Source organism: Melanerpes formicivorus, unplaced genomic scaffold, assembly GCF_026170545.1.
Source record: "Melanerpes formicivorus ecotype bairdi unplaced genomic scaffold, bMelFor1.0.p_v2 SCAF_34, whole genome shotgun sequence".
Lineage (NCBI taxonomy): Eukaryota > Metazoa > Chordata > Aves > Piciformes > Picidae > Melanerpes > Melanerpes formicivorus.
The window spans coordinates 836,039-967,979 of NW_027142386.1; the positions used below are offsets into that span (position 1 = coordinate 836,039).

Here is a 131,941-nt window from a genome sequence, read left to right on the forward strand (position 1 = left end):
AAAAGGGGAGGGAAATGGAGTCAGGCAAAGTGAAAATAAAAGAGAAAAAAGTGAAAAGGGAAATAAGAAGGGGAGAAAGGAAAAAAAGAGAGGGAAAGGAAGTAAAAGGGGAGAAAGGGGGGGAACAAAAAAGAGGGGAAAAAGAAGAAGAAAAAAAGAAGGAAAAGAGGCAATAAAAAGAGGGGAAATATAGAGAGGGGAAAAGAGGGGGAAAGAGGATAAAAAAAGAGGGGACAAAAGGGGAGGGAAGAGAAGTGGAAAAAAAAAGAAGGTTAAAAAAGAAGGAAAAAGTAAAATTCAAAAAGGAATCAAAAAGCAGAGTGTGAAAAGGAAGTAAAAAAAAAAGAGGGGGGAAAAGGAGGGGAGAAAAGAGAGGAAAAAAGATTAAGAAAAAAGAGGGAAGACAAAAAAAAGGTGAGGGAAAAAAAGAAGGGGAAAAGAAGAATATACAAAGAAAGAGGGGAAAAATAAGAGAGGAGGGGAAAAATACAAGGGGGGAAAGAGGGGAAAAAAGAAGATTAAAAAAAAAGAAGGAAGACAAGAAAAATAGGGAAGAAAAAAGAGGGGAGGAAAAAATAAGATTAAAATAAAAGGGGAAAATAGATAAGATTTTTAAAAACAACAGGGGAAAAAGGAGAGAAGAAATAGAAGATTGAAAAAACGAGGGAAGGAAAAACATGAGGGAAATAAAAAGAGAAAAAAGAGAAGATAAGAAAAAGAGGAGAGAAAAGGGAGGAAAAGGGGGGGGAGGAAAATAAAGGAGGGGGGGAAAAAGGGGGTGAAAAAAGGGTGAAAAAAGAAGATAAAAAGAGGAGACAAAAAAGAGGAAAAAAGAGGAATAGAGGAGGGGGAAGAGAAAAAAGAGAAGATTAAAAAGAGGAGAAAAAAAAGGAGATGAAAAAAGAGAGATAAAAAAGGGGGAAGGAAAAAAGAGAAGACTAAAAAAGGAGGAAAAAGAGAGGGGGGAAAAAGTAAGAAGAAAAGAAAAGAGGAGGGACAAAAAAAAGGAGGGAAAAGAGAAGATTAAAAAGAGGTGAGAAAAAAAAGGAGAAAAAAAGGGGAGAGAAAAAAGAGGAGAGAAAGAAAAGGGGGAAAAAGGGGGAAGAAAAAAAAAGAGGAGGGGGAAATAAGAGAAAAAAAGGAGAAGATTAAAAGAGAAAAAAAAAAAAGGAGGGGGAAAAGGGGGAAGGAAAAAAAGAGGAGGGGAAAAAAGGGGAAGGAAAAAAAGAGGAGGGAAAAAAGGGGGAAGAAAAAAAAGAGGAGGAGGGAAATAAGAGGAAAAAAAGAGAAGATTAGAAAGAGAGGGGAAAAAAGAGGGGATAAAAGAGGGAAGGAAAAAAGAGGAGGGGAAAAAGGGGGAAGAAAATGAAAGAGGAGGGGGGAAATGGGGGTAAAGAAGAAGAGGAGGGGAAAAAGGAGGGGAAAAAAAGGGTAAGATTAAAAAGGAGAGAGGGAAAAGCGGGAAAAAGGGGGGAAAGAAGAAAAAAGAAGAGGGGCAAAAAAAAAAAAAAAAAAAAAAGAGAGAGAAAGAGAAGATTAAAAAAAAAAAAAGAAAAGAGGGGCGGGGGGGAAGGAAAAAAGGGCACCAGAAAAAAAAAAGAGAGAGAAAGCGGAGGGAAGTCCTGCCGCCTTTCTCGCTGTCAGTTCTCTGTCTGCTGTCACTCAAGGCCCGAATTCTCCTTCAAGTTGTCATAGCGAGGCGGGCGGGGATTACTGCGCCGCTCTGTCCAGAGCTGATTCATGTGGAACGCGGAGCTTGACGAGCGGAACCGCTGCCGGGAGCCCGAGCCGCTCAGCCCCCCGAGTTTCCCACCTTCCTCACACAATCTGCTATTGTTTGGCCGCAGCCTTTAGTGATCCCTGGGCCGGGGCTGTGACTGACACAGCTTTGAGGCTCCAAGGCGTACTTTGAATTTCTAAAAACCTCTCAGGAAGTCCCCGGGGTGCCTTCTGCCATTGTCTTCTTTCTCCTTTCGCCTTTTTCGCCTTTCCACCCTGAAACCCCTCCTGCCTTCCACCCCCCACCCCCCACTCCCCCTTCCTCCTCTTTCCCCCCCTCCCTTTCCTCCCCTTTTTTCTCCCCCTTCCTCCCATTCTTTTCCCCCTTCATCACTTTACCCCCCTTTCCTCACACTTCCCCCCTTCTTCACTTTTTCTCCCCCTGCATCACTTTTTCTCTCCTTCTTCACTGTTTTCCCCCTTCTTCACTTTTTCCCCTCTTCCTCACTTTCCCCCCCTTCATCACTTCCCCCCCTTTATCACTTCCCCCCCTTTATCACTTTTCCCCCATCCTCCCCTTTTTCTCCCCTTTCCCCCCCTTTCCTCACTTTTCCCCCTTTCCCCCCGCTCCTCACTTTCCCCTCCTTCTTCCCCATTTTTCCCCCTTCTTCCCCCTTTTTTCCCCCCTTCTTCCCATTTTCCCTTCCTCACTTCCCCTCCCATTCCTCCCCTTTTCCTCCCCTTTTCCCCCTTCTGACTCTTTTTCCCTTCTTCCCCTTTTTGCCCCCCTTTCTCAGCAACTTCCCCCCTTCCTCTTCTTTTCCCCCCTTATCCCTCTTCTTTCTTTTTCTTCTCCTTCTCTCCTTTCTTCTCCTTCACTCCTTTCTTCTCCTTCTCCCTCTTCTTTCTTCTTCTTCTCCCCCTTCTTTCTTATTCTTCTCCCCCTTTTTTCTTCTCTTTCTTCCCCTTTTTTCTTCTCCTTCTCCCCCTTTTTTCTTCTCCTTCTCTCCCTTCCCCCCCCCTCCTTCCTCCCCCTTTTTTTCCTTTTTTCCCTCCCTTTCTGCTCTTCCCCCCCCCACCCCTTCCTCCCCTTAATTCCAGGCCCTACAATCCCTAACACTACCCCATTCTTTCTTTCCCCCACCCCCTCCCCTGTTTACTCTCCAACTCTCTCTGGGGCTGCTCAGCCAGTTCACAAACATCATTTTTTTGTTGTTGTTGTTTTAATAAATAAATAAAAGAGCAAAACGAAATAAAGCTCCAAAAGTTCCCAAATCCTTGCTCCACGGCACAGAAGAGAAGCTTTGCTTGTTTGCTTTTAATCAGCTGACACAAACCCCAGGATGTGTTGAAAAATCATAAGAGAGATAAATCCTTCACCTAATCTGGTGCCTGGCTGTGTCCGTCCCACTGCCCGCTCCGCTCCAGCTCTCCATCCCTCACCCATCCCACATCCATCTCCCATCCATCCCTCACCCATCCCACATCCATCTCCTTATCCATCCCTCATCTGTCCCACGGCATCCTGCAGCTATCCCGAATCCATCCAATATCCAGCCCCCATCCATCTCCCATCCCTCCCACATCCAGCCCCCACCTATCCCACATCCAGCCCCCATCCCTCCTGCATCCAGCCCCTATCCATCCCACACGCATCCCCCATCCAGCCCCCATCCATCTCCCATCCCTCCCACATCCAGCCCCCATCCCTCCTTCATCCAGCCCCCATCCCTCCTTCATCCAACCCCCATCTCACCCACACCCCTCCCTCACCCACCCTGCACCCATCACCCACCCAGCCCTGCCGGGGCCGTGCAGAGGAACCATCCCGAGGAGTTTCCATCTCGGTGAAGCATCCACCAGGAGCCCCTAAAGCGACGCTGAGCCCCTGGCACAGAACTGCTCTGTCCCCAGCTCATCTCCAGGCTCCTATCTCCACGCTCTTCTCCCACCTCCAAGCTCTTCTCCCACCTCCAAGCTCTTCTTTCCTTCCCCCCCCTTCCTCTCCTTGACGCTGGGACCACCGAGCTGACTCCCCACATCCCTCCCCCCCCCTTCTCACCCCCCCCAAGCCTCTCCAGGGCTTGGCCACTCTCTCTAAACCATTTCCCATTTCCAGTCTTAATCTTATAAGCAGGAATTGAGACTGACCAACGTAAATACACAGGTGCCAGTGGGAGCAGAATCCACTCTTTAATCTCAGATATGAAAACAATTCCCTGCTCCACTCGCTGGCAATCAGTGGCTGCTATCAGTGCCGAGCTCTCCCCGGGAAGAGAGGAGAGCTTATAAATATGAATTAGTGCAGAGGGGAAAGGGAAAAGAGAAGAGAGAGAGAGAGAGAGAGAGAGAGGGGAAAAAAAGGCAGAATCCTACTCTCTTACCTAAAGCTAAATGTTATCTGGGTCCCTTTCCAGCAGTAGCTGACATTTCCAGAGTGCTTTTTTAGTCACATCTGCGGGAAGACAACTCATTTCTTGGCCTTGGAAGGGGAAAAAAAATACATCCAGCAGGAGAAGGGGAAAAAAAAATCCAAAGGAAATAGGAAAGGAACTGGAGGAGGAGCGGTGCTGGAGGTGCTGGTGGTGCTGGCGGTGCTGGCGGTGCTGGCGGTGCTGGTGGTGGTGCTGGGGAGCTGCTGGCTTTGTGTTTAGGTGCTGGCTGTTGGATGCTTGAGGCTGCTCCCAGCTTGGGGATTGTTTTGTTCCTCTCAGCCCTGGTTACAGCTGGGAGGTGAGGAGTGGGAGTGAGCTGAGGTCGTGGAGCTGCCTGCCTGGTTGCCTTGTCTCTAGGTATCAAGGGATAGAATGAGAGGGGCTGGGGAGGCCACGTCTTGAGGGATGGCTTCGGGTTTGGGGCTCACTGGCTCCAAAAAAAAAGGGCATTGAGGGGCTGGAGGGGGTCCACAGAAGGGCAATGAAGCTGGGGAAGGGGCTGGAGAGCAGGGCTGGGGAGGAGCAGCTGAGGGAGCTGTGGGTGTTGAGTGTGGAGAAGGGGAGGCTGAGAGGAGACCTCATTGCTCTCTACAACTCCCTGAAAGGAGGTTGCAGTAAGGTTGGGGTTGGTCTCTTCTCACTAGGAACAAGCAACAGGACAAGAGGAAATGGCCTCAAGTTGCACCAGGGGAAGGGCTGTGAAATGGTCTGAAAATTTGGGGGATTTTCCCAATTTCAGGCCCTTAAGGCAATGGAGAAAGGTGATGAGGGGGCAGGGAGGGAATGAGGGAGTCCCAAGCATCACCAGCAGCAACTCAATACCATGAAGTGATAGAGGAAGGTGGTGGAGTGGGATGGGTCCTGAATATTACCAGCAGCAAGAGCTCAGCCCTGGCATCCCAGGTGGATGCACCTCTCCCTGCCTCCTGCTGGGGCTGCACAAGGGACACCCCTGTGGGGCTGCTGCACCCCAAAGAGCCCAGCACCTCCACAGTGGGCATGCAGTCCCCATCCATGCCTCCTCCTATCTCTGATCCAGGCTGCAGGTGATAGAACAAGAGGGAATTTAAGCATTGGCATAGATTGCCCAGGGAGATGGTGGACTTGCCATGGACAGGGCACTTCAGGACCTGGTTTGATAGCCATGGTGGTCTTAGGTTGAAGGTATGGAGCAAAACTAGAAGTGGGGAGATTCAGATTGGATGTTAGGGAGAAGTTGTTCCCCAGGAAGGTGGTGAGAGTCTGGCACAGGTTGCCCAGGGAGGTGGTGGAAGCCTCCTGCCTGGAGGTGTTTGCAGCCAGGCTGGAGGTGGCTGTGAGCAACCTGCTGTGGTGTGAGGTGTCCCTGCCCATGGCAGGGGGGTTGGAACTGGCTGAGCCTTGAGCTCCCTTCCAACCCTGACAATTCTCTGATTCCATGAGGTTGGACTGGATGATCTTGAGGGACTTTTGCAACCACAACAATTCCATGACTCTATGAAGTGGCCTGGAATTGCCCCAGCTTGGACACGAGAAACAATTCCTTTTGCTGCAAGAATGGTCAGGGATTGGCACCGGCTGCCCAGGGAGGTGCTGGAGGTGTCCCACAACCCTGTGGCCATGGCACTTGGGGCCATGGTTTGGTGGCCACGGTGGGGCTGGGTTGCTGGCTGGACTGGATGCTCTTGGAGGTCTTTTCCAACCCCAAACAATTGCATGTTTCCCTGCTTCTACCTGCACGCCCCAGCCTCTCCCCGCAGCTGTATCTGCAAGGGAAGGCTCTCCAAGAGCAGACTGGTCTCTAATGGGATGCTTAAAGCCCTCTTTTAGGTTTTTAATGAGCAGTTCCTGGCAGGAATGTTAAACATCAGTAGGTAACCAGCCCTGCCTCGGCTGGCAGGCAGCGGGACGTGTTTCTGTGTCCTTGTCTGGCTTAAGTGAGCTCTGACCTCATTTGCTTGGTGCCATTCAATTAAGAAGGCGAGGGGGAGCTGGGGGGAGGTGGGGAAGAGGGGGGGGGGGGGAAGGAAGGATGCCAGGGGGAGTTTCACCGTATGGATTCATTTCCATTTCATGTTCCAAACAATTGAGCATCGCGACGCCGCCGCGGCAGGAGGCTGCCGACCCCTCTCCTGGGGACCGTTCCCGACCGCCGGCGTTTTACCGCTGACACCCTCCCCCTGGTGGTTTGGGAGGGGGATTTGAAGGGATGGAGGGGGGGGATTTGAGGGGGTCTTGGCTTCAGCCTCAGCATCCCAATTTCCCTTCCGAGGGAGGCTCCATGCCCTGCGTAGCTCCTTGGTTGTCCTGTGGTTAATGTCCCTCCATCTTGTGCTTCATCCGGAACGTGGATGGCTGAGCAATGAGACAGAAATGATTGGGGGAACAAGGGCGAGGGGAAAAAAGGAGAGGGATGTTTCCTGGGATGTTTAAGGAAAAAAAAAAAGAAGCCACTTCAGGCACCTAAATTTATGCTGCTCTCAAATGGGTTTTATCCCATTTGCAAGGAGAGAACAAAACGATTAATTCCTCTCTCCCCCGCAGACAAAAGGGCCAAAGGCTTCCCTCCAGCCCCATCTCCCCACTGAGACATGAGGAGCATGGGCCAGGTCCTGGGGCAGCTCATCCTGTGCCAGGGATGGAGCTGGAGTCCAGGGCTGCACCCTGAGATGTCCCAGCTGGGGATGGGGTCCAGATCTGCACCCTGAGATGTCCCAGATGGAGATGGGATCCAGGTCTGCACCCTGAGACATCCTAACTGGGGATGGGGTCCAGGTCTGCAACCTGAGATCTCCCAGCTTGGAGATGGAATCCATATCTGCACCTTGAGATGTCCCAGCTGGGGATGGGGTCCACATCTGCACCCTGAGAGGGTGCCCCAGATGGACATGGGATCCAGTTCTGCACCCTGAGAAGATGTCCTAACTGGGGATGGGGTCCAGATCTGCACCCTGAGATGTCCCAGATGGGGATGGGGTCCAGATCTGCACCCTGAGATCTCTCAGCTTGGGGAGGGGATCCACATCTGCACCTTGAGATGTCCCAGCTGGGGATGGGGTCCAAGTCTGCACCCTGGGAAGATGTGCCAGCTGGGGATGGGGTCCAGGTCTACATCCTGAGGGGGTGCCCCAGATGGACATGGGATCGAGGTCTGCACCCTGAGATGTCTCAGCTGGGGACGGGGTCCAGGTCTGCACCCTGAGAAGATGTCCTAACTGGGGATGGGGTCCAGGTCTGCACCCTGAGATGTCCCAGCTGGGGACAGGGTGCTGCAAAGAGCAGTCCCCTCCTCTTGGGGCTGAGCTGCCTGTGGGACACTGTGGTGTGCAGGGGACTGGAGCTGCTCCTACATCCCCGTTCCCCCTCCTGCTGCTCACAGTCCCCAACCCCAAGCTCCATCCAACACTCCCCCATGGATGGGTGTCTGTAGGCACCACGGGGGAGGGGAGGGAGAAGTCTGCAGCCCCCCTCCCTCCCCATGAGGCAAACGCTTCCCAAAGGGAAGGAAGGTTCAAAGACACTCTTTTGGGGGCTGGAGCTGAACGGGGGTGGAGGGGTGGGGGGGGGTGGGGGGGGAGAATTGTGCTGGTTGTGGATGAAGCAATAAATATTAATCACCCAAACCCAGCCTCTCCCAGCCCTGCTCTTGTCTCCACAACATTCCAGGACGGGGAGAAAACGGCGGCAGAGTCAATTTATTCACTTAGCAGGGTCACTCCCTTTAAGAGCAGCCCTTTCAAAAGAAGAGTTGCAACGAGACTAGATCAAGCAGGGCCGAGTTTGCCTCCCTCAGATATGATAAAATATTCTAATAAAATACTTGGGAAGCCCATTACAAGGAGAATGTTTCCTGCCAGCCAGACCTTCACGGCAGGGCCTTTCATCTGGGTCTCCCATCCCAGTCGCAGTAATGGTGGTGGTGGTGGTGCTGGTGGAGGAGGGGGGTGGGGGTAGGGAGTTGTGTAGCATCCCCCAGGGTCCCAACTAATCCTTGGTACCATCTGAGAGGGTTTGCTGCCCCGTAGGACTCTCTCCTGATTTCCAGGGTTGAATAGAAGTAAAGGAGAAAGGGAAAAAAAAACCCAACCAAACCAAAGCAGCAGAATCTGCTCCTGGCTCAGAGCTCTGGGGAGGGGGGGGGGGGGGGGGGGGGGCTGGGAAAAGAGCCCAGCCTGCTCAAGGAGGGGGAAGGGAGAGTGTTGATGAAGACCCCCCACCCGTGCCTCCTGCCTGGTGACTCTCAGAGGTGATATGCTGTGAGCCCTGGGCTCGGTTGGGATTTGTTTAGCCCTCACACCCTGCAGGAGAAACTCCCTGCTGGGGTCCCTTTGCTGCAGGAAACCCAAAACCCCTCCGGGTTCCCTGACAGCACAAGGCAGCCCCAGGCCTATTCCTGCTCCCATCCCATTCCTGGCCCTATCCCAACCCCAACACCAGTCACAACCCATCCCTGCCCCCATCCCCACTCCCATTCCAGCCCTGTCCTCATTCCCATCCCAGTCCTGGCTCCATCCCAGACCAAATCACACCCCAGCCCCAGCCCCATTCCCATTCCATCGCTGGCTCCATCCCAACCCCAACACCAGTCCCAGCCCATCCCTTCCCCCATCCCTAGTCCTATCCCAGCCCTATCCCCATTCCCACCCCATCCCTGGCTCCATCCCTAGTCCCACCCCAGCCCCATCCTCTCCCCACTCCCATCCCCATCCTCTCCCCACTCCCATCCCACCCCTGCCTGCATCCCAACCCCATCTCCTTTCTCAGTCCCACCCCAATTCCATCTCGTTTCCCATCTTGTTCCTGACCCCAGTCCACCCCATCCCTGCCCCCATCTCACCCTGGCCCCATCCCATCCAGGCTTCACCTCCTATCCCCCCATTTCTCCTGACACATCCCCCCACACCCCTCCTCTTCCCATCCCCTTTCCTATTCCCACCCAGCCCCCTCAACCGAGTCCCTCCTCAATCCCAATCTCAGACCCTCCCCTTCCCAGCCCCCTCTCTCCCCTGTTCCACCCTCCCCCGCCTCCCCCTCCCCCCGCCCCCCCCCCCCCCCCCCCCCGGTTCCATCCGGTGGGCGACGGCGGCACCGTGCGGCAGCGCCCGGCAGCGCCCGGGGCAGGACCAGGGGATGGTGCCGGGGCTTCGAGGGGGGGGAAGAGGGGGGGGGGGGGGCGTTTGGGTGCTCTCCTGGGCAGAATGTGGCTCTCCCGAGATAGGCGCAGGGCTGTGGATGCTCCCTGGGATGCGGGGCAGGATCGGTCCCTCGGTGCCCGGTCGCTGGATGCTCCCCGGGATGCGGAGCTGGATCCTAGGTTGTGGGGAGCGGCTGCAGCGTGGGGAGGGGGCTCAGGAGCACCCTGTACCCCAGCGACGCCTCCAAGCGAGGAGCACAGCCCGGAGCCCCGGGGAGCGGAGGGGACCCGGTGCAGTGGCGGCGGTGGCCGGGGGGTGGCACGGCCGAGCCAGGCGGTGATGCTGCCGGGGAGGGTCCCCGGGCTCCGCACCCCCGGTCCCGCAGCCTCCTCTTCCTCTCCTCTCCGCCTGCATCCTTGCTTCCTGGCGTCCTTGAGCTCCCGTTTCCTGGAATCCCTGCTTTCCAGTCTCCCTGCCTTCCTGCTTCCCTGCATCCTTGCTTCCCGGCATCCCTGTGCTCCTGCGTCCTCCCATCCTCCCATTCCTGCATCACTCCCTCCATCCCTCCCTGCATCACTCCATCCATCCTCCCATCCATACCATCCTCCATCCGCCCTGCATCCCTTCTTCCATCTTCCCACCCCTCCATCCCTGCATCCCTCCCTCCCTCCCTCCCCACACCCTCCTCAGCACCACCGAGGAGCTGATCCTGCACCCCCTCCCCGGCCTTGGGTGGGGAGCAGCAGGGGTTGGCAGCACAGGCCCAGAGTTGGGGCGGGGAGAGAGGGAGAGGTGGGGGCGTTGCAGCTGGGCTCTTCGGCAGCACCCAAGGGTGCAGAGGCTGAGTGACCCCCATCCAGCACCCCCCCCATCCCAACACCCCCCCCTCCCCGGGGATGAGGCAGCAGCGAGGGGGACTCGGCTCCGCCAGGCAGCGCCGCCGCAGCTGAGGGTATGTGCTGGGCCCCCCCCAGATCCCACCCGAATATTAAGGGGGGCTGCACAGAGCAAGGGGCTGGGGGGGAAGGGGGTGCCACGGGGAGGGGGTGGTGCTCGATGTCACGGTGGGTTTGGGGGTGACTGGGGGAATCAGGGGGGTGAACCCCCGGGTGGGAGACTACGGGAGCAGGGTCTGGCCTGGTGGGCTCCAAAAAGCTGAAATAGCCTCAGAAAGGTGGGGCTGGGGTGGGAAATGTTGGGGGGGCGGGGGGGGGGGGGCTGGTGTGAAAGCTGGGGGTGGGGGGGGGGGAACACAGGAGATAGGCAGGGGTGGGATTATCTCCCAAAGGCAGCCTACGTGCCTGGTGGGAAGGAGATTTGTGGCAGCCTCTTCATCCTGCTGGATAATCCCAAGCCCTGCTTGGGGCTTTGGCCATCTGGGTGCTGGCACCGGGAGGGGGACACACAGTGAGGTGAGGGAGGGGGCGGGGGGGGGGGCTGTGGAGGTGGCTCTGGGAGCGGGGGGCCGCAGTGGATTTGGGTCTCTTCTTCTGAGCAGGAGCTCACAGCCCACCATGCCCTCCTCCAAGAGCAGCAGTGAGTACTGGATCGATGGATCCCGCCGGGATGCAGCCCTGGAAGATTTCTACGCCGTGGGGCCCGAGCTGGGACGGTACAGGCTGCCTGGGGGGGGCTGTCAGAATGAGTTGGGGGGGTGGCAGGAGCGCACCCTGCATGGGAGTGGGTCCTGATTGGGGAAGGGGCTGGCCTGGTGGGGAGAGGAAAGGATGGAGAAGGGGTCTGGAGGGCTGGAGAAGGGGTGTGGGTCAAAGGGGGTGGAGGGATGGAGAGAAAGGGCATGGATCAAGGGGGATGGAGGGATGGAGAAGGGGGATGGGTCAAGGTGGGTGGAGGGATGGAGAAGAGGGATGGATTAAGTGGGATGGAGGGATGGATTAAGGGGGTGGAGGGATGAAGAAAGGGGATGGATCAAGGGGGATGGAAAGATGGAGAAGGAGGATGGAGCAAAGAGGAGAGAGGGATGGAGAAGGGGGGGGCGAAGGGATGGAGAATGCAGAGGGAATGGAAGGAGACTCTGTGCCCACATCTAAGGTGGTGCCTAGGCTGTGTCATGGCACTGCAGTGGTGGGTTTAGGAGCTTAATGAAAGATGCAGGATGGGGCCCAGGTTCTCCAGGTGTATTTCCCACTCCCATGGTGGGCAGTGGGCTCATGGTGAGAGCCTCTGAGCACCCCAGGGCTGGGGAGAGGTTGGTGATGATGAGGTGGTCCCTCCTGCAGCAGCTCCCTGCAAAGGACAGGCAGTGTGAGCCCCAGTGAAGGGACATGGCCCTAGGGGTGGATTTATTCCCAGATCTGGATCCAGGGCAGCTCAGGGTTGGTGCCAAGAGCCTGTGGGCCCAGGAGGCTGTTGGTGCCCCAGGGGTTGCAACACATCCTGGAGATGCCTGGGCCTGGACATGTCTCATGTCTGTGCTGGCACCAAGGAGCTCCCGTGCTGGACCTGGCAGTGATGGTGGGCAACAGGATGACCATGAGCCAGCAATGTGCCAAGAAGGCCAATGGTCTCCTGGGGGGCATTAAGAAAAGCATGGCCAGGGGGTCAAGAGAGGTTCTCCTCCCACTCTGCTCTGCCCTGGGGAGGCCATACCTGGAGTATTGTGTCCAGTTCTGGGCTCCCCAGTTCCAGAGAGCCAGGGAACTGCTGGAGAGGGGACAGCAAAGGGCTACAAAGGTGCTGAGGGGACAGGAACATCTCTCTTATGAAGAAAGCCTGAGGGCCCTGGGGCTTTTTAGACTGGAGAAGAGAAGACTGAGAGGAGATCTTCTCAATGCTGATCAATACTTCAAGCGTCAGGAGGATGGCACCAGGCCAGCGGTGCCCAATGACAGGACAAGGGGTAGCAGGCACAAAGTGGAGCATAAGAAGATCCATCTAAACATGAGGAGGAACTTCTTTCCCTTGAGGGTGGTGGAGCAGGTGACCTTTCATGGCCTGGGTTTGCGCCAGGGGTGTTTTGGGGTCAGGTATGGGGGGAAACAATTTCTTTACTGCGAGAGTGGTCAGGGATTGGAACAGGCTGCCCAGGCAGGTGGTGGAATCTCCACCTCTTGCCACTTTCAAAGCCCACCTGCACACCATCCTGTGCAACCTGGCAAGGGGAAAAAAACCCACCCAACAGCACAGGAAATCACAGAACACATCTGGTTGGAAGAGACCTCAAAGATCATCCAGTCCAACCCTCCAGCTGGCACTGAAGGGTCAACACTGGCCCATGCCCCTGAAGAGAAACAGACATCTTAACCCCCCCTTACAAATCACTGAATTCCCTTCCTTCTCACTGCATGCCTGGGTCTGCTGCACATCTGGCAAGCAGGACACTGCCCAAGCCCATCCTTGAGAGGGTTCCTGTCTAGCACCACTCCAACCTGCAGCTGGTGAAGCCTCTGTCTGACACCACCAAACTGGCACCCTCAGCAAGTTTGCTGATGACACCAAGCTGTGTGGTGCAGCAGACACACTGGAAGGAAGGGAGGCCACCCAGAGCGACCTGGACAGGCTGCAGAGCTGAGCCCATGACAACCTCATGAGGTTCAGCAAGAGCAAATGCTAGGTCCTGCAGCTGGGGCAGGGCAATCCCAGGCACTGATACAGGCTGGACAGGGACTGGCTTGAGAGCAGCCCTGGAGAAAAGGACTTGGGGGTGCTGGTGGATGAGAAGCTCAACAGGAGCCAGCAGAGAGCACTTGCAGCCCAGAGAGCCAAGCAGAGCCTGGGCTGCAGCAAGAGAAGTGTGGCCAGCAGGGCCAGGGAGGGGATTCTCCCTCTCTACTCCACGCTGGTGAGACCTCACCTGGAGCTCTGTGTCCAGTTCTGGAGCCTCTATTACAGGAAGGCTCTGGAGGTGCTGGAAGGTGCCCAGAGAAGGGACACAAGGATGAGCAGAGATCTGGAGGTGCTCTGCTATGAGGACAGACTGAGAGAGTTAGAGTTGTGCAGTCTGGAGAAGAGAAGGCTCCAAGGAGACCTAATTGTGGCCTTCCAGGATCTGAAGGGGGCTACAAGAAAGCTGGGGAGGGACTTTTGAGGGTGTCAGGGAGTGATAGGACTGGGGGGGATGGAAAAAACCAGAAATGGGTAGATTCAGAGGGTGGTGAGAGACTGGCACAGGTTGCCCAGGGAGGTGGTGGAAGGAGTCTCCTCTGGAGGCTTTCAAGCCCCATCTGGCTGTGTTCCTGTGTGACCTGTGCTGGATTCTATGCTCCTGCTGTGGCAGGGGGGGTTGGACTCGATGATCTTACAAGGTCCCTTCCAACCCCTAACATCCTGTGATCCCATGATCCTATGACATGATCCTGTGTTGGGGTTGGTCTCTTCTCCCAGGCAATCAGTGGTAGAACAAGAGGACACAGTCTCAAGCTGTGCCAGGGGAGGTTTAGGCTGGAGGTGAGGAGAAAGTTCCTCACAGAAAGAGTAACTGGCCACTGGAATGTGCTGCCCAGGGAGGTGGTGGAGTCACCTCCCCTGGAGGTGTTCAAACAAGGCTTGGATGTGGCACTTGGGGCCGTGGCTCAGCTGTCAGGAGGTGTTGGGTGACAGGTTGGACTTGGTGATCTCTGAGGTCTCTTCCAGCCTGGTTGATTCTGTGGTCCTGTGGCATCAGCTCAGCTGCAGGTCGCCACCGTCCTCTCTCGACGGGCCGGCCCCGGCGATCGGCTGGCTGCCTGCGCCCCCTCCCCTTGCACCCCCCCTCCCCACCCAGCGGCAGGCTCCCACAGCAAATCCCATTGTTCAACATTTTCCAGTTCATCTGTAAAGCAAATGCAATTATCTCCTGTCGCAGTCAAGGTTGATTGCAGATATTTATTTGAGACCTTAAGCAGCCAGCGAGCGAGCGGCGGCCGCGGGGGCCCTGGGGGAGAGGGGGCTGGGGGCGGGGGGTGGCGAACGCCGGCGCCGAGCCGTCCGCTGCCGTCGGTTGGGATTGCGCCAGGGGCAGCCGGTGCCCTGCCATGGGCACAGAGGGTTTGCACTCTGTGGCCGAGGAGTGACCCTGATGCACCTCCTAAATGCTGAGCTGAGGGCTTCTAAATCAGAGAATTGTCAGGGTTGGAAGGGAGCTCAAGGCTCAGCCAGCCTCAACCCCCCTGCCATGGGCAGGGACACCTCACACCACAGCAGGTTGCTTACAGCCACATCCAGCCTGGCTGCAAACACCTCCAGGGATGAGGCTTCCACCACCTCCCTGGGCAGCCTGTGCCAGGCTCTCACCACCCTCCTGGGGAACAACTTCCTCCTGACATCCAATCTGAATCTCCCCACTTCTAGTTGTGATCCATTCCCCCCAGTCCTATCCCTCCCTGACACCCCCAAAAGTCCCTCCCCAGCTTTCTTGTAGCCACCTCTCATGTGTGGACAAGGGGGGGGAAAAAAGCTTCTGCTCAGCCCCTGGAGGGACCCAGTGAGGGGAAAAGGAAACTTTGCAAGCTCTTCACCATGGATATTGTCATAGAATGGGTTGGGTTTGGAAGAGACCTTAAAGCTCATCCAGTTCCACCCCCCTGCCATGGGCAGGGACACCTCCCACCAGCCCAGGTTGCTCAAGGCCTCATCCAGCCTGGCAGGGGACATCCACAACCTCCCTGGGTAACCTGTGCCAGTGTCTCACTCACCCTCACAAGAATTTCTTCCTCACCTCCAGTCTCAATCTGCCCTCTCCCAGCTCAAAGCCAGGCCCTGAACACCTCCAGGCAGGAGGCATCTGGAGAAGAGAGTGGTGACAGCCACCTCTCCTCTTTGAGCCTGGGCAATTTTATTCCCAAATTGGGCTTTTTTTTCTTGGCCCAGTTGGGGTTTTGGGGTTATTTTTTTGGCTTGGCATTCAGGGGAAAAAAATCAGAGAAAATATGGAAGAGAAGAGAAAAAAAACCCAAATCCAGCCAAACCACAAAACCACCACCAAAAAACACCCCTGGTGTGAGGGGTCCCTGCCCATGGCAGGGGGGTTGGGACTGGGTGATCCTTGAGGTCCCTTCCAACCCTGACAACTCTGTGATCTGGACAGCAGTCAAGGTCTAGGACTGCCAGGTCTTGCTGCCTCCACAGCATCCCCAGACCCCACAGCATCCCCCTGGTACCTGGTACCCAGCTCTGCTGTTGCCATGGGAACCTGATTCCCAAGTTCAGCTGGATGAGTTGCAAAATCCACTCTCCTTTTCCAAGCAAATCTCTCCTCCATGAGAGCACCCCGGGGAGCACTGGCAGCTTGCAGCACATGGGGCTGCAGCAAACCATGGACTCAGGGAATTGTTTGGGTTGGGAAAGCCCTCTGAGAGCATCCAGCCCAAGCAGCAACCCAACCCCACCATGGCCACCAAACCAGGGCCCCAAATGCCATGGCCACAGGGTTCTGGAACACCTCCAGGCATGGGGACTCCACCACCTCCCTGGGCAGCCTGTGCCAAGCCCTGACCACTCTGGCAGCAAGGAAACTGTTCCTCATCTCCAACCTGATCCTCCCCTGGCACGATTTCAGCCCCTTTCCTCTCCTTCTATCTCCTCAGCCTAGGAAGAATAGGTTGGCAAAGCCCTCTGAGAGCATCCAGTCCAACACCAACCCAACCCCACCACAGCCACCAAACCATGGCCACAGGGTTTTTGAACACATCCAGGCATGGGGACTCCACCACCTCCCTGGGCAGCCTGTGCCAAGCCCTGACCACTCCTTCAGCACAGAAATTGTTCCTCCTCTCCAACCTAACCCTCCCCTGGCACAATTTCAGGCCATAAAAGGTCACCTGCAGCCACGCCATGGCTTGGCCTCGGTCCTAAGGGAGATGTTGGAAGGGCAAAAGATGGTGTCTGGGGGCAGGGGCTGGGCTTTGGGTGTTGGTGCTGACCTGAGCAGGGGGCACAGGGTTGTTGTGAGCCTCAAGGCAGTGCCTGAGCTGGGTCCCAGAAGAGGGTGAAGCCGCAGAGCGACAAAACGCAGCTGATTACTTGAGGGGTGAGATTTAATCTGCTCCAAGATTGCAAAGGAGCCACAGCAGGGCCTGAGCACAGGGCTGATTTCACTGTCCAGTGGGTAGAAAATGTTATTAACCAGGTCTGAACCTCCCTGGCGCTGCTGGGGCTGAACCAGAGCCAGCCCAGCGGAACCTGGAGCGGTTTAACCTGCCCGGGAGGGGGTTTGTAGCTGGGATCACCCCCCCGTGACACAGCTGGGAGGGGGCCAGGGCTGAGGTGGGGACTCTGGCAGCACTGATCCCAGCAGAGGTTGTCCTCATGAGCAGGGTGAGGGAAGCTCCATCCTGTTGGGAAAGCTGCTTAAGGGTTTAAAGCCGGTGTAAGGCTGGGGCTTAATTACAAAGGCTTTACTGGGCAAGGCTGGGAGGGGGCTGCACGAGGAGGGGGCTGCCTGCTGAGCGCCCACAGCCTGGGTGCTGACAAGTGGGGAGGGGGGGGACAGGGTGAGTGGGACATGTGCCCCCCCCCCCCCCATCACTGTCCTGCCCTCCAGAGGAGCAACCTCGGTGGTGTACAGCTGTGAGGAGAAGGGCACAGGCAGCCCCTACGCCGCCAAGATCCTGAAGAAGACGGTGAGTGTGGGTGGGTGGGGGGCTGGGGGTGATGAGGAGGGGTCTGCTCCCTTCCCCAACCACCTTGGGACCGGTGGGGCACTGGGATGGGCGCAGGGCTGTCAGCTGGGGCAGCGCTCATGCAGCCTAAGGGTCCCAGGTGAACAAGTGATGGGTGCTGGGTGCATGAGGGGGAAGGGTTCTCTGCATCCAATCTAAACCTCCCCTGGCACAGTTTCAGGTCACAAAAGGTCACCTGCAGCCACCCCATGGATTGGTCTTGGTCTCAGGGGGGATTTTGGGGGGGCAAAAGATGGTGTCTGGGGCTTTGGGTGTCGGTGCTGGCCTGAGCAGGGTCCCAGGGGGGTTGTGAGCCTCAGGGCAGAGCTGGGGGGGGGCTGGATCCAGAGCCAGCAGCAGAGGTAACACTGCTCCCACGTGGGCTTCTCTTTCCAGATTGACAAAAAGATTGTGAGGACAGAGATTGGGGTCCTGCTGAGGCTCTCACACCCCAACATCGTGAGTATGACCCCGAGGGGAACACAGCTGCACCCCCTGCCCCCTCCCTGCCCTGCAGATGGGCTCGGGGGTGCCCAGTCCTTGCTGTGCCTACGATGGCTCTCCCCTCACTACCACAGCCTCACAGATTGCAGGAGGTTGGCAGGGAGCCTCCCAGGTCACTTTGTCCAAGCCCCTGCAGGCAGCAGGGACAGCTCCAGCCAGAGCAGGCTGCCCAGGGACACAGCCAGGCTGAGCCTGAATGGCTCCAGGGATGGAGCCTCCACCACCTCCCTGGGCAACCTATTCCAGTGTCTCCCAACCCTCCTTGTGCAGAACTTCCTCCTGGTGTCCAACCTAACTCTGCCCTGCTCCAGTTTCAAACCATTGCCCTTGGTCCTACCCCCACAGCCCCTTCTGAGCAGTCCCTCCCCAGCTCTCTGTAGCCCCTACAGGTCCTGAAATGCAGCTCGAAGTTCTCCCTGGAGCCTTCTCTTCTCCAGGCTGAACTCTCCCAGCCTGTCCCCACAGCAGAGGTTCTCCAGCCCTCTGCTCATCTTTGCGGTCCGTGACTCCACACGAAACTGATCCTTGCAGCACCTTTGAGCTTCCCAGCTCCAATATCAGGAGCTAGAGCACCCCCTCCACCCCCCTTTCTTTGTCCTCCACCTTGTCCCCTGGCCTGAGATTTCCATTTGCTAAGCAATTTCCATCGAGGAGATCAAATGAAGAGCACAGAAAATTGCCCATCTGTAATGACTGCTGCAAGGGGGAGATAAAAGGGGAGGCCGAGGCCGCGGGGGCTGCGTCCCGGTCTCCGTTCCTCTTGCTCAGCGCCGCAGGGATCAGGGCAGCTCGGCTGCAACGATTCGCAACGCCCAGCAGAGGATCAAAACCTGCCGGTGTCAGCAGAGCCTCCAGCCCTGCCACCTCGGCCCCCCAGCAGCGCTGGGGAGCTCAGGGGCTCCTTGTCGTCCCGTCCCCCCCACACACACCTGGCCAGAAAGTCTTAATCCTGGCTGCTTGGCTCCACCAGCAAATTGAGGAAGGGGCGTTTGAGACTGGAGATGAGGAAGGGGAGTTTGAGACTGGAGATGAGGAAGGAATTCTGGCCAGTGAGGGTTGGGGAGAGGCTGGGACAGGTTGCCCAGGGAGGCTGTGGATGTCCCCTGCCTGGAGATGTTCAGGACCAGGCTGGATGAGGCCTTGAGCAACCCGGGCTGGTGGGAGGCTTGATGAACTGGATGATCTTCAAGGTCCCTGCCAACCTAAACCACTCTGGGTGATCCTGCCCTGGCAGGGGTGTTGGACTGGATGATCTTTTGAGGTCCCTCCCAACCCCTCATGTTCTGTGATCCTATGGATCTATGAATCTTGGAGGCAACCAGAGTTAAAGGAACAGCCCCAAAAAAGCCACCTGGAAGCTGCTGAGGTGTTGGGGGGTGGCCCTTGGTGGGGGGATTGTGTGAGACAGATCCTGCTCTGATTGATTTTGTGGCTGGAACCTCACCACAGCATCACTGAGCCATCACCAGGATGTCATTGAGACATCACTGAGCCACAGGCTGCTGCTGCCCAAGCTCAAAACCCACACCAAGCATCCTTGGAGAGACAGAGGAAGCCCACAGGGGTGTCCTGCCTGCCCAAAATCTTGGTGCAAAGAGGTGAAGTTGTGAGAGGTCCAAAGCATCCCCAAAATGGGGGTGATGGAAGCAAAGACACTGGAGCTGGGCTGCCCTTTAAGGCCCTGGGCTGGCTTGGCGTGGGCTTGACCTGGACATTGGATTGTTACAACTTTTGGGGCTGTTTCAGCATTTTGAGGCACTTCAGCCTTTCCCATGGGGACATCTCCTCATCCCAGGGCACTTGGGGAGAGGCAGGGACACCAGCTGGGATTGGGATTGCCTGCTCAGGCAGCAGCCTGATGACATCAGCCATGGATGGGGAGAGATTCCTCTGGATGTGTCATCAGCAACACAACAGAACATCTGATCTCACAGAGTCGTGGAAGGGGTTGGGCTGGAAGGGTCATCCACTTCCAACCCCCCCTGCCATGGGCAAGGACACCTCCCACCAGCACAGCTTGCTCAGGGCCTCATCCAGCCTGGCCTTGAACACCTCCAGGCAGGAGGCAGCCACAGCCTCCCTGGGCAAGCTGTGCCAGGCTCTCCCCACCCTCACTCTTAATTTCTTCCTCCTCTCCACTCTCAGTCCTCTCAGTCTCCCCTCTCCCAGCTCAAAGCCATTGTCCCTCATCCTGTCACTCCCAGCCCTTGCCAAAAACCCCTCCCCAGCTCTCCTGTCCCCCTCCTCCTTCAGGTACTGGAAGCTCTCTAAGGTACTTCCAGCTACTCTAAGCTCTCCCTGGCACTGACACATCCCCAACTCTCCCAACCCATTCCCGGCCTTCCTCCAGCCTTCCTCTTCACTGCATCCCCACAGGGGCCAGGGAGCAGGGGGGGGGGGGGGGGAAATCAGTGGGAATCTTTCAATCCCTGGGTTCCCTGTGGGGTTCTGCTCACTCTCCCAGGTTGAAGTGAATCCCTTCAAGAGGAGCTGCTCCGTTTCATCAGCGAGGCTGGGGCCGCCTGGGCTCTCGCTCTCGGTCGGCCCCAACCTCGGCAGCAGCTGATAATAGGATTGCAAACTTTTGAAGTTAATAGGGGGAAGGGGGGGGGGGAAAGAAAATAAATTACAGAGCTTCTGTGTATTATTATAATGCAATAAGCTGCCACACAGTGTCTCTCCCCCTGCAGGGGGATCATGCCTTGTCACCCAGCCTAGGAAGGTAATGATTAAAGCCCCATGAAATTCGCGGTGGCACAAAAGTCCTGAGAAGCATGAAATGCTCTGGTTTCCATTTCAAAAACAAGCCCCAAAAAGAGGGGGGGGGGGGGGGGGGGAAGAGAAAGGAGAAGAAGAAAAAGGGGAAAAAAAACCCAAACCACCCACCCTGCATTTGGTAGCATAGAATAGAATAGAATGATCCAGGTTGGATGAGACCTTTGAGCTCATCGAGTCCAACCTCTCCCCCAGCACCATCTGATCAACCAAACCCTGGCACCAAGCAGCCCATCCAGGCTCTTCCTAAACACCTCCAGGGATGGGGACTCCACCACCTCCCTGGGCAGCACATTCCCATGGCCAATCTCTCTTGCTGGGAGGAACTTCTTCCTGACATCCGGCCTGAACCTCCCCTGGCACAGCTTGAGACTGTGTCCTCTTGTTCTGGTGATGGTTGTCTGGGAGAAGAGACCAACCCCCACCTGGCTACAACCTCCCTTCAGGGAGTTGGAGAGAGCAAGAAGGTCTCCCCTGAGCCTCCTCTTCTCCAGGCTAAGCAACCCCAGCTCCCTCAGCCTCTCCTCACAGGGCTGTGCTCCAGACCCCTCCCCAGCCTTGTTGCCCTTCTCTGGACATGATTGAAGAGAAACCTGCTAATCCCAGATGGGCTGAGGGAGCTGGGGTTGTTCAGCCTGGAGAAGAGAAGGCTTCAGGGAGACCTTAGAGCAGCCTTCCAGGACTTGAAAGGGTTACCAGAAGGCTTCAGAGGGACTATTCCCAAAAGCCTGCAAGAACAGGACCAGGGGCAGTGGCTTCAAACTAGAGCAGAGCAGATTTAGATTGGATGTGAGGAACAAGTTCTGCACCATGAGGGTGGTGGAGCACTGCAACAGGTTGCCAAGGGAAGTTGTTTGGGTTCTCATCCCTGGAGATATTCAAGGTGAGGCTCAACAGGGCTCTGGGCAACCTGATCTAGCTGAGGATGTCCCTGCTGATGGCAGGGGGTTGGACTGGATGAGCTTTGGAGATCCCTTCTAACCCAACCCATTCTGTGATTCTGTGAGTTCCAGATGGACTGGAGGGGCACAAAGGGCTGCTGGGGACAAACTCACCTTGTGTGGGAGCTGAAAACCAAAACTGAAGTGGCAAATATTAGGAAGAAATTCTTGAGAGTGAGGGTAGGGAGAGCCTGGCACAGGTCACCCAGGGAGGCTGTGGCTGGAGGTGTTGAATGCCCTGAGCAACCTGGGCTGGTGGGAGGTGTCCCTGCCCACGGCAGGGAGGGGTTGGAACTGAATGATCTTCAAGGTCCCCTCCAACCCAACCCATTCTGTGGATGTATAAATCCACAATCCCACATCTGCATCCCTCCTGCCCTCTCTTTCAGATCAAGCTGAAGGAGATCTTTGAGACACCCTCTGAGATCGCCCTGGTCCTGGAGCTGGTGACCGGAGGAGAGCTCTTCGACAGGTACCCCCAGCCCAGCTGCCAGCCAGCACGATGGGCATGGGAGGATGAGGATGGAGGGGTCTGGAGGGTAGAGGGTAGTGTGGGGGAGGCAAGGTGCTGATCCCTTGTGCCTGCAGGATCGTGGAGAGAGGTTTCTACAGTGAGAGGGACGCAGCCCACGTCGTCAAGCAGATCCTGGAAGCTGTTTCGGTAATGCAGCCCCAGCATGGCCCCAGCATGGCCCCAGCATGGCCCCAGCATGGCTGTGTGTCCCCCAAGCCCCATGGGATGTATGTGGGTCAGGGGTGTCACTGTGGGGACTGCCCCTATCCCACATACCCCTGGGGAGAGGCACCCAGAGCTGTCCCCATCCCAAGTAGCCCTGGGAAGAGGCACCCAGAGCTGTCCACATCCCAAATAGCCCTGGGAAGAGGCCCCCAGAGCTGTCCACATCCCAAATAGCCCTGGGAAGAGGCACCCAGAGCTGTCCCCATCCCAAATAGCCCTGGGAAGAGGCCCCCAGAGCTGTCCCCACCCCAAATACCCCTGGGGAGAGGCTCACCCTTGGCCCTCCGAACTCACCACTGGTGGAGATGCCTCTTCCAATCCATGCTTGGGAGGGATGAGGGAGAGGAGGAAGGAAGGTCAGGCCACTCTGCATCGCAGGGCAGCTGGAGATGGGGTTTCCATAGCAACAGGAGGGTTTGAAAATGGGAACTGATACCTGGAAATGTCCTCCCAGAGCCCCCTGCACCAGCAGCTCCAGCACCACAGGAGCTGGGGTGCTCCCAAAGGAAGAGCCAAAAGAGTTGGTGCTGTGTTTGGTTTGTGCCTGCTCCTGGATGGCTGCCACCTCCTCCTGAAGTCTGTCTGAGGAAGTTGGGGCTTCCCTTGTCCCCTTCCTGCACCCCACACCCTGCTCCCATTCTCTCTCTCTCGTAGTATCTGCATGAAAATGGAGTTGTCCATCGCGACCTGAAGCCGGAGAACCTGCTCTATGCTGACCTGTCCCCTGATGCCCCCCTCAAAATCGGTGGGTTTGCCAGAGGGGGGGCTTCATGGCAGGAGGAGGGGTTGGAAGTGAGCCTCCCTGCCAGCAGCACCTTCTGTGTGTCCCCTTCAAGGCGATTTTGGGCTCTCCAAGATCGTGGATGAGCAGGACACCATGAAAACAGTCTGCGGGACGCCAGGGTACTGCGGTGAGCTGGGGAGAGGGACCTGGAGGCGGGGGGCTGCTCCCTGCCTGAGGCCCTGCACAGCTCAGTGCAGGGATGGATGGCTCCCAGGAGCTCCCCACACCCACACAGATTCACAGGTTGCATCAGCTCAAAAAGCATCTTGCCCAACCCACTGCACTCGGCAGGGACTCCTCCAGCCGGAGCAGGCTGCCCAGGGCCCCATGAATGTCTCCAGGCATGGAGCCTCAACCACCTCCCTGAGCAACCTGTTGCCAGTGTCTCCCCACCCTCACTGTGCAGAGCTTCCTCCTGCTGCCCAACCTAACCCTGCCCCGCTCCAGCTCCAGCTCCAAAGCCCTGCCTCTGAACCCCCAAACTCTTCTTGCAGCCCCTGAGATCCTCCAGGGGTGCCCATACGGCCCCGAAGTGGACATGTGGTCCGTGGGGGTCATCACCTACATCCTGTGAGTACCCTGTGCCTGCTGGCAGCCTGATGCTGAGGTGGTTTTGTTCCAGCAGCAGCTGGTGAGTGCTGGGCTGGTGCTTGGCAGCCTCCTGCAGCTCCTCTCTCTCCCTGCCCGCAGGCTCTGTGGCTTCGAGCCCTTCTTCGACCCGCGCGGGGATCAGTACATGTACAGCCGCATCCTCACCTGCGACTATGAGTTTGTGTCTCCGTGGTGGGATGAGGTTTCCCTCAATGCCAAGGACTTGGTGAGCAAGCTGGGCCTTGGGGGCTGCCCACTACCTTCCAGCATCTGAAAGGGAGGCTCCAGGAGAGCTGGGGAGGGATTTTGGACGAGGGCAACTGGGGCAGGCTGAGGGGAAATGGCTTTGAGCTGGGAGAGAGGAGGTTGAGAGTGGAGAGGAGGAAGAAATTGTTGAGAGTGAGGGTGGGGAGAGACTGGAATAGGTTGCCCAGGGAGGTTGTGGATGCCTCCTCCCTGGAGGTGTGCAAGGCCAGGCTGGATGAGCAACCAGGGCTGGTGGGAGGTGTCCCTGCCCATGGCAGGGGGTTGGAACTGGACGATCCTTAAGGTCCCTTCCAACCCAACCCAACCCAACCCTTGACTCTATGAGATCAGATGTTCTGTTGTGTTGCTGATAACACATCCAGAGGAATCTCTGCAGGGCTGTTGGGGCTCTCATCCCTGGAGATATTCAAGGTGAGGCTCAGCAGGGCTCTGGGCAACCTGATCTAGCTGAGGATGTCCCTGCTGACTGCAGGGGGTTGCACTGGATGAGCTTTGGAGATCCCTTCCAACCCCAACCCATTCTGTGATTCTGTGAGTTCCAGATGGACTGGAGGGGCACAAAGGGCTGCTGGGGACAAGCTCACCTTGTGTGGGAGCTGAAAACCAAAACTCAAGAGGCAAATATTAAGAAGAAATTCTTGAGAGTGAGGGTAGGGAGAGCCTGGCACAGGCTGCCCAGGTAGGCTTTGGCTGCCTCCTGCCTGGAGGTGTTCAAGACCAGGCTGGATGAGGCCTTGAGCAACCTGGGCTGGTGGGAGGTGTCCCTGCCCACGGCAGGGGGGGTTGGAACTGGGTGATCTTGAAGCTCCCTCCCAGCCCAAAGCCTTCTGTGAATCTGTGAGTCATTATGCAGCCTTCAGGTTGGTGCCTGGAAAGGTAACAATGATTTCTGGAGAAGAGGAGGCTGAGGGGAGACCTTCTGGCTCTCCACAACTCCCTGAAAGGAGGTTGGAGTGAGGTACAGGTTGGCCTCTTCACCAAGGGAACAAGCAATAGGATAAGAGGCAATGGCCTCAGGATGCACCAGAGGAGGTTTAGGTTGGACATTAGAAGAAACTTCTTGACTGAAAAGGTTCTCAAACACTGGAAGAAGCTGCCTGGGGAGGGGGTTGACTCCCCACCCCTGGAGGTGTTTGGAAAGCTGCAGAGGTGTGGTGCTGAGGGCCATCAGCCTTGGCAGAGTCAGAGAATGGGTGGACTGGGATGAGCTTAAAGGTCTTTTCCAACCACAGTGATTCCACCTAAACTGGTGGGATTTAACGAATGAAGCTCTGTTTGGGTGTGTTTGCAACCGGTTCAAGGTCAGGAAATTGATTGTCCTGGACCCCCAGAAGAGGCTGACTGTCCACCAGGCTCTGGAGCACCCCTGGGTCACTGGCAAAGCTGCCAAGTTTGCTCACATGGACAGCACCCAGAAGAAACTGCAGGAATTTAACGCCAGGAGGAAACTGAAGGTGAGGAGAAAAGGCTCCGTTAGCCCCCCTGCCCCGGGGGGGTTTCATGTGCCCTTGTGCAGACAGCTGGGGGCACCAGGGGCTGCTGTCACCCTGCCCTCAGCAGATCAGTGTTGGATGGCCGTGTGGGAGCTCTGGGAGGAGGCTGAAGGGGGATGGAGCAGCTCCTTGTGCAGCTGTGTCCCAGGGGAGGCAGCAGCTGCCAGGATGAGCCTTGTCAGGAGCTTCCCAGCTCCATGGGGTGGGAGGATTTGCCACCATCTCCCCTTGCACACAGCTCCAGGGGCTTGAGCCCCTCAGGAAGGGCTTTGAAGGGCAGAATTCTGCCAGTCCCAGGCTGCAGAGCTACCAGGATGATGAAGGGACTGGAGCACTGCCCTATGGGGAGAGGCTGAGAGCCCTGGGGCTGTTTGGTCTGAAGAAGAGAAGACTGAGGGGGGGGATCTGATCAATGCTTATAAATATCTGAGGGCTGGGGGTCAAGAGGGAGGGGACAGGCTCTTTGATATGACAAGGGGCAATGGATACAAACTACAGCCCAGGAGGTTCCACCTCAACATCAAGAGGAGCTTCTTCACTGTGAGGCTCACAGAGGCCTGGAGCAGGCTGCCCAGAGGGGTTGTGGAGCTTCCTTCTCTGGAGCCTTTCCAGCCCCATCTGAATGTGTTCCTGTGTGACCTGTGCTGGATTCTCTGGTCCTGCTCTGGCAGAGGGGGTTGATGACCTTTGGACCCCTAACATCCTGTGATTAACCCTTCCTGTCACTGTGCCTCTTTGCCAGGCTGCCATGAAAGCTGTGGTGGCCTCCAGCCGCCTGGGCAACCATGGCCACCACGACTGCTCCCGCAGCGGCCGCAGCCACGGGGAGGGTCCCCCAGGCTCCTGCCTGCCCCAGGGCACAGGGACTGCTGCCACTGAGACCACCACCACCACCACCACCACCCCTGAAGAGCTCAACACTTTCCAGAGTGAGCCCACAGCCTCCAAGGTGCCCGTGAATGGTGCTGGCTGCAAGAGCTAACGCGCCTGGTGCCGCCAAGAGCTCGCCACAGCTTGGACAAGCAATGTCCCACCACCCCTGGGACACTGGCACTGGGAGAGCTGGGGGAAACTGGGGGGAGGGGTGTGCCAGCAGCACCCCAAGCGTAGGTGTGCACCAAGAGCCTGTGGTCTGTCACGTGGAGCATCCCTCTGTAGTGTCCTGTTGCTGGTGGCTGTGTGTCTGCAAGGACAAGGTGACTCTCTCTGCTGGCAAGGAACAGTTTTGGCCACTGTGGCTTGAAAAGGATCCTGGGTGGCTTCAGAACGAGGAGCAAACTGCAGGGGAAAGAAAGGAATACTTTCCCCCCTCCTTCCTTCTAAATGCAGTGAGTTTGGCCACTTCCTGTAAATAGCTGTTGGCTGCTGGCTGCAGCCAGATTGCCACTCCTGTCACCAGACCCAGCTGCAGTTCGCTGCTGGGTCAGAAGAGGTCTGCAGGAGCCTTGAGGATCCTGTTTGGAGAGTCCACGCCTGGCAGCTGAGCCCTTTGGCCTCTCCAGAGGGAGGCAACCTCCGCTCCGTGCTCCCACAGCTTGGCCTTGCTGCAGCTTGTGCCATTGCTGGTGGCACCGCCAGGAGCTGGCAGCACCAGCTTCACCCTTGCCAGTCCACTCAGGATCGACCACAAGGAGCTTGAACCTTTAAAGACCAGCAGGAGGGGACTCTTGCCTCCAGCAGCCTGTGGCACTCGAACTTGGCAGCACTTTCCCCAGCGAGGAAGAGGAGCTTAGTGGCACTGGGGGTTTTTAAGACTCTTTGGACAAACTTCTTGCAAACAGGGCTTGGGTTTGGGGTTTTTATTTTTCCCCAGATTGTTGTCATTTTTAGGCAGTTCTTTGCCAAGCTGCAGGAGAAACGTTTGCAGGTTTTAATACAGGACAGGACAAGCCATATTCCGTGGGAGGGGGAGCAGAGATCCAGCAGCAGCTTTGCTGACCTGAGGCAGTGAGTGTGGCTCCCACCCCTAAAATAAAACCTCTGGGGGAGGGAGGGCTGGACACATACATTGGAGTCTTTGGGCCAAAAAGGTAGAGCTGGAGTGGAGTGGGGTTGCCCACACTGGGTCAGAAACAGCTGGAGAAGGATGAAATTTGGACACATTGGGGCACAGACAGCTGGAGAAGGATGAAATTGGTACCCTTGAGGCCTGAAGATAGATGGAGAAGGGTGAAAATTGTACATATTGGGTCCAAAACAACTGGAGAAGGAGGAGATTTGTACATACTGGGTTCAAAGCAGCTGGAGAAGGATGAAAATTGTACACATTGGGTTAAAAGCAGCTGGGAAAGGGTGAAATTGGTACACTTTGGGCTATAAAACAACTGGAGAAGGATGAGATTTGTACATATTGGGTTCAAAGCAGCTGGGGAAGGATGAAATTGGTACTCTTGGGGCCAAAAAATAGATGGAGAAGGATGAAAATTGTACATATTGGGCCCAAAACTGCTGGAGAAGGCTGAAATTGGTACACTTTGGGCTAAAAAACAGCTGGAGAAGGGTGAAATTTGTATATATTGGGTGAAATTTGCATATATTGGGTCAAGAACAACTGGAGAAGGGTGAAATGTGTACACTTTGGGTCAAAAACTGCTGGAGAAGGATGAAATTGGTACTGTTGGAGCCAAAAAATAGATGGAGAAGGATGAAAATTGTACATATTGGGCCAAAAACTGCTGGAGAAGGCTGAAATTGGTACACTTTGGGCTAAAAAACAGCTGGAGAAGGGTGAAAATTGTACATATTGGGTCAAAAACAACTGGAGAAGGGTGAAATGTGTACATTTTGGGTCAAAAACAACTGGAGAAGGATGCAATTGGTACTCTTGGGGCCAAAAAATAGATGGAGAAGGATGAAAATTGTACATATTGGGCCAAAAACTGCTGGAGAAGGCTGAAATTGGTACACTTTGGGCTAAAAAACAGCTGGAGAAGGGTGAAAATTGTACATATTTGGTCAAAAACAACTGGAGAAGGATGAAATTTGGGTCAAAAACTGGAGAAGGATGAAACTGGTACTCTTGGGGCCAAAAAAATAGATGGAGAAGGATGAAAATTGTACATATTGGGTCCAAAACTGCTGGAGAAGGCTGAAATTGGTACTCTTGGGGCCAAAAAATAGATGGAGAAGGGTGAAATTTGTACATATTGGGTCAAAAAACACCTGGAGAAGCATGAAATTCATACACTTTGGGCTAAAAAACAGCTGGAGAAGGGTGAAATTTGTACATATTGGGTCAAAAACAACTGGAGAGGGGTGAAATGTGTACACTTTGGGTCAAAAACTGCTGGAGAAGGATGAAACTGGCACACTTTGGGTCAAAGAACACCTGGAGATGCATGAAATTTGTACATATTGGTGCAAAAAACACCTGGAGAAGCATGACATTTGTACATATTGGGGCAAAAAAACAGCTGGAGAAGCATGACATTTGTACATATTGGGGCAAAAAACACCTGGAGAAGCATGACATTTGTACATATTGGGGCAAAAACAGCTGGAGAAGGGTGAAAATTGTGCATGTTGGGTCAAAAACAGCTGGAGAAAGGTGAAATGGGTACACAAGGTTGATTTCTTTTTACAGCAGCCCAACCAGGAGGGGCTGCAAACAAGCAGTGAAACTGCTGCAGCTGAAAAGGAGCTGGTTCCAAGCCCCCAGCTCAGTGCTGAGCACGGGGCAGGGCTGAAACGGGAGCAGCAGGCAGGCAGATGTCCCACAACGACTTCCAGATGTGCCCTCAGCACAAGCAGAAATCATCTAGGTGACATCTAAAGGGCTTGGCCTCCACCCAGCGAAGCTCATTTGGGTTCAGGGTGCTTGGAAAGCTGACTACAGAGGAGACAGAAGACACAGGCCAAGGGGTGAGGGTTTAAACTGTAAGGGAGATTTAGATTGGATCTAAGGAAGATTCTTTTTGACACTGAAGGTGCTAAGATCCTGGCTCAGGTTGTGCAGACAGGTGGGAAGATGCCCCATCCCTGGAACCATTCCAGATCAGGTTGTCTGGGGCTCTAAGCAACCTCCTCTAGTGGCAGATATCTCTGCTTGGCTGCACTAGATGAGGTTTAAAGATCCTTTCCCACCAAACCCAATCTGTGATCCTATGTTCAAGAGATGTTTGGATTTTCCTTTCAATTGGAATATTAGCTCTGACCAGAAAGGGGCTTTGCCTGTAAAACTCACAGCTACAGGGGGAGAGCAGCTACAGAGTGAGATTTCAGGCTGGAGCAAGGCAGCTCTGACAAGGTGAGAGAAATGTTGTCAGAAATGGAGCTGAGATGCTTCAACAAGGGCAAGTTTCCTCTTTTTTTTTTCCTCCCCCCTCACATTTTGCAGGAGGGGAAGTTGTTTTCACTCCTTAGAGGGCTGAGCCTCACAGTGTCCTGAACTCTGGCCTCTATCCTGCCTCGGTGTGATCCTCTGTGCCCCTGTAACAAAGCCCCACTTTCCTCCCAGCGAGGCCAGAACTCCCGACTTGAACCATGCTGCTTCCTCACCCAGGTCTTAAAAGCCTGTTTTGTATCCTTTGACATGAAAGAGTGCTTTGAACACCTTGCAGGATCAAGCTGGAGCCCTCAGCACAGCCATAAGCCTGCGAAGCAGGGACGGTGAGGAATGCTGCTCTCCCCCACACAGCCCACCCCTGACCCTGCCAGAGCAACAGGAAGTCTGATGTCAATTAGGTAGCAGTGAGTAACGAAGTGTCTTCAGCAATGAAGGCACCCAAGGGAAAACTGAGTGAGGGGAGGTGGGGGGGGGAAAGGGAGTTTGTCTCTTATGTTATGTCAATGAAGTGTTACTCTATAAATATCAGTACTTAAAAAAGTGGGGGGGGGGGAAAGGGGAGGGAGGGAGGGGAGGGGGGGGGGAATGCTCTCCTGGGAGTGAAGCCATCAGGAGACAACATTTTGGTCTGTGTGCTGTTTTCAGGCTGTGTTATTACTAACTTCCTCCTTCAGTATAGTGGTGACATTGCAAGTATCACAGGTATTTATAACCAAGTAGAAGACAGCTAATAAAGCATCCAACGTCACAATGTGGGCTCTGTTTTCTCTGCTCTCCTCAGGACACCCAAAAAAATCCACAGGGCCACACAGCAGCTTCCTGAGAGCCGTTTTTATTTCTTGTTCTTTTATTTTTTTAACCCATTTTCACGCAACTAAATAGTTTCAAGCTCTGAACAATTAAACACTCACCTGTTTGTTATTTTTTTCTGGTCCAGCCAGGCTGATTTTTACGGCCGGGGCCTGGCACGATCCTCTGCTCGCTGTGCCTTTTGTCTCTGGGTGCAACGGCACAGCGGAGCTTCTTGCAGCGCCCGTGTGACACCAGGCCACTGGGGCCCCCGCGAAGTGATTTCGCCTTCAAAACGAAAGATAAAGCCGTTGGAATGTTCAATGAGAAACAAGGTCCGGGCGGCTCGGTGAGGCCTAGGATGGGCCGAGGCTTGCCAGGGTGGGTCGGGGCCTGGTAGGCCGCGGGGCCTGCCGGGACGCGTCGAAGCCTCTACGGTGCCGGTGTATGGGCTCAGGTGCCGCACCCTGACGTCACAGCACAGCCTTCATTGTGACTACGTCACCGGCAAGTCGCCGTTGCCATGGCACCCGCAGCCCACGTCGCGGACGCCCCGCAGAAGCCCCCGGGTCACCGCCCGGGCGAGAGGGGGGAAGTGACGTCAGCGGCAAGGACGCTCCGCAGAGGGGGCGGGGCACGCACCCCGTTCTCCAACAGAAATGCACAGTCCGCCGCGGGGGGCGGAGCAACCTGAGGAGTGGGCGCTCTGATTGCCTGGAGCCTGTGTGTCTTTTGGCGGCGGGAAGGAGGTCGCCCAAGCGCGCTCGCTGATTGGCTACGCCCCGACGGTGAGGGCGTTGCAGACATGGAAACGGGCGGGGCGGGCTCCCTGATATGGAGGGAGGCGGCGGGGCGCTGCCGTCCGTGTCGGGCCCACACACGGTAACTGCCAACCGGCATCCTGGGGGGGTAGGGGGTGCGGCCCGGAGCTTCGTCACCGCGATTGGGCAGGGCGACCCGGCCCTTCACCGTGCGGCTTGGGAAGGGGGAGAGAAGGGGCGGCCCAACCCCTCAGCGCGGCGTGAGTCCCGGGCAGGGGGTCCTGGGCCTGGGCTTTCCTCAAGTCCTGGCCTTGACCTCGCAGCGGGAGACCCTGGCTGGGGTTCCCGGGCCCCGGCTTCCCTCAGGTCCCAGCCTTTCCCCCACAGCGGGACGCGGCGGCCAGTGGCGGTGGGAGCCGGGGTGGGAGGCAGGGCAGGGGAAAGCGGCTGGGGTGGAGCTGGTGGAGCCTGGTGGTGTCGTTGATCCGCTCGGCGGGGCCGGGCTCTGTGTCCCTGCCCTCGAGCCCAAAGGTCTGGCGCTTCGGGGCGGCTGTGACGACCCTTTCTCCCCGCGTCTGGGCGGCGGGACCGCCTCGCAGCGCCCGGAGGAGAGCGAAGGTTTGCGTTTCCCTGTCCTTAACCAGCCTCAATATGCCCTTAGGGAAAGCGAAAGCTGTTTGGCTGCTTCGCTCTGGTTGCAGTTGCGGTCTGCGCACAAAAGCTGGCACGGCGAGGGGTGATTAGCGGCGGGGTAAGTGGCCTTGGCTGTTCGGCTGCGCTGGGGAAGGCTCAGCCCCGCCGCGGGGCTGCCACACCGTGACAGCGTTTGCTACACTTGCCAAGTGCAGAAAGGCCTCCTAAGGCTGCGGGGCTGGGGAAAGATACTGTTGGAGCTTGGTTTTAGAAGTACACGTGGGAGTAAAGTAGCCGCAGAGTTAGAATTGGATCGTGGAATTGTCAGGGTTGGAACGGAGCTCAGGGCTCAGACAGCTCCAACCCCCCTGCCATGGGCAGGGACACCTCGCACCACAGCAGGTTCCTCTCAGCCATGTCCAACCCCCCTGCCATGGGCAGGGACACCTCACACCACAGCAGGTTGCTCTCAGCCACTTCCAACCCCCCTGCCATGGGCAGGGACACCTCACACCACAGCAGGTTGCTCTCAGCCACTTCCGACCCCCCTGCCATGGGCAGGGACACCTCACACCACAGCAGGTTGCTCTCAGCCACTTCCAACCCCCCTGCCATGGGCAGGGACACCTCACACCACAGCAGGTTGCTCACAGCCACCTCCAGCCTGGCTGCAAACACCTCCAGGCAGGAGGCTTCCACCACCTCCCTGGGCAACCTGTGCCAGGCTCTCACCACCCTCCTGGGGAAGACCTTCTTCCTAACATCCAATTTGAATCTCCCCACTCCTAATTTTGCTCTATTCCCCCCAGTCCTATCCCCCCCTCTGACACCCTCAAAAGTCCCTCCCCAGCTTTTTTGTAGCCCCCTTCAGATCCTGTAAAACCACAATAAGGTCTCCTCAAAGCCTTATCTTCTCCAGACTGAACAGCCCCACCTCTCTCTGTCTGTCCTCATAGCAGAGCAGCTCCAGCCCTCTGCTCATCCTCATGGCCCTTCTCTGGGCACCTTCCAGTACATCCAGATCCCTCCAGAACTGGAGGGGCTCCAGAACTGGACACAGTGCTCCAGGTAGTCCAGTGACCTCAGGGGCAAGATGCTGCATAGCTGGAGCCATGCTTGCTGTTTATCTTCTGTATTGCCTTCAAGGCAAAATAAAAAGAAGAAGACTGTGGCCCAAGTGTTGGGTAACTCTTGCCTTCATTTCTCCTTCAGAGCAGGCTGGTGTTTTCCTGCTGAGTGTGAAACAGACATGACAGATCAAGAGTATGTGCTCTGCACCTGGAAGAAGCGTTTATGGCCAGCAAAGGTAAAGCAGGTGCCCAAAGTCATAGAATGGGTTGGGCTGGAAGGCACCTTCAAGACCATCCAGTTCCAAACCCCCTACCATGGGCAGGAACACCTCCCACCAGCACAGCTTGCTCAAGGCCTCATCCAGCCTGGCCCTGAACACCTCCAGGGAGAGGGCAGCCACAATCTCTCTAAGCAACCTGTTCCAGTGTCTCCTCACCCTCACTGGAATGGATTTTGTCCTCACTTCCAGTCTCAATCTCCCCTCTCCCATCTTAAAGCCATTGTCCCTCATCCTGTCACTCTCAGCCCTTGTCAAAACTCCCTCCTCTACACCTTTCAGGGTGCTAGAAGGTTGCTCTAATGTCTCCCTGGAGCCTTCTCCATGCTGAACAGCCCCAACTCAGCCTGTCCCCATGGGGAAAGGTCTTTGTCTAGAACTTAGAGCTGGATGAGATGGAGCAGTGAGAGCTCAAGACAAACACATTGGTGGCAGGAGGTTGGACTTAAGTGGTCTTTAAAGTCCCTTCCAGCCTGAATCATTTCCTTAAATACTTTAAAAAGGAGCTGCTCTGTGGAGATTCTGATCCTGCAGTCAGATGTTGTGGGATATCATATGATCACAGAGTGGTTTGGGTTAGAAGTGACCTCAAAAATCATCCAGTTCCAACCCCTGTGCTGTGGGCAGGGACACCTCCCACTACCCCAGGTTGCTCAAGGCCTCTCTCAACCTGCCTCTGAACACTTCCAAGCTTGGGAGCCTCTATAGCTTCTTTGGGCAACCTCTCTCTTTCCCCCTTCCTCTTCCTGTTAGAAATGTGATGCCAGAGCTGTCCTCTAAGCCAGCACAGCTTGGGCAAAGATTTTAAGCAGGTGTTTTTCCTCTTTACTGCAGGTTTTGTGCAAACCTGGAGTCACTGGGAGAAGATCTCTTAGCAATGGGAAGGGGACTTCTTTTGAAGTGGAAATACTTGGCCTGAAAGAACAGTTGAGTATCTTTGGTGCTGTTGAGCATTAAAAAGACACCACCACCCCCTAAAAAAAAACCACCAACCCCCAAAAGAGGTAATCCCTTTATCTGAAGATACCTGTGCAATGAGAGCAGTGCTTTCCAGGACACTTAGAGAACTATCCACCCCCCAAAAAGAAACCCTGTTGCCTTTTCCAGCCCTGGCCACTGCTGTTCCATGCAACATCCCTGACCTGCTGGCTCTTGGCTCAGGCATCCTTCCTGTGTTGCTTTGGGATTATTCTGTTTTGTCTTCTGCCCAAATGTGCAGGTTCTGGGGGTGTGGGGGTGTGGGAGGGATGGGGGTAGGAACTGCAAGCACCAGCAGGGTGCTGCTGTTTAATGCTGTGGTGTTTTCAGGGTCAGTGTGAGCTGTGCAAACACTGTGCCACTGAAGGAGGAGAGCATAGAGAGCATCGCCTCCAGCTTAGGTGAGCAGGTGACAGAAGAGTTGCTGCTTTGCCTGGATTCTGAATGCTAAACCTTCCCCCCCACCTCCCTCCCCCAGACTCAGCCTGCTTAGCAGGAGCTCTGTATTTGGCCTGAAGTCCTTCTTTAGAGGTGGTTCTGAATTTCTTCCCTCCACACCCTCCTTTCCATCCTGTCCATAGTGTTTGGCAGTAGACTAAAATCTTCTCACAGCTGCTTCTGCTCATCCCTCCTGTAGTGTGTGTTGGGAGGGTGAGGAAGTGTTTGACCTGCACAGAATCCCAGAGTGGGTTGGGTTGGAGGGGACCCTGAGGGTCATCCAGTTCCAACCCCCTGCCATGGGCAGGGACACCTCCCACCAGCCCAGGCTGCTCAAGGCCTCACCCAACCTGGCCTTGAACACTTCCAGGGAGGGGGCAGCCACAACCTGCCTGGGCAACCTGCTCCAGGGTCTCCCCAACCCTCACTGCCAACAATTTCTTCCTCCTCTCCCCTCTTCCAGCTTAAATCCCTCTCATCCTGCAGTCAACTTAAGGTGCTGGGCAACCTGCCCTGTGGGTGTCCCTGTGACCCCTGCCTCAATCACCTCTGCTAAATTAATTAAGCAGCACATTACATTAAACCATGAACTCAGTTCAATGCTAAATTGCCTCTTTGAGAGGTGTGCTAGGGAGAAAAAGGATCTTCTCTCTCCTCTGCAACCTGTTGCTTTGGTTCCTCTCCCTCAGATCAGAGGAAAGGCTCCAGCGAGGCTGTGGAGGAGCTGAAATATCGGCGGTCCCTTAAAATTGCCCTGGATGTTTTGACTCAAAATGGCTCAGCCAGGCAAGTGGCACCTTCAGGAGGACCAAATGCTCTGCTGCCCCAGGAGAAGAAGGCTGGACCTCTCTCCCCTCCCTGCTCACGCCGTTGTCAAGTGCTCTTTAAAGGAATGCCAGAGCCTGTGGCTGCCAGGAAGAAAAGAGAGCAAAGAAATAACCTCAGCCCGAAGGCTGAGGCGAGAAAACCCACCCAGAAAGTTTCCTTCAGGCTGGAGGGGAGGAGAACAAAGCTTTCCAGGTGCTCTGCTGGGGACTTGTCTAGTGCAGCAAAGCCAGAGAGTCACAATGGCAGAATACCAGTAGCAAAATCCCTACCAAGAGAGAAAAAGGCCAAGCCCAGGTTGTTGCCCAAGTCCAGCCCAAGAAACAAAGCCTCCTTCAGACCCAAGGAGGAGAGGAGTAAGCAAGGAGGAAGACAACCAAGAGCTGCAGGATCAGCTGTGTCGTGTGGGGGTGACCCCCTCCAGGATCAAGCTCAGCCCCTGGCTGGGAGAGGGTCCCCTGGCAGGAAGGTGAACAGCAGGAGTCAACCTAAAAGGACTTTACTGAGTTTGTGTCCAGGTGCCTCAGATGACTTGGCAAAAAGCATCAACAGTGAGAGTGAAAACTTGGTGAAGCAACTGGATGGGAGGAAAAAACCCGAGAGTTTGAAAAGGCTGAATGGAGAACAGGAGGTGGGAGCAGCTGTGTCCCCAGGCAGGAAAAGGAAGTGCAGCAGTCACCCTCGACCTTCATCTGGGCCTTCTCCCCAAGAGACACTTTTGGAGAGGTTCCCCTCTCAGCCTGGAGGGAAGGGAAATGAGAACACTTCACCAGAGGTCACCAGTAAAATAAAACACTTTCAGCTGCCTGACTTTGAGGAAGATGAAGGTGGGCAAAGTGGCTTGGGGTGGGGGTGGGGAAAGCAAACCTCCTTCCTCCCCCTGCCTACAGCCAAGGGCTGTAAACTCATCTTGGAAGGTTGCTTTTGTTGGATGAGCTTCTTTAAATAGCTGATTTCCTCCTCCCCCCCCTCCATTCCTTTGGGGTTTAGGTTTTGGACAAGCACAAAATGCAGCAGAGTTTGATGTTGGCTGAGGGCTGGTGTGGCACTTAGATGGTTTGGTGTTCATCAGGGGACCCACCCATGGCAGAAATGCTTCCTCATGACTAGATGAATCACTAATTGCACACCCTTAGCTTCGGTTTCACTCTTTAGCTGGGGTGAAATGATGTCCTGTGGGCTGAAACCATGCCCTGGGGAGGGGCAGGCTGCTGTCTGCAGACTCCTGAAACTTGAAGCTTGAGGAAGGAGGGAGGTTTAAACTGGAGGTGAGGAAAAAATTCTTGCCAGTGAGGGTGGGGAGACACTGGGACAGGAGGCTCAGGGAGGTTGTGGATGTCCCTTCCCTGGAGGTGTTCAAGGCCTTGAGCAACCTGGGCTGGTGGGAGGTGTCCCTGCCCATGGCAGGCTGGTTGGACCTGGATGAGCTTTAAGATCCTTTCCAACCCAACCCATTCCATGACTTTCTGAAAGCAGCCTGTGCTTGTTCCTGTCCCAGCTTTTGTTCAGGTTAGCAGGCAGAGAATTGAGTGTGTGTGTGGTGTGACAGTCCTTTGTGGTGGTGTCACTCACCCCTTGTGTGTCACCCACTTTGAAGCTGATCTTCTGCTAATTGCTGATCCCTTAATTGCTGTTCCATGCTGATGAATGCTGCTCTTGGCAGGAATGGGATTGCCTGAGCTGTCTTCAAAGATCCCTTCCTCAGAGGGCCTCTCTCACCTCTCAGCTCTGTTAGATGAGGAGGAGGAGGAAGATGAAGAGCTCCCCTGTATTTTATCCCCTCAAGGTGAGGCATCAGCCACGGGAACAGGCTGCTCAGGGAGGTGATGGAGTCACCATCCCTGGAGGTGTTCCAGAACTGTGTGGCCTTGCCACTTGAGGCCATGGTTTAGTGCCTATGGTGGTGTTGGGTTGATGGCTGGACTTGGGTGATCTTAGAAGGCTTTTCCAACCCAAACCATTCTGTGATCAGTGCCCCTGCAGGGGAGTTCCTCACCCCGGGCTGCTGTGTGTGGGGGAGGGCTCCCTCTGTGTGTGTGTGTGCTTCCAGCTCACTGACAGGCCTGGGCCTGGGCCTGCCAGTGCAAGCCTGTCAAGAAGGTGAGCCCAGTTTTGCTCATGCTTGGAATCAAGTGCAGAAAGGCTTTTGGAAACAGAATGAAATGCAAATCCTTGTGAAATTGGGCAAGGACCCAGGGCTGAGGTTGCTGAGCTCCTCTGGGAGCCATCTCCTCTGAGGCTGGGTCATGACAGCTCCTGTGCTGCATTTTGAGGGGTTGGGGAGGGGGGGAGGGGATACTGACACCCTGTCACATCAGTTAAGACCTGTAAAAGCTTTTTGGGTGAGGCTGCTGGCAGAGGCCAAGCTGAATGTCTTGGCTTGTGAAGAAAACGTTCTCTTTTGTTCCACCACAGAGCCCCAGGCAATCGAGGAAGGGATCTTGGTCTGGTGCAAGCTGCGAGGGTACCCGTACTGGCCAGCAGTGGTAAGAGCAGCTCTGGGGTGGGAGCTGATCAGGAGCTGCTGATCCAGCTCTGGGATGTCTGTTTCAGAGGTTGCATTGGGTTGGACCCTCCAAGGGCATCTTGTCCAACCCCCCTGCAGGCAGCAGGGACACCTCCAACTTGAGCAGGCTGCACAAGGACACATTAAGCTTGACCTTGATTGTCTCCAGGGATGGAGCCTCAGCCACCTCCCTGGGCAACCTGTGCCAGTGTCTCCCCACCCTCACTGTGCAGAACTTCCTCCTGATGTCCAGCCTAACTCTGTCCTGCTCTACTTACAAACCATTGCCCATCCTCCTATCCCCACAAGTCCCTTCTGAACAGTCCTTCCCCAGCCTGCCTGCAGGTCCCCTTTAGACACTGAGATGCAGCTCTGAGGTCTCCCTGGAGCCTTCTCCAGGCTGAAGAGCCTCAACTCTCCCAGCCTGTCCCTACAGCAGAGGTTCTGTAGCCCTCTTACCATTTTGGTGGCCTCCTCTGGACCCTCTCTAGCAGGTCCATGTCCTTGTTGTGGTGGTTCCCACAGAGCTGGACCCAGCCCTGCAGGTGAGCTCTCCCCAGAGCAGAGGGGCAGGATCCTCTCTCTCCAGCTCTGGCCACACTGCTTTGGATGCAGCCTGGGCTGCCATTGGCCTTTGGGCTGCCATTGGCCATTGCTGGCTCCTGTCCATCTTCTCCCTCACCAGCACCCCCAAGCCCCTTTCTGCAGGGCTGCTCTCACCTTCATCCCCCCCCAGCCTGGACTGATATTGAGGACTGCCCCAACCTAGGTGCAGGGCCTTGCTCTTTGCCTTCCTGAGCCTCATGAGGTTCTCCTCAGCCACCTCTCCAGGTCCCTCCTGCTGCTTCCCATCCTTCATGCCCTTCTGGTCTGGTGTAGAGCTGGAAGTGTTAAAAATCTTCCAGCAGAGGCATTCCAGAGAGTCTGGAAGTCGATTTCCACGTGAATAGAAGCACCTAAAAACCATCCCGTGGGTAGCCGAGGTGTTTGTCCTAGAGGGAGGATCAGCCCTGAGCCTTTCTCCCTGCTGTACCTTGCTTAACAAAAGGAGGAGGATGTCTCCTCGTGCACTAATTAGTGGCTCAGCTTAGCTTTGCATATTTGTCTAAGCTTCCTGTGCTGTGTAACAGGGATGGGGGGGAGAGGGATTTGGGGCTTTGAGGATCTTCAGGAGGCTCTGTCCTTCCACCAGGTGAAGAACGTGAAGCGGAAGCATCGGAAGGCCTGCGTGCTCTTGATAGATGGCACTACCAACGAGAGGAAAAAAGGGTAAATGCTGCGGGTTCTGCTCACTTTGGGCTCCTTTCACAGCTCTCTCCCTGCCACAGGGCAGTTAAACCTTCAGTCCACACCGGGGTCGGCCTCAGAGGTGAGGGTTTGAGGTGTGGGGGGGGAGGCTGGTGTCCTCTCGGCACCAAAACCAGGCTGAGGGCCCAGGTAGTGCTACCCCTAAAGTGTTGGTGCTGAAGCTAGCTGCAACCCCAGGTCTTGCCTTTTAGTTCTGGATGAAAGCCAGGTGCTTAAATGTAACAAAAGGCTCTGTGGGTTTAGCTCATCATGAAAACCCAAACTAAGACCAGGCTGGACGAGGCTCTGGCCAGCCTGATCTAGTGTGGGGTGTCCCTGCCCATGGCAGGGGGGTTGGAACTAGATGATCCTTGTGGTCCCTTCCAACCCTGAATGACACTATGATACTACTATGATACTATAATAAAAGCTGCATCCCTGACCCCCTTGGCAAACCCAACCCCCAGGGAGGGGTGGGATTGCAGGGAACAGAGGGGCAACTCATCTGCCTCTTCTCCCTGACTGTGCTGCTTTTGTCTCATTCAAGTTTCTCAGTACCTCTGAAGAATCTGAAGCACTTTGACTGTGAGGAAAAGCAGGACCTCATAGTAAGTACTACCAGGAGCATGTGTTGGGGAAGGGTTTGGCTGTACACCCAGTGTGTGACCCTGTGGAGGGGCTGCTGGTCTGGGGCTGCTCACTGAATCCTAAAATGCTTTGGGTTGGAAGGGAGCTTCAGGACCATCCAGTTCCAACCCCCCCTGCTGTGGGCAGGGACACCTCCCACCAGTCCAGGCTGCTTAAGGCCTCATCCAGCCTGGCCTTCAACACCTCCAGGCAGGAAGCAGCCACAGCCTCCCTGGGCAACCTGTGCCAGGCTCTCCTCATCCTCACTGGAAAGGATTTCTTCCCTATCTCCACTCTCAATCTCCCCTCTCCCAGCTCAAAGCCATTGTTCCTCATCCTGGCACTCCCAGCCCTTGTCACAAGTCCCTCCCCAGCTCTCCTGGATCCCCTCCAGGTCCTGCAAGGCTGCTCTAAAGTCTCCCTGGAGCTGAACAGCCCCAGCTCTCAGCCTGTGCCCTTAGGGGACGCTCTCCAGCCCTCTCATCTCTGGGACCCTCCTGTGGACCTGAGATGTTCTCACTGTTCCCTGGTCTCTCACTCTATTCACAAAGTAATTAAGCACAAGGAGGATCATACAGAAAGGGGGTGCCCCACACCCCTTTTTCCCCCCTCTCAGTGAAGCTGCTGCTCTGAGTACCTCTGGGGGTGGGGGCAGGACTCAGGCTGCATTCCCTCTTCAAGCTTCTCTCGCCCCGCAGGACAAAGCGGTGGCAGAAATGGGAGGGCCTGCAGGGGACTGCAGATTGCTGCAACTGAACTTTGATCCCTTGCATTAGCTGCTGCCCAATTAGTGGCCTGGACCTACAAGGTTCCCGTTTTCAGGGCTGGGAATGTCTCTTGTTTTGTTAGGAACGAGCCAGAGAAGGCTACCGGCAGGAGATCGAGTGGTGCGTGCGGCTGATCGCTGACTACCGCATCAGAGTGGGTGAGCAGTGCCTGCGTGGCCTCCCCCATTCTGCTCTCCACAGAAGTGGAGAGGGCTGGAAAAGCCCTCTGAGATCATCCAGTCCAGCCCTTCAACCCAACCCCACCAGGGCCCCAGGTGCCACGGTCACAGGGTTCTGGAACACCTCCAGGCATGGGGACTCCGCCACCTCCCTGGGCAGCCTGTGCCAAGCCCTGACCACTCTGGCAGCAAGGAAGTTTTTCCTCTTCTCCAACCTAACCCTCCCCTGGCACAATTTCAGGCTATTTTCTTCTCCTATCACCTAAACCTAGGGAGAAGAGTCCAACCCCCACCTCACTGCAGCCTTCTCTCAGGGTGTTGTAGAGAGGAAGAGGTCTCCCTTTAGCTTCCTCTTCTGCAGACCAAACCCCAGTTCCCTCAGCTGCTCCTCCCCAGCCCTGTTCTCCAGACCCTTCCTGGGCTTTGTTGCTCTTCTCTGGCTCCACTCCAGCCCCTCAATGCCTGTGTTGGAGTGAGTGACTCAAAACAGAACCCAGTGTTCCAGATGTAGCCTCATCAGTGCTCACAAGGGCACAATCACTTCTCCAGGCTAAACCCCCCCAGTTCCTCCAGCAACTCTTCCCCAGCTTTGTTGCCCTCATTGGTGTAAGCATGGGGCCCCACCTGGGTGGCAGGATGTTCCCACTGGAGCTCCACCTCAGAAGCAGCATCAAACCTGGCAGGGGCAGGGCTCAGGGATGCCATAGCCTTCTGCCAGGTGGCTACCAGCACCTGCTGCCCCTTCTTACCCTCTGCCCAGTTTCCCAGCAGAGCAAAGCTGGCAGCTGTCTTGCATAGATTAAACTGACCAAGTAACCCTGCATGGTTTGGTTTGTTTTCTGCAGGTTGTCATTCTTTCACTGGATCCTTCTTGGAGTATTTTGCTGCTGATATCAGTAAGTGACTCCTGTGTCTTTGTGCTCCTCTTGGCTGTAAGCTTAGCTCCAGTGTTTACAGAAGTGGAGGTGAGTTTGGTGTCAGGCCCACTGAGGAGGAACCATTAGAGCTGCTCTGCCCCCACTGGCCCACTCTAAGGCTTGTGGGTCATAGATTCATAGGATGGTTTAGGTTGGAAGGAGACCTCCAGAGGTCATCCAGTCCAACCCCTCTGCAGGCAGCAGGGACATCTTCCACCTGACCTTGAATATCTCTAGGGATAGGGCCTCAACCACATCTCTCAGCAGCTTGCTGCAGTCTGCCACCACCCTCATGGCAAAGAACTTCCTCCTGACATCCAAGCTAAATCTGTCAGGGCCAGGTGTAGGTGGCAGGGCTGGGGGGGGGTTAGGGCAGGGTGTGGGTGGCAGGGCTGGGTGTTTTTTTTTCAGCTGGGAAGAGGAGGAAGGGAGAAAAAAATCCTCTTTCATCAGCTCCCTTATTTGCTGTTTGCCCACATGGAAGTGAGAACTCCTCCTGGATGCTGAACTCTCAATGACTGTGGGGTGTTTTTTCCTCCCCCCCCAGGCTACCCAGTGAGGAAGGAAGGTTACCACGATGTCCTCCAAATGACCTTTCCAAACGAGACAGAGGAAAACGGTGAGGAGTCTCCATCAGAAGCTTCTCCTTCCAAGCCCCCCAAGAAGCTCCTTCCCGACAGGTCGAGGGCAGCTAGGGACAGAGCCAATCAGAAGATCGTGGAGTTCATCGTGAAGAGCAAAGGGGCTGAGGAGCACCTCCTGGCCATCCTGAAGAGCAGGAAGCAGTCCCGGTGGCTGAAGGAATTCCTCAACTCGGGGCAGTATGTGACCTGCGTGGAGACCTATTTAGAGGATGAGGAACAGCTCGACCTGGTTGTCAACTACCTGAAGGAAGTTTATCACGGGATCGAGGCTAAAAACCTGCCCCAGCTGGGGGGGGATGGGGTCAAACTCATCTCGGATGTCCTGCTGCCCGAGGTGAGCACGGAGGCAAGGGAACGCCCCGGGGAAAGGAGGTGGTTTCCTAGCGCAGGGGGGTGCTGCTTGGAGTTCGGTGCCTTGTGCAGCATCCCCTGGCAGCTGGCTTGGGGGTGGGGGGTGGCTGAGCCACCCTTTTCTTCCCAGCCCCCCACCACCACCACCACCTTCGGCTGCAGGAGCAGCAAAGCGCTGGGTGGTTTCTGGGTGTTAAAATTCAGCTCTTTGTGGGCTGGGAAGTGGAGAACCAACTTGTTTACAGTGAGGTGTGAGAGGGAAAAAAATCGATCAACAGAAGCCCCCTCCCTGGCATCGCTGAGTGGCTGTAGGGGAGGGGGGTGGGAAGGAAGTTTTGGGCGGGGGTGAAGGGTAAACTGTGAACCAGGGTGATTCCAAAGGCTGCTTGAGGAGCTCTGGGCACAATGGAGCAGCTGGGGGCCGTGGGAGGGCTTCATAAAGGCAGAGCCATCCCCTGGGGCGTGGTTTGATTGGCTTTCTGGAAGCCTTCAAAGCTTTTGGGGGTTCACTTCGGGGTGGGGGAATTTCTCCTCGGTGCCTGCCGGGTGGGTGGGGTGGGGTTGTTCTTTAGAGCTGCTCTAAAGCCCTCTTAGGGAGACATCAGCGACTGCTGTAGAGACAAAAGGACTGCGAAGAGCCTCCCGAACCCGCTGGTCAAAACCCTTCCCCCGAGGGCGCTGAAGGAGCTTTTGTGCTGTCTGTGTCAGGGCTCCAGGTGCACCCCGAGCAATCTCAGCTCAGTTTCCCAGGTGGTTGAAGAACTTTTTCTTAGGCTAAAAAATGTCTTTCAGCTCCGGAGTTTCCCAGCTCTGGCTGTCACTTAAGGCTATTTCCATGCTCTGCATCCTTCCCCAGGCTATCATTTATGCCATCTCTGCTGTGGATGACATCGACTACAAGAAGGCAGAAGAGAAGTACATAAAGGGACCATCTGTGAGCAAAAGGTCCTCTCCTGGTTTTTCTTAGTGTTCTTGGGGGGCTTTTGGTACCAGTTTGGATGGAAAAAAAGCATCGTGGGGTGCAGGGCAGGGGAGTCCAGTCTCCTCCTCTCTTCCAGAGGAGCTCTCCCTTGTAACAAAAGGATTAAACACGGGGAGGAGTGTTGGTGTTGGGTTACTCTGGCTTTGGTTCCCAGGACAAGCCAAGAATCACTTTAGGATGTCTCTTCTGGAGACTTTTAGCCTTCTCTGGAGGCTATCAAAACCCACCTGGATGTGCTGCTGTGTGACCTGCCCCTAGGTGACCCTGCTTGGGCAGGAGGCTTGGACTTGCTGGAAGGGACCTCTGGAGATCATCCCCTGGAGGCTATCAAAACCCACCTGGATGTGTTGCTGTGTGACCTGCCCCTAGGTGACCCTTCTCTGGCACTGGGGGCTTGGACTTGGTGATCTCCAGAGGTCCCTTCTAGCCCCTGGAGGCTTTCAAAACCCACCTGGATGTGTTCCTGTGTGGCCAGCCCTAGGTGACCCTGCTTGGGCAGGAAGCTTGGACTTGGTGATCTCCAGAGGTCCCTTCCAGCCCCTGGAGGCTTTCAAAACCCACCTGGCTGTGTTGCTGTGTGACCTGCCCCTAGGTGACCCTTCTCTGGCACTGGGGGTGGACTCAATCTGTCAATCCTGGCCCCTAACACTCTGATTCTCTGCAAAAAGGTTAAAAAGCTGGGATGAGAAAGTAGAAATTTGGGATCTTGGAGTCCTGGGCAGCTTCCTCCCAGGAGAGGGCTTGGTTCTGAAGCCCTAAGTGCCCACTGAGGGGTGGTGGGTCCTCAGGCACGCTCCCAGGACAACCCAAGAATCACTTGGAATGCCACAACTGGGGTTAAAAGGCATCAAACAGCTGGAACTGTGATCACCACTTGCCAGCAGAAGGCATCTCAGCCACCTACCAAAGCCACTAGAGTTATTGAGGCTGGAAAACGCCTCTGAGATCATCTCTGAGATCATCAAGCCCAGCCTCTGAAGGAATGAAAAGCAGAAAGCAGGGAAGTGTTTCCTCCCCTGTGGTGAGCAGAGAAGAAGGTTCACCAAAACCCCAGGGAGATGAGGGAAACCTCAAACCCCATGAAGAATATCAAACCATGGAATGGGTTGGGTTGGAAGGGACCTCAAAGCTCAGCCAGCTCCAACCCCCTGCCAGGGGCAGGGACACCTCCCACCAGCCCAGGCTTGCTCAAGGCCTCATCCAGCCTATCCTTGAGCACTCTTGGAGGGGGGTGGGGTGGTGGTGTGTGTGTGTTAATTTCCCATGACATACCAGGATTAGTTTGGTGGGTGTTTTTTGAACTGCAGAAGTGAAATTGATTTGGGTTTGTGTTCTTTTTCCAGGGAGAGAGAAATATTTGAGGAAGAAATCCTGGAGAGAAAACGTCAGAGCAAGCTGGTGGCTGCAGACAGGCTCTGAGTCCCCTGTGGCCCCAGCTCTGAGTCCCCTGTGGCCCAGGCTCCCCCAGGCCACGCTGGCAGAGTGTAAATAATGTGTGAGGGGGCTTTGGATGAAAGGTGGAGTTCTGACTGTTCCCAGCCTCTCTGCATCTCCCTCCCCACCACCACCCCCTCCCAAGCTGCACTTGCTCCAAGGCCACCCTGTTGCCACACAGCCCCTTTGCTCTCCACCCCTCTGCCGAGCTGCTGCAGGCCCTGCTGCAGGCCCTGCTGCCTCTGGAGGAGTTCTTCTGGCCACATGGGACAAAGGGAAGAGCTTTTCTTTCCTTTTTTTGCTGCTGCTGTTGTCCTCCAAAAAAAACCAACCAACCACATCCTGCTCTCCCTGACACAGCTGCTCCTGACCTCACTGCTAAGAACTTCCTGCAGCTTTTCCCCTCTGGAGATGTTCTCAGGGGGTTCATGTTTTGCTTTTTACATATCTGGAAGTGTGTGGGGGGGGGAATAAAATCTCTCCTCACACTGCAAGCCGAGGCTCAAAAAGCTTTGGGTTTCTTTTGCTGAGGGGGGCTAAGGGGGAGGAAGGTCACTGGCAAAGGGCCTCTGGAGTGGCTTTAGAACCCCCCCAAAACCTTTCACTTTGCCCTCAAAGAGCACAAAGCTCTTGCAGTGCTGCTGTGGTAGGAGCTGGGCTATAATTTGGGGGAGGGCTTTTAATCAGGTTTTGATTTAAATCTGATTTAAGGATGCAGTTTCCTCTCTTTCCCCCCCCCCCAGCTCTTACAGCTCCCAGGGGCTGGCTGGGGATGGGGGGGAGAGGCTCCCAATGGCTGGCTAGGGAAGGGAGGAGAAGCTCCCGGTGGTGGGGGGGAGAGGCTCCCAGTGTCTGTCTGGGGGGGGGAAGGAGGCTCCCAGTGTCTGTCTGGGGGGGGAAGGAGGCTCCCAGTGGCTGTCTGGGGGGGGGAAGGAGGCTCCCAGTGGCTGTCTGGGGGGGGGAAGGAGGCTCCCAGTGGCTTCCTGGGGGGTTGGGGTGAGAGGCTCCCAATGGCTGGCTGGGGGGGCAGGGAGAGGCTCCCAGTGGCTGGCTGGGGGGGGAAAGAGGCTCCCAAGCTCCCAAGGGCTGGCTGGGGAAGGGAGAAGAGGCTCCCAGTGGCTGGCTGGGAGGGGGGAAGAGGCTCCCAAGCTCCCAAGGGCTGGCTGGGGAAGGGAGGAGAGGCTCCCAGTGGCTGGCTGAGGGGGGAAGAGGCTTCCAGTGGCTGGGGGTCCCTCTGCAGTTTCCTTGCCCCCAGCTCTTACTACTGGACAGTCACAAGTGTGACCCTCCCCAGCAAGTGTAACCCTCTAAGACCTCTTACTGCTGGGGGAGGGTCACAGGGTCACACTTGCTGGGGGTCCCTCATCACCATTTATTGATAAACCCTAACAATTGGGGCTTCCCCCTCCCCCCCTTCTGCCTTCTACTGGAAGTGAGACCTATTTCCTTGTCTCACAGAAAGCAGGATGAGTTGAAATCCAGGATGAAGCTCCCATGCAAATGGAGCTCCAGATGTGTTTCCCTGGCTCTCCTTAATAATCTCAGTGCATTTTAATTACTCCTCTAATGAATCCAAGTGTGCAGTGGGCAGCCTCGTTGAAGGGCCAGTCCCAATTACCTGCATCACAGCCATCTAACAGGTAATTAATTGGGTTGCTCTTGATTGTTGTTGTTGTTGTTGCTTTCATTAAAAGCTGTGAGAAAGGAGAATTCATTTAGCAGCATCATTAGAGCTGGCTGTGGAAGAGAGAGAGAATAGGACACAAATTAATTGGCCTCTTGATAAGCTCCAGGGCTGAGCAAGGCCTCTCTGTACTGCTGCTTGTGCCTGGCTCAAGGATCATAGAATCAGTCAGGGCTGGAAGGGACCACAAGGATCAGCCAGTTCCAACCCCCCTGCCATGGGCAGGGACACCCCACACTAGATCAGGCTGGCCAGAGCCTCATCCAGCCTGGGCTTAAACACCCCCAGGGATGGGGTCTCAAGCACCTCCCTGGACAACCCATTCCAGGGCTCAACCACTCTCGTGGGGAAGAACTTCCTCCTCAGGTCCAGCCTGAATCTCCCCACCTTCAGCTTCATTTCATTCCCCCTAGTCCTATCACTCCCTGACACCCTCAAAAGTCCCTCCCCAGCCTTCTTGTAGCCCCCTTCAGATCCTGGAAGGCCACAATGAGGTCACCTGGGAGCCTTCTCTTTTCCAGACTGAACAGCCCCAACTCCTTCAGTCTGTCCATATAGGAGAGGTGCTCCAGCCCTCTGATCTAATATCTAAGGATATTAAAACAACTCCATTTGGGGATGGTGTGAAGGAAACGGGAAGCCCTGGGGGGTGTTTTCTGGGAGCTAACAGAACAGTTTAACAGCCCGAGGCCCGAAAGTGGGGAAAAAAAGCAACTGCCGAAACCCGGGATCGAACCAGGGACCTTTAGATCTTCAGTCTAACGCTCTCCCAACTGAGCTATTTCGGCTGCGTGTTTGCGGCGAGGGCCCCCCCCGCTCCCGACACCCCCGCGCTGGGGCCGGGCCCGGCGATGGGAGGCCACTGAGCCCCGCGCAGGGCCGCGGGAGGGGCCGGTGGAGCCGGGCAGCGGGAGAGCGGTGGGAGGACACCCACGGAACGCGGCTGCGGCGCGCACCGGCGCGGCCCCGCTGCCTACAGCAGCGCATGCGGCGGCGGCGGCGGCAGCGCGGTCTCTGTGGCGCAATCGGTTAGCGCGTTCGGCTGTTAACCGAAAGGTTGGTGGTTCGAGCCCACCCAGGGACGGGCCGCTTCCTTTTTCTTTCCCGGGGCTCGCCGTGCCGCCGGCAGCCGCTTGGCCTGCCGCCTCGTTTTACCGCTGCCCGGGGACGTGCCCGGTGAGCGCCCTCGGAACCCGCCGGTGCGGGCTCGCGTTCCCCGCCGGCGCGCTGAGGGGGACGCACCGCGCCCGCGCCGGGCCGCTTAAGGGGGTGCACCGCGGCCAGAGGTTGCCTGAAGGGCTGCGGCGAGATGGCGGCGGTCGGCTGTGAGCGGGGACGGGGCAGCGGCTGCGCCGCGGGGAGGCCTGGGGCGGGCAGCGCAGGACTGAGCCGCAGGATCCAGTGGCCCGGGAAGGGAGCCGGGCCCTGCCGGCCCGGGAAGGGAGCCGGGCCCTGCCGGCCCGGGGACTCCAGGGCCCTAAGCGAGGGGAGCAGAGTGGGCCAGGCTGGGGGCTCTGAAGGGGAGTCAGGCCAGGCCGGGTCTGGCTGGGGGCTCTGAGGGGGACTCGGGCCAGGCCGGCTCTGGCTGGGGGCTCTGAGGGGGACTCGGTCCAGGCCGGGTCTGGCTGGGGGCTCTGAGGGGGACTCGGTCCAGGCCGGGTCTGGCTGGGGGCTCTGAGGGGGACTCGGGCCAGGCCGGGTCTGGCTGGGGGCTCTGAGGCTCCGAGGGGACCAGGCCGAGCTGTAGGCTCCCGTACGAGGCAGGGAGCGCAGCTGTCCTTGGGGCTGTCTCTCCTCTGTAGGGCTGAGGGCGCCGGGGAGCGGACAGGGGCCGCGGAATTTCCCTGTCCCCTCCGGGACAGCCCCGCGCACATCCCTGGGGCGGGGGTCCCGCGTTGGGCTCCCCCCGGTCACGGGCACCGGCCGCGGCTGAGCTCTCTCGGTCTCTCTCGTTGCAGGTCTCCGCCTCCCTCGGCGCAGTCTGCTGGCCTGGCGGTGAGCGCCGGGGCCGGAGGGTGCTGGGGGTCCGCGATGAGGGTGCTGGCACAGGGGGGAGCCGGGGCCGTGGCATCCCACAGCCCCACACTGGCGGCGGCTCCCCCAGTGCCAGGGAGCCCCAAGGTCGGGAGGGGCAGCAGGGCTGGGTGCTCCGCGGGGGGGGGAAGGTCTCCTCTCCAGCTGGGTTTGATCCCAGCGCTTTGCTCCCGCCGCGTCCGGGGGAGCAGTGGGATGGGCTCCCGTGGGGCCGAGGGTGGGCTGTGGGGGCAGCAGGGGGGCTGTGGCACGGTGCCACGGGGAGGTGCAGCTGCTGTTGTCTTTGCCAGGCCCGGGGCTGTGACATCTGTTCACACTCAGCTGCTCCATCAGACGCCGGTGGCTGACCATGCTGACAGGTAACAGCAGCACTTCAGGGCAGCTTCCTCAGCTGTGTCCTTCCTCCCGTGGGTTAGGAGGGGGAGGTGGGTCCCAGGTGGCACAAAAGAAGCAACCTTCTGCCTGCTGTGGCTCTGCAGGATGAGTTATTCCTCACTTGGCTTCTTCAAAGATGAACTGGCAGGCTGGAAGTGAAGCCAGCAGGCGTCCCCCAGAGCTTGGGTGCAGTCAGTGGGGAGCTTTGCCTGAGCAACAAACTCCATGCTGGGGAGAAACCCTCCAGCAGTAGCAGGAGGTGTGAGGTTTTGTGGGTTTGCCCAGAAAGATTGGACCAGATGATGATAGAATCACAGAATGGGTTGGGTTGGAAGGGACCTTTGAGGTCATCCAGTTCCAACCCCCTGCCATGGGCAGGGACACCTCCCACCAGCCCAGGCTGCTCAAGGCCTCATCCAGCCTGGCCTTGGGCATCTCCAGGGGAGGGGACAGCCACAGCCTCCCTGGGCAGCCTGTGCCAGGCTCTCCCCAGCCTCACTGCCAAGAATTGCTTCCTCGCCTGCAGTCTCCATCTCCCAGCTCAAAGCCTTTGTGCTGACACTCCAAGCCTGGAGCTCCTCCCTAGCTCCTTGACGGCCTTTGAGGCCTCTTCCAACCTGACATTCTCTGCCTGTCACAGGTTCTTGATGGGGTCACAGCTCCTGGGGGCTAAGGATTGTGTTCTGCAGTTCCCCTCAGTGACACTGGAGCCTGACACTGCTCTCTTGTTTGCCTTCAGCTCTGTCCAGGTCCAGCAGAAGAGCTCAGCTATTGTCCAGAAGAAGTCCTATGTCCCTGCTAGCAGGGGTGAATACATTGTCACCAAACTGGATGACCTGATCAACTGGGCACGAAGGGTGAGGAGAGAGGGTGGCAAATGTTTGGTGGGGCTGGGGGGAGATGGACCTGAGCCATCTCCTCCTCAGGGTAAAAATAGGATCCATGCTCTCCATGGGCAAGAGCCAAAGGTCTTGGCTCATGGCTGGGGGCAGAGCAAGAGGGAGATGCTGCATGTGAGAGTGGTCTGAGCAGATCTGTCCTTTGGGAGTGGGCAGAAGTCACTTCCTGGGTTTCCATGGTCCTGGGAAGGGCAGCTCCATGCTGTCATGGAGTCATAGACTGGGTTGAGTTGGAAGGGACCTTAAAGATCATTCAGTTCCAACCCCCTGCCATGGGGAGGGACACCTCCCACTAGCCCAGTTTGCTGAAGGGTGGGGTGTCAAAAGGAAGGGGCCAGGCTCTTCAGTGGCGCCCTGGGCAAGAGGCAAGGAGCACAAACTGGAACCTAGGAGGCTCCCTCTGAACAGGAGGAGAAACTTCTTTGGTGTGAGGGTGCAGGAGGCCTGGAGCAGGCTGCCCAGAGAGGTTATGGAGCCTCCTCTGGAGGCATTCAAGCCCCACCTGGATGTGTTCCTGTGTGACCTGCCCTGGGTGACTCTGCTTTGGCAGTGGGGTTGGATTTGGATGATCTCCAGAGGTGCCTTCCACCTCCTACCCTTCCATGACTCCATTCCACCTTGGCTTTTGCTCTCCTAGCTGCCAGCAAACCCTTCTGCCTCACGCCGCTTGTGCCCTTTCCTCTTCTAGCTGATCAGCTTCTGCTCTGTGAGTCTGCCCCCTCAAAACATTGCCTTCAGCCTTGGTGTGGCCATAACCTCCCTCTCCCCTGCTGCAGAGCTCCCTGTGGCCCATGACCTTCGGGCTGGCCTGCTGTGCCGTGGAGATGATGCACATGGCAGCTCCGAGGTACGACATGGACCGCTTCGGGGTGGTGTTCCGGGCCAGCCCCCGCCAGGCCGATGTCATGATTGTGGCTGGCACCTTGACCAACAAAATGGCTCCAGCTCTTCGCAAGGTGAGTGGCCTCTGGGGCCTGTGGGGCCTGCTTGGCTGCAGCTGCAAGCAGGAGGAGCTCTGGGGTTGTCAGAGCAGGCCCCCTGCAGCCTCAGCCTCCCCTTTCATCTCCCCCTTGCAGCGGGCCTTAGAGATTGGCCATTTTCTGTGCTCTTCCCTTTGAGCTCCTCGATGGGAAATTGACTTAAGGGAAGTGTCACACCAGGGGGGGACAAAGAAGGAGGGGCTCTAGCTCTTGGTGTCAGAGCTGGGAAGCCCAAAGGTGCTGCAAGGATCAGTTTTCTGTGGCTTTGTGGAGCACAAAGATGAGCAGAGGGCTGGAGAACCTCTGCTATGGGGACAGGCTGGGAGAGTTCAGCCTGGAGAAGAGAAGGCTCCAGGGAGACCTTAGAGCTGCACTGCAATATCTGAAGGGGACCTCCAGGCAGGCTGGGGAGGGACTGTTCAGAAGGGGCTGTGGGGATAGGAGGAGGGGCAATGGTTTGAAAGTGGAGCAGGACCGAGTTAGGTTGGAGCTCAGGAGGAAGTTCTGCACAGTGAGGGTGAGGAGACACTGGAACGGATTGCCTAGGGAGGTGGTTGAGGCTCCATCCCTGGAGATATTCAAGGCCAGACTTGCTGTGGCCCTGTGCAGCCTGCTCCAGCTGGAGCTGTCCCTGCTGCCTGCAGGGAGTTGGGCAAGCTGCCCTTGGAAGGGTCCCTTCCAACCCTGTGTGGATCTGTGCCCTGCAGGTCTACGACCAGATGCCGGAGCCTCGCTACGTCGTCTCCATGGGGAGGTGAGTGCCAGCACCTCCCTGTCTGGGAGGGATCTCTGCTGGAGTGGGAAGATGAAGAGGAATTAATTCCTCATTTAATTTCCAGCCCTTTAAACTGTATAAGGAGGCTTGTGGCAAGTGGGACATAAAGACTTCCTTGATCAGGGTGAGGAGAATGGTGGCTGTCAGGTTCTCCTCTTCTTCCTGCTCCCCTGTCCTGTTGAGCCAGGTGCTGAACCCACCCATCTACCACTTTGCTCTGGTGAGACCTCACCTGAAGTGCTGTGTGCAGGTCTGGAGCCCTCAATAGAGGAAGGACATGGACCTGAGAGAGAGGGTCCAGAGGAGGGCCACAAAAATGCTCAGGGGGTTGGAGCAGCTCTGCTGTGAGGCCAGGCTCAGGGAGCTGGGGGTGTTCAGCCTGGGGCAGAGAAGGCTCCAGGGAGACCTAATAGCAGCCTGCCAGTACCTGAAGGAGGCTACAAGAAGGATGGAGAGAGACTGTTTGCAAAAGGCCTACAGGGACAGGAGGAGTGGCAATGGCTTCAAACTAGAGAGCAGATTTAAACTGGATGTGAGGAACAAGTTCTGCACTGTGAGGGTGGTGGAACACTGCAACAGGTTGCCCTGGGAGGTGGTTGAGGCCTCCTCCCTGGAGATATTCAATGTGAGCAACCTGATCTGGTGGAGGATGTCCCTGCTGACTGCAGAGGGGGTTGGACTGGATGAGCTTTGGAGGTCCCTTCTGGCCTGAACCATTCTCTCTCTTGCAGCTGTGCCAATGGGGGAGGCTACTACCACTACTCCTACTCTGTGGTGAGAGGCTGCGACCGCATCGTGCCAGTGGACATCTATGTGCCAGGTAGGACAGCAGCTCTGCATGCTGTGGGGTGTGGAGCATGTGCTCCTGTCCCTCTGCACCCTTGGTGCCTGCAGATTCATTGATAGAATGGGTTGGGTTGGAAGGGACCTTCAAGATCATCCAGTTCCAACCCCCCCTGCCATGGGTAGGGACACCTCCCCCTAGCCCAGGTTGGGTTGGAAGGGACCTTCAAGATCATCCAGCTCCAACCCCATGCCATGGGCAGGGACACCTCCCACCAGCCCAGGTTGGGTTGGAAGGGACCTTCAAGATCATCCAGCTCCAACCCCATGCCATGGGCAGGGACACCTCCCACCAGCCCAAGTTGCTCAAGGCCTGACCAGGAACTGTTGTGTGAAGTGTGGGCTGTGGCTCAGTCAAGCACAAACTCCTGGGAGATGTCACCTTGCTTAAAAGCAAATAAAGACCTTTCTGAGCATCACTTTTACCTTCTTCCAACCCAAGAAGGTCTTCTGCATTTATGAGACTTGGAGCCTGTGATGTACACAAAGCCAGAGGGAAATCACAGCTTGCTTTGGGGTGCAGCTTGTGGGGGTGAAGCCCAGAGGGCTGCTTTGGGGTGAAGCTCATGAGGGAAAGCCCTTGGGTCTGCTTTGTTTGGAGTGAAGCTTTTGGGGTGAAGCCTCTGGGTCTTGCTTTGGGGTGCAGCTTATGTGGTGAAGCCTCTGGGCTTGCTTTGAGGAGAAGCTCCTGGGTCTGCTGTGAGGTGCAGCTTGTGGGGTGAAGTCCCTGGGTCTGCCTTGGGGTGCAGCTTTTGGGGTGAAGCCTCTGGACTTGCTTTGAGGTGAAGCCCCTGGGCTGCTTTGGTATGAAACACTTGGGATGGAGCCCCTGGGTCTGCTTTGGGGTGAAGCCCCCTGGATTTGCTTTGAGGTGCAGCTCCTGGGGTGAAGCTCCTATGTCTGCTTTTGGAGTGAAGCTCCTGGGTCTGCCTTGGGGTGAAGCTTTTGGGGTGAGGCCTGTGGGCTTGCTTTGAGGTAAAGCCCTTGGGCTGCTTTGGTATGAAACACTTGGGGTGAAGCCCCTGGGTCTGCTTTGAGGTGCAGCTTGTGAGGTGAAGCCTCTGGGACTGCTTTGAGTTAAAGCCTCTGGGTCTGCTTTGGGGTGCAGCTTGTGAGGTGAAGCCCCTGGGCTTGCTTTGAGTTAAAGCCCCTGGGTCTGCTTTGAGGTGCAGCTTGTGAGGTGAAGCCCCTGGGCTTGCTTTGAGTTAAAGCCTCTGGGTCTGCTTTGGGGTGCAGCTTGCAGGGTGAGGCCCCTGGGCTTGCTTTGAGTTAAAGCCCCTGGGTCTACTTTGGGGTGCAGCTTGTGAGGTGAAGCCCCTGGGTCTGCTTTGAGGTGCAGCTTGCAGGGTGAAGCCCCTGGGCTTGCTTTGGGGTAAAGCCTGTGCCTGGTCCCTTTCTTCCCTGCTGCTGGGTCCCATCTGAGCGCAGCCAGCAGCCCTTTTTCCTCCCTCTCAGGTTGCCCACCTACTGCTGAGGCTTTGTTGTATGGAATCCTGCAGCTGCAGAAGAAAATCAAACGGGAGAAGAGGATCCAGATCTGGTACAGGAAGTAGCCTCTTTATGCCCTTCCCACCTCCTGCCCCCCCAGGGCAGCTGCTCGCACTCGAACGCACAACGACCCCCCCGAGCCTCACAGAGCCTTCCACCAAAGCTCTCCCTGGAGAAGCTGCTCCTCCTGTCTGTATCCCTCTTTATCTCAAGGGATTTTAACTCAGTTCAACACAGAATTAAAACCAACAAAAGCCAGGGTTGGAACTGGAGGCCACTCAGTGTGGTGCTTTGTGGGCTGAGCACGCTGGCAGGGGGAAGGAGAAGGTGTTTGGGGTTGCCTGGTTGTGGCATCTGTGTCTTGGTGGAAACAGGGAATCTGCTCTTTGGCTTTGCTAAGGGATTGTTTTTGAGGCCAGCAGACAGCTAGGTGAGCTTTGAGGCTTCCCTCAGCTCATCTTTTACTCACTGCCTGCCTGCCTTTTGTTTTGGTTAGAATTCCTGCAGAGAATCTAAACAAACTTTTAGCTGTGGCTGCTGCCAGCAGGAATCGATTCTAGCTCTGTAACAGCACTAAAAATGCATTGGTCAGATCAGAATCTGACTGATCAGGGAGGGCTTCAGGTTGGAAAGGACCCTTAAAGGTCACAGGATCACAGAATGGAGTGGTTGAAAGGGACCTCTGAGTCCAGCCCTCCTGCCAGGGCAGGATCACCTAGAGCAGGTCACTCAGGAACACATCCAGGTGGGGTTTGAATGCCTCCAGAGATGGAGACTCCACCACCTCTCTGGGCAGCCTGCTCCAGGGCTCCACCACCCTTCAGCCACAGAAGTTCCTCCTCATGTTCAGATGCAGCTTCTGATGGGCAAGTTTGTGCCCACTGCCCCTTGGCCTGGCACTGGGCACCACTGAACAGAGCCTGCTGCCCCCCTGCTGACAGCCACCCTTGGAGTGCTGCTCAGCACTGCTCAGATCCCCCTCAGGCTGCTCTGCTCCAGCCTAAAGCCCCAATGCTCTCAGCCTGCCCCCACCAGAGATGTTCCACTGCCCTCAGCACCTTTTAGCCCTTTGCTGTGCCCTCTCCAGCCACTCCCTGCCCTCCTTGAGCTGAGGAGCCCAGAACTCAACCCAGGACTCCAGCTGTGGCCTCACCAGGGCAGAGTAGAGAGGGAGAAGAACCTCCCTCGACCTGCTGACCACACTCCTGATGCACTCCAGGATGCCATTGGCTCCATCACCCCATAGCAGAGCAGAATTCCCCAGGTGCTTTTCAAAGCCAAAAGAATTCCTCTGAAGCAGCAGTTGGGAATTTTGTTCCTTTTTTTAATGGCTCTTATCCCTTCTGGGCAGAGAGAGGAAACATCACTTGTGTGCAGGTGGACTCCAAGGAGGTTGCTGGGATCACAACTTTGCTGCCCTGGGGTTTAGCCAAAAGCATCTGGAAGCTTCACTGGGGAGGTGCTCCAGGAGCAGCCAAGGTGCCTCCAGCTGCCCCCTCCCTCCCACTTCCTCCTGCTGGTTTTACTTGGCTGGGCTGGGGACAAACCACCCCAGGAGTCCTTAAAGTGACTCCTTTGGCTAAAGGCTCTTGAACTGCAACTGAATTGGTGCCTGGAGACAGGGTTGAGTCTTGAGTGGGAGAGACCAGGGTGGGATCTTCCTGGAGACCCCTCCAGGGCAGGATGATAACCACAGGGTGGAGCAGGGAGATCTCCCTTTTGTCCAGGGGATCCCCCAGGATGTCCATCCCAAGCCTCCAGCTATCTTCTGCCTCCAGACAAATCAGCTTCAATCATCTCTCATCAGCACCAAAGCAGATAAGAGCTTTTCTCCTCCTGGAAGCACCACACCCTCCTCCTCCTCCTCCTTCCTCAGCCTTTGCTTCTGTGACCTGGAGGCAGCCCCCAGGGCTGGTGCCCAGCTGTGGCCCCCTCAGTGCTTCACGATGGTTGGGGTGATCATCTTGGGGAAGGAGTAGTACCTGCACTCCTTGGGGGGGACCAGGTCCATCACCTCCGTGCTGATGTTCTCCTTCTTGAACCCAGCCTCCACCAGCTGCCCTACCTGGGTCTCCTGTGGGGAGAGCAGCAGCAGCAACAAGGGGTTGAGCTGCCCAGACAGGAGCAGAGATGGTGCTGAGCCCCAGCCTGTGGGGACACAGGGCAGTGACACCAACCAGGAGCAAATCCCTTTTGTCCCTCAACCATTCCCTGCTCAGCCCCAGCCAGCAGGGATGAATGCAACAGCCACAGAGTGGTTCTTGCTGCTCCCCAGGGAGCACCTGGACGTGCACAGGCTGAAGGGGCAGCTTTGGGGGGACTCTGGGTGAGGCTGGGGGTGGGGAGGGTGGACCTTCTCCAGCCCAGGGAACACTGCTCACCTCAAACATCTTCTGGATGTCGCTGTACTTGGTCTTCAGCAGCTCCCCCCAGGAGGTCAGGTTGCAGTAGGTGAGGACCCCCCCGGGCTGCAGCAAGCGGAAAGCATGGTCCTGCAAGAGGAATTGGGGGGGCAGGGGGCTGGCTCAGCACCTCTGGCTCAGCACCTGGCCCTCACCTTACCCTCCTCCACGCTCTTGCTTCTCCCAGCAGAGCTGGACTTTGCCCTAACCCTCCACTGCCCCCCTGCTGCTCCTCACTGGCCAGCTGGGCCCACGTGGACTCAAAGTGCCCCAGATGCCACCATCGTGCTGGGGACGTTGGGGACTTCTAGAGGTCACTAAGTCCCAGACAGCAGAGAGAGGGTTGTGGTGGGAGCTTCCACCTCTTTGACTCCTGAGCTCCCATGCCCCCCACCTTCTGCCCCAGATCTTCACCCAAGCTGGGAGCTGTGGCCCCTCGCAGTGGGAGGTGTGGGTGCCACCACCACTACCTTACCTTGATGAAGGTGAACTGGTGTGTGTGCCAGGTCTCCTCTGACAGGGGGTAGGTGTCATACAGGATTCCTGCCCAGGAACACCAGAGACCAGCCCTTAACCAGGAGAGCTCCCCAGGGAGGAGTGGGGCTCATGTGCCAGGGGGAGCTGGTGGGAAGTTCCCCCCCCCACATTGTGGCCTGTTACTGGGGTTTTATCTATTCAATTCGCACCCCCATGTCTCACATTCCTGACCTGCTGCTCCCCAGGAGGAGGTGCCACCCTCTTGGGATGCCAACTGCAACCCTCCCTTCCCAGGAGGGAGCTGGGCTGGGTGCTTGCCTGCACCCTGAGGGCTGCCAGGGGGACCCTGCTGCCCCCTCCCCGGTGCCTCACCCCTGAAGTGCCCATCCGGCAGCGTTGGCACCACGTCCTCCCACAGCCCCTTCAGCGGCACCACCTGTGGGTGAGAGGGCAGAGCCGTGAGCCCTGGTGGCAAGATGCCCACTGGCACCACCAGCAGGCACAGCCCACCCCAGACCTTGTGTGGCTGTTTCTTTGCCCACTCCTGCAGGCGCCGGAAGACTCCCTCGTTGCATTCGATGATCCAATGCTCCTCGATGGCAAACTCCTGCACCTTGCTGGCTGCAATGGCCATGCCAAAGCCCACCTCCAGCACACGGCCACCTGGGGGCAAGAGGGCAGCTGTGGAGCCTCCCTGTGGACACTGGGGCAGCCACAGCACCCCGCCACAGCACCCCCCCCCAGCCCCAAATGCTCCTCCCCTCTTTCCCTGAATTAGGCTTTTCTCGGTGTGGGTTGGGAAAGCACAGAGCTGCCCACACTGGGGGGAGAAGCTGGAGGCAGCCCTGCCCCCCCGCCCCACACCTGCTGCTGCCCTGGCTGAACCCAACAGAAGCTCTTTGCCTACCTACCATCCAGAGGACCTCCCCCAGGAGAGCTGCAGAGGGAACAAGCAACTGCCCAAACCTTCCCTCTGCCCCAAAAGCAGCAGGTCCTGGCTGGACCATGCTCTGCCCTCGTTGGTGAGGCTGCACACACCCCCTGCTCCCCGCGGCCCCAGCCCCATTTGGGAATGTGTCACCCTGACAGGAGAGCACAACTGGCACCAGCACGCACCAGAATACCCCAGCAGTAATATCCCCCACCCCATCCTCTCACAGGAGAGCTGCCCACTCCCCACTGGGGGTACCCCAGCAGCAACCCCCCCAGCATCGCTCTCTGCCTGCTCCCCACTGGGGGTACCCCAGCAGCAACCCCCCCAGCATCGCTCTCTGCCCGCTCCCCGTGCCCAAGCCGCGCCCCACGCCGCGCCCCCGATCCCGCGGGCCCCCTCCGTTACCCTTGGCCGCAGCCACGCTGGCCAGCGAGTGCATGTAGGGGGTCTCCCAGCGCTCCATCACCGGCTTGCCCAGGATCTCCAGGTGGGCATCGGGTTCATCGTACCCGGCCGCCGCGCCCCCCCAGGCCGCCCGGCAGTCCTCCCCCTCGGCGAAGATGCGGCCCGAGGCCGCCCCGGAGCTCATGGCGGAGCCCTAGAGTGGGGAAAAGTCCAAAGAGCTGGGGGGAGGGAAGAGGGCGCTGGGCTCTCTGCCCGCTTTAAATAGCCAGGGCTGGGGAAGTGCTGAGTGGGCATAACGGGCTGGGGCCACTCTGGGTGAAAGCGATTCTTATCGGGAGTCTTACCAGGAAAGGGGAGCGGCAAGCGGGTACCCGGGGCGGGCAGCAGGGCTGCCAGGCTTCACAGGAGTCAGCATGGGCTGGAAGGCACCTTAAAGGTCACCCAGTTCCAACCCCTTTGCCACGGGCAGGGACACCTCCAACCAGCCCAGGCTGCTCAAGACCTTATCCAACCTTGAACACCTTGAACACCTCCAGGCAGGGGACATCCACCACCTCCCTGGGCAACCTGTGCCAGGCTCCCCCCACCCTCACTCTAAAGAATTTCTTCCTCATTTCCATTCTCAATCTCCTCTCTCCCTGCTCAAAGCCATTCCACTTCATCCTGCCACTCCAAGCCTTTCTCAAAAGTCCCTTCCCAGCTCTCCTGCAGCCCCCTTCAGGTACTGGAAGGCTGCTCTGAGGTCTCCCCAGGACCTTCTTTACTCCAGAACTCCAGAGAGAATTGTTTGGAATGGAGAAGCCCTCTGAGGTCATCCATCCAGTCCAACCATCCACCCAACCCCACCCTGGCCACTAATCCATGACCCAGGTGCCATGGCCACAGAGTTTGTGAACACCTCCAGGGATGGGGACTCCACCACCTCCCTGGGCAGCCTGTGCCAATGCCTGAAACTCCACACACAGCCACCTGGGTGCCCCCTGTTGGAGTGGGGCTGGGGGGTGCAGGGATGGACTTCCACTGCTGGTGGCACTACGCTGGGTACGGCCACAGCCGTTAGGACCGGGAGGATCAGCGACCCTGTGTGACAGAGCTGGGATGGAACGGCTTAATTGGGAGGGGGCATGGAGGAAGGGCTCCTCCCCAGGGGCTGTGCCAGGCTCTGGAGCTGTGCACGGTGCAGTGCCATGATCCGTGGCTGTGCCACGCTACATCCCACACTGTGCCATGCAACAGGGCAGTGTGCCAGGGTTGTGCCATGCTCCGGGGGTGGGCTAAAGACGACAGGAAGTCAAATCCAGACCCGGCGGGTTGGCGGGGGGGAAGTGGGGGGTGTGCCCGGTAGACTCGGGGGTTGTCCCCGTAGACCCAGGCAGTGTTGCTCAGTACACCCAAAGCAGGGCGTTCCGGTAGACCCCGGGGGTGGAAACCTCGTGTCGGAATGCCCGTTAGACCCGAGGTGGGGGAGTCCCGGTGGACCGCTGGAGAGGTGCCCGGTAGACTAGGGGTGGTTCCCGGTAGACCCGAGGAGTGTCTGGGGGGGAGGTGGTCCCGGTGAACCCAGGGGGTTGTCCCAACAGACCCGGAACTGCAACCCCCCGGCAGACCCGTGGGAGGGGGATCCCCGCACGACCCACGTTGCGCTGTTTCCGGTATACCCACGGCCACACGTGTTCCGGGCGGGCGAGCGGGCGGACTGCCCTTCCCATCGTCCCTTGCGCCCCATGCCGTCCTGCCCCGCCCCGCCCCTCCCTGGGCGCGGCCCCGGAGACCCCGTAGCGAGGGGCAGGTGCGCGCGCAGCGGCGGTTGGCGGCGCTGAGGGAGCGCGAGCGCGCGGCGGCGGCGGCGCGGGGGGGGGCGCCGAGCTGAGCCCGAGCCCAGCCCAGCCCGAAGCCGAAGGCGGGCCGGGGGCGGCCCGTTGCTGTAGCTCTGGGAGAGCTCCGCGGAGAGACGGGGTAGGGGGGGTGGGGGGGTGGGAAGTGTTGGTTGTGGTGGGGAAAAACCGGGGGGGGTGGGGTGGGGGGGGAAACGACGACACGGTGAGTTGAGAGCCCGCCCTCAGCCCCCCCCACCAAGACGTGCCGCCGCTGTTGCCGCCGCTTAGAAAGGAAGAACCGGGCGCGGTCCCGCATCCTACCGAGGAACCGCCGCCATGAACAGCGTGGGAGGCGCCGACGAGATCGGGTGAGGGCGGGGGTTCGGCCCCATCTTTTTTCCTACGCCATGAGGAGCGGGCCGCGCCGGGGCTGCCGCCACCGGGCCGTGTGTGTCGGGGGGAGGGCTGCGTGAGGACCGGCCCCCCTGCCGCCGGCCCGCCGCTGGGCCTGCTCCGCCATGCTGCGCCCCTGCGGAGCGGGAGGGCGCGCGGCGGGGCACCCCCCCGGCGTCACGTGACCGCCCGCGCTGGGCTGCGGCGGCAGGTGCGCGCGGCCAAGGTCACCCGCGCACTTCCCGCCCCGGCGCGGGGAGCCGCGGGAGCGGCGGCGGGGCTGCGGGCCGCGTGTGCCAGGGGGAGCCGGTGGGAACCGGCGCGGCGCTGGCGGCTGGAGCTCGCCTTGTGCTCCCCTTCCCCGCCGGTAACCGAGGGGAGAGGGGGGTGTAAAACCCAGCCGGTAGCTTTGTTCCGGTGACCCAAGCAGCGCTTCCCTGCCCCAGTGAGCGGAGGGGCTGCGGGGCTCGTTACCGGGAGATGGCGGGACAAAGGCGGCGGCCTGCCTGCCCCCCAACACTTCCTCGCTTCCCTCCGGCGCTGCAACGCGGGCACTGCGTGGGGGTCGGCGCCCTCTGAACTTCTCCCCCCCTTTCCCCCCCAACTAACAAACTCCTCTTGCTCTCCCGTCGCTGCCCTCTGAACCCCCCCATTCAATCCATTAACAAACTCCTCCAGCCCCCCCCTCGCCGCCTGGATTTGGGACACAAGGACGCTGCTTCTACTCCTGAGGTTTCGGTGGCTCCTCCACATCCATGGCTTAGCTCTTCTGGGGTGCATTTAGCGTTAGTCTGTTCGGGTGCTGTGTCCTAGAGGCTGGCAAGGTGTAAATTAGGAGGCTTGGCACATCGGAAGTGAAAATAGGGGAGGGGGGGGAATAAAAGCAAACCCCACACCACCTCCTTCGCTGGCTGCTTCAGCTTTTGCTGCAAGTTTTGGCACACAATATGCACGTCATAACTGCTCTCTCCTCTTTGGAAGCCGTGGTGGTGGAGGACATGTGCCCTGCTGCCGTACTCCTGCCGTCATCAGCACGTAGTAAGCTGCTTATTGACCCTGTCGTGGTCTTAGTTTTGGTACAGGGTCAAAAAAAATCCCAGAGGCAGGACAGCTGTTTTGGGTAGAACATGTTGCTGCAAATTGTATAGGATGTGTTTAAGGGTGCTGGTTTTGCTCTGAAGTCCGTTGGTCCTGGATGTTTAATCACTGCTCAGGGTCTTAGGAGTGAGCTGATGAGAGCTGCTGTTCTGGAGATGTAGGTGAGGGCAGGATATGAGTGAAAATTGGGTTCAGTTTTGGAGCCCTCACTCCAAGGAGGACATTGAGGTACTGGAATACGTCCAGAGAAGGGCAGTGAAGCTGTTAGAGGGTCTGGAGAGCAGAGCTGCTGAGGAGCAGTTGAGGGAACTGGAGGTGTTTAGTGTGGAGAAGAGGAGGCTGAGGGGAGACCTCATTGCCCTCTACAGCTCCCTGAGAGGAGGCTGCAGTGAGGTGGGGTTTGGTCCTTCTGCCTAGTATCAGCTGATAGAAGGAGAGGAAGTGGCTTCAAGTTGCCCCAGGGGAGGTTGGATATGAAGAACAATTTCTTTGCTGCCAGAGTGGTCAGGGCTTGGCACAGGCTGCCCAGGGAGGTGGTGGACTCCCCATGCCTGGAGGTGTTCCAGAACCACGTGGCCATGGCACTTGGGGGCATGGTTTAGTGGCCATGCTGGTGTCAGGGTGATAGTTGGGCTCAGTGATCTTGGAGGTCTCTTCCAACCCCGAGGATTCTATGAAATATGCTCAGCTTCCATCCAGAGCAGGGCTGGCTGTCACAGCCCCTTCCCACTGCCACACCACTTAAATTTGGGTTCTTCTGAGGCATTGTCAGGTTCAAAAGGATCAGTTTTTGCTCAGAGATGGCCACTTTCTTCTTTGTCCTCCCCCAAAGGCACTCAGAGGGAAAGGTGCAAACGAGGAGTGAAGTTGCCTGCAGTTTCAGTCAGCTGCCTGCAGTTGGGTGGAGGAAGTTGGGTGGGAAGTTGCTAATGGGACCTCTTCTCTAGCCAGAGACTGCGAGTGAAAACACTTCCGGAGGCTGCACGCCTTGCAGCCCTGTCAGGGGAGGAGGAAGAGCCTCACCAGTGCTGTTTATTTGTCTTCAGTACTTGGGGCTGGTTTGGATGAAAAGACAAGTGCTGATCCTGAGACCTTCCTGTCCTGCAGGCTGTAGCAGATTGGGACCACGCTGGGAGAGTCAAGAGATGTTAATCAGACTGCCAGATTATTTTACATAGGCAAAGAGTTTGCCCTCTTTGGTGCTTTTAAAAGACTTCTGTGTGCTTTCCTGCTGCATCTGGGGACAGGTACAGTGGATTGAAGCTTGAGGAGGGGAGATTTAGACTAGGCATTAGGAAGAACTTCTTTCCAGTGAGGGTGAGGAGACACTGGGACAGGTTGCCCAGGGAGGAAATAGTTGGAGCAGAACACCTGAGGTGGGGGTTGGTCTCATCTCCCTAGGATCAGGTGATAGCAGGAGAATAAATGGCCTGAAATGGTGCCAGGGGAGGGTTTGGTTGGAGATTAAGGAAAGTTTCTTTGCTGCAAGAGTGCTTAGGGAGACTGCCCAGGGAGGTGGTGGAGTCCCCATCCCTGGGGGTGTTCCAGAAACGTGTGGCCATTGCAGCTGGGGCCGTGGTTTTGTGACCATGGTGGTGTTAGGTTGCTGGTTGGACTGGATGCTCTCAGAGGGCTTTTCCACCCCAGCCACTTCTGTCATTCTGTGAGGGTTCATGAAACTTGCTCCAAACTCTGTGCTGTGGAGCTCTTACCTTGATCACACTGTTGCTGCTGCTGCCTGTGGCTGTCGGTGCCTATTTGCTGCCCTCAGTAAAACCTGCCCAGAGAAACCTGCTGCTGCTCTTGTGTGTCCTCATGGAGCTCGTGCTGGCTGTGGAGCTTGTCCTTGGGTATGGCCTGCAGCAGCCTGCTGTGGAGGTGTTTGAAAGTGGTGCCAGGAGGTGTGAGGATGATGCTGTCAGCAGGCTCAGACCCATGGTGGAATCTTTATCACTGCCTACTCAGAAACTATTGGACCAAAAAGTCTTGCAGGAGGCGAGAGCTCAGGAAGGGGCTGAGGAGCACTCACCTGCTGTGCCTCTGTGCATCATCTTGTACAGCACTGCATCTGGGTTGCTGTGCCAGGTGGGGATTTGGGGATTAGGTAAATCTTTCAGTCTGCAGTGTGTCCAACCCCAGCCCGTGGAGGAGTCAGAGGCAGGGCAGTCCTGGCTTTTGGCATTCCACAGCCTGTGGAGGAACAGCAGCCCTCTATTTGCATACAGCTGCTGTGGCTGACCTCAGGCAACCCAGCTTTGGGGTTGTGTTTGGAAGTGAGCAGGTTGACTACAATTAATAATACAACTGGAAAAAAAGTTGCAGTGGCTGATAACTTGTTTCCCCTGCAGCCAGCTTGATTGTGCTGTCAGAGTGCAGCTGGTAGGTTTGCAGGGCTCTTGCAGACTGTGAGGAGCTAATTGAGTTTGAGGGGAAAAGAAACCCTAGAAAATCATCCCCAAATGAGGTTAATTGAGGAGGCTCTCATGAATCTTCCATCTGAATAGGCCTTGAGCAACCTTAGTCTAGTGGAAGATGTCCCTGCCAGTGCCAGGGGGTGATATTCAAGGTCCCATCCCACACCAGTCTAGAACTCTGGGAGTGGGGCTGCAGCTCAGTTGTGTTTCTCTTAGGAAATCAAGAGATTTGCTTCCAGGACTTGCTTTTTCCCCTGAAATAATGGCAGAAGACACTTGTGTGGGTCTCTGGTGGGTGCAGAGCAAACACAGTGAAGGGGGACAGTCAGGGTGGGGTGAGGGCTGTGGGTTTCACCAAGAGGTGACCCTTTGCACTGGCTCTGTGCAGGGGTGCCACCAGTGAGCTCTGTGACAGCAGAGGGATGGGGGGGGAAGATGTTCTCCAATCCTTGAGGAAAAACTTTGCCATCCTGAGAAGTGCCAGTAGGAGACAGGCTTGCTTTGAGAGGGAATGGCTGAAGTGTGCTGCTTGTGCTGTTCTGGGCTGCATTATGGTAATGCAGGAGCAGCTGCAGCTGCTGGCTCTGCAGCACTGAGCTTCCTTTGCCTGTTACCAGTTGGTCCTTCCCTGCCTGTGGAAGGAGACACTTTGGATCCGTTCTTAATGGTTGGTCTTGTGTGTGAAGGCCAGGACTTGTGTCACCTCTCAGCCAGTGCCTTGGGAAGAAAACTTGCCTGGAAGCCTTGTGGTTATGCCATAAGGCTGCATTCAGTCACCCTCTGAAGGCACTGCCTCAATCCCTGCAGGCCCTTGCACAAGAGTCATGACACGAGGCCATACCACAGAGAAATGACTCAAAGTGCAGAGCCTCTCTGCTGGTTTCATCTGCAAGCTGCCCAGCCCTGCAGGACCTTCTGGTCACAAGGCTTTTGTTTCACTGCTGCTCTCTGTGCACCAGCAGCTCTCTGGCTGGGGGGTGGCTGAGTTCCTGCTGCAGTTGGCTGCTCCTGAGAAGGTGAGAGCAAGGTTAATATTCCCTTGTTTTTTTTCCCTTTTCAATGTTAGGAGAGCCTCAGCTGGCCCCCTGTAAGTGATGGTGCAATGATTCCCACCCTCAGCTAAGCTGGGGCTGGATCCAGCTTGGATGAAGCTTTGAGCAACCTGGGCCCAGTGGGAGGTATCCCTGCCCATGGCAGCGGGGTTGGAACTGGCTGATCTTTAAGGTGCTTTCCAACCCAAAATATGAATCTATGAATATTTGAGGGCAAGGAGGAGATAAAGCAGACTGTGACTCCTCTCTTGGAGGCCTGATGAGACAAGTAGAGGCATCCTCTAAAGAGAAACTCTCCCAGCTCTTGTCTGTGCAGGCCCACGAAACAGAAGAGCTTCCGAGTTGGTGCTTGTGGTTTAGGTTGGGTGTTAGGAAGCACTTCCTCATGGAAAGGATAATTAAATGCTGGAATGGGCTGCCCAGAGAGGTGGTGGAGTTGCCATCCCTGGAGGTAGTTAAGGAGAGAGTGGATGTGGCACCTAGTGACGTGGTCTGGTCGATGTGGTGGTCTTAGGTCATAGGCTGGGACTTGATGAGCTCAGAGGTCTGTTCCAGCCTCAACAATTCTGTGATTCTGACTGAAAAGGGCCAAGTGCTGAGCTGACTTTGAACAGACCTTTAATTATGGAGGAGATCCCTTTGCATGGAAGTTGTCACACCCTGAGGTTGATAGAGAGTTGCAAAGCAGGCAGCCTGGCACCACCTCCTGCGCTCACCTCGACGTGCTCCGACACGAAGTGCTCGCAGGTCTGGATGCTCTTACAGAGGATGAGTTGGTTCAGATTTGGCCTCAGTTTGGAGCATGCAGCTTAGCTTGGGTTTTGGCCATGACTTTCTGAGCCCTTTGGAAGCAATTCTAAACAGGGTTGTAAAATGGTTTCACAACCAATTGCTGGATTTGTTCTGCTCTGTTATTTAGGACTTGCCTCACAGGTTTGCCTTCTCTCTGAGACTTGAACTTGGTAGTTCTGCTTTTGCTTTCATTTAACCAGAAGATAATGGTGGAGAAAAGGTAACTCTCACTGGTCTTTCTAGATGAGCAAGGGAGTAGCCCATAAAAGGAGTGGATGAAGGGCTTTTGTTTGTTTTCATCAGCAGTTTAAGGACTTTTCTGTGCCAGGAGAGCGCAGGGGTTAGAAAGCCTGAGGGCTGCCTTAAGCTTTTTTGATCTGATGGTGGAAAAACTTCTTGAGCTTCCTGTTTTACCCAGTTCTGCAGCTCGAGAACAAGCACAGAAATGTCAGGTGATGCCCAAATCCCACCACAATCCTTCCCATGAAGGCTTTGTCTTTGAGCTGCCGTTCCCGTTGGGCTTTGACCTCGTGGCACGTGCAGGTTTGCCACATGTCCCAGGGCAGATGCTCTTGCACTGCTGACTGCTCTTAAATGAGTCTTAAACAATCTCAGCTGCTGGGGGTTGTTTTTCACGTGGTGATACCTCTAAATGTGTAGAGGTGCTGGGTTTTGCCTCCTGGCTCCTGTTGTGGTTCCTCACAGCCATGCTGCCTCCTCAAATATCAGGAAAGAAGGGCAGTGGAGGAACTTTTTCTCTTCCCTTTGCACAAAGGAAGAAAAGGTATTCCTGTCATGAGCTTCCAACCTCTGCTCATGCTTGTGGCACAAAAAGCAGATGCTTCAGGTTCTTGTGACTCTTGTGACACTGAACAGTGAATTCAAGTGAAGAACAGCTTTTGTGGTGTCTTTTGGAGGCCTTAGTGCCTCCAGATTTCTTCAGATCAGCCAACTTTTGCCTTGTGTGGAGTCCTAAAATTGCTGTGTGCTTTGCTTGCAGGAAACTCTTTGTGGGTGGCTTGGACTGGAGCACAACACAAGGTAAGCAGCCCTTGAGCAGGGCACAGAGATGTGGCCTGTAGCAGAAGAATCTTTTGTTCATGAATCACATTTTCTGTAGACAAATATGTTTATCACTTCTAGTTTTATGTTTTGTGTCCCAGTTTGGTATTGGAGCTTTTGTCAGCTCAGGAGATGATGACTTTTTGATTGTTGCTTTACTGTTTTGTCTGAGTGGCACTGAACCATTCTCATGAGGTTCAATATGGCAAAGTGTAAGGTCCTCCACCTTGGTCAGGGCAATCCTTGGTATCAATCCAGGCTGGGGCTGATGAGATTGAGAGCAGCTTTGCAGAGAAGGTATTGGGATGCTGGAGGATGAGAAGCTGGACAGGAGCCAGCAGTGGGCCAGGGGCATCCTGGGCTGCACCAAAAGCAGCAAGACCAGAGATGGAGCAAGGGGATTCTGTCCCTCTGCTCTGGGGGGATTTTGCCTGCAGTGCTGTGTCCAGCTCTGGAGTCCTCAACACAGGAAGGACATGAACCTACTGGAGAGGGTCCAGAGAAGGACAGGAAAGATCAGAAGGCTGGAGCATCTCTCCTGTGAGGACAGGCTGGGGTTGTTCAGCCTGGAGAATAGAGGCTCCAGGGACACCTAAAGGCAGCCTTCTGGAACCTGAAGGGAGCCTACAAGAAGGCTGCAGAGGGACTGTTCCTAAAGGCCTGCAGTGACAGGATGAGGGGCAATGGTTTGAAACTAGAGAAGAGTAGATTCAGATTGGATGTTAGAAACAAGTTCTTTACCATGAGGCTGGTGAAACACTGGAACAGGTTGCCCAGGGAGGTGGTTGAGGCCTCATCCCTGGAGGGTGAGGCTGGACAAGGCTCTGAGCAACCTGATCTAGTGGAGGATGTCCCTGCTGACTGCAGGGCGGGGGGGGGTGGGGGGTGGGGGTGTTGGACTGGATGACTTCCAACCCAACCCATTCTCTGCTTCTGCACCAGTTGTGTTCAGAGGAAGTAAAAATGTGCTGATTTTCAGTGCCTGAACTCTGTGTAGCTCTTTGCTTTTGTCTCCTCTTTGCAAGCCCAGCCTGCTGCCAGCTGTTTGGGTTTCACACACGTGTTTGGTTTCTCTGTCTGTTTGTTTGTTGTTTGTTTGTTTTCGAACAGAAACTCTTCGTAGCTACTTCTCCCAGTATGGAGAGGTTGTAGACTGTGTAATCATGAAAGACAAAACCACAAACCAGTCTCGAGGATTTGGATTTGTCAAATTCAAAGATCCCAACTGTGTGGGAACTGTGCTGGCCAGCAGACCTCACACGTTAGACGGCCGAAATGTAAGTTCCTTTGCCTTTGGGGTTTTTCCTCCTCCCAAGGACTTTGCTGCTCCAGACTGCTTCAAAGATCTGTTGTGGTTCAGGTTGGATGTTAAGAAGAAGCTCTTCAGCCTGAGGGTGGTGAGAGACTGGCACAGGTTGCCCCCCAGGGAGGTGGTGGAAGCCTCATCCCTGGAGGTGTTCGCAGCCAGGCTGGATGTGGGCTGTTGAGCAACCTGCTCTGGCGTGAGGCGTCCCTGCCTGTGGCAGGGGGGTTGGAACTGGCTGAGCCTTGAGGTCCCTTCCAACCCTAACACTTCTATGATTTCTGCTTTCTTCTTTGCAGCCTTACTTACTGTAAAAGTTAACCTGGTTGTTGGTGTTAATTATTTATTGCAAGAGAGCTTTAACTTGATGGTTTCTGTCCACCTCGTAGAAAGTGATCTATTGAACCGTAGCTTTGATCTGAGGAGCTGGATTATCAGCAGTGCTGTGTTCAGCTGCCAGAAATGTAATTTGGAGAACAAATATTCTGCACTCTTGAGATCTGACCAAACTGGAACTTCTTCCAGATTGATCCAAAGCCATGTACACCTAGGGGGATGCAACCAGAAAGGACACGACCGAAGGAAGGATGGGTAAGGAAAGATCCCTTGGTGTATCCCTGCCTGGTTTCCAACTCTCTGCCTTACCTTCCAGCAGCTTTAATTCAATCCACTGTGGATTAGATCCATGTTTTGAAGTCAGGAATCAATAGGCAGACCTGGAGTGTTCAATTTGAGTTCTGAAAGCTGTCTTTGACTTGGATTTCTGTGGCAATACCCCAGGGCAGTGTTAACCACCACATGGTGCTTGCATCACCAGCAGTTGGTGGGGGTGGTGTTTTCTTCAAGCTCTTGGTGCTTTTTGTTGTTGCTGTTGAGCTCTTCAATTCTTGAACCAAGTGCCTTGGAAGTGCTCTCACAAGGACAGCTGCTCCTTTCCAGCCTCCTTCCCACCCTGCAGCTTAATACCATTGCACTACAAAAGGAGTAAGTGGCCTCAGAACCACAGTCCTTGGTTTTCTGATCTTCTGAAGGAGAGGAACTGGCTTATTAAGTTGCCAGCACTAAACTCTGCAGCTCTGAACCGTGCACTTGCCTCACTTTAATGACTTCAAGCCTGGAGACTGCTCCCCCCTCATCATCCTGCGGGAGACCATTGTTGATGTTTAACTGTAAAATGCTGGAAGTAGACAACTTTTTATTGTCCCTCTGACTTTGTTTTTCTTTTTTTCCCCTTCCTTGATTTAGCAAAAAGGATCCAGGAGTGATAACAATAAATCAAATAAAATTTTTGTTGGTGGGATTCCTCATAACTGTGGCGAGACAGAGCTCAGGGAATACTTCAAGAAGTTCGGAGTGGTGAGTCATTGATTCCACACTTTGGCACTTAGCAGTGGGTTGCAAGATGCTTGCCTTTCCTCTCCCCCCTCCCCTTCCTTTCTCCTCCCCTGCCTTTTTCTCTGCTCTCATCAAGCTGTCAAAATTGTGGGTTCATTGAGACAAAGAACTGTGAGGGACATCCTAAAGCATTTTGTGATAAGCTGTAGTAAACCATCCTCCTCCTGCAATGTATCTGGCTGTGTGTCAAGAGCCTATTGCTCTGATCCATAACTTAGTTTTCCTGCTTCTGTCTCCTCTTAAGTCAACCTGATGCATTATTCTTGCAAGAACTCCTGAGCTGAGTTGACTTAAGAATGATTTTGTTTCTCTTTTCAATTGATAACTCACAGCTCAGTGATTAAAACAAATTGGAGTTGAATTTATTCTGGGGAAGAGCAGTGGGTCCTTGGGTGAGCTCATGTCTGAGCTCCTCATCTTTGCCTGCCTGTACAGAGAGCTGGCAGTCTCCTGCCATTCTTTTGCTGTCAGTAGTGGCTTTTAACTCACCATTTGGAATCAGCTAAGTTCTGCTGGCCCTGGAACCTCCATTCTAGTCCCCAACCACTGTTGGTAATTCACGTTGAAACCTCAGACCGAAATGACTCTTCTGATTGGGATGTTAATGCCCATTTATCCCATTGTTGTTGCTCCTTTGAGCTGGTAAAATCCTGAACTAAATCCAGCTGTGAATGAGTTTGAGAAACTGGAAAGTCTGCCTGAGGTGAAGGCCAGGCTGTGCCAGCAGATGGGAGTCTTTGAGTGGCACTTAGTCTGTGCTTCTGATACTTGATTAATTGTTTGGGTTGGAAGAGTCCTCCTAAGATCCTCAAATCCAACCATCAACCCAACACCACCATGGCCACTACACCATGTCCTGAAGTGCCATGTCCACACCTTTCTTGAACACCTCCAGGGATGGTGAGTCCAGCACCTCCCTGGGAAGTCTGTTCCAACTCCTGACCACTCTTGGAGCAAATCAGTTTTTCCTGATCTCCTTTCCCTGGCCCAGCCATTCCCTCCCCATGCATGCAGCAGAGGGTTTGTTGACACCTTCTCAAGTGGCTCCCTTTATCACCAGCACTGTTTCAGATGTGGTTGAGATAAAAGGAAAAAATACCATAAAAAGGCAATGGCTAACAACTTTTTCTTCAGTTTGAAAGGCTGCAGTAGACTTGTAAATAAAAGATGGGGGGAGCATGTTCCATGTCTGTGGAGCATAACTTCTAAAGGCTCTTCCTCACGGACTTTTGGCTTTCCCACTCTGACCTGTGGATGGCCTGGGAGGTACAGGCTTAATGTTCCACCCAATAAAGCAAGCAGCAGCCCTTGAGTGTAAGTGCCTTTGAAAGTAAGTAGTGGAACTTTTAATGGTAGTCTAGAAATGGGGGAGCTGACTTTGGAGAGACTTTGTGGCCAGAGAATGAAGAGACAGAAGCAGGTCCTGATGCTCAGACACGGTAACTACTTGGCAAACAAAACCAGTGTGAGGAAGGGGAAAATCCAGACCCACTGGGGAAAGGATTGGGCACATGGAATGGTGCCCCCACATGAGGATGAATCCCACTGTTAGCACCCAGGAGGGGGGAACTGAGTGCATGTGGTGTAATAACTTAAAGAATGTTTGCTGGCTGTAAGTTAAAAGGGAATTTGCATCAGATTCAGTTAGTTCAGGGAGTTGGAGTGAAAAATACCTTAAGCTTGACTTGAAGGCAGAGATGCTTTACAGTGAGGCTACTGAGACCCTGGCCCAGGTTGCCCAGAGAGGTGAGGTGGTAGATATTTCATCCCTGGAACTACTCCAGGCCTTGTTGTTTGGGGCTCTGAGCCTGCTCTACTTGCAGATATCTCTGCTGGCTGCAGGTGGGGGTGAACTAGATAACCTTTAAAAGTCCTTTCCAGCCCATTCTGTGATTCCATGTGATGCCATGAGATCACACATGGTCTCTGATGGCTTCTTGGCCTCTCAGAAATGTAAAGGCAGTTCCTTGCAGCTGTTTTAATGTTGCCTTTGGCATCAAGCCCTGGTTTTGTTCAAACTGCAGCTCGCAGTGGTGCTCATTCTGATAAAAAGCCTTCCTAAGCAGCTTGCATTTGCCATTTATTTGTGGGATTTTTAAGTTGAGATCACACTGATCATTATCATCCATGATTTGAAGGGTGGTTATAAGGCCACTTAAAGCATTAGTCTGTAGCCACTGATACACTTAAGTAATTCAGAGAGGCCATGCAAATTAAATCACAGAATGGGTTGGGTTGGGAGGAACCTTAAAGCTCATCCAGTTCCAACCCCTCTGCCATGGGCAGGGACACCTCCCTCCAGCCCAGGTTGCTCAAGGCCTCATCCAGCCTGGCCTTGAGCATCTCCAGGGAGGGGACATTCACAGCCTCCCTGGGCAACCTGTGCCACCCTCACTGTAAAGAATTTCTTCCTTCTCTCCAATCTCAGTCTCCCCTCTCCCAGCTCAAAGCCGGTACCTCTCATCCTGTTATTTCAAGCCCTTGTCACAAGTCCTTCCTCAGCTTTCTTGCAGAACTCCCTCTTCAGGTCCTGGAAGGGTCCTGCAAGGCCCCCTTCAGGTCCTGGAGTGTATTTGGAGCCAAATCTGCTTCTCATGACAGAGAATGGAAATGCTTTAAAATGGAATAAGAAAAGTCCTCTTTGGAGCAGCTGCAGCGCTGAGCAGTGCGTGGGGAAAGCAGAAAGCTTTGGGGCTTGGGGGCTGCAGTTTGGATCTCAGCAGCATAACAACCTCAATGCTAGATTCAAACCTTCTGTGTGCCAAGGACCCTCAAAGCCACAACCCAGCAGCTTTTCCAGAAGAGCTGAGCTCAGCCTTTCCTTAGGCTCCCATCACGAGCGATACTCCCAGTCTGAGCGTGGCAGGACAGCCTGGGATTGACAGCTCCATCAAGCAGTTAATTGTGCTGTGTGGGGAAAGCAGGCTGTGCTGACTGTTGCTGACACTCCCCTGGTAGCACAGTTAGTAGAATTTCCCTTCTCTCTTCCAGGTCACTGAAGTTGTAATGATCTATGACGCAGAGAAACAGAGGCCCCGAGGTAAAGGCTGATCTAGTTTGTCCTTGAAATTTCTTCATGCTCTCCTATAGTCAGATGGCAAACTATTTCACACCACCAGAAGAGGTAGACTTTGATTATTGTTCATTTTTAGGAGTATTTTTTGTTATTATTATTTTTTTCTTCTCCCCCTCTCCCTGCTGTGTTGCCTCAGGAGCAAAAAAAAACCCACACCAATAAATCACTGGGCAAATACCACTTCAAGTCCAGACTCCTCATCTGCAGCTCTAGTTGGGATCTGTGCCTTGAAAGTCAGATGTTTCATGTTCATTTCTGGTTTGCTTTGCCTTGTTTGCTTTTTTTAACCCCTGCTTTTTCCTCTTTTAATCAATTGGAATTGGATTCTTGAGCCACTCCTGTGGTTTATTAAGGTATTATTAAAGGTGTGGGGGGGTGTTAAAACCCAACCCACCCAGAGCAGTTTCTTCCTGTCCCACACTAAAGGTCTACTGATATAATTGCATGGGGCAGAGATGCTGCAGTTCAGAGGACTTCTGAGCATAAAATGAGAGGAGAATCCATCCATCCATCCATTCTCTGGGTGGCTTGGGTTGTTTTTTCTGTTGGTCACTGAAAAATGCAAGGCAAAAACCAAAACAAACCCAAACCCACCTCTTCAAGGGCCACCAAATGATTTTGATTGGGATGGTCAATCCCTGAAAGGGGAGGCCCCAAAAAAAAAAACCCCAAAGGAAGCTTTGCCAAAGTTTGCTCCAAAACCTGAAGCAGAGTCTCATGTCATGCACCTTCCATTGCATCTCTCATCAATTTTTACCAGCAAAGAGGCAATACTGAACCCCCCCTTTCCAGCTCAGCTGCACTTGCAACAGCTTTGTAGCATGTCCTACATGCTGGAGAATAGTTTGCCATCTGAACTTGCATTCCTCTTCTGACTCATTTATTAAGAGAGAGAGAGAGAAAGAGTTTATGTATCCTTCACTTCATATTTATTAAGCTGTTAAGTCTTAGTTTCCTTTTTAATTTAGACATACATCCTTAGTGACATATTTTAAGTGTTTCATAGTGAAGTATTGGTAATGTTAAGTAAGTTCTTTCTTCTTTCTTTCTTGTTTTCTTTTCCTTTTTATCCTCCCCCCTCCCCCTCCCCTTTTCCTTTTCTCTCTGTGAATTGTTTGACTGTGATTAACGATATCTCTTTAGATTTCTTCTCTCTAGGTGATAATTTGTCACAGAGGTACAGGCCAGTTCCACAGTCAGAGGAGGGGGAAGGGCTTTGGCTTTTATTGGAGTGTAAATGAAGTTTCAATATATTTGTTTTCTTTTTAGTTTTTCTTTGTTTTTTTTCTCTTTTTTTTCCTCTTTTTTTTTTTCCCCCTCTCCCCCTTTTTTTTTTGTTGCTTTGGTTTTCTTGCTTTATCTCTCTCCTAACCTTCCAATAGATCCCTTTAAAGCAGAGCATAAACTCCTCTGCTCCCTGAGGTCCTTCTTGAACTGAGGCACCCAGCACTGGACACAATATTCCAGATGCAGCCTCACCCATGCAGAGTTGAGAGGCAGGAGAACCTCTGTCTACCCAATAGCCACAGCCCTTCTAATGCACCCCAGAATGGCACTGGGCCTTCTTGGCCACAAGAGCACATTGCTGGTTCATGGTCATCCTTCCATCCACTAGGACCATCCCCAGGTTCTTTTCCTATTCACTGCTCTCCAGCAGGTCAGTCCCCAACCTATACTGATCCATGGGGTTTGTTCTTTCCCAGGTGCAGGGCTCTACACTTGCCCTTGTTGAGCTTCATTCAATTTCTCCCTGCCCAACTCTCCAGCCTAAGCCTCACTGAATGGCAGCACAGCCTTCAGGTGTGTCAGCCACTCCACCCAGTTCTGTGTCATCAGCACCAATGACCTCCAGTTTGCTTCACAGCTGTTTGCATGAAGTGTGCAATTAGGACATGAAGTGTTTGTTGTTTACTACTTAGGCAGAGAAATGAAAGACTTCTCATAACAATCTAATGCAAAACCTGCTTTTAATTGCTTCCTGTAGACCCTCAGAGGGTGGAAAAATGGAAGGGCTGCTTTCAGACTCAGCCTGTGTCATGGAATGTAGATGGATTGTGCAGAGGCCAAACAGTTTATATCCACTTCTTCCCAGAATGTTGCTTTTGGGAAGTACAGAAGCCTCTTTTGTAAGTGATGTGGCCCTTGGTGCCATAGTCTGGTAGTCCTGAGGTCTTGGGTGAAAGGTTGGACTTGATGACCTTTGAGGTCTTTTCCAACCTTATTGATTCTATGAGGCTGCTGGAATGCTGCTACAGGTTGCCCAGGGAGGTAGTTGAGCTTCCATCCCTGAAGATATTCAAGGTCAGGCTCTGAGCAACCTGATCCAGTGGAGGATGTCCCTGCTGACTGCAGGGGGGTTGGACCACCTTTGGAGATGCCTTCCAACCCATTCCATGATTCTAAATGCTCTGGAGCATCTGATTGTTCTTTTTCAAGAGAGGAGGGAGAGAAGCAAAGCTTACAAGCATCTGAAGATCATTTGTCTGGAGTTCTGAAATATTTCAGTAGTTATTTTATCATCTAGTTGGGACCTAGCTTTTTCTGGCCTCTTCTCACACCTGCAGTTGTCAGGTGCTCCCCAAAAGCTGCTAAAAGTGCTGCCACCAGGGAGGGCTCTTGGGTAGGTGAAAGGGATTGAGCCACCCTCGGGCATCTGAAGTTCTTTAGTGACTCTGGAACAGGTTGCCCTGGGAGGTCATGGATGCCCCCACCCTGGAGGTGCCCAAGGTTGGATGAGGCCCTGAGCAACCTGGGCTGGTGGGAGGTGTCCCTGCCCATGGCAGGGGAGTTGGAACTGGCTGATCTCTAAAGTCCCTTCCAGCCATTCTATGAATCTTTGGTCATTTTTAATCTCAACCTTGCTGCCTCTGAGTGAAAAACAAACCCAAAATGTACTAACCCATCATGCCTGCTCTGGATGAATCCTGGTCTCAGTGGCTGTTCTGTTTAAAGCTCTACTGAAGTTAAATAACACAGAAGACTTTGAGTCCACTGAGTAGGTGGTGGCCCAAAGCAGAAGTGATAGATGGGTGCAGGTTTGAGAGCCATCCCCTCAGCAGTACTGCAGGGTGTTTTCCCCCCCTTAATTCAGCTGACTTTCTAAGCGCTGTTCTTGAAGCCTCTTGCTCTGGCTTTCATTTTTGTTCTGTTCCACTCTTCATGCAGTGTGGTAACTAACTGGCATCTCCAAAAATGGCCTTGTTAGTTCCTGGGGGTGTGTGAGGGAACATTTCCTCACAGCTTGTGCTTTGGTGCTCCTGGTCATGCAGCTCAGGCACTTCTCTTGCCTCCTTTTTCTGGTCTGTGCTCTGCTGCATAGGGTGCTGCTCAGGCTCTGCACTTCTCCTTCTGACACTGTAGAGTTAGAACATAGAAGCCAATTCACTGCCCTCTTCTGCTTGTACCACCCTGAATTTTGCCACCTTCCCTGAGCTCTTCCATCCTCACACTTTGAGCAGATCCCTCACTGCATGTCATGTACTAGTTTGTTGGTAGGAGGAGAAAGCTATCCCTGTAACTAATCCCTGTAAGCACTCCTTTACCCCCAGCTCCTCACAGAAGTGCTAGGAAACAGATTCCTGGTTAGTGGCAGCTGCAGGGATGCCCTTGAGGAGCCATCCCAGTGTCTCCAAGTATCCAGATTTGTCTTTGCTAACTCACAGTCCCTTTCCCTCTTCTCTCTCTCTTGCCAAGCAGAACCCTTTCAGTCCCCAGCGCAGGCAGCCTCCTCGCATCACAGTGGCTTTGTTGCAGTCTCTGCTTCTTGTGCTTTCTATTCCTGGCTAAACCAACAACTGTGAAGTAATTTACAGGTTCTTGCTGTGCTCCTTCTCCTCTTCCCCTTGGCTGCAAACCAGCAACACTGCTCTGTTCAGGAGGCCACTTGGAGCCCTGCAAAATAGGATTCATTTCTTGAGTCTTCAATCAAGTCCTGCCCTTCAGCAGACAAAGCTCCCTGGGGGAGAGGCTTCAGCACTGACTGGATTTCAAATTCCATGTTGGTGGAATTTTGCTGTGGATTATGCTCTAGTTTCTTCACTGTTCCCTGCCTTGTGGTGTTAGTACCTTTTAAAGCCACCTTCTTTGCAAGTTCTTTTGTGACCTCGAGGCTCCAGAGGGCTCTGGGCAGCCTGATCTAGTTGGAGGATGCCTCTGCACACTGCAGAGGGGCTTGGAGTAGGTGACCTTGGGAGGTCCCTTCCAACCCAGAGCATTCTATGATTCTCCCCTTCTTTCTCTCTTTCCTCACTGGTGTAATCTTAGTATCAGTCAGAGTTGGAAGGACCACAAGGATCATCAAGTTCCAACCCCCCTGCCATGGGCAGGGACACTTCACAATAGGTCAGGCTGGCCAGAGCCTCATCCAGCCTGGGCTTAAACACCCCCAGGGAGGGGGTCTCAACCACCTCTCTGGACAACCCATTCCAGGGCTTCACCACTCTCATGGTGAAGAATTTCCTCCTCAGGTCCAGCCTGAATCTCTCCACATCCAGCTTCATTCCATTCCCCCTAGTCCTATCACTACCTGAGATCCTGAGAAGTCCCTCCCCAGCCTTCTTGTAGGCCCCCTTCAGATACTGGAAGGCCACAATGAGGTCACCTCAGAGCCTTCTCTTCTCCAGACTGAACAGCCCCAACTCTCCGTGTCATAGGAGAGGTGCTCCAGCCCTCTGATCATCCTCATGGCCCTTCCCTGGATGCCTTCCAGCACGTCCATATCCCTCTTGTAATATCATAGTATAGTATCATAACATCAGTCAGGGTTGGAAGAGACCACAAGGATCATCTAGTTCCAACCCCCCTGCCATGGGCTCCAGAACTGGACGCAGTACTCCAGGTGGGGTCTTCTCCCTCCTCTCCCAGCCTCTCTTCCTCCCTCTTCCTCTCCCTCCCTCCTCACCCACCTCACTGACTTCTTCCTCCCTGCCTTACTCCCTAGACCCCATCCCAACAATCTCTTCTCCTCCTTCAATCTTGGAATCCAGTTAACCAGCCAACCACGCTCCACCTCTAGCCCAGCATCCACCGCTTCGTTTCCCCTTGCCCACATCTCCTTCGGAGGCTGTAACGCTCACCCCGGGCCGCGGAGGGGGGCAGATTTCAACCCAGCTTTGTGTTATTCCTCCCTTTATTTTTTCCCCTCCAATCCTTGGCCTTTTGAGTTCAACCCTCAGACAAATATATTGTGATGGAAACCCTGCTCTCCCCTTTTTTTCCAGGCTGCTTTCCTCACACCCTCAGCCAAAAAAAAACAACTTCCTTTATACTTCCAGCCTCTGCTGCGTGGGGGGGGGGAAACGTTTTGAAGTTTTGGTTCTTTCTCTTTTGGTTTCTTTCTTTTCCTTTTTGGTTTGTTTTGGTTTTTTGTTTTTTTGGCTTTATTTATTTATTGATTGATTTATTTATGTTTTTTCCCTTCCAATTTCTTTTAGTGATGTCTCTTTTTTTTTTTGCTCTTGTTGCTGACAGCAGAATTTCCACCTGCTGCAATCTCTTTTGGCCTGTATCTTTGTGTACTTTGTTTTGGTTGGTTTTTTTATACACCTCTATCTATCTATATCTATCTCTATATATATATATATATACCTATATATAAACTTTATTTATGGCTTTTGATCTCTCCAATAGGCCTCTTTGGGCTTACCCAACCCAGTTGGATAAGCTTGGAGAGAGAGACACTTAACTGTTAGAGAATAATAACTTTTTGTATTTTGATTTCTTTTCTTTTTGTTTGTTGGTTTGTTTTTTTTTTGGTCCCTTTTGGATTCTTTGGTCAGTTGAATTATTTTGGGTTTTCCCTCTCTGTTTTAACGCTTTTAGAGCAATATTTGGGCTGCTGTCAGCACTAGCTGCAAAGCAAAAAAAAAAAAACAAAACAAAAAAACCAAACTTCCCCCTCCCCCACCCCCCAAAAAACAAAAATATTGCAAACCAAGGGGGAGATCTTGGGTTTCAGAGAAGCAGAAATGCATCCATGTTCCATAACACTTCTGATGCCACCACCACCACCTCCTCCTCCTCCTCCTCTTCCTCCTTTTTGGTTTGGATTCCTTTCTAATTCAGGGCTTGGGGTGGTTTTTTTTCCATTCCCTTTAGCTAATCCAAGGAGTGGCACAGTTTCTGTGCTGCATGAGGGGTGGGGTTTGGGGGTGGGGTGTTTTTTGGGGGTTGGGTTTTTCTTCTTCTTCTTCCCTCTCCTTGGGGTTTGGTTGTTTTCCACCAGCAAGCCAGGTGGGTTGATGGCGTGGACCAGCCCCTGGCATGGACCAGCCCCTGGCGTGGACCAACCCCTGCCTTACCTTCTGCAATTAACCACAATTTTGCCACTCTCTCAGCAGTGTTGGCAGCTACAACCTCAGTGCAGTGGTTCTCAAAGTGGCACCTCCAAAAGAGATTTAGTCCTGGGGTTTGGGGTGGGGTTTTTTCCCCTTTTCTGTTTGTTTGGGGTTTTTTTTTTATGTTGGTTTTGGGTTTTTCCCCTTTTTTGGCCTCTTTGCTACCTGCAGGGTGTGTCAGGTGCTCCCCAAATCCCTGTAAAAAAGCTGCTGGGTTCAGCCAAGCTGCCACCAGCTCTTGGATAGATGAATGGGAATGAAGCCACCCTTTTGGGCATCTGAAATTCTTGAGAGTGAAGGTGGGGAGACACTGGAGCAGGTTGCCCGGAGAGGTTGTAGATGTCCCCTCCCTAGAGGTGTTCAAGGCCAGGCTGGATGAGGCCTTGAGCAGCCTGGGCTGGTGGGAGGTGTCCCTGCCCATGGCAGGGGTTTGGAGCTGCATGATCCTTAAGATCCCTTCCAGCCCAACCCCTTCCACGACTCTATGAGATCAGATGTTCTGTTGTGTTGCTGATAACACATCCAGAGGAATCTCTCCGCATCCATGGCTGATGTCATCAGGCTGCTGCCTGAGCAGGCAATCCCAATCCCAGCTGGTGTCCCTGCTTCTCCCCAAATGCCCTGGGATGAGGAGATGTCTCCATGGGAAAGGCTGAAGTGAAAGAGGCCCAGTCCAAGCCACTTTATGAATCTGGAGCAGTCCAGCAGCTATGTCTTGGGCAAAGAGAGAGAGAGAGGGGGGCTGAGAAGTGTAGAGTAGATTTTTCAAGGGAAAAAGCAGCAGGAGGTGCAAGGAATGAAACAGAGGAAGAGCCACGACTGCAAGTGCCAAATTCTATAGGAGCACCTCTTGTTTGGTTGGAAGGAAGCCACATCTGGGATGTGCCTTTTGTTTTTTCTCCTGAGGTGTGGGGGGGAAAAAACAAAACCCTTGAGAACCTCTGATCTAGGTTGGTAGTTTCTGAAGCTTCTCATTCATCCACGGAGTGGTAAAATCCTTCCTGATGCTTTAACAGCTACATTTCCAAAGCAACTCTCTTTTTTTCTTCCTCCCCCCCTTTTTAATTATTGTTCCAAGGGGGGGGGGAAAAAAAATCTTAGTCCCTACCTGGAAGCTGGGAGGAATAAGGGCTGGGAGGAAGTTGGCTTTGCAGCTTTTTGGGGGAGCAGGGAATCCAGAACAGGACCTTCTGGGAGGCTCAGAGGAGCAGCTTGGCTTTAACCTGCCGGCCCACAAATATTTGGGGGGTGGGGGGTGGGGGCAGCTCTTTTGATCCCTACAGCAGCACTCTTTTCTTCCTTTTTTTTTCCCTTTCCATAGGTAACTAAAACCCAACTAAACCACAATTAACCAGCTGGGTCTTTTTCAGTTTGCATGTCCAAAACCCAAGCTGTGAGGCAGGAACTTGCCCTAATCCCAAGGGATTTTAACCCGTTGCGATTTCCACCCTCCCTTGCCAATTTGATCCTTTATTGTATTCTTTTCCTTCTTTCCTGCTATTAAATTATGTGGAGGACTTTTTTTGAAACACAAGTTTTGGTTATCTGAAACCCCTGCTTGAACCCTTGGTCCACCCCTAATACTGTTCATCATCCTGTTTTGTGTCACAACACCCTGCTACCTTGATTCACTCTTCGTCGTTGGCTAGGTTTTGGATTTATTACTTTCGAGGACGAACAATCAGTGGACCAGGCTGTCAACATGCATTTTCACGACATCATGGGCAAAAAAGTGTGTAGTTGTAGTTTTATTTTACCTTAAGAAAGAACCAAGTCTTGGGCAACCACCAATTTCACTGGTGAGCCACCAAAAAAAAAAAACCCAACCCAAAACCCAACCAACAAACCACCCACGAAAGATCCGAGGTTCGATTAGGTGGGGAAAGAAAAGCCAAGTCCAAATTCGAGGCTTTATCCATGGAGGGTGGGGGAAAGGCTTTTGAGTTTGCTTAAATTGGGGGGGGAGGGGGGCAGGAAGCCCAGAGGGGAGAGCTCTTGGAAGCCTGAAAAGTCAGGGCTGTGGGCTGGTATGTTTTGGGTCAGGCCTTGTGTGTGTGTACGGACCTGGGGCGGGACGGGGAGGGGGGGGGGTTGCTCTGGTCGAGCAGAGCTCTGCCGACAACTACCCTGTTGTTGAGAGCACTGCTTGAGGGCCAGGGGGGTTGAAAAGCAAACAACAAACGAGTTGTCTTTTTAGCTGGTTGAATAAGGAAAAGAAAAGGCTGAATCCCAATGAAATCTGAGTTGTTCAAGGCTTGGTTTCAGATACCACTCCTTCAGATGTGTATTTGCTGCTCGAACCTAGACGTGTGGTGCCAGGCCACCAATCTTAACCACCATGCAAATAAGAGACTTCAAAAGAAATAGAGCATCATAAAAAAAAACCCAAAACCACCCTCAAACAAACAAACAAAAAAAAAGCAACAACAACCCAACATCCTGAAGGATTGGTTTTGACAAAAATTGGGTCACTTACTGTGAAAACTTTGATACAAACCCACCTACTCTATATAGTATTTAACCACAATGCAGTTAAGTGACCTCTGGTTGTTTCATCTTCATACTGTGTTGTCAGCAAATGGGTGTTTGATAAGGAGCTTGCTTTGATGTTGCTCAACAGGGAATGTGTTGGGGGGGGGGGGGGGGAGGGGGGGGGGGTGAAGAAAAGAATCCAACCCACAGAGCTGAAAAAGCAAAAGAAATTGTTGCAGGGCAGCCAAGTTTTCTACCAAAGGAAGGAGCTCGAAGGGAAAGGGAGAAGAGGAAATTGGGGGGGATGGAAAGTTCTTGCAGGTGTAGAGTAGGTCCCACAGGCAGTGTTGAAGCTGCTCCAGCTCAGTGGATGGATTTCAGGGGAACAGAAGAGCACTTTGACTTCCCTGGAATCCTTGCACTGTGTTGTTTTGTCATTGGCTTGGAAAGTTTTTCTACCTGCTGACAGTTGCTAAGCAGTCGTTTAGGGCCAGCTAGGGGATATGGTCTTGCCTGGCAGTGGAATTTTGGTTCATTCTGTCATGGCTAATGTTAGGAAGTTGGTGGTGGAGGGGTGAGCTGATTTTCCCTACTAGTGGAAGTGAAGGATGGGAAGAAAGGTGCTGGTGTAACCCAGAACACCAGGGCATGCTGTCAAACGCTGCTGTGCTCCTACTTGTGAGCAGAGGCGCTGCCAGCAGTCACTTGACACTGGTATGTGTGTGGACAGCCTTGGATCCATCCTACATCCTCTCAGCTTTCCCTTGGAACTGCCTTCAACTGACCCAAACCCCCTTCCCCAGGGAGGTGCTGTCACAAAGCACTGTGCTAGATAGACATGGGACTGAAGAAAGGTTCTGCTGTGATGGTTCTGGGAAAGGATGGAGAGCCCAGTGTGAGCCTTCAGCATGTCACCTCTTACACTGCTGCCTTTCAGTGCTCCTCACAGTTCTCCATTCTTTCCCCAACAATCCCAGCACCAAAATGAAATCAGCTATTTTTGCTCCCCCCCACCCCCCCTTCCCCTTTTTTTTCCCCTCCCATCCCCTTTCAATGGCACACACAGAGCAGGGACACACAGTCTGCTTGCAGCGAGAAGCCACAGAGATGCCTCATTGCTTGGTGCAGAGTTTTAACCTGGCCACTAAAACACCTTGCACAGGGTTGGCTTCTTTTAATGGTTGGGTTTTTTTTCCCCCCACTCTTTGCTTCAGTTCCAAACAGGCACTGAAAGATTAATGGAATTTTTTCCACCTAGATTAACAAGCTCCAGCTCTTTTTTTCCCCCCACCACCTCACCCTCTCCCCCTCTCCTTTTCATTGACTGGCAATGCCTGCTTTAAAAATGGTTATCCTTTTTTTGTGTGTGTCTCTTCTCTGGTAATTAAAAAGGTGCTGAAACCCAATCCATATGTTGTTGAAAAGGGGAAAGGGGAGAGGAGAGAGGGGGGGGGCAGGGGGAGGAAGCAAAAAAAAAAGAGGAAAAGAATTAAAATTGCAAGAAGGACTCTGCTTTTGTAAGCAATAACTGAATTCCCCCCAGGCAAATGTGTTAAGACTCATTAATTTGAGTCCTTTGAAAAAAATTCCCTGGGTTCCTCTCTGGCAGGGCCTTCAGCTGACAGAGATTTGGTTACTGTCATGTTTAATGTCCTTGGGGCATCTGCGGTGGGGTGAGGAGAGGGGGGTGGGGGGGAGCCAGGCTGGTGGAGAGGAGGGGAGCTTTGTCCTTGCCTGGTGCCTGCTTCCTGTTTGTTCTCTGACATGAATGGTTTTTAAGACATAGCAGGAAGAATTCTGAAGGCTTTTTTTTCACCACCACCCCCCCCCTCCCCTCCTCTTTGCCATACTACTCTGGGCCCCATTGATGCTTGAGAGTTCTTTTTCCTTTGTACTCTGGCAGCCATTAAAATTAATCATAAATGAGGAAGGGGGAGAGAGAGAGAGAGAAAGAGAGGAGGGTGTGCAACAACAACCCCCCCCAAAAAAGAAAGGAAAAAAGCTTTAATTCAGCATTAAGGAAGGCTGGGAGTCATTCAGTGAGAATTTTGAGAGGGGAGAGAGGTTTATGCTGACTGTGAGGCTCACAGGAAGTAGGTCAAAACGCGCTCGGAAAACACCGGGACGCTGGGCATGAAAACTTCAGCTGAGCACTGAAGGGCAGGGATGGGGAGAAGGAGAGCTTGGGGTGGGGGGGGGAGGCTTTGCCAGTGACTTAACACAGTATGAAGATTATTACTATTATTATTATTATTATTCCTATTACTATTATTTTTGGCTTCTTATTGACTCAACTGTCCCATTTGGTTTTCATTTTTATTTTATGACTTGCATGTTTGGTTTTTACTTCTTCTTTTATGTTGTTGTTGGGTTTGTTATTTCCCCCCCCCCCCCTTTTCTCTGTTGGTAGATGTTAAGATTTCTCTTTATCACATCCATTCCCTCTGACATTTGTTTTTGAGTTGAATAAAAGCGAATTAAACCACCACCCCCCCACCCTTCCCCCACCCCCCCAATAAGATAAAATAAACCAAATTGAGATTCTTTAAGCGTTAGCCTGGGGAAGGTAAGTTCTTTATCTTCCATTAGCCATTTAAATACAAACCTTTTTTTGTTTGTTTGTTTGTTTCTATCTATTTATTCTCTTTTGTTTGTTTAAAGTTAACCAAAACCAAGCAAACCAAACAAGCTTTTAAAAACAAAACAAAACAAAAAACAACACATTAAAATATCTCTTATATCAATACAACCAACAAAAATGTGTTTCTCAGGTATGAGCAGAGCTAAACCAAACAAACCAAAACAAACCCACCCCCCCTCCACCCCCTACCCACCCCGATTTTACACTCGGCTGGGGGTGGGTTTAAAAGGGGCTTGGACTTCCAAACTTGAAACACCACCACCCCCCCTCCTCCTCCTTTTCCCTCCCCTTCCCCCCCCCCCCCCCCCCCCCCCCCAAAAAAAAAAGGATGTTGGAATGATTTAAAGCATCAGTACCCTTTTTCAGAGCCAGCTCTTTGCTCTCCTCAACTGCTGCTCTTTGCTCCCGGTGGTTGGGTTTGGGTTGACGGCGAGCTCGCTTCCGACGGAGCAAAGCGTCCCTTCTCATTCCTCCTTCCACTGTTCAAAAAAGGAGTCTGGCAGCTGAGTTTGGAGAGGGGTTTTGGTGGTTTTTCTTTTGTTTTGGGGTCTTTTTTTTGTTTTGAAGTGAAGAGCTGTTGTAAGAGGGTGCTGCTGCTTTAAAGATGGGGCAACCAAAAAACCCAACCCCAAGGACGCCACGGTGCCGTACTCGGATCCGGAAGCCGTTTGTTAGGGTGTCTTGGAGGGGGTTTTTGTTTTGTGGGGGTGGGTTTTTTTTGGTGGGGTGTTGGGTTTTTTTTGGGGGGGTGGGGGTTGGGGGTGGGTTTTTTTTTTGGCCCTTGAAATAACCTCAACAGTAGGAGCTCGGTGGCATCTTACACCGGCAGAGAGATTGTACCTGAGAAACATTGCCGATTAAGTTTTAATTAAGTATTTTAGACCTAAGTCATAAGATGCTAAGTGTAGTCCTTTTTTTAAGTGTTTTAATTAAGGGTGTGTGTGAGAAGAAGGGGGAAAGGGGGGTGCAGCCACCTGGCCCATCTCTCCTAAATGCTGACTCTGTTTCTTTAGGTGGAGGTGAAACGAGCAGAACCCCGGGATAGCAAAAGCCAAACTCCAGGGCCGCCCGGCGCCAGCCAGTGGGGAAGCAGGATCATGCCAAGTGCTGCCAATGGCTGGGCAGGCCAGCCCCCTCCGACCTGGCAGCAGGGATACGGCCCTCAAGGTACTGCTTTGGGTATTTCAGTGGCTGGCACGAGGGTCCTGCCTCTATAGCTGGTTGGGAATTGCCCAGGGAGGTTGCGGCTGCCTCCTCCCCGGAGGTGTTCGAGGCTGGGCTGGATGAGGCCCTGAGCAACCTGGGCTGGTGGGGGAGGTGTCCCTGCCCGTGGCAGGGGGTTGGAACTGGGTGATCTTTAAGGTCTCTTCCAACCCATTCTAGGATTCTGTGAATTTGAGGTTTGGACAAGGGATTGTGTTCACAGGTGGATCAGAGCTCAGGTTGCCCAGGGAGGTGGTGGAAGCCTCATCCCTCGGGGTGTTTGCAGCCAGGCTGGATGTGGCTCTGAGCAACCTGATCCGGTGTGAGGTGTCCCTGCCCGTGGCAGTGGGGTTGGAACTGGCTGATCCTTGAGGTCCCTTCCCAGCCCTAACAGTTCTGTGATTCTTGCTCTGCTGGATTCCTGAGAGCAGAGCTCAAACTCCACACATGGAGCCCTGGGGCTGTTGAGCCTGGAGCAGCCTGAGCGGGGATCTTACTGATGTTTGTAAATATCTGATGGGTGGGGGGTAAGGGGCCAGGCTCTTTTCAGTGCTTCCTGTGATAGGACAAGAGGCAGTGGATACAAACTGGAACCCAGGAGGTTCCATCTGAACAGGTGGAGAAACTTCTTTGGTGTGAGGGTGCTGGAGGCCTGGAGCAGGCTGCCCAGAGAGGTTGTGGAGTCTCCTTCACTGGAGGCTTTCAGGCCCCATCTGGATGCCTTCCTGTGTGACCTGCTCTGGGTGTCTTTCCTTTCTCTGGCAGGTGGGTTGGGCTTGATCTCCAGAGGTCCCTTCCAACCCTTACCATTCTATGTGTCTCCTTCCCAGCTCTGCTGAGATGGTTCCTTGACCTCTTCTTCCACAAACTACTCCTAGGGCAGAATTCAGCAGGTTGTGCCAAGCCTGTATCCCAGGCACTGCTTCACTGTTGGGTTCTGCCTCTTCCCAAACATCATCCCAATGGATTTGGGGAATGCCAGGAAGGCATTGGGGAAGCTGTCAACTGCTCAAGCTGTGACTTCAGCTGTGGGCTTGTGGCCTGTTTGACACCCTGATGAAAAATCTTGTTGAAATATGGCTTTTCAAGGCTGAGGCAGTTTGAGAGGAAGCCATAAGTAAGATTTGCAAGCAATGAGAGAAAAACAGATGGCCTTGTCTTGAGGTTTTATTGCTTCATGTAGCCTGGCAAAATAACAAGCAGCTCTGGGGCAAGCAGTGGTGCAGGAGACCATTTGAGACCATTTACTGCATAGCATTTTCTTGATGTAGCTTGAACCCTTCAGGGCTGGCAGCAGCAGCCATGTGTTTTGGGTTTGATGGCTGTAACCAGCTCCCTCCTCAAAGATCCAGAAGGACAGGATAAATGCTCTGAGTTCATCCAAAGCTGATTTTGATAACCTGGGGGAGAAGCAGGGGGATAGAATTGAGTTGCATTTGACGGAAGAGAGCTTGCTTGCTCTGAGAGGTGATAGAGTGGGACCCTCAGTAAGTTCACTCATGATAGAAGACTGGGGAGGGGTGGCTGACAGCTCTTGAGGCTGTGCTGCCATCCAGTGAGACCTGGACAGGCTGCAGAGCTGAGCAAAAGGGAACCTCATGAAGTTCAGTAAGGGCAGAGTTCTGCAGCTGGGGAGGAACAACACCAGGCACTGGTACAGACTAGAGGTCATCCTGCTGCAAAGCAGCCTTATGGAGAAAGACCTCAGAGTCCTGGTGGACAGCAAGTTATCCATGGGACACCATGGGGCCAAGGGGATCTGGGGTGCATCAAGAAAAGTGTGGCCAGCTGGTCTAGGGAGGTGGTTCTCCCCCTCTGCTCTGCCCTGGTGAGACCACACCTGCAATACTCTGGCCAGGTTTGGGCTCCCTAGATCAAGGGATGTGCTGGAGAAGAGTCCAAGAGAGCCTATGAGGATGATGAAGGGACTGGAACAGCTCTGCTGTGAAGAGAGACTGAGAGACCTGGGGCTGTTCAGCCTGGAGAGGAGAAGGCTGAGAGGGGATAGTAGGAATGTTTGTAACTGTCTGAGGCAGGGGTGGCAAGGTGAAGGTGCCAGGCTCTGTGGTGGTACCCAGTGATAGGACAAGTGGTGATGGATACAAACTGGAAGCCAGGAAATTCCACCTCAGCATGAGGAGAAACTTCCTTGGTGTGAGGGGGCAGGAGGCCTGGAGCAGGCTGCCCAGAGAGGTGGTGGAGTCTCCTTTCTCTGGAGCCTTTCAAGCCCTCATCTGGATGTGTTCCTGGGTGACCTGCCCTGGGTGACCCTGCTTTGGCAGTGGGGTTGGACTGGATGATCTCCAGAGATTCTGATGCCATGAGAAATTCCCACCTGGGGAGGGGCTAGGGAGGGGGGAAGTGTCACTGCTCCATCCACTGCTCCAAGAGCTGGTACCTCGGTGGAGGGCTGGTTGCTTTCCCCATGGTGCTTATTAAGCTGAAAAGCTGCAGCTGAGGCTTTGAGCTTCTGCACAGATGTGCAAATCTGCTGCTGTGCAAATGGAGAAGGCAGATTATTGTCAGTGGGGTTATTTGGAGAGAGAATGATACCTGATCTGCTGGGAAGATTAAACCTGAAGCACAGATGCATTTGTCTTTTCATCTTAATGCTGCAGCCAGGGCAGATGATGATGTTTTTATGCTTCAGAAACTTAGGAAATCACTAGGATGAAGCTGGCAGTGCATGGAAAAAAAGACAAACACCACCACCACCAAAACCACTTTGGATGTGTCCTCTGACTCTCAGGGTTGTTGCTCTTTGTCCTGGTGTCCTGCACTTGGTGTGCTCACAGCACTTGAAAGCTCCAGCTGAGTGCAGTTTGGGGACTGCTGTCTCTCTTCTCCTTAATTTGCTAAATGATCCAGAGCAGTCTCTCCAGAATTGCACATTCTGAGAGGAATCCATTTCTTGGCCCAGAAAAACAGATGTGGAAGGGACACTGGGAGGATAGCCAGGGCCTAAAGCACTGATGGGGGAGGGTGGCAGTTTAAGGGCAATAGAGGATCTGTCCAGCTCTGAACCAGGACAGAGTGAGAGGGAATGGATTGAAGCAGAAGGAGGGGAGATTGAGACTGGAGGTTAGGAAGAAATTCTTGACACTGGAACAGGTTGGCCAGGGAGTGAGGACAGAGCATTGTCCCAGTGTCCCGAAGGGGGAGACCCTTAGTGACTGGCTGGGGTGCTTGGTTTAGTTGATAGTGTTGGATGGTAGGTTGGACTCACTGATCTCAAAGGTCTCTTCCAACCTGGTTAATTCTATTCTACTATATGCTGTACTAGTCCTGGTACAGTCCAGTACCTGAAAGGGCTCCAGGAGAGCTAGGGAGGAGCATTTGTCAAGGGCTGGGTGTGCCAGGACAAGAGACAATGGCTTTGAGCTGGGAGAGGAGAGATTGAGGCTGGAGAGGAGGAAGGAATTCTTCAGAGTGAGGGTAGGGAGGGAGACACTGGAGCAGGTTGCCCAGGGAGGCTGTGGTTGTCCCTTCTTGGGGGTGTTGAAGGCCAGGCTGGATGAGGCCCTGAGCAGCCTGGGCTGGTGGGAGGTGTCCCTGCCCATGGCAGGAGAGTTGGAACTGGATGATCTTGAAGGTCCCTTCCAAGCCATTCCATGAACCTGCTTTCTTGCCAGCCCTCCTGCTTCACTCCAGAGCTGCAGAGTATAAATCACTTTTCTTTCTTGATGTGTTCTGTTTTAGGGATGTGGGTGCCAGCTGGACAGGCAATTGGTAAGTACATCCCAGGGACTGTTCTACAAGCAAAATCCTCCTGAGGGGAGGGGGCAGTTCCTTGAAGAGCTGGCAGGAGCTTTGTTAGGGTTTCTGTGGCATTTAACCTCCAGTTTTAAAGCAAGCTTGGTTGAATTTTTGTCCTGAATGAGGCAGGGGGAGAAGCTGATGTGTTCTTAACCACCCAGTGATGGGAGCTGACACACATCCTGCTGCTGGCAGCCACCCTCATTTGTTATCTCCAGGAATTACATTCTCAGCTGCAATTATTTACAGCAGGGATAGTGGGAGGACAAATATTTCCCAAAGTAAGAATTCATAGAAGGCTGAGGTTGTGGCTGGAATCTCTCAGCCAGCTTTGCCCCATCTAGAGGATGCTGACTTAAGCAGCAGCTTCTCATTTTTAAGCTGTGTTTAGTTTCTGATTTGTGATTGGCTTTTTTCCCCCCTCCTCTCTTCTTTTCCTAGGTGGATATGGACCACCTCCCCCAGGAAGAGGAGCTCCTCCACCACCACCACCATTTACCTCATACATAGTCTCTACGCCTCCTGGAGGGTTCCCACCTCCACAAGGATTTCCACAGGGCTATGGCACCCCTCCACCATTTAGTAAGTGACCTGCAGGGGCTTGAGTACAGCCCCATCACACCTCTCACTAACTCAGCTTTTCCTCATCTTCCCCTGGACTTGGGAGTTGGAACAGGTTGCAGAGAGAAGAGCAGATTTAGAGTGGATGTCAGGAGCAAGCTCTTTGCTGTGAGGGCGGTAAGACACTGCAACAGGTTGCCCAGGGAGGTAGCTGAGGCCACATCCTTGGAGATACTCAAGATCAGGCTTGTCAGGGCTGTGAGCAACCTGAGCTAGTTGAGGATGTCCCTGCTGACTGCAGTGGGGTTGGACTGGATGTCCTTTGGAGGTCCCTCCCAACCATTCTGTGATCTACCCTTAGATGTTTTACCTAGATGACTTTAGGTAGTTAATTATAGCTCCTCACAGCTATTCTTGTCTGTCAGCTGGGTTATTATTCTCTGGGGTGCAGCAGCCTTTTGTGTGCTCTGCCTTAAATCCCTGTGGCTAAAGGAATTCAGATGGATTGTGGATCCCTGTTTATGACATCTGAGGGAAAAGTGAAGAGATTTACTGCCTGCTGACTCGGGCTAGACACAGGCTGGGATTTGCAGAGAGGCTTAAGGAATTAAGGCCACAACTGGCATTGGAAATGTAAATAGGGATTTTGGCACCTACCTCCCCCCCAGGCCACCATTTGAACAGCCTGGTTTAAAAGAGAGGGCAGTAAGTAGCCCCCAGGTACCTGGAGATACTGCTGCTGCTGCTACAGGGAAGATCTTGGTGTGGGATATCTTTTGGTTTTCTGTTGTTCTGTTTTAATCCTAAGACCTTCAGTAACAGAGCTGCTTCCCTGGGGCTCTTGTGTGTGCACACAGAGCTTGGGTCCTAGCTGGGTTTTTGTCCCTCTCTCTTTGCTGGTTGCTGATGGTGGCTGCAGCCTTCCTTTGGGGTGAGATCTGCTCTGGTGAGACCCCACCTTGAATGCTGTGGCCAGTTCTGGTGTCCCCAGCATAAGGAGGACACAGAGCTGTTGGAGCAAACCCAGAGGAGACCACAAAGATGATCCAAGGGCTGGAGCAGTTCTGCTGTGAGGACAGGCTGAGGGAGCTGGGGGTGTTCAGCCTGGAGAAGAGAAGACTCCAGGGGCATCTCAGAGCTTCCTTCCAATCCCTGAAGGGGTCCTACAGGAAGGCTGCAGAGGGACTTTTCCTGAGGGTGTCTAGAGACAGGCCAAGGGGGCTTGGTTTGAAGCTGAGGGGGAGCAGGGTTAGACTGGAGCTGAGCAAGAAGTTCTGCAGTATGAGGGTGGTGAGACTGGAATAGGCTGCCCAGGGAGGTTGTGGATTGCCTTCTCCCTGGAGCTGTTCAAGGCCTTGAGTCTAGCTGGGAGGTTTCCCTGCCCATGGCAGGAGGGTTTGGAGTAGATGATCTCTGAGGTTCCTTCCAACTTCAACCACTCTGTGATGTGTCATCTTCAGGCTAGGTTGTTGGGGTCCTTTAGCCCCTTTAGTGCAGGAGTGAGTTGCAGTTTATTTCTTTTTCTCAAGCACTTCTGAAGGCAGCAGGACAGCCTCCCCCTGTCTTCTCATGCCTTGTGCTTTCTTCCTGTTTCAGGTTTTGGTTATGGTGCTCCACCTCCTCCACCTGACCAGTTTGCCCCCCCTGGAGTACCTCCTCCACCTGCCACTCCAGGGGCAACGCCACTAGCTTTCCCACCACCACCACCACCATCTCAGGCAACTCAGGACATGAGCAAACCCCCAACTGCTCAGCCAGAATTCCCTTATAGTCAGTTTGGTAAGTAAGTGCATATCAAATAAACTCAGCTTAAGCTGTTTGGGGCTTTTTTTTTTCTCCTCTCCTCCTCTTCCTGCTTTTTTCTGTTATCCTGGGGTAGAAAGTCAGTGTTCAGAACAGTCCAGCTCTGAGCCATCCTAAAATCACTCAGGATTCTAGCCAGAGGGGATGCCTTTGCTCAACTCTAAACCACTGCTTGTGTGCTGTGAAATAGCCTTCAGAGACTTGAGCACTTAGGTGCTGGTTTTGCACTCTCCCTCCATCTGTGGACAAACATTTTTGTCTCCCAAAGCTTGCAGTCAACTTTTGATTGAAAATGAGACTTCCAAGAGGTGAGCAGTGCAGGGTGTAAGGAACCAAGCTGCCTGCCTTTTCCTCCCCTTCCCTTCTTCCTCTCCTGTCTTCTAGCTCTGTCAGAGAGGTGTGTAGAGAGAGATGGTGCTGTATGGATAGCTCTGGAGCAGAGAGGTGGATGCAGCAAGTTTGGAGGCAGGCAAAAAGAGCACTGCAAGAGAAAACAGCCAACCCCTGAACTTCTAGGACAAGTGTTTGTGCTCCTGAGTGTAAAACCCCTGCTCTTCCTCCCTGCAGGAGCCAAGAGGGGATTCTCACCTTGGCCTTCCACTCAGTCCAGCTTTGGAGCTCCAAAGAGCTCTTTGTGGCCTACTGCTGGTTTGGTTTTTGGGTGGTTCTGGGTTTTTTTCTCCTTGTGGGATTATAATTGGTCCTTTTGGTGGTGGTTGTGGGTTTTTTTAACCTCTGAGGTGAACTTTTGGCCACTTCCAAGGAATCAGACACCACCACCACCACCACCAGGCATGGAGAACTTGTTCACAAGTTGTTGGTGCCTGTCTGCTTCCTTGGGAAGTGCCTGCAGAAGCTGTTGTGAAATGAAAAGCTTCAGCAGGATGATTTCAAGTAGGGGAGCTGCTCCCCAGTTCCAAGCATGGAAATCAGCCTCTGAAGGAAGCTGAACCTTTCAGATGTGTGCTCACAAGGCAAGCAGCTTCTCCTGCTGATGAATCTGGAATGCTTTTCCATTTCTTTGTTGGCTTTCACAGGCAGCTTTGCCCTTGTGACTCCAGAGGAAGGTTTAGTTTGGGGGTTTTTTTCTTGTCTTGCCCCTTTGCAGGCTCCTTTGGAAGCAGGGTGGGGTGGACCCTGGTAAATAAAACCTGAACCCTGCACAAGCATTTTTATGTATTTTTCTTCCCTCCCTTCAGTGGGGATCTGTTGGAATCTAGTTTCCAAAGCTCTGGGGAGGAGGATTCCAGAGTGATTGGGCTGTGTGGTGCCACTTTTGCCTCTTTGGTGCATTTTAGGAAGCCTTTTTGCCAGTGAAATACTTTTGGGGTGTCCCTGCTTTGTAGCAGGGGGTTGGAACTCCGATGATCTTTAAGGTCTCTTCCAACCCAACCCATTCTATGATTCTCAGTCTCTGAAGCTGGGGAGGGAGGAAGGGGAGGAAGAGGTGTGCCTTTGGAGGAGGAAGGCTTGGAAGGTTTAAGGCACAACTGCAGTCAGTCTCACCTCGAGAGTGCTTTTGCAGCCTGAAAGCTGCTCCGAGTGCAAGCGCTACCAGGGATTAGAGGTATTTGCCACGCTCCAGAGGTCACAAAGCTGTGTGTAATATCTTGTAAACTTTCTAAGAGCTTCAGCACTTGGTGTTGATCACAACTGAGCCAGCAGCACTGCTGTCCAGTGGGGGCAGAGCTGGCTTGGATCTGCATGAATTTACATAAGTGGGCTTTAAAGAGGCACTGAGTTCTCGGTTGTCACCCTGGCTCCACCAGCACCTTAAATGCTGCTCTCGTTTCCAGCCAGGCTGAGAAGTGTAAAAGAGAAATAAACTAAATGAAGCAATTTAAAGGTGGGTGATGCCTCCCTCACCCTGAACAATTATCTCTGCACAGGGCTCTCTGGGGGTTCGTCACCCTGCTCTCCTCATTTCTTACTAGGGCTGGGTTCCTATTCTCAAGACCCTTCAGGCTACGCGCCAATACTTTGTTTACACTCTTATGGTCAGGCTGAGCAGTGAGAAGCCTTAGGTAGGTGGTGCCTCTTTACAACCAATCCTTGCTATATCTGCCTTGGGGAACATTAATTTGTGTTTCTTGCAGGGTCTTTTGTTTGTTTGGGGTTTTTTTTGTTGTTGTTGTGGTGGTTGTTGTTTTGAAGAGGGTGGGGGTGGACCGACGTGGCTCAAATGTTGATCCGTGGTGAGCGAGGGGCAGCACAGCTCTCGGTGTTCCTCAGCTGGCTGAAGTGAAAACTCACCACTGAAGGACAAATGACACTGCTGGCCCTGCTGAGGTTTTATACCCTGTTGGGATCACCAAAAAAAAAGGCGCTCAGGACACTACGAACCCTTCCTGGTGGGCACAGCCCCTCGGTGTCGGTGCCAAGCCGAGAGCTGCGGCCGGAGTTGAGCGAGCAAAGGACGGGGGGAAGAAGCCAACACATGGAAAATGTCTGGCTGCTCAGGTTTCCTTCGTGATAAACGAGCTGAGAAGTGTGGTTTCCACCCCAGGATGCTGAAACCCTGCAGTGTGCAGTGAGAATAACTGCATTTTTTTCACCTCCTTCTCTGCTCAGAGCCTCACCCCTTGGCAAACAATCACTTTGTGGTTTGGGTTGCCTGCTTATCTCTGCTGGAGAAGAAAAAAAATGATGGGATTAGCATTTTGAGCTAATAAAGGCTTGTGATAGATGTGTTTTAATGCTCATTAGTGGCAGCAAGTCCTGAGAGACAAGCAGAGCTTGAAATTGAAATGCTGGAGATATGCTAAGAGACTTTGTTTTGGATTAAGAGAGTTTAAACCTGCTTTAAGCCTGCAGAGAGAAACAGGACTGCAGCAATGTCCTTAGGAATTTGGGGTTCTTCATTCATCCTTCAGAGCAGAGCCTTCTGCTGGTGGCACTGTAAGGATTAGGAGCTGTATTTAATTGTGGGCACTTCCTCAACCTTCTCAATATCAGCTCTGGCAGCAAGAATTTAGCAAGTCTTTTGTCTTCACCCTTTCTCCTTGTCTCAAAACTCTGCTCACTCTGAACCTATCTTGCCCCTGGTCCTTGGTGTGGACTAGCTGCCAAGCAAAGCAGGCAAAGGGCAGCGTGGCAGGAGGGAGGGAGAAGTGCTCAGCTCCTCAAGAGTGAGGAGGAACAAGATAAATGTTAACTTGGGTAAACTCCAGCTGAAGCACAACACCCAGCCAGGCCTAAATTCTGGGGTCTCCAACACAAGAAGGACATGGTTCAGAGGAGGCCACAAAGATGATCAGAGGGCTGGAGAACCTCCCCTGTGGGGACAGGCTGGGAGAGGTGGGGCTGTTCAGCCTGGAGAAGGCTCCGGGGAGACCTTAGAGCAGCCTTCCAGTACCTGAAGGGGCTCCAGGAGAGCTGGGGAGAGATTTTTGACAAGGGCTGGGAGTGCCAGGATGAGGGACAGCAGCTTTGAGCTGGGAGAGGGGAGATTGAGTCTGGAGATGAGGAAGAAGTTCTCAGTGAGGGTAGGGGAGACACAAACAGTTTGCCCCAGGAGGTTGTGGCTGCCCCCTCCCTGGAGGTGTTCAAGGCCTGGTTGGATGAGGCCTTGAGCAGCCTGGGCTAGTGGAAGGTGTCCCTGCCCATGGCAGGGGGTTGGAACTGGCTGATCTTGAAGGTCCCTTCCAACCCAACCCATTCTATGAACCTGGGCAGCTGGGTCAGGAGGGATGTGGGTCAGGAGGATGTGGGGTCTCACACTGACTGCTGCTGCTCCTTGGCTGGGTCAGCAGCATTGGCCACCTGCTGCAGGAGCTCTGGGTGTTGGAACAGAGCCTTGTGTTGTGAGCTTGCAGCAACCACTTCACCTGCCCACACGGGCAGCCTGGGGAAGGATCTTCATCCTTTGGAGCAAGGAATCTGTCCTAGAGGATATCATGGTGCAGTGGTCACAACCTGCTGGGTTCTGCCTGGCCAACTTTGCCCCCTGAGGTTTTAATTTGCATTGTTGGGAGTTGAACAGCCCTTGAAAGAGGGAGGCAGGTTGGTTAGTTGAATATTTCTGCTCTTTGGAAGTGGGGGGGGCTGAGGGTTGTCTTCTCCAGCCTGTCTTTGCAGCAAAGCAAGCTGCCGGCTGCCCAGGGAAGATGCTGAAGCTGCCTGAGCTCCACGCTAAAGGAGCTGCTGGGACAACTCAGAGAAAACTTCCTCACTACATCTTCATCTCTGCTGAGCCTGACAGGACCAGTTTGCAGCCAGTCAAAACCAAACCAACCAACCCACCCAACCCAAGAGAGAAAAAACCCCACTCAGAACAAGCTGACAGCAAAACCTGCCAGGCCAAGGCCACCTCAGGGTTTCAGGCAGCCTAAATGCGACGGCTGAAGTGCCAGCCCGGGTTGGGGGTTACCTCAGAAGTCATTTCTGCTGTTTCTGCCCACTTCAGTTCTGCTTTTGTTTTTTTTTTTTTCTTTGTGTGTCCATTTCTACTCTAAAAAAGGTCAAGAACTGCCAAGAACTGCGAGCAGCAGCTGCCCAGCCCAGGTGTTGGCCACGCATGGAGGGAGGGAGAGGTGGCAGCTTATGGCTTTGCACCGCTGTGATGCTCAGGAGCTGACTCTGCCTTTTCCTCGCTCTTCCCTCCCCAGGGTATGGACAAGACTTGAGTGGTTTTGGACAAGGTTTCTCTGATCCCAGCCAGCAACCCCCTCCTTACGGAGGGCCCTCGGTGCAGCCATCCAGCGGCCCCCCGGCCGGCGGCAGTGGGTTTGGACGAGGACAGAACCATAACGTGCAAGGATTTCACCCCTACAGGCGCTAGCCTGGGGCTGGCAATCAGGGAATTCTGTCCACAGGGATGTCTGGCACCAGCCCAACCCAGGAATCCCAGACTTCTGAACTTGTGACAATCACATACTTGATGGAAGAAAAACAACCAACCAACCAACCCCTAACAACCTTTTGTTGTTTTGCTTTTGGGTTTTTATTTTTTTCCCCTCCTTTTTGGTTTTGGTTTTCCTTTTGGGTTGGGGTTTGGTTTTTTTTGGGGGGGGAAGGGTGGGGGTGGGGGTTTGATTTGGGGTGGTGGGGGAGGGAGAGGGTGGGAGAGAAAGGCAGCTCCTGGAGGGAGAGCTGGGGGGGGGTGGTTTGGACTGCAGTTGTTTATTTTTCAATTGAGTCTTTCCTCTCTTTTATTTTTCCCCCCCTCTAACCCTTCAGCACAAATAAAGAAACAAATGTCACTGGTTCAAGCTACAGGGTTTTAAAAATGTCTTCAGCTTTAATTCAGAGCTTCAGGTTTCTCTTCTTTTGGTTTCTTGTTTTTTCCTCCCCTTTTATGGCTTTTATTTTTTCCCCTTTATTATTTTTTTTCCCCTGTCTTTCCCCCCTGCCTCTATTTGCTCTTCTTTCCCCCCTGCCTCTATTTGCTCTTCTTTCCCCCCTGCCTCTATTTGCTCTTCTTTCCCCCCTGCCTCTATTTGCTCTTCTTTCCCCCCTGCCTCTATTTGCTCTTCTTTCCCCCCTGCCTCTATTTGCTCTTCTTTCCCCCCTGCCTCTATTTGCTCTTCTTTCCCCCCTGCCTCTATTTGCTCTTCTTTCCCCCCTGCCTTTATAGTTTCTGTTTTATACTTTTTTTACCCCCCCCCCTTCCATTTTTATTTTATTATGGGTTTTTTCCTTTTTTTTTTTAATTGTTATTTATTTCTTATTATTTTCCTCTATCAGGGGTTTTCTTTTTTTCCCTGCTTGTGGTGTTGTGGTTTCTTTTTCCCCCTCCATTCTTCTGCTTGTTTTATTTTGTTTTAATTTCTGGGCTTTCTTCCTTTATTCCCCCCTCCCCTTTTCTTTTTTTTTCTTTTTCTTTTTTTTTCTTTTTCTTTTTTCCTTTTTTTTTCTTTTTTTTTTTCTTTTTTTTTTTCTTTTTTTCTCTTTTTCTTTTTTTTTTTTTCTTTTTTTCTCTTTTTCTTTTTCTTTTTTTTCTTTTTCTTTTTTTCTTTTTCTTTTCTTTTTCTTTTTTCTTTTTCTTTTTTTTTCCTTTTTTTCTTTTTTCTTTTTCTTTTTTCTTTTTCTTTTTTCTTTTTCTTTTTTCTTTTTCTTTTTTCTTTTTCTTTTTTCTTTTTCTTTTTTCTTTTTCTTTTTTCTTTTTCTTTTTTCTTTTTCTTTTTTCTTTTTCTTTTTTCTTTTTCTTTTTTCTTTTTCTTTTTTCTTTTTCTTTTTTCTTTTTCTTTTTTCTTTTTCTTTTTTCTTTTTCTTTTTTCTTTTTCTTTTTTCTTTTTCTTTTTTCTTTTTCTTTTTTCTTTTTCTTTTTTCTTTTTCTTTTTTCTTTTTCTTTTTCTTTTTTCTTTTTCTTTTTTCTTTTTCTTTTTTCTTTTTCTTTTTTCTTTTTCTTTTTTCTTTTTCTTTTTTCTTTTTCTTTTTTCTTTTTCTTTTTTCTTTTTCTTTTTTCTTTTTCTTTTTTCTTTTTCTTTTTTCTTTTTCTTTTTTCTTTTTCTTTTTTCTTTTTCTTTTTTCTTTTTCTTTTTTCTTTCTTTTTCTTTTTTCTTTTTCTTTTTTCTTTCTTTTTCTTTTTTCTTTTTCTTTTTTCTTTCTTTTTCTTTTTTCTTTCTTTTTCTTTTTTCTTTCTTTTTCTTTTTTCTTTTTCTTTTTTCTTTCTTTTTCTTTTTTCTTTTTCTTTTTTCTTTCTTTTTCTTTTTTCTTTTTCTTTTTTTTTTTCTCCTTGCCTTTCTTATTTTTCTTTTTTTCCTTTTTTCCTTTTTTTATTTTTGTTTTCTTTTTTCCTTATTTTTTATTTTTCTTTTTCTTATTTTTCTTTCTATTTTTCTTGGTTTTTTATTTTCTTTTTTTCTTTTTACTTTTTTTTCCTTATTTATTTCCTTTTTTTCTTTTTTCTTAATTTTTTTCTTACTTTTTCTTTCTTTTTTTGTTTTCCTTTTTTCTTTTTGTTCTTATTTTTCTTTTTATTTTTTCTTATTTTTCTTTCTTATTTTTCTTTTTTCCTATTTTTTCTATTTTTCTTATTTTTCTTTTTTTTTTTAATTTTTTTCCTTTTTTTTCTGTTGTCCTCCTTTCCCCCCCACTTCTTTTTGTTCCTTTTTTTTTAATTTTTATTTTTTTTTGCTTCCTTTCAGTTATGAATTAATTCTCCCACACCCCCCCCCCTCTCTCCCCCCCTCCCCCGGAGCCTTTTTGTTTCACCGCCTATTGTAAACTTTTATGTTTAAAAGAAAGAAAAAGGAAAAAAAAAAAAAAGAAAAAAAAAAAAGAAATATATATACATTTACAGATTGTGGAATTTTTAAGAGAAAATTTTCTACTATGTATGCTGGCTTATTTTTTAATTTAACAACAGGGTTTCCTTTGGCGCTGTGGGAAGCGAGGGCGAGCTGCACACCCCACCCCTCCCTTTTTTCCCCCTCCCACCATCAGCCCCTGGGCTTCAGAAACTCTGGGAGATGAAAAGAGAAAAAAAAAAACAGAAAGAAAAATCTGAGTGTGGTTTGTTCTTTTTTTTTTCAGTTTGGGTTTTTTTTTTTGGGGGGGGGAGGCTGTTTTGTTCCCTGGTGGTGCAGACCTGCTGCAGCCTCAGCCACGCACGGAGTCGCTTCTCTGGGGAGGGAGGGGAGGGGGAGTTTAGCTTCTGTGCTTCGAATGCTTCCCCATCCTGGGGTGGGGGGTTGGGGGGGTTTGGTAATGGAAGGGTTAATGGAGGCCTTGTTAAGATGTAGATTTCCCTCAGGCAAAAACAAAACCAACCACGGAAAAGGTTTAGGTGCATTTTGCACTAACCAGTGATCACCCCTGGTTTGAATAAAGAGAAGTACCTTTGAATTAGAAACTCCGAGCTGGTCTGCGTTTTTGGGTGAGGTTGGGGTTGGTTTGGTGGGGGTTGGTTTGTGCTGGAGTTCTGTTGTTGTTTTGGGTTTGTTTTTTTTTCTTGGGCAACTATTCTTGTGAATTCTGGGAGGTTTTCCTGAGAGAGCAGCAGCTGGCTGCCTGGAAAATCGTCTTGGTTATCAGTGGTGTGCCTCGGTGGTCTGTTAAGCTCACAGAGTATCTTTGTGTGGAAGAGGCCTTCAAATCATTGGGAAAGGGCCTGGAGAAGAGAAAGCTCCAGGAGCAGCCTTCCAGAACCTGAAGGGGCTCCAGGAGAGCTGGGGAGGGACTTTGGACAAGGTAGTGACAGGATGAGGGACAATGGCTTTGAGCTGGAAGAGGGGAGGTTGAGACTGGAGATGAGGAAGAAATTCTTGAGAGTGAGGGTGGGGAGGCACTGGAACAGGTTGCCCAGGGAGGTTGTGGAGTCTTCTCTGGAGACTTTCAAGCCCCAGCTAGATGTGTTCCTGTGTGACCTGCCCTGGGTGATGCTGCTTTGGCAGGGGGTTGGACTCAATGCTCTCTGGAGGTCCCTTCCAACCCAAGCTGTTCTGTGGAGAGGGCTGAACTCCTCAGGAGCAGGTTTGCCCTGCTGCGAGCTTGGAAGACTTAGGAGCAGGTGTGGTGTGGCTCAGCAGGACTGGAAATTCAGGCTGGGTTGGGATGGATCCATGGCACTGGAGGTCACTGGGTTGTGCTGGGAAGGACTTTGATCCATTCAGAGTGGGGAGGGAGCAGGGTGGTTTGGCTGGATTGCACCAGTTCTGCCGGCTGGGACTCTGCTTGGCTCTGGTCCTCACTTCCACAAGCACCAAGCACTCAGTGTCTTCCTGCTGGAACAGGAGCTGGTCCTCTGGCATTCCCAGTCCCTTCCATGTGCTGTGACTTGGACCTGAGGAATGCAGGAAGATGTAAAATTGCTGCAGCTCCTCTTGCAGGAAAGGTTCTCGAGACGGATCCCTTCTGTGCAGAACCAGCTCTTCCAGCTCAGCCCAGGATGTTACATCCACCTGGAACTCCCATCTCTGCCCAGGGACAAACTGAAACCACCTGTGCCAAGTGATGAGCTGGCACTTGTCTGCCCTGTGTTGGCTCGGCACTGGAGGGGTCAGCCCCAGGTAGCAGCATCTTGGAGGCTGTGGGGGTGATGTCTTCAGGATGGGATGGAGGAGGCACCGGGGGGGGGCTTTGTTGTCTCCTGCTCCCCAGCCATGGCTTTAAGGCCTGTCCTCAATTCAGCTCTCCACTTGGAGCCTGAGCTGGAAAAGCTGCCCAGCCTGTGAGGGAAGCAGGAAGGCAGCAGAAGGTGAAGGTCCATCACTAAAAGGTGAAGGCTGCTGCTTTCAAGACTAGTTCACAAGACTTGCCCACAAGATGCATGGGTGTTGTCCTGAGCAGGATGCACAGAGCTGGCTCAGTGTGGTGCTGGGGTTGGTGTAGCCATACCCTGGAGGTGACTGATCCATCGTGGAGGTGACTCTGCTACCTCGTTGCTGCTGTTGGGCCCCACCTTGCACCCCATCAGGAAGGAGGAGTTTTGTAATGCCACCCTTGGATCAAGAGCAGTTCTTTGGCTGTGAAACCACTGCAAGTCCTCTGGGCAGCTCATCTGCTCCTGGGGCTCTGGCCCTGCTCCCTGCACCCCGCTTTGGGCCAGAGTTTCAAGGGGAACAGGCTCCCACCTGGGCGAGGAAGATACGCTGTGCCCAGCGAGCGTCTGCCCTCCTCCCCCGGCGCCTCCCTGGGCAGTGAGGGCGGAAGCGCCGCGGGAAGCCGCAGGGGGCGGGGCTTAGCGCCCTCTTCCGCCCCGTCTCCGCTCGCGAGATCCGCCGCTTCCGGCCCCAGCGCGGCCCTTTCCGAGGAGACCCGGCCAAGATGGTGGGTGCGGGCGGCGGAGCCGGCGGCTCCCATCGGGCTTCATCCTCCGCGGGGGTGGCCGCAGGGGAGCTGGGCCGCCGCTGCCGCTGTGGGCGCTGCGGTCTCTTCGCTGTGGGGTGGGGAATGGCGGCTGCTGGGCCCTGCTGGGGGCAGGGGTTGCTCCCCGCTGCACTAGGCCTGAGCGCGGCCGGAGCGCGGTTCCCCAGGGACTGAGCCCGGCTCGGTGGAGCTGAGGGTCGGAGGTGGGGAGGGAGGTGATGGTGGTGCTGGGGGGGCCCTACGGAGCTCGGTCTTGCCGCCTCCTCGTGTGCGCGGAGGGGTGGCCGCGGTTCTGGGCAGCCCTGAGAGCCTCTTCCCTTCCCACCCTTGCGTCCCCTTTGTCTTTTCCCATTCCCTTTGCCCCCTTTGCTCTCCTGGCTGCAGGCGGAGGTAGAGCAGAAGAAGAAACGAACTTTCCGGAAGTTCACCTACCGAGGGGTGGACCTGGACCAGCTCCTCGACATGTCCTAGTAAGAGCTGGGGGCAGAGGGTGGCTCCTGTGCGGGGTCAGGGCTGGGCCTGCGGCTGGGGGCAGAGCTGCTCCCCCTCTGCTCAGTGATAACGGGGAGGTGTGGGGGGGAGGAGGGGACGGAGGAGGTGTGTCTGTCCTTCCCTGGCTGTTGGCAGGGGGTGATGCTGCTGGTGCGGGGTCTCCAGGGAGCTTCCAGGCTTGGAGTCTACATCCACAGGCTGGATGGATGGGCTGAGGTGAATGGGATGGGGTGCACCAGGACCAAGGGCTGGGTCCTGCACTTGGGTCATGACAACCCCAGGAGCGCTGCAGGCTTGGAAGTGCCTGATGGAAAAGGGCCTGATGGGGTTGATCAGCAGAAGCTGGAAGTGAACCAGTGTAAACCCAGTGGCCAAGAAGGCTACCAGCAGCCTGGCTGGATCAGCCACAGCATAGCCAGCAGCACCAAGGCAGGGATTGTGTTTGAGGCTGCACTTCCAACACTGGGTTCAGTCTTGGGACCCTCACTCCAAGAAGTACATGGAGGGGTTGGAGCAGGTCCAGAGAAGGGCAACAAAGCTGGGGGAGGGTCTGGAGAACAGGGGTGGGGAGGAGCAGCTGAGGGAGCTGGGGGTGTTCAGTGTGGAGGAGTTTGAGGGGAGAGCTCACTGCTCTCTACAGCTCCCTGACAGGAGGTTGGAGGGAGGTGGGGTTTGGTCTCTTCTCTCAAGGAGCAAGCAACAGGACAAAAGGAATTGGCCTCAAGTTGCCCTAAGGGAGGCTCAGCTTGGCCGTGAGGAACAATTTCTTCCCCATGAGGCTGGTCCAGGCCTGGCCCAGGCTGCCCAGAGGGCAGTGGTGGAGTCCCCAGCCCCGGAGGGGTTTCGGAGCCGTGGCGATGTGGTGCTGAGGGCCATGGGTTGGTGGTGGCCTGGGCAGTGCTGGGTTAGCTCCACCGCTGTGCAAGGTCCTCTCCAAGCCCAGCGGCTGCCATCCCCCCGCAGCGAGCAGCTGATGCAGCTGTACAGCGCCCGGCAGCGCCGGAGGCTCAACCGCGGCCTGCGCCGCAAGCAGCAGTCCCTGCTGAAGCGCCTGCGCAAGGCCAAGAAGGAGGCACCGCCCATGGAGAAGCCTGAGGTGGTCAAGACCCACCTGAGGGACATGATCATCCTCCCAGAGATGGTGGGCAGCATGGTCGGCGTCTACAACGGCAAGACCTTCAACCAGGTGGAGATCAAGGTGAGGAGTCAGGGCAGCAGCCCTGGAGCTTGGTTCTGCTGCCCCGTGCCTGAGGAGGGCTTGGGGCTCCTGCTCGGAGCAGAGGGACAGCCCAGAGTGGCTTGTCTTGAGGGTGGGATCGGAGGGACACCCCAAAACATCCATCCTGAGGGTGGGCAGTGAGGGGTGACCTCAAAGCAGCCATCCAAAGGGTGAGCTCTGAGGGACCAAAGCGTCTGTCCTGAGTTTAGGCCTAGAAGGACCACCCCAAAGCATCCATCCTGAGTTTAGGCCTAGGAGGACCACCCCAAAGCATCCATCCTGAGTTTAGGTCTAGGAGGACCACCCCAAAGCATCCATCCTGAGTTTAGGCCTAGGAGGACCACCCCAAAGCATCCATCCTGAGTTTAGGTCTAGGAGGACCACCCCAAAGCATCCATCCTGAGTTTAGGCCTAGGAGGACCACCCCAAAGCATCCATCCTGAGTTTAGGCCTAGAAGGACCACCCCAAAGCATCCATCCTGAGTTTAGGCCTAGGAGGACCACCCCAAAGCATCCATCCTGAGTTTAGGCCTAGAAGGACCACCCCAAAACATCCATCCTGAGTTTAGGCCTTAGAAGGACCACCCCAAAGCATCCATCCTGAGGGTAGCCCTTAAAGGACTACCCCAAAGCATCCATCCTGAGTTTAGGCCTTAGAAGGACCACCCCAAAGCATCCATCCTGAGGGTAGCCCTTAAAGGACCACCCCAAAGCATCCATCCTGAGTTTAGGCCTAGAAGGACCACTCCAAAGCATCCATCCTGAGTTTAGGCCTTAGAAGGACCACCCCAAAGCATCCATCCTGAGTTTAGGCCTTAGATGGACCACCCCAAAGCATCCATCCTGAGTTTAGGCCTAGAAGGACCACTCCAAAGCATCCATCCTGAGTTTAGGCCTAGGAGGACCACTCCAAAGCATCCATCCTGAGGGTGAGCTCTGAGGGACCAAAGCATCCATCCTGAGTTTAGGCCTTAGAAGGACCACCCCAAAACATCTATCCTGAGGGTGGGCCTTGAAGGATGACCTCAAAGCATCCATCCAAAAGGGTGAGCTTTGAGGTATCAGTCCAAGGTGTCCATCCTGAGGGTAGCCCTTAAAGGACCACCCCAAAGCATCCATCCTGAGGGTGGGCTCTGAGGGACCACTCCAAAGTGTCCACCCTGAGGGTTGCCTCCTCTCACAGTGGGGTCAGGAGGTGCTGAAGTGACAAAAGCAAGGTGGCAGTTGTGAGACTGCAACGAGAGAGCCATGGTCAGGCCCTGGCTGCCCCCAGCCCTGGCCCTGGTGTCAGGTGACACAGAGCCATCAGGATTCCTGGGAGTGGAATAACCGTGGGGTGGTGACAGGACACCACCAGTGGCATTAAATGGCATTTTCCACTGGTACCCAAAATCTCCCCAGGGTTTCTGTGTCCCCATTTGGGGAGGGGGTGCAGAGGGAGCCCCTCATCCTATTTCCTACCTCTAGCATGGATCTCTTCCCATCAAAACAAGGACAGGGAGTGAGTCCAGAGGAGGAGGACACAAAGATGACCCAAGGGCTGGAGCAGCTCTACTGAGGACAGGCTGAGGGAGCTGGAGAGGAGAAGACTCCAGGGGAGCCTCAGAGCTGCTTTCCAATCCCTGAAGGCTGCAGAGGGACTTCTCAAGGGGGTGTCTAGAGATAGGACAAGGGGTAATGGTTTGAAGCTGAGGCACAGCAGGGTTAGGCTGGAGCTGAGGAAGAAGTTCTGGAGTATGAGGGAGGGGAGAGACTGGAGCAGGTTGCCCAGGGTGGCTGTGGCTGCCTCCTGCCTGGAGGTGTTCAGGGCCAAGCTGGGCTGGTGGGAGGTGTCCCTGCCCGTGGCAGGGGGGTTGGAGTAGGTGACCTGTGAGTTCCCTTCCAAGGCAAAGCATTCTGTGGTCTTTTCCAGCCCGAGATGATTGGCCACTACCTGGGGGAGTTCTCCATCACCTACAAGCCGGTGAAGCACGGCCGGCCCGGCATCGGCGCCACCCACTCCTCACGCTTCATCCCCCTCAAGTAACAGCCAGGGGGCCTTGGCCAGGTGTAAATAAAGAGATTGCTCCCACCTGCCTCTCTGCTGACTTCTGGTCTTCCTGTGGGCATGGGGCATGGTGGGCAAAACCCTCCCTGGAGGTGTTCCGAGGCCAGGCTGGATGAGGCCTTGAGCAGCCTGGGCTGGTGGGAGGTGTCCCTGCCTGTGGCAGGGGGCTTGGAACTGGCTGATCTCTGAGGTCCCTTCCAACCCATTCTGTGATTCTGTCATTAAACAAGGCCTGCAGGGAACTCCTGAGCTGCTCATGAGAGAGAAACCACCCCCAAAGCACCCAGCTCAGGAGGTGCTGGACAAATCTAAGGGTCCCTTCCACCTCCTTTCCCTACCTCCAGAAGACAGCACTGAAAAATGACCACCCCCCAGTCCCCATCCTCCCCCCAGAGGCAGCAGGGGGGTTGGACCTGGATGAGCTCTGAGGTTCTTCCCAACCCAAACTGTTCCATGGTTTGATGTTCTGCTCTCCCCGGGGTTTGGTGCTTGGGTTTTGTTCACCACCTGGCAGCAAACACTTCTCTGGTGGCTTTGGTAGGGGACAGATTATCTCTGCTGGGAAGGGGTCAACACAATTCCATCTACAATTCCATTTCTGGCACTTCCAAGCTTTTTAACCCTGGTTGTGGCATTCCAAGTGATTCTGGGGTCGGCCTGGCTGTGTGCCCACTGAGGGGTGGTGGCTTCAGAACCAAACCTTCTCCTGGGAGGAGGCTGTCCAGGGCACCAAGCTCCCCAAGCTTCTGCTTTCTCATCTTAAACTGGGAGTTTCAAAGGCTTTTGGTGGATGATCCCAAGTGGCTGAACTGGTCTGGGTGGGAGCTGCTCCAGGGCCTGGGCTGGGCCAACACCTGGGGCCTGGAATGGGCTCTGATGTGTGGGAGGGGACCCTGATGGCTGCCCCAACCTGTGATGGTGTCCCCAGCTGCCCTGGCTGTCAGCAGCCCTTGGCAAAGCCATTGCTGGAGAGGCCATTGGTCACCATCCCCCCCGGCTCCTGCCACAGCTGCCCTCCAGTTCTCTTCCCTGTGCCAGCACCACCATGGCACCAGGACCAGCCAGCCACCCCCTCACCCAGCGAGGCCTCAGTGCCCTGCTGCCACCCAGGCCACTGCCAGTGGCACAGCAGGGACTGTGCTTGGGGACCTCAGGGCTGGGCACCGTTCCTTGGGGTCTCCAAAGCCCCCCCCCCCCCAACTCCCCAGTGGAGATTTGTCCTTTTGGGGAGTCACCCAGGTCCCTTTTGTCCTGTGATGGTCCTGACTTGGGGGGGAGGGACACACAGCAGCAGGTGACACCGACTTGCTGGGGGAGGGGACAGCAGCAGGATCAGGCCCGAGGCTGGATGTGGCCCCTGGCTGTCACCCTGCTCAGTGCTCCCAGCCGGGGGGGTGCCACTCATCCTGGGGGTGCCGCCAGGGCAGGTTGCTACCCACTGCCCCTCCCCTGGCCAATTGCCCCGGGCACGGTGACAGCCCCGGGGGGGGGCACAGGCACAGGCTTGTCCCCAGCACACTGGGAAGTGACACATCCTGTGACCCCCACACACGATTTAGGGGGGCAGGGGAAGAACGGAGACCCCCTCCGCAGGCAAACCTGGGCGGGGGGGGACCCCATTCACCCATCTCCCCAGCCACAACCCGGGGTGGGGGGGATGCAGGTGCCGGCGTCGCTCCCCCCCCTGCTGCCCTCTAACGGCAACGGGGCTGGAAAATCCCAACCGGGAGCGGCGGAGCGGGGCGGGAGGGGGGGGGGGCGGGGGCGGGATGCGGCTGCTCGGGGCCGCGCTCAGCTCCGTGCTCGGCTCCGCGCTCGGCTCCGCGCTCGGCTCCGCACCGCCGCCACCGCCGCGCCGGGGATGAGGTACGGCCGCACCTGCATCCCCCTGGACCTTCACAGCACCCCCCCGGGTACCCCCCCAGCACCCCTCCACACCCCCCACGGGGGTCCCGGTAGCTGCGAGGATGGAGGGGGGGGCTGCGCCGGAGGGGTTGGGAGGGGAGGGGGACCCCTCCCTCGGGATGGGGAGGATCGGGGTGCGGAGGTGGGGTGCGGGGGGCTGGATGCGGCGGGAGGGGGGCAGCGGTTTGATGTCGGAGGGTCCTCTGTGTGTGTGTCCCCCCCCGGCCCTGAATCTGCCGTCATGCGGCGGGCGCGGCTCCATCCTTGGGGATCCGGGCGGGGGAGCGAGGGATCCGGGGGGGCGGAATGGGGAGATCGGGGAGGGGGGGATGGAGGGATCTGGGGGGGAGGATCAGGGGATCCGCGAGGGATTCGGGAGGGATTTAGCCCCCCGCGTCCCGCATCCTCGACGCGGTGACAAAGGCTGAATAATGCCGGGGAGACCCCGGGCGGCGCGGGGGGGGAACGCCGACTTCATCCTCATCTTCATCCCCACCCTGCGGGCTGGGCGACGCGGGGGCAGCTGTGCCAGAAGCGGGGTGGGGGTGGGGGTCCCCGCTGGGGTGGAATCATCTACCCCGGTGCGGGCTCAGCTTCCTCCTGCTCTCCTCATCCCAAACTGCCCCCCCCCACTCCTCCCGCCGCCCCCACCCCCGTGCCCCATGGCGTTGGGGCTGAGCCCCGGACCTGGACCCCCCCCCCCCACCAAAAAACCTGTCCCCAAAATCTACATCCATCCCCCACCCCCCAAAAATATCATCCCCCTAACCCGACCCCCCCCCGCCCCAAACTGCCTCTCCAAAATCTCAGCCTCTAAAGCAACCCCTGGGGGTTAGCGGAGGGGGGGCCCATGGGTGACAGTGCTGTGCCCCCACGGAGGGGAGGGCTGACCCCCTCCTCCCGTGGATGTGGGGAGCCAGCTGGGTGCTGCCTGGGCACGGATTGACGACATCCCTGCCCTCTGTGCCCACGGAGTGTGGGACTGGAGGGGGGGCAGGGGGTGAGCTGGGCCGGGAGGGGTTTGGGGTTTGTCCCTCTGTGGCGGGGGGGGTCCTCTGTGCTGGGTGGGGGGCAGAGGGGACCCCGGCAGCCACCCCACCAGGTCCCTGCCAGGGCTCCAGGTTTGCCCAAAGGCCGTGACATGCGTGGAGGAGCAGCCGCCGGGGGGGGGGGCCGTGGGAGGGATGTGGGTGCTGCTGGGTGGGGGCGGGGATCGGATGCAGGTACGGTGCGCCCCTCCCCCGATGTATGTCCCCGATGTGTCCCCAGGATGCGACCGTGTCACCCGGGACCGGTGTGGGATGGGGGAGGGGGGGGGGGGGGGGGCTGTGTGTGTGCGGGGTCGACCTGGAGCTCCCTCGGGTGGGGTTTGCTGTGGTCGGGGGTCCCTGAGGCCGCCGGGTCGATCCGCGGGAGCTGGTGACAACACCGTGTTTGTTTAATGTCCCCGGGGGGCTCTGGGAGCCGCAGCCGGTTGGGGGTAGTGGGATCGGGGGGGAGGGCAGAGGGCTCAGATGTGGCTTCTGCTGGAGGTGGCTGATGCTGCAGTGCTGGCGCTGAGCTGCCTCTGCCCTGTCCCCATCCCCGTCCCCATCGCTATCCCTATCCCTATCCCCATCCTCATCCTCATCCTCATCCCTATCCCCATCCCCAGCGCTGCCAGGCTGGGGGGAGCTGAGGGCTGCACAGGGTGAAAGTGTCCCGCAGCCAAGGTGGCCCTGGCAGAGATGGCACCGTGTGGGGTGGTGGCAGCCTGGGGCAGTGCCAGGCTGGTGCAGTACAGGGGAGGGCAGGGCAGTGCAGTGGGGGGTGGGGACCATGGATGGTGGGTGCAGTGGGTGCAGTGGGAGATGGGTGCAGTGGGTGCAGTGGGTGATGGGTGCAGTGGGCAGTGGGTGCAGTGAGTAATGGGTGCAGTGGGCAGTGGGTGCAGTGGGTGGTGGGTGCAGTGGGTGGTGGGTGCAGTGGGCAGTGGGTGCAGTGGGTGATGGGTGCAGTGGGTGATGGGTGCAGTGAGTAATGGGTTCAGTGGGCAGTGGGTGCAGTGGGCAGTGGGTGCAGTGGGCAGTGCAGATGTTTCTCCACCCCTTGATGTGCTGCAGCATCCACCCTGCTGGGACCTGGCTGGACAGATCCAGGCCCCACCGTAGCCTCACCCAGTGCCCCTGAACCCTGAGCCCCACTTCCCGCGGCCCCGGGCACCCCTTCCCCACCCCCGGGCACCTCTCTCCCGCAGCCCCGGCTCCCGGCTCCCGCATCCTGCCCTCCTCCTTCCCCTCCGTCTAGACGCTTCTCAAACGCCGCTGCCGCCCCAGCCCCTCCCCACAGGCTGCAGATCCCCAGCGCTGAGCCTGGGCTGCCAGTGCCAGGGGGCCCGGGGCGGGCCGGGGCAGAGCTCCCCCCTCCATCAGCCCCCAGCCCCTCGCCCTTAGCCTCCCCCAGCCAGGGCAGGAGAGAAGGGCAGGAGCTGGGGTGGGGGTGCCCCAGCCCTGCAGCTGCACTGGCAGCACCAGCCCGGACTGGAGGTGGGGGTCCCGCTAGACTGGACACCCCCGCGCTGAGGGGCTGCAGGAGACCCCAGCCTCCCACCTAGCTCTTCCAGCCTCCCCCCCAAGCTCTTCCAGCCTCCCCCCCAAGCTCTTCCAGCCTCCCCCCCAAGCTTCTCCAGCCTCTCTCCACCCCAGCAGCCTCCCACCCCCTGCAAAGCAGAGCTGGAGCCGCAGAGCTGTGGGGCGTGGGGGGGCCCTGGGGAGGGGGGCAACAGCTTCGTGCCTCATTTCCATTCCCCCCCGCAGCGCAGTGGAGCTGGTGCAAGGCACTGCCGGGGGGTGTCCAGCAGCCGAATGTCCCTTGGCTGCTGCAGCGTGACACAGCACCGGGGGGGAGGGAGGGAGTGGACGGGAGGTGGTGACCAGAGCGCCCCTGGCATTGTTCACGGCGGGGGCACCCCGTGGGCAGCCCCAGGGAGGGGGCCCACACAGCCCCCATCCTCGGCTGAAATGGGGTAGGGGGTGGGGAGGAGTTAACCTGACTCTGAGAGGTTTGGGGTGCTGAGGGGTGGGGATATGTCCCCTTCCAGGCATCACACCCCCCCCCCCCCGCCTTGGATTTATCCTCACTCCACTGTGTCCTGCGGTGCTGGACCCCCCACCCCCGGTGTGTGTTTGGGGTGTGCTGGGGAAGGGCCACAGACTGTTGCTATAGCAATGGAGGGGGGCAGTGAGGGAAGGGGGGGACCCCCGGGCCATGCTCAGCCCTCAGCCTGCATCCATCATCCCAGGTCCAGCATCCAGCATCCATTATCCCTCAGCCTGGATCCTGCACCCTTCATTATCCTTCCTTCTGCATCCCTCATCCCTGCATCCTGCATCCATTATCCCCCAGCCTTCATCCCACAGCACTTAGCCTTCATCCCACAGCACTCAGCCTTCATCCCACAGCCTTCATCCCTCAGCCCTGCATCATCCATCCATTATCCCCCAGCCTTCATCCCACAGCACTCAGCCTTCATCCCACAGCCTTCATCCCTCAGCCCTGCATCCTGCATCCCTCATCCCACAGCCTTCATCCCACAGCCCTCAGCCCAGACCCTTCCTCCCACATCCCTCATTGTCCACCCTGCATCCCAGACCTGCATCCCAGACCTCTCCTGCTCCTTCTGCCCCCATCCCACACCTTCCACACTGCCTCCCACCCTCACCCCTCTGCAGCCCCTTGCCCATCCCTCCCAGGGCTTATTTCACCCCTTGGGAGGTTACTTCTCTCCCCGGGGGGGTATTTTACCCCTTGGGGAGTGTATTTCACTCCTTGGGGGTTATTTCTACCCCAGGGTGTTATTTCTCTCCCTCTGGGAGGGTATTTTACCCCATGGGGGGGGATTTAACCCCCTGGGGGCTATTTCTCTCCTTGGGGGGTGGTTATTTGCTGCCTGGGCAGCAGTCGGGGGTGGGATTTGCACCGTGGGGGTCTTTGTCTCCCTTTGGAAGCATGGCCTGGCCCCAGGGCAGTGGTGAGGGGGGGGAGGCACTTGGGGGGCGGGGTATAGGATAGGAGGGGTGCAGGGATGAAGGAGCACTTTGGAGTGGGGACGGGAGGGGGACGCAACAGGGACACCGAATCGATCTCAGCCCTGCCCTAGGTTGCCGCTGTCCCTGACCTTGCTGTGGGCGGTCGGACACGGACCCGATCCTGCCCCAGCGCTGCAGGGGGGGGGGAATGAGCAGGGGAGGGTGCGATGGGGTGGGGGGAGAAGGGCACCCCCTCCCCCGTTATTTCTCTGCTGTGCACCTCCCCCACCCGCGCACACCCACTGCATTCCTTGGCACCGGCAAAGGCGACACGGGGACAGCTCTCAGCCACCAGCCTGCGCTGCCTGGGTGCTGATGAGGGGGCCCCTGGCCCCGTCCCCATCGTCCCCCCCCCTCATGACCGTGTGTGCCAGCCTCATGTGCCCCGTCCCCGGCAGGTGCGAGGGGGGGCCGCGGGCACTGCGGCACCGAAGGAGGTTTGGGGGGGCTGGGGGTCGGTTTGGGAGGCGCAGAGGGGTTTGGGGAGGGGGCGAGTGGGACTGAATGGGGCTGGGGGTGCTGCGGGAGGGGGGAGGCTGGACCTGACCCTGCTGCTGCTGAAGGTGGGGGGGGGGGACGTGAAGCGGGAGATGGTTCAGAGAAGCAGAAGACAAAAGCAAGACAAAGGGGGAAGGGAGCGCAGCGCCGAGAGGCTGCTGAGGGTGGGAACCAGGCAGCGGCTGGCGGGGGGGCTGGGGGCTGCCTGCGTTAGCGGAGGGGGGGGGGGGTGTCAAGGCCGGACCCCCTTCTCCCCCTCCCCATGTTGCGATTGACCTTCCTGGGAGTTTTTTTTTTGGGGGGGGGGGGCACCAGCTCTCGCTGGGATAACTCATCCCCAATTCGGGGGAGGGGAGGGAGGGGACAGTGCGTGGTGAGCGGCCCCCGGGGCTGTGCTGCTGTCGCGGGTGGGGGGTGGTGCTGCCCACCTGCCCCCCAACCCCGCAGGTGCTGGAGGAGGTGAAGATGTCCGGCTCCATCGCCTCGTACGACCAACTGGTGCGGCAGGTGGAGGCTCTGAAGAAGGAGAACAGCCACCTCCGGCGGGAGCTGGAGGACAACTCCAACCACCTCTCCAAGCTGGAGAATGAGACCTCGGACATGAAGGTGATAGCCAAACCCCGGGGGAGGGGGGAGGACACACACACGGACCCTGCACACGGCGGGGGGAGGTGGGAGAGGGGGAAGGGGACTTCCCTCCTTGTTCCACCCTCCAACCTCTCCATCCCTTGTTTTAGGAAGTCCTGAAGCACCTCCAGGGCAAGCTGGAGCAGGAGGCGAGGGTCATGGTGTCCTCGGGGCAGACGGAGGTCCTGGACCAGCTGAAAGGTAGGCGCCAAGGCACGGGGTTGGGGAGGGGAAGTGGAGGCTGGGGAGGGGGAGGCGTCTGCGCTGAGCCCACCCTCACACCCCTGCCCCCATTCCCAGCCCTGCAGATGGACATCACCAGCCTCTACAACCTCAAGTTTGCCCCGGAGGTTGGGCGCGGTGCTGAGGACAGCCCAGCCCCAGCACCACCGCCCCACCGGGACGGCACCGGGGACCTGGGCAGAGCCACTCTGCGCATGCTGGAGGAGCTGGACCGGGAGAGGTGAGGGCCAGGGAGGGATGGCTGGGGAGCTAGAGGGGGGTGGAAGGGAGGTGTGTGTCACGCTGACAGGGTGTCCCCCCCCCTCTGCCCCAGGTGCTTCTTGCTGGGTGAGATCGAGAAGGAGGAGAAGGAGAAGGTCTGGTACTACGCCCAGCTGCAGAGCTTGGCCACACGCCTGGACGAGCTGCCCCACGTCGAGACGGTGAGCGTGGGGGGAGCGGGGGGCACCCTGGCACTCGATGTGGGGGGGTGCAGGCAGGAGCCTGCTGCCCTCACACCATCTCTGCCCCCTCCAGTTCTCCATGCAGATGGATCTGATCCGGCAGCAGCTGCAGTTCGAGGCACAGCACATCCGCTCGCTGATGGAGGAGCGCTTCGGCACCGCCGACGAGATGGTGCAGCGGGCACAGGTCAGGCTGGGCTGCCCCCGCCCCCGCCCCCGCCCCTGCCCCTGCCCCTGCCCTGTGCCCGTGATGCCCCAGCTGCCTTCCCACCCCATCCTGCCATCACCAGCTCTCTGCACCCTTTCACCCACAAAGGAAGCTCCTTGCACTCTTCTCCTGGCACCCCCATGCCCAGCTCCTTGCACCCCCAGACTCAGCTCTTTGCACCCTTGCACCCAGCTCCTTGTACCCTCACACCCAGCTCCTTGTGCCCTCACACCCAGCTCCTTGTGCCCTCACACCCAGCTCCTTGCACCCCCAGACTCAGCTCTTTGCACCCTTGCACCCAGCTCCTTGTACCCTCACACCCAGCTCCTTGTGGCTTCATGTCCAGCTCCTTGCACACTCAAACTCAGCTCTTGGCATCCTTGCACACAGCTCCATGCCCCCTTGTACCCAGCTCCATGCCCTCTCCCCTCCATGCACCCTCACACCCAGCCCTGCGCACCCTGACCCCTTGCACCCAGCTGCCCCCCCCCAAGCCTTGGCACCCTCACTCCTGGCTCTGGGGGTGCTGGAGGTACAGGGGGGGGTTTCCATCCCTTGCTGACCCCTGCTCTGCACCCCCAGATCCGTGCATCCCGGCTGGAGCAGATCGACAAGGAGCTGATGGAGGCGCAGGACAAGGTGCAGCAGCCGGAGCCGCAGGTAGCAGGGCTGGGGCTCGGGGGGGCTGGGGGGAGACTGGAGGCAGGGAGCCACCACGATCCACCCCCCACACTGCCTGCCATTGTCCCCGTGCTGTCCCCAAGCAGACAGCCAGGGCTTTGTGTGGCTCGGGCACCGTGCAATGGGCAGTTGCCATGGAGACCAGAAGTAGGCCACGGAGCGCAGCGGGGGGCGACGGGGTGGCTCCGGCAGCATCTGCCGGGCAACGGCGCTGCCAGGGCGGGCACCCTGCCACCAGTGCTGCCATCCCCTGCCACCAGTGCTGCCGTGGCCCTGCCACCAGTGCTGCCATGGCCCTGCCACCAATGCTGCCATGGCCCTGCCACCAGTGCTGCCATGGCCCTGCCACCAACGCTGCCATGGCCCTGCCACCAACACTGCCATGGCCCTGCCAGTGTCACTGCTGTGACTCTGCCACCACTAATGCTATGGCCCTGCCACCAGTGCTGCCATGGCCCTGCCACCAATGCTGCCGTGGCCCTGCCACCAGTGCTGCCATGGCCCTGCCACCACCACTGCCATGACTCTGCCACCAACACTGCCATGGCCCTGCCACCAACGCTGCTATGACCCTGCCACCACTACCATGACCCTGCCACCACCACTGCTATGACCCTGCCACCACCACTGCCATGACCCTTCCACCAACACTGCCATGGCCATACCATTGTCACTGCTATGGCTCAACCACTGCCATAGTCCTGCCATCCTATGACCCTGCCACTAACCCTGCTATGGCACTGCCACAGTCCTGCCATGAACACTGCTATGGCCCTCCCACTGCTATGGCCCTGCTGCCGTCACTGCTATGGCCCTGCTGCCACTGCCCTACCATCACCCCCAGCCTTGCTGCCTTCCCACACCCCGCTCAGCTCCCTGCATCTCCAGCCCAGCTCTGCAGGCTCAGCCCCACCCATGCTGCCCACTCCTTCCTCACCCACACTTTTCCTTTCCCAAGCCTGCTGCGTGGCAGCTCCCCCACCTCGACAGTCAGCCTCCATTCCAGCTTAAAATACAGCCCTGGCACTGCTGGCAGTGCCAATCCCACCGACTGGGAAAGGCTGCCCAATCTAATGGCACCAGTGGGTTCCTGGAGAGCAGGGAGGGGGCTGGATGGGAGGAGGGAGGGAGCAGGGTAGGAAGGGGCAGCTCCTTGCACCCACCCCCCCTTACAACCCTTCCCCATCTGCCCCCCACTCTGCAGCTCTGCGGGAAGGTGCCTGGCATGGAGGGAGATGGCAGCCTGGACCCCCCAACCCACCCAGATGAAGGGGGCAGCAGCCTGGGCAGCAGCAAGGTGAGGGGAAGCCCATCTGGGGTGGGCTTGGTGTGGCAGGGGTGGAGTGGCCCTTATGCAGCACCACCCAGGGAGGTGGTGGAAGCCTCATCCCTGGAGGTGTTTGCAGCCAGGCTGGAAGTGGCTGTGAGCAACCTGCTGTGGTGTGAGGTGTCCCTGCCCATGGCAGGGGGGTTGGAACTGGCTGAGCCTTGAGTTCCCTTCCAACCCTGACAGCTCTATGATCTAAAGGTCATCTACTGTAGGGCAGATTGAGGCTGGAGATGAAGAAATTGTTGCCAGTGAGGGTGGGGAGAGACTGGTAAAGGTCCTCCTGGTCCTTCCTGCTGTGGCTGCACCCAGCGTAGTGCCACCAGCAGTGGAGTCCATCCCTGCACCCCCCAGCCCCACTCCAACAGGGGGCACCCAGGTGGCTGTGTGTGGAGTTTCAGGCATTGGCACAGGCTGCCCAGGGAGGTGGTAGAGTGCCCAGCCCTGGAGGTGTTCACAAACTCTGTGGCCACGGCACCTGGGTCATGGATTAGTGGCCAGGGTGGAGTTGGGTGGATGGTTGGACTGGATGGATGACCTCAGAGGGCTTCTCCAATCCAAACAATTCTCTCTGGAGTTCAGGAGTAAAGAAGGTCCTGGGGAGACCTCAGAGCAGCCTTCCAGTACCTGAAGGGGGCTGCAGGGGAGCTGGGAAGGGACTTTTGAGAAGGGCTTGGAGTGGCAGGATGAAGTGGAATGGCTTTGAGCAGGGAGAGAGGAGATTGAGAGTGGAGATGAGGAAGAAATTCTCTAGAGTGAGGGTGGGGAGAGCCTGGCACAGGTTGCCCAGGGAGGTGGTGGAAGCCTCATCCCTGGAGGTGTCCAAGGCCAGGCTGGATGTGGCTGTGAGCAGCCTGCTGTGGTGTGAGGTGTCCCTGCCCGTGGCTGGGGGTGGGGTTTGGAACTGGCTGAGCCTTGAGGTCCCTTCCGACCCTGACAGTTCTCTGATTCTATGTATCCCCATGTCTGTTCCCCTCCACCCCCCATGCCCTTTCTCCCCCCCACCCCAGGTGGAGGTGGTCTTCTGGCTGCTGTCCATGCTGGCCACGCGGGACAAGGAGGACCTGTCCCGCACGCTGCTGGCCATGTCCAGCTCCCAGGAGAGCTGCTTGGCCATGCGCAAGTCCGGCTGCCTGCCCCTGCTCATCCAGATCCTGCACGACTCGGACGGGGAGCCGGGGCCCCCCGAGAGCCCCTCGGGCGCCAAGGACGCCCGCATGCGCGCCAACGCCGCCCTCCACAACATCGTCTTCTCCCAGCCCGACGAGGGCCAGGCCAAGAAGGAGATGAGGGTGCTGCACGTGCTGGAGCAGATCCGCTCCTACTCGGAGACCTGCTGGGACTGGCTGCAGATGCAGAGCAGGGACGCGGGCAGAGGCCCCGAGGGGGGCGCGGGTAGGAGGGCGAAGCGGGGTGCCGGCCCCGCAGGGGTGGTCTGCGGGGCTGTGAGTGTCTGCTTGCGCTGGAGGGGGTGGTGTGGGGAGGCAGTCAAATGAGTATTTGAATTCAGCCCTACCTCTTCCCTCTGCCGAGATACATGCATTAATCTGCAGCTGCATACAGCACTTCTGAGACAATTCGAATAGAAGCAAAACATTCTTGGGGTAAAACCGAAAGGGAAAAGCCTGGCACCAAATTGCATTGGCCATCTGATCTAACTTCTGGAGACAGTCAAAATGATCCTTAGAATTCTTCCCTACCTCTTTCCTCTGCTGAGATACCTGGGGGCTGCTTCATAGGGTCTGGGGAGGAGCAGCAGCCGAGGAGTGTTCAGCCTGGAGAAGAGGAGGGTGAGGGGAGACCTCATTGCTCCCTACCTGCTCTCCCCCTGAGAGGAGGCTGGAGTGAGGTGGGGGTTGGGCTCTTCTCCCAGATGATAGGAGAAGAAGAAATGGCCTCAAGTTGCCCCAGGGGAGGTTTAGGTTGCACTTGAGGAACAATTTCCTCCCCTGGAGGGCTGTTAAGACCTGGCCCAGGGCAGAGGTGGAGCCCCCAGCCCTGGAGGGGTTTCAGAGCCGTGGAGATGTGGGGCTGAGGGCCATGGTTTGGTGGTGCCCTGGGGCAGTGCTGGACTCAAAGAGCTGACAGGTCTTTTCCAACCTCACCAACTCCATGTCTCTCTCTGCAGCACCGGTGCCCATCGAGCCCCAGATCTGCCAGGCCACCTGTGCCATCATGAAGCTCTCCTTCGACGAGGAGTACCGGCGGGCCATGAACGAGCTGGGTGAGTGTGGGCTGGGGGCTCCAGCCCTGCCCTGCAACCACACCCAGCCCTGCCCACCCTCCTCCCTGCTGCTACACCAGCAGCTCTGAGGAGGGGCTCACCTGAGTCAGAGGATCAGAGGATCAGAGGATGTTAGGGGTTGGAAGGGACCTCAAGAGATCATCGAGTCCAACCCCCCTGCCAGAGCAGGAGCATAGAATCCAGCACAGGCCACACAGGAACACATCCAGATGGGGCTTGAAAGCCTCCAGAGAAGGAGTCTCCACAACCTCTCTGGGCAGCCTGCTCCAGGGCTCTGTGACCCTCACAGTGAAGAAGTTCCTCCTGATGTTGAGGTGGAACCTCCTGTGCTGGAGTTTATATCCCCTGCCCCTTGGCCTATCCCAGGGTGCAGCTGAGCAGAGCCTGTTCCCTCCCTCCTGACCCCCAGCCCTCAGATATTGATAAGCATTGATCAAATCCCCTCTCAGACTTCTCTTCCCCAGACTGAACAGCCCCAGGGCTCTCAGCCTCTCCTCTTAGGGCAGTGCTGCAGTCCCTTCAGCACCCTGATAGCTCTCCGTTGGACTCTCCCCATCCCATCCCATCCCATCCCATCCCATCCCATCCCATCCCATCCCATCCCATCCCATCCCAACCCATCCTAACCCACCCCTCCCCACCCCACAGGTGGGCTGCAGGCCGTGGCAGAGCTGCTGCAGGTGGACTATGAGATGCACAGGATGACCAACGACCCCCTGAACCTGGCGCTGCGGCGCTACGCCGGCATGGCCCTCACCAACCTCACCTTCGGCGACGTGGTCAACAAGGTCAGGAGGAGGCAGGGGAGCTGATGGGTGGGGGAAGGGAGCCTAGGGGCTGTTGGGGCTCACTTTTCACCACCATCACCTTCCTCCCAGGCAACGCTGTGCTCCCGCCGGGGCTGCATGGAGGCCATCGTGGCTCAGCTGGGCTCCGACAGCGAGGAGCTGCACCAGGTGGGTGCTGGTGCTCGGTGGGGGGATCCCTTGGGGAGAGCAGGAGGGGGAACGGTCACAGTGCCCACCCACCTTGTTGTGCCCTCCCAGGTGGTCTCCAGCATCCTGAGGAACCTCTCCTGGCGAGCTGACATCAACAGCAAGAAGGTGCTGCGGGAGGTGGGCAGTGTGGCCGGGCTGATGCGGTGCGCTCTGCACGCTGGCAAGGTGAGCACCAGGGAGGGAGGCTGGCACTGGGTACCAGGATGGCTGTGTGGTGCTAGGGCAAGGGGCAATGGCTTTGAGCTGGAAGAAGAGGGATTGAGACTGGAGATCAGGAAGAAATTCTTTCTAGTGAGGCTGGGGAGATGCTGGAGCAGGTTGCCCAGGGAGGTTGAGGACGTCCCCTGCCTGGAGGTGTTTAAGGCCAGGCTGAAGGGATCCTACAGGAAGGCTGCAGAGAGGCTTTTCCTGAGGGTGTCTAGAGGCAGGCCAAGGGGGAATGGTTTGAAGCTGAGGGAGAGCAGGGTTAGACTGGAGATGAGGAAGAATTCTTCAGTACAGGGTGGGGAGATGCTGGAGAGAGGCTGCCCAGGGAGGTCATGGATGCCTCCTCCCTGGAGGTGTTCAAGGCCAGGCTGGATGAGGCCCTGAACAACCTGTGCTGGTGGGAGGTGTCCCTGCCCATGGCAGGGGGTTGGAACTGGGGGGTGGGGGGGAGGGTTGGACCTCTTCAAGGTCCCTTCCAACTCAACCTGCTGTGATTCCACGGTGGGGGCTGATGGCTGTCTGTGTCCCCACCCTGGGCCAGGAGTCGACACTAAAGAGCGTCCTGAGCGCGCTGTGGAACCTGTCGGCACACAGCACGGAGAACAAAGCAGCCATCTGCGCTGTGGAGGGAGCCTTGGGCTTCCTGGTCAGCACCCTCACCTACAAGTGCCAGAGCAACTCCCTGGCCATCATTGAGAGCGGTGGTGGCATCCTCAGGAACGTCTCCAGCCTCGTCGCCACGCGTGAGGACTACAGGTGAGGCTCACTGCTGGCTCTGGGGATTGTGCCAGGGGAAAGGGGGTGCAGGGTCTGTCCTGATGGCCATTAGAGTCATAGAATTGTCAGGGTTGGAAGGGAGCTCAAGGCTCAGCCAGTTCCAAACCCCCTGCCATGGGCAGGAACACCTCACACTACAGCAGGTTGCTCACAGCCACATCCAGCCTGGCTGCAAACACTTCCAGGGATGAGACTTCCACCACCTCCCTGGGCAACCTGTGCCAGGCTCTCACCACCCTCATGGGGAAGAGCTTCTTCCTAACATCCAATCTGAATCTACCCACTTCTAGTTTTGCTCCAGCACAACCCCCAGGGCCACGATGGAGGGATATGGTGGTGGTGGTGGTCACTGCCTCTTGCTCCTCCTCCAGGGCTTCACACCAACCAAGCTCCCACTCCCTGCTCCTGCCACTCCACTCCGTTGGAATGTGCTGCCCTGGGGGGTGGTGGAGTCACCGTCCCTGGAGGCATTCAACAGGGGCTTGGACGTGGCACTTGGTGCCACGGCTCAGTAGTCATGAGGTCTTGGGTGACAGGTTGGACTTGATGATCTTTGAGGTCTCTTCCAACCTTACTGATTCTATGATTCCCTGCCACCCTAACAAAAAATTGCCTCCCTTTGTCCCCTCCCCCCCATTCCAGGCAGGTGCTGCGGGACCACAACTGCCTGCAGACGCTGCTGCAGCACCTGCGCTCGCACAGCCTCACCATCGTCAGCAACGCCTGCGGCACCCTCTGGAACCTCTCCGCCCGCAGCCCCCGCGACCAGGAGCTGCTGTGGGACCTGGGGGCCGTCAGCATGCTGCGGAACCTCATCCACTCCAAGCACAAGATGATCGCCATGGGCAGCGCCGCCGCCCTCCGCAACCTCCTGGCCAACCGCCCCCCCAAGTACAAGGACGCCGCCGCCGTGGTCTCACCGGGCTCCTGCATGCCCTCCCTCTACGTGCGCAAGCAGAAGGCCCTGGAGGCCGAGCTGGATGCCAAGCACCTGGCCGAGGCCTTCGACACCATGGAGAAGCAGAGCCTGAAGGGCCAGGGCGCCAAGAAGCCGCCGCGGCACGCAGAGAGCCTGGTGAAGGACTACGCCTCCGACTCCGGCTGCTTCGACGATGACGAGGTGCCCAACATCTCCACCGGCCTGGAGACGGCCAGCGCCTCCGTCCTCTCCATGTTCCTCAGCTCCTCCTTCCTCCAGGGGCAGGCCCTGCCGCGGGCGCTGGCGCAGAGGCGATGCCCGGAGCCGGAGAAGGAGGGTGGCGGCGCCAAGCTGGGCGAGCCCAAGAGGCTGACGGCAGACGACGACGTCTCGCTGGCCGCCGAGAAGCTGGCCAACAAGATCTCCAGCACGGTGGCCAAGATCGACAAGCTGGTGGAGGACATCTCCACCATGCACACGTCCTCGGACGACAGCTTCAGCCTCAGCTCGGAGGACCACTGCCTGGACTGGCAGTACGGCCCCGAGGAAGGGCACGAGGCGCGCGCCCAGTCCTGCTCGCCCTGCCGCCTGTCGGAGGCCGGCGGCTTTGCCAAGCGGGAGAGCCTGAGCCGGGCGCACACCCTGCTGAGGCTGAAGGCGGCCTCCACCAGCCTGTCCAACGACAGCCTCAACAGTGGCAGCACCAGCGATGGCTACTGCACCAAGGAGCACATGAAGCCTTGCACCAGGGCAGCCTTCCTCGACTACCGCGAGGAGCTGCAGCGCTACCAGAAGCGGCCCAGCCGGCTCGACCTCAAGGGCATCCTGGGCAGCAAGCTGGAGAGGGTCGAACCCCCTGTGCCCAAGGGCAGGGACCAGGCCGAGCCAGAGAAGCCAGAGCAGCCGGACGTGCCCGAGAGGGCCAAGAAGACAGTGACCTTCCCCAGTCCCAAGGCACTGGAGAAGGAGCCCGAGTGGAAGAAGGAGACGGGCAGCAAACCCTCCTCCGACCCGCAGATCCACACCATCAAACTCTCCCCGTCCTACCAGCACGTCCCACTGCTCGAGAGCCTGGCCAAGAGCAGCGCTGCCGCTGCCACCGGCCACCAGCCCTCCCTGCTGGGCAGGAAGCAAGCTTGGCTCCCCCCTGCGCTGCTGCAGACGGCCGAGAGCCTGAGCAAGATCCCCGAGAAGCTGCCTGCCCACCCTCCGGCCGCGGCGGAGCAGGAGTCGGTGCAGAAGTACTCGGTGGAGGACACCCCCATCTGCTTCTCCAGGTGCAGTTCCCTCTCCTCCCTCTCCTCGGCAGACAACGTTTTGGATGGGCAGAGCCACAGCGAGAACGACCTGGACAGCGACTCCTCCCTGGAGATCCTGGAGATGGAGGAAGGGGAAGCAGAAGAGGAGGATGAGAGGCAGAAGGAGAAGGTGGATCCGGACCCAGCCATGTTGGCCGGGATTTCCCAGCCCATCACCATCCCCTTCCCGAAGCGGGAAAAGATTTTCCTGCGGGAGTCGTCGCCGTCGCGACAGGAGGACCTGACCCCCTCCAGCTCCTCGGAGAACTACATCCAGGAGACCCCCCTGGTGATGAGCCGCTGCAGCTCCGTCAGCTCTCTGGGCAGCTTCGAGAGCCCCTCCATCGCCAGCTCCATCCAGAGCGACCCCTGCAGCGAGATGATCAGCGGCACCATCAGTCCCAGCGAGCTGCCCGACAGCCCCGGGCAAACCATGCCGCCCAGCCGCAGCAAGACGCCCCTCTTCGAGCTGGGCTGTCAGCCGGAGAAGGAGACCAGCCAGTTCAACATCCAGTGGGAGAACAACGTCAAGAAGTTCATGGAAATCACCGACTTCAAGGAGCGCTTCCAGCTGCCCCAGGACCTGGACTCCATGGTCTACTTCACGGTGGAGAAACCCAACGAGAACTTCTCCTGCGCCTCCAGCCTCAGCGCCCTGCCCCTCCACGAGCACTACGTGCAGAAGGACGTGGAGCTGAAGCTGATGCCCACCTTCCCCGAGAAGAACAGCCTGAACTTCGTGGCCCACGAGAAGCGGGAGGAGCGGCGGGAGGAGCGGCACCCGGAGGGCCGGCGGCGGGCGGAGCGCCCCGAGCCCCCCGACAACGACAACGACGACGACGACGATATCGAGATCCTGAAGGAGTGCATCAGCTCCGCCATGCCCTCCCGCTTCCGCAAGGTGAAGACCTCCCTGCTCTCCGGCCAGGTCCTGCACCCCCAGACCAAGAAGCCTCTGCACCTCCCTGTCTACATGCTGGTGCCGGCCCAGGCGCCCCCCGGCGGCCCCAGGCACCTGCGTGCCGCCGCCCCCCGCGACCCCTTCAGGGACGACGACTCCTTCACCGACTCGGCCGACGGGACCCCGGTCAACTTCTCCAGCGCTGCCTCGCTGAGCGACGAGACCCTGCGCTACCCACCCGTCGAGGAAGCCGAGCCCCTCCGCGGCCTGGCCGAGGGGCACCGTCAGCTGGGCAGCGCTGGCACCATCCCAGCCAGGAGAGCTGCCTCCGGCGGCTCGGCGCCAGCCCGGCTGAGCTCAGCCAGCAAGGGCAAAGCGGCGTCCAGCCGTGGCCCAAGTGGGGAGGGAAAGCGAGGCCAACAGCCCACAAAGAGCGGCCCCAAGCTGGAGCTGGAGGTGGGGAGGCCCCCCAGTGGTGCCTGTGGAAGGAAGGATGCTCCCCAGGAGGACGAGTTGGCTTTCCAGTCCCTTTGCCACACCACGCCGACGGAGGAAGCTGTCTACTGCTTCTACGAGCAGGACTCGGACGAGCTGCCCGAGGTGGGCAGGCAAGGGACTGGCAGCAGAGCTCAGCCTGGCCGGGCACCCAGGAGGGAGCGCTGGGGTGGTTCCATCCCCCGGAGAGAGCCCGAGCCAGGCCCCCGGCCAGCTAAGAGCAAGCCACAGAACAACCTCATCGCCGACGAGACTCCTCCGTGCTACTCCCTCAGCTCCTCCATGAGCTCTCTGAGCGATGCGAACCTCTCCGACGGCAAGGAGCGGGGCCAGCCCTGCGGCAAAGCCCCCCGGCCGCGCTCAGCCACGGTGTCGCTGGGGAAGGGAGGCTCCCCCAGCCTCCCCAGCCTCAATTCGGAGGATGACCTGCTGCAGAAGTGCATCGGCTCGGCCATGCCCAAGCGCCGGCGGCCCTCAACTCGCCGCAGGCTGCCGGAGCGCAAGCAGAAGCCGTCCGGTGCCGGCGGGAGGGAGCGGAAGGCTGAGGCGCGGCACCGTCCCACTGAGGACACCGGCTCCGACCGGGGCTCGGACCTGGACAGCGTGGAGTGGCAAGCCATCCAGGAGGGTGCCAACTCCATCGTCACCTGGCTGCACCAGGCCGCTGCCTCCCTCTCACGGGAGCCTTCCTCCGAGTCCGACTCCATCCTCTCCTTCATGTCGGGGCTCTCGGTGGGCTCCACGCTGCAGCTGTCCCTGGGCAGGCAGGAGAAGCAGCGAGCCAGCAGCGCGGGCGGCCGGGATGCGGCCAGGAGGGAGCGCAGCAAGAGCCGCCCGGAGAGGAAGGAGGCGCCGGGTGCCCGTCCCGCCGGCCGAGGAAGCACCAGGGCAGAGCGCAGCCCAGCGCCCACCAAGCCAGTGCCCAACCTGCCCGTGGTCTTCCGCGGCAGGACTGTCATCTACATGCCCAACCTGCCCAAGGATGCCCCCAGCCCAAGGGGCACCCCAAAGAAAAGCTCCGCGGCCAAGCCTGAGGCGTCGCCGGCCAAGAACCTCTCCCTGAGTCAGCAGCGTTCGCGGAGCCTGCACCGGCTGGGCAAACCCCCCGAAGCCGGGGACCTGGCACTGCCCAAGAGGAGCACGACACCCCCCGCCCGCATCGGCAAAGGACCTCCCTCCTCGGGCTCCTCCCGCACCTCCACTCCCTCCCAGCATGCTCCCAAGAAGCTGCCATCGCCCTCCCAGGCCACCAAGCAGAGTCCCACGGCCGTGAGCAAGGCGGGCAGCTCACCCTCACCGCCGGGACCCCCGGCCAGAGCCCCAGCCCCCAAATCCCCTGCACTCAAGCAGTCCAAGACTCAGAAGTCGCCCGTCCGCATCCCCTTCATGCAGAAGCCCAGCAGGAAGGTGCTGCCAGGCCGGGGCACCATGCCCGTGCTGGAGGAGCAGGTGGATGCTAGCAAGGCAGGGGGCAGCGGGCCGGGGGTGCCGGGGGGCGGCGGGCGGCTGAACCTGGTGCGGATGTCGTCCACCCGTTCCAGCGGGAGCGATTCAGATCGCTCCGGCTTCTTACGCCAGCTCACCTTCATCAAGGAATCCTCCAGCCTGCTGCTGCGGCACCGCTCCGAGCTCGGCCCGGGGCAGCCTTCGGCCTCCTCCCTGCCTCGCCGCACGTCCCCGCAGCGCAGCCGAGCAGCCCTCCCGGCCGTCTTCCTCTGCTCCTCCCGCTGCGAGGAGCTCAAGGCGGCCAAGCCGGCAGCCCCCAACCCACGGGCCCTCGTCACCAGAGCCCAAGCCGGCGGCAGAGCCTCCGCCGGGATCAAGCCGCCGCGGAGGACCAGCTCCGAGAGCCCGTCCCGGCTGCCGGTGAAGACCAGCACGGCTGCACCGGAGCCCTTCAAGAGGTACTCCTCCTCGCCCAACATCAGCGTGGCGCGGAGGACCGGCAGCCCTTCCTCCGTCCTCTCCGCCCGCTCCGAGGCTTCGGCGCAGCGGCAGAGGCAGCAGCCCGAGGCGGTCCCCGACGGGCAGCCGGCGAAGCCGCCGGTGGTGATGATGAAGGGCACATGGCGCAGGATTCGGGACGAGGACATCCCCCACATCCTCAAGAGCACGCTGCCCTCCTCCGCCCTGCCGCTGGCGGGCACCGGTGAGGAGGAGGAGGAGCAGGCGGGCGAGGAGGAGGAGCGCCCCGGCACCCCCAGGAAGACCAGCGACGCCGTGGTGCAGACCGAGGACTTCTCCAGCGCCAAGACCAACTCCAGCACCTCTCCCACGCTGGAGACCCGGGAGGGACCCCCACACCCCCGCGCTGCCTGCGATGGCGAAGCTCTGGCCCCCGCCAAGGCCACCCTGCCCATCTCCTTCGGCCACGAGGTACCCACGGGGACCTTCCCCAGCAGCCGGCACGGCTCCCCGAGCAGAGCTGCCCGTGTCACCCCCTTCAACTATGTCCCCAGCCCTATGGTCACAGCGGTGGCTGACACGGTGGTGGAGAAAATCCAGGCTTGAGCAGCTGCTGTGGAGGAAGCCCCTGCTGAGGGTTCCGTGGCACCTCCTGCCCCACAGGAGCTGGCCAGGACTGTGCTGGGGCAGGGGACAGTGACACAGGACAGCTGGTGACCAGCGAGTGACCCCAAGCCGCTGCCTGTCCCAGCTGGGCTCCTGCTGCACTGCTGCATTGCAGCTCCCAGTGCCAAGGACCGGGCAGGGAAGGGTCGAGGTGTGGGGGTGGTGGTCTGAGGCTGATGCCCCAAGCTGGGGGTGAGGCTTGGTGACCATTTCCCACTGGTGGACATCCTGGGACAAGCTGAGGGGGGAGTTTGTATCCCCACGTCCCCCCCGCCCCCATCCTGCTCACCCACCCTGGGTACAGGCTGAACCAGCACTGATCAGGGCCTGATCCTGCCTGCTGGGGACATGGCAGCAGGGCCTGATCCTGCCTGCTAGGAAGCTGGCAGCAGGGCCTGATCCTGCCCACTGGGAGCTGTCACACTGCACCCCAACACCAGGTCTCTGCCCCCCGCTTCAGCTTGTCCTGGCACCAGCAATCCCAGGTCATTTATTAACAAGGGGGAGGGAAGGGCTGGAGCAATGCAGGGAGAAGCTCTGTGAGGGCAAAGAGCATGGCCACGAGGATTTGGGGGCCAGGACCTCCCCACCTGTGCTGCTGGAGGCTCCTAATTAAGGCCTGTGGCTGATTGCTGGGGGGACACACACACACCCACAGCCCTGGTGCCTGCACTGGTCCAAGGTGGTGCTGGGTGGGAATGGCCCTGGAGAAGCAGGGCAGGGGCTCGGTGGTGCCCAGCTGGGGTCTTGAAGGACTCATCCTGGGTGCCTGCTCACTGGGCTGGGGAGCTGCCCCGGGAGGGGGACATGGTGCTGAGGCAGCACTGGGGTGCCCAACCCCTGGAGAAGGGTCTGGGGCCCCTCACCCTCCTCTGCAGTTCCCCCAGAATGCCACCCCCAGGGTGGCAGAGCCCCCTCCTGGTTGGCAGCCGGGGTCTCAGCGTGTCCCCTGTGGCTGTGGACACAAATCCACTCAGGACTGGATTACAGCCACGAGCAGGGGGGGGCTGCAGCCCCAAAGCACTGGCGACCACCCTGCTCCTGCTGCCAGGAGATGGGGGAGGGGGGGTGGTAAGCACCCCAGCCCCCAGGAGTGGGATGAGCTATGGAGGGACCCCCCCACAATCCAGATGCTCCCCAAGCCCCCTCCAGGTGCTGCCCAACCTCTTGGCTGTCTCTCAGTTTGCCCTCCCTATGGCTTTGGATGGGGTGCTCTGGGGGGTCCCCACATACCAGTGCCCTGGGGGGGGGGCTGCAGGGACAGACCTGGGGTGATGGGGATGTGGGGATACCCCTGGGGGGTGTGGGGACATAGTGAGGGGCTCTGGAGAGTGGCAGCAGGGCTGTGGGGGTGCAGAGGTTCAAACTGAGGTCAGGGTGACCCCAGGGCTGTGGGGGCAGGGATGGGGCCCCCAGGGATGTGCACCAGGGTCTTGGAGGGGGGGAGTGGGGATACCCACTGGGGACCTTGGCTCTGGTAGAGGCTGGCACAGGGACACCAAGGTGACAAAATCCCTGAGGGCACCACAGGTCCCCACTGCCCAGCATGGGAGGTGCCAGGAGGACCCCACACAGCCTCCTCCACCCCGTGCCAGCTGTGGCCTTGCCTTCAAGCCCCAGTGCCCAGCCCTGCTCTTGCCCATGCAGCTGTTGGCAGCAGCCCTCCTCTGCCCACACCACCACTGGGTTCTGGGGTGCCCTTTGTCCCCCTTCTCTCTGTATCTATGTACCAAGGATATTATTTTCCTGGGACTCTGGACAGTATTAAGAATTAAAGCCAAGCTGTGTAAATAGGAAGGGCTGGGCTGGGCTGGCTGTCTGTCTGTCCAGCCTGGGCTCTTGGGTTTTCTTCCCCAACCCTGGGGGAGCCCCAGCCTCACTGCAGTGTTCCCTGGATCCATTTCTTCTGCTTCACAGCTGAGGTGGCTTGGAAGGGTTGGGGAAGTCCCTGCTGGGGAAGGACAGGACAGGAGAGCAGCCACTGCCACCTGCTCCCCACGCACCAAGGGACCCCCAGGGCCACCCTGGGTGGAGGTGAGAGTGAGGAGCAGACCCTCAACAAGGGGGCATGGAGGACAACTTGCTTCTCTGCTGGGGGTGAGCATCCTCCCCAGGTCCCATCCACACACCTAGGGACCTCTGGGGCCACCCTGGGCAGGGAGGGGAGCAGACTCCAACCAGGGGTTATTGATCTCCTCCTGGAGGGCATTTTGCTTCTCTGCTGGGGGTGAGCATCCTCCCCAAGGTCTCCTACACACCAAGGGACCCTCAGACCCCCCTGGGTGGTGAGAGTGAGGAGCAGACCCTCAACAAGGGAGGCAACCCTCCCCCCTGGAGTGCATCTTACTTCTCTGCTGGTGGTGAGCATCCTCCCCAGCCCCCCCCAGGGACCCCTAGAGCCACCCTAGGTGGTGACAGCGTGGAGCAGACCCTCAACAAGGGGTCTTGCACCTCCTCCTAGAGGGCATCTTCCTTCTCTCCTGGGGGTGAGCATCCCCAGGCTTTCAGTTTGCCTTCACCTCCTGCTTGCCCCTGAGGGCCACAGGGAGGGAGGGGTAGGGACCAAAAAACTGCAGCCTGAGCTCTCCATGAAGGGCTTTTAATGACATCTGTGACAAACCCCAGGGCTGGGGTGAGCCTTTCCCACCACCTTCATTATTAGCAGTATGAGACAACTCTTGCTCCTGCCACCATGGCTGGGAGGACATCAGGAGCCCAAAGAGGCTGGGAAACTGGGACCCCAGCTGCAAAACCAGGCCCTGGAGCCCAAGCAGGCTGGAGGAAACAGCTCCAGAACCCCCAAGGGGCTGGCAAACCAGGCCCTGCATCCTGAACAGGCTGCAAAACTGCTCTTCAGCCCCCAGAACCTAAAGAGGCCCCAAAACAAGACCCTGGCTGCCAAAGTGGGGAGGGGTTGGCAAAGCCTGACCCTGGCTCCCCAAGGAGGGGGCTGGCACAGCCTGACCCTGGCTCCCCAAGGAGGGTTGGGGGCTGGCACAGCCTGACCCTGGCTCCCCAGGGCTGGGGGCTGGCACAGCCTGACCCTGGCTCTCCAAGGAGGGTTGGGGGCTGGCACCGCCAGATCCTGGCTCCCTAGGGTTGGGGGCTGGCAAAGCCTGACCCTGGCTCCCCAGGGCTGGGGGCTGGCACAGCCTGACCCTGGCTCCCCAGGGCTGGGGGCTGGCACAGCCTGACCCTGGCTCCCCAGGGCTGGGGGCTGGCACAGCCTGACCCTGGCTCCCCAAGGAGGGTTGGGGGCTGGCAAAGCCTGACCCTGGCTCCCCAAGGAGGGTTGGGGGCTGGCAAAGCCTGACCCTGGCTCCCCAAGGAGGGTTGGGGGCTGGCAAAGCCTGACCCTGGCTCCCCAGGGAGGATGGGGGGGCTGGCACAGCCTGACCCTGGCTCCCCAGGGCTGGGGGCTGGCACAGCCGCCCTGATCCCTCAGCTCTTCCCTTTGGAGGCTGGGGCAGGTCTGGCTCTGCTCACAGCCAAGCAGGCTGTTCTGAGGCTGGCCAGGAGCCTGTCATAGAAGAAGTCAGTGTGGTAGTGGAGCTTGGTGAGGTGCTGCAGGAAGGCAGGCACCTCGGCCTCCTCCACCCCCAGGCACACGGGGATCATCCTGGTCCCGCCGCGCCGCACCGCGTGGCAGAGGCTCCACTCGCAAACGCGCTGGCACCAAGGGTCGCCCAGGGACTTGGCAGAGAAGAGGAGGATGGCCACCCTGCTGGCCTCCAGCGCCTGCTGGGTGCTGAGGATGAGGGAGGTGCCAGCCACTTGGTCCTGGTGCTCGGCGTAGCCCCGGAAGCCCTCCTGCCGCAGGCGCTGGGAGATGCGGGAGGCGACGGCGTCGTCCTCGGGGCAGTACCAGATGGAGAAGTCGTAGGCGAAGGGGCAAGGGGAGGGCACAGAGGACATGCCAGGGCAGTGGGGACCAGATGGGAGGGGAGGCTGAGTGGGTTCTTTTCTTCACCCCCACCCCGACCTCGCCCCTGTGCCCCTCCCCGGGGAAAGGCCAAGCCGCGGTGCCGCCGGCAGTGCCCTAAGCCCCCCGCTGCCGTTCTGCCAACGCTCCCAGCCCCCTGATGGGTGTCCTGAGGCAGTCAGCCGGAGTCCAGGGTGCCCAGAGAGGAGTGCCAAGCGCTGGGGAGGAGGCAGGTGGGCAGAGCTCAGCAGGCTTTCTGCCTCATGTCGGCGACGTCGCGCTCCAGCGCCGCCCGCGCCCGCAGCAGCTCCTCCCGCTGCTCCCGCAGCCGCTCCCGGGCCGCCTGCAGCTGCTGATTCATCCCCACGTAGGAACGGCTCAGCTGGTACAGCCTCTCCCTCTCCTCCTCAGCAGGGCTGGGGGGGGAGCCTGGGGAGGGAGGCAGAGCAACAGGGGAGCTCAGAGGAGGGAGCTGGGGCTTGAGTAGCGAGCGCAGGTTTGGGCACCGCAGGCAGAGAAGGACCTCGAGGGGTTGGAGTGGGTCCAGAAAGGGGGAAAGGAAGATGGGGAAGGGTCTGGAGAAGAGGGCTGGGGAGGAGCAGCTGAGGGAGCTGGGGGTGGTTAGTGTGCAGAGGAGGAGGCTGAGAGGAGACCTCATTGCTCTCTATAGCTCCCTGAGGCTGCAGTGAGGTTGGGGGTTAGGCTCTGTTCCCTAGGATTGGTTGATAGGAGGAGAGGAAGTTGTGCCAGGGGAGGGTCAGGCTGGAGAAGAGGAACAATTTCTTTGCTGCCAGAGTGGTCAGGGACTGGAAGAGGGAGGTGGTGGAGTCCCCATCCCTGGAGGTGTTCCAGAACCCTGTGGCCATGGCACCTGGGGTTTGGTGGCCACAGTGGGGTTGGGTTGCTGCTTGGACTGGATGCCCTCAAAAGGCCTTTTCCCACCCCAGCCACTTGATGGTCCTGTGTCCCCTGCTGCTCCCCACAAACCCCAGGGGCTCACCTGAGGAGGGGCTGTGGCCCTGGCTGGGCTCAGTGGGGAGGATGAAGATGGGGTCCCCTGGGTGGGTGCTCTGCAGGTCAGCCAGGATCTGCTCCACGCTGGGGAACTCAGGGCGGGTGGGCAGCACCCGCTTGGCCTTGGCACTCATCACGGGGTGGCCTCATGGGCAGGGGCTGAGGGGGGAGTGTGGGATGAGTAGGCTGCACTGCCCCCAGCCCAGCTGACAGACAGACCGACCCCCGCTGTGCTGCCCTTCAGACAGACACACGGATCTTCCCTCTCCCTACCCCCTTCACTACTCACTGCTCCCCACCAGGCATGCTTCCTCCCCACCCCCGAACAGGCAGCAGCTTTCTCTTTGCCTGTCAAGACAGACAGACACAACCCTGCCCCCCGCTTTCCCTGCTCCACGACGGACACACCCCCCCCCCTTATGCCCCTTCTAGACAAACAGACCGACCGACAAAAGCCTGCTTCTGGAACAGACAGACTGACACGAGCCCCCCCTCCCTTGCCCACCCAAGGACAGACAGACCAACTGACCTTTTCACTGCCTCTCCGGACAGACCAGCTTCCTCTCCTCGCTTTAGCCAGACAGACAGACAGACAGACATCCCCTCTCCTAGCCCCAGGACGGACCCTTCTTATCCCGCTCCCAAACAGACAACACAGACACCCCATCACCACTCCGCCCCTGGGACGGACAGACAGACAGATGCCCTTCCACCTTATCCACCTCAGGACAGACAGACAGAGCCCTGCGCTGTCGCTCAGGTCGGACACCCACCCACCCACCTCGCTCCTCCCAGCCCCTCCTCGGGACGGACAGACACAGAGACACTTCCCCAGGACACATGGACAAACAACTCCCTTCGTGTGTGTGTGTCCCCCCGCTCCAGGAAAGACAAACCGGCAAAAGAAAGCTCTACCCTGCCGCGCTCCTCAGCCTCCGTCCTCCTCCCGGCCACTGCCGCGCCACGTCCCGCTCGCCCCGACGTCACTTCCGGCGCGCTCCGGATGACGTCACACCGCCCCGCCCCAGCCCCCGCCTGCCCCAGAGCCCAGCCACGCCCCCACCCCTGTTCTTAAAGGAGCCGCTCGGCAGCGCCGGGAGAGTTACGGGAGGAGTTTATTAGGGGGTAGCAGCGGTGGGGCCCCGGCCCAAATCCAAGCGCGGGGGGATCCAAGCCCCAGGCTCGGGGTCACAGTGCCGGTACCGGGGCCACCGGAGGCGCCTTTCAGTCGTCCTTGGCTCCATGTGAGACGTTCAGGGCTGCTCTGGAGGCTGCGGGCAGCAAGGGAAGGGAGTTAGGGCTTGGCCCCGGAGCGGCGGCCACCCGGGTGGCGGCGTGGGGTCTGGATAGGGCTGTGGAAACGGAGGGTATGGGGCTGGGGGTCAGGATATGGAGGAGGAGGACACACGGCTGGGGTCTGGCTACAGAGGAGGAGGAGGACACCCGGCTGGGGTCTGGCTACAGAGGAGGAGGAGGAGGACACCCGGCTGGGGGTCTGGCTACAGAGGAGGAGGACACCCGGCTGGGGGTCTGGCTACAGAGGAGGAGGAGGAGGACACACGGCTGGGGTCTGGCTACAGAGGAGGAGGAGGAGGACACCCGGCTGGGGTCTGGCTACGGAGGACGAGGAGGACACACGGCTGGGGTCTGGCTACAGAGGCAAAGCTCCTGCTCTACCCATGCCAAGGGAGGAGAGGATGGTTGTGTGCAAGCCCCATCAGCACCTGCAAGAGCAGGAGCTTGCTTTGGCCTGTGCCAAGGTGACCACAGGCTGGCTGCAGGCCCTGGCCAAAGCAGCTGGTGGCAGCATTAGGGTGGCTGGGGCAGAACCATCCTTCCTCCCTTCAGCTGAGCTGCTGCTCTGTACATACAGACAGGGTGAGCTGCGGTGCCATCTCGGCTGCCAG

The 131,941-nt window shown here is 56.3% G+C and overlaps 9 protein-coding genes and 2 non-coding genes across 19 annotated transcripts in view; 7 read left to right on the plus strand and 4 right to left on the minus strand.

Moving 5' to 3' along the window:
- The first annotated feature begins 9,476 nt into the window (after positions 1–9,476).
- LOC137450099 (calcium/calmodulin-dependent protein kinase type IV-like) lies at positions 9,477–29,265 on the plus strand. Of its 3 annotated transcripts, none has more exons than XM_068156271.1 (12): positions 9,477–10,220; positions 10,767–10,880; positions 16,749–16,827; positions 17,263–17,325; positions 21,476–21,558; positions 21,675–21,747; positions 22,480–22,570; positions 22,662–22,736; positions 23,104–23,179; positions 23,300–23,426; positions 24,769–24,921; positions 25,703–29,265. In XM_068156271.1, exons 2-12 carry the CDS (start codon positions 10,783–10,785, stop codon positions 25,940–25,942), a joined length of 1,158 nt encoding a protein of 385 aa, XP_068012372.1. In that variant the 5' UTR covers positions 9,477–10,220; positions 10,767–10,782; the 3' UTR covers positions 25,943–29,265. The 3 variants fall into 3 exon arrangements, with proteins under 3 accessions (XP_068012372.1, XP_068012374.1, XP_068012375.1); XM_068156273.1 differs by lacking the exon at positions 9,477–10,220 and adding an exon at positions 10,425–10,442; XM_068156274.1 differs by lacking the exon at positions 9,477–10,220 and adding an exon at positions 10,672–10,680.
- Positions 29,266–30,852: 1,587 nt separating this feature from the next.
- Positions 30,853–45,239, plus strand: PWWP3A (PWWP domain containing 3A, DNA repair factor). The gene is made up of 15 exons (XM_068156270.1): positions 30,853–30,916; positions 31,457–31,546; positions 32,641–32,734; positions 33,611–33,702; positions 34,085–34,155; positions 34,882–35,844; positions 36,681–36,803; positions 37,433–37,503; positions 38,716–38,792; positions 39,358–39,418; positions 40,287–40,362; positions 41,229–41,279; positions 41,848–42,278; positions 43,152–43,240; positions 44,621–45,239. The coding sequence occupies exons 3-15, from the start codon at positions 32,678–32,680 to the stop codon at positions 44,694–44,696; spliced, it is 2,238 nt and encodes a 745-aa protein (XP_068012371.1). The 5' UTR covers positions 30,853–30,916; positions 31,457–31,546; positions 32,641–32,677; the 3' UTR covers positions 44,697–45,239.
- Positions 45,240–47,110: 1,871 nt separating this feature from the next.
- On the minus strand, positions 47,111–47,183 carry TRNAF-GAA (transfer RNA phenylalanine (anticodon GAA)). The gene has a single exon. It is a non-coding gene; the product is annotated as a tRNA-Phe (tRNA).
- A 222-nt stretch (positions 47,184–47,405) lies between these two features.
- TRNAN-GUU (transfer RNA asparagine (anticodon GUU)) lies at positions 47,406–47,479 on the plus strand. The gene has a single exon. It is a non-coding gene; the product is annotated as a tRNA-Asn (tRNA).
- A 171-nt stretch (positions 47,480–47,650) lies between these two features.
- On the plus strand, positions 47,651–54,056 carry NDUFS7 (NADH:ubiquinone oxidoreductase core subunit S7). The gene is made up of 8 exons (XM_068156276.1): positions 47,651–47,720; positions 48,354–48,390; positions 48,720–48,788; positions 49,544–49,661; positions 50,480–50,659; positions 51,391–51,437; positions 52,190–52,278; positions 53,757–54,056. Exons 1-8 carry the CDS (start codon positions 47,705–47,707, stop codon positions 53,852–53,854), a joined length of 654 nt encoding a protein of 217 aa, XP_068012377.1. The 5' UTR covers positions 47,651–47,704; the 3' UTR covers positions 53,855–54,056.
- Positions 54,057–55,092: 1,036 nt separating this feature from the next.
- GAMT (guanidinoacetate N-methyltransferase) lies at positions 55,093–58,242 on the minus strand. Its single transcript, XM_068156275.1, has 6 exons — positions 58,008–58,242; positions 57,186–57,331; positions 57,041–57,104; positions 56,667–56,734; positions 56,171–56,281; positions 55,093–55,863 (listed from the first exon to the last, which is right to left on the minus strand). Exons 1-6 carry the CDS (start codon positions 58,189–58,191, stop codon positions 55,723–55,725), a joined length of 714 nt encoding a protein of 237 aa, XP_068012376.1. The 5' UTR covers positions 58,192–58,242; the 3' UTR covers positions 55,093–55,722.
- Positions 58,243–60,001: 1,759 nt separating this feature from the next.
- Positions 60,002–96,185, plus strand: DAZAP1 (DAZ associated protein 1). 4 transcript variants are annotated; one of them, XM_068156279.1, is made up of 13 exons: positions 60,002–60,192; positions 66,574–66,614; positions 67,746–67,912; positions 68,464–68,529; positions 69,184–69,294; positions 72,325–72,373; positions 80,394–80,476; positions 84,871–85,024; positions 88,760–88,789; positions 89,258–89,398; positions 90,974–91,156; positions 93,070–93,204; positions 95,788–95,875. In XM_068156279.1, exons 1-12 carry the CDS (start codon positions 60,161–60,163, stop codon positions 93,192–93,194), a joined length of 1,182 nt encoding a protein of 393 aa, XP_068012380.1. In that variant the 5' UTR covers positions 60,002–60,160; the 3' UTR covers positions 93,195–93,204; positions 95,788–95,875. The 4 variants fall into 4 exon arrangements, with proteins under 4 accessions (XP_068012380.1, XP_068012381.1, XP_068012379.1 ...); XM_068156280.1 differs by having other exon boundaries at positions 93,115–93,204; XM_068156278.1 differs by lacking the exon at positions 93,070–93,204 and having other exon boundaries at positions 60,004–60,192; positions 95,788–96,185.
- A 4,636-nt stretch (positions 96,186–100,821) lies between these two features.
- On the plus strand, positions 100,822–104,712 carry RPS15 (ribosomal protein S15). The gene is made up of 4 exons (XM_068156283.1): positions 100,822–100,891; positions 101,315–101,400; positions 102,386–102,620; positions 104,554–104,712. Exons 1-4 carry the CDS (start codon positions 100,889–100,891, stop codon positions 104,665–104,667), a joined length of 438 nt encoding a protein of 145 aa, XP_068012384.1. The 5' UTR covers positions 100,822–100,888; the 3' UTR covers positions 104,668–104,712.
- Positions 104,713–106,496: 1,784 nt separating this feature from the next.
- On the plus strand, positions 106,497–126,895 carry APC2 (APC regulator of WNT signaling pathway 2). 2 transcript variants are annotated; one of them, XM_068156287.1, is made up of 15 exons: positions 106,497–106,554; positions 111,606–111,764; positions 111,896–111,986; positions 112,086–112,248; positions 112,342–112,450; positions 112,545–112,658; positions 113,262–113,339; positions 114,565–114,657; positions 115,698–116,082; positions 116,816–116,911; positions 117,581–117,720; positions 117,811–117,888; positions 117,979–118,095; positions 118,679–118,893; positions 119,557–126,895. In XM_068156287.1, the coding sequence occupies exons 2-15, from the start codon at positions 111,624–111,626 to the stop codon at positions 125,036–125,038; spliced, it is 7,302 nt and encodes a 2,433-aa protein (XP_068012388.1). In that variant the 5' UTR covers positions 106,497–106,554; positions 111,606–111,623; the 3' UTR covers positions 125,039–126,895. The 2 variants fall into 2 exon arrangements, with proteins under 2 accessions (XP_068012388.1, XP_068012389.1); XM_068156288.1 differs by lacking the exon at positions 106,497–106,554 and adding an exon at positions 110,899–111,058.
- Positions 126,896–127,683: 788 nt separating this feature from the next.
- On the minus strand, positions 127,684–131,031 carry CUNH19orf25 (chromosome unknown C19orf25 homolog). 3 transcript variants are annotated; one of them, XM_068156284.1, is made up of 3 exons: positions 130,950–131,031; positions 130,021–130,193; positions 127,684–129,449 (listed from the first exon to the last, which is right to left on the minus strand). In XM_068156284.1, the coding sequence occupies exons 2-3, from the start codon at positions 130,166–130,168 to the stop codon at positions 129,265–129,267; spliced, it is 333 nt and encodes a 110-aa protein (XP_068012385.1). In that variant the 5' UTR covers positions 130,169–130,193; positions 130,950–131,031; the 3' UTR covers positions 127,684–129,264. The 3 variants fall into 3 exon arrangements, with proteins under 3 accessions (XP_068012385.1, XP_068012386.1, XP_068012387.1); XM_068156285.1 differs by having other exon boundaries at positions 130,931–130,991; XM_068156286.1 differs by lacking the exon at positions 130,950–131,031 and adding an exon at positions 130,564–130,918.
- A 100-nt stretch (positions 131,032–131,131) lies between these two features.
- Positions 131,132–131,941, minus strand: part of REEP6 (receptor accessory protein 6) — a 6,542-nt gene continuing 5,732 nt past the window's right edge. Inside the window, exon 5 of the mRNA XM_068156289.1 lies at positions 131,132–131,305. Coding sequence (XP_068012390.1) covers positions 131,259–131,305 — 47 coding nt within the window. The 3' untranslated portion in view covers positions 131,132–131,258. The remainder of the gene's footprint in view (positions 131,306–131,941) is intronic.

Bases quoted from the DNA above. Each gene is read 5' to 3' on its own strand.
- NDUFS7 (XM_068156276.1), top strand. The intron at 48,789-49,543 runs GTAACAGCAGCA...GTTTGCCTTCAG, and splicing joins GTGGCTGACCATGCTGACAG to CTCTGTCCAGGTCCAGCAGA. The intron at 51,438-52,189 runs GTGAGTGCCAGC...TCTCTCTTGCAG, and splicing joins TACGTCGTCTCCATGGGGAG to CTGTGCCAATGGGGGAGGCT.
- PWWP3A (XM_068156270.1), top strand. From the start codon at position 32,678: ATGACAGATCAAGAGTATGTGCTCTGCACCTGGAAGAAGCGTTTATGG. The intron at 36,804-37,432 runs GTGAGGCATCAG...GTTCCACCACAG, and splicing joins CTGTATTTTATCCCCTCAAG to AGCCCCAGGCAATCGAGGAA. The intron at 37,504-38,715 runs GTAAGAGCAGCT...TCCTTCCACCAG, and splicing joins ACCCGTACTGGCCAGCAGTG to GTGAAGAACGTGAAGCGGAA.
- APC2 (XM_068156287.1), top strand. From the start codon at position 111,624: ATGTCCGGCTCCATCGCCTCGTACGACCAACTGGTGCGGCAGGTGGAG. The intron at 117,721-117,810 runs GTCAGGAGGAGG...CCTTCCTCCCAG, and splicing joins TCGGCGACGTGGTCAACAAG to GCAACGCTGTGCTCCCGCCG. The intron at 117,889-117,978 runs GTGGGTGCTGGT...GTGCCCTCCCAG, and splicing joins ACAGCGAGGAGCTGCACCAG to GTGGTCTCCAGCATCCTGAG.
- GAMT (XM_068156275.1), bottom strand. From the start codon at position 58,191: ATGAGCTCCGGGGCGGCCTCGGGCCGCATCTTCGCCGAGGGGGAGGAC. The intron at 56,282-56,666 runs GTAAGGTAGTGG...TTCCTCTTGCAG, and splicing joins ACCAGTTCACCTTCATCAAG to GACCATGCTTTCCGCTTGCT. The intron at 55,864-56,170 runs GTGAGCAGTGTT...CTCTCCCCACAG, and splicing joins ACATCCAGAAGATGTTTGAG to GAGACCCAGGTAGGGCAGCT.
- LOC137450099 (XM_068156271.1), top strand. From the start codon at position 10,783: ATGCCCTCCTCCAAGAGCAGCAGTGAGTACTGGATCGATGGATCCCGC. The intron at 23,180-23,299 runs GTGAGTACCCTG...CCCTGCCCGCAG, and splicing joins GGGGTCATCACCTACATCCT to GCTCTGTGGCTTCGAGCCCT. The intron at 24,922-25,702 runs GTGAGGAGAAAA...CCTCTTTGCCAG, and splicing joins ACGCCAGGAGGAAACTGAAG to GCTGCCATGAAAGCTGTGGT.
- RPS15 (XM_068156283.1), top strand. The intron at 101,401-102,385 runs GTAAGAGCTGGG...ATCCCCCCGCAG, and splicing joins CAGCTCCTCGACATGTCCTA to CGAGCAGCTGATGCAGCTGT. The intron at 102,621-104,553 runs GTGAGGAGTCAG...GGTCTTTTCCAG, and splicing joins TCAACCAGGTGGAGATCAAG to CCCGAGATGATTGGCCACTA.
- CUNH19orf25 (XM_068156284.1), bottom strand. From the start codon at position 130,168: ATGAGTGCCAAGGCCAAGCGGGTGCTGCCCACCCGCCCTGAGTTCCCC. The intron at 129,450-130,020 runs GTGAGCCCCTGG...CTCCCTCCCCAG, and splicing joins GGGCCACAGCCCCTCCTCAG to GCTCCCCCCCCAGCCCTGCT.
- DAZAP1 (XM_068156278.1), top strand. From the start codon at position 60,161: ATGAACAGCGTGGGAGGCGCCGACGAGATCGG. The intron at 66,615-67,745 runs GTAAGCAGCCCT...GTTTTCGAACAG, and splicing joins GGACTGGAGCACAACACAAG to AAACTCTTCGTAGCTACTTC. The intron at 85,025-88,759 runs GTACTGCTTTGG...GTTCTGTTTTAG, and splicing joins GCAGGGATACGGCCCTCAAG to GGATGTGGGTGCCAGCTGGA.